Here is a 104,153-nt window from a genome sequence, read left to right on the forward strand (position 1 = left end):
GCAAGAATATTAAGGGACAAATTCCACTTCATCCACAGAAACAGATGCGGAAAGCAGCAAGTGGACTTCCCTGTATATATTATATCATGCCCCCAGCCTGGCGTCAGAGCATTATGCCAGTGAAGATACTCTGCCGATAACTCCAGTTTTCTGGTTACCTGATATTCTCTAACTTGACGCGGATAGTTTTGCTAAATGAAGTAAAAGAAGATTTACTAGGTCTGGCAGTAACTCACCGTTCTCTTTTTTTTTGGGAAAAAGGGATAAAAAGTTGGATTAAAAAGGTTGGGAAAAATAAGACACCCACAGGTACTAAGGGAAATGGAATATAAACAGCCAAGATTAATGATTGGCATACAAAACTAGCACAGCACAAGCACGCAATGTAACAACTCCCAGCAGATGCATTTGAACGTTTATGCCAATTGACATACATTGAGAATTGAGAATGTCGTCCAGATTTCCAACCTGGAGAAGGAAACCATCTTTAGAGGCAAGGTTATGCTGGATTTGGAAGGGAGAAGGAAAAGATGGGGCAACCAGTTGACTGGCAACAGATAGGGGGCAAAGCACGAGGTGGACCGTAAAACCGTCGAAAGACCAGGAGAAGAGACCGGTTGAGAAGACTTCTTTCCTTCAGACTTTCACCACTCCTATATAGGAGGACTACTTATTGTATAAAGTAGAAAATGAAGACATGGATCAGTTTCAGGATATACTGAAGGACTTGTTTCCAAGTCTAATGGGGGATGATGCTAGGTTTTTGAAGTGACACGAAACACGTGTGCAGCCAAGATAATATGAAAGATGCAATGATCTTATAACTTATTGAACCCGTGACATGTGAATACAAAAAAATAAATAATGAAACAAATAAATGATAGGAATTATTCATTTACATGTTGAAACTGGAAATAACAAGAGAGGCCCTCAAACTTTCTACGTCTTCTAGCTGTTCTTTGAAGAGGCCTTTTGTTTTCTCTCCACAAATGATCAATTTCACTATAAGATCTTAAAAAATTGATTAAATCAACTCTAACCTGAATCTGCTGATGTGAACTATACCTAACTTTTTTGGGTTGCCTTCTTTTTGATTCATTATGGCAAGCTGGGGGTGTTGGAGGCTCTCCATCAGCACTTGATCTGCAAAAGAAAATTTAATAAAATTGTCAGCTGAACATGCTGGAATGGTAAAGAGTTTCATGTACATGAAACCACAAATAGTTAGTACGAGAACATTTTACAGTTTATGGAGTACACAGGTGCTATTTACATGCAGGTCTCAACATATTTGTAACAATAGGCTCTCATTCCAATGGATATAAAGCATCAGTATTAATTTTAATAAAGCACCACCAATGCTCTCTAGCACCTCGAAAGAGTATTTGGTTTTTCATTACATTATCCCCCCCCCCCCCCCCCACCCCCCCCCCCCCAAAAACACCACCAAAAAAAAAAAAAAAAAAATCCCGTTTTTTTGAGAAGAAAGGTGGGACACCACTGGTTACAATTACCTGTGTCAAACACTTGCGAAACACCATCACCATGGTTTATATTTATATCCTCCTATTCTATGTAGGAGGGGTGCAACCCCTGGACTATAGCCCAGCATGCCCATCTTATGATTTTTGCATCCTTCTTGATGTTACAAGAGGGAATATACGCGCTGCTGTTCAAGCATGCTTGTCTGCACTTTGGCGTCTAAGACATCTAACCGACCCACTATGTGCTGGTGCTTTCCACCAATACATGGAACAAACCCACAATTGTGGAGGGGATGCAACATGAACAAAATCATACAGCAGGATAGAAAAACAGGGTTTAAAAGGGGCAAAAAGAATCATGTCTTTCAACCATACCTCTCTCCATGATATATCGGATGTGGGAGAAATATGAACTCCCCATTAACTGGCTGGCACGCAGGACAATAGAAGTTCTTGGGAGGTGGTTTATGCAGATTAATGCAATCAAAGTGGTACCATTCATCACACTGGTCACAAGCGATCATGGCCCTCTGATCATAAGGCTTCCGGCAGATGCAATAAAGTGTGCTCCGAGTTTTTAATAACTGCATTAACCACAAGAATGACAGTGGCAACCATACATTTGTGTTTGGGTATAAGAATCAATATGCATACCTTTAACTCTTTCTCGAAGTGGACAGGCAAAGATTCACCCTCACTAATAACTTTAAATACTTCACTCAATTCATGTTCCCCTGAATCTGAAATAACCTGCCATTACACAAAAAGATTACCAAGAAGTATATTATTATCTTGTAAAACTATTCAAAATCTAGAGATTAGATGTTTATTTTTCACCTGTTTAGCAATATCTGCCCACTGCAAACTGATCTGTTTTACTTTTGTAATTTCCTGCATAAAATGATCTTCAGATGGTATGCTTATAGCTAAACCCTGCAACATGGATATGGACAAACCATCATATTTTCGAATATATTAGAAAAATCAACCAAGATTGTAGAATTTTTATACTGCGAAGGTGCAAATCCAACTAGAGTTTTAAACAATATAATCTACCAACAAAAGCATAAGTAGAATTGTGGGACCAACCACTAAAGTAGTTCAGTATAACATGCAAATATTTGCAGACACCGTAGGCATTTAACATTAACAACATCAGTGATTTCCAGCATTCTCTAGTGCTAGTAGAAGTTCCCAAGTCTATGATACATGGACTTGAAAGTGGAACCAATTATGTCAAACTGGTTAATACATGATGCATTTGACAAACATATTGGTTTCCAAGTACAAATACAAAGTAGCAATAGACAACAATTTGTTAGCCAACATTATCAGTATAACTATCTGCAGGATTGAGGAAAAGCATTCTAAAACGTGGAGCAAATATCTGTTGGTTAATAAAGTTCTATTTACCAAAATAAAAGAGCTGGGATGTATCTTAAAGAACATATTAATAAGCAACTTGATGGGAAAATTTATTCCATAGACATCTGCATTTTCAAGTGATAGGATATTGTGTCAGTTAGCTGACATTTTGTATGACTCACATTCACCAGTTCTTTACCTCTTTCACTAAACGCTGAATTTGTTGGATGACTGGCTTTTCTGATCCCCTCAACAGTTTCTTGACTCTAACTTTCCATGAATTTCCAGACAAGGCTGACTCAAGGTTGCAGCTTCCTTCCTGATCGAACACCCCAGCGACTGATATTGCCTGTACACAGCGATAACATATCAGAAGCTGCCATGCGTAGAAAAATGATATGAAGCTGTACACCACTGATGACATGAAAACAACTGGCTGTGTGCAAGGCAAAGTGAAAATGCATGAAAAGAAAACCTTCAATGCACTTAGAAGACTGTCTGAGATAGAGCTCAGATCTTTGTCATGGTGAGAAATAGCACGATCCACTATTTCAGTTAAACACGACTTGCACTCCAGAGCCTTCTCAACAATTTCTTGTACCAAAGACAACTCTTTAACCCTATAAGAAAAACATAAGCTAATGAATTAGTTTGCCATTAGGATGAATATAGACAACACATAAATATTTACAAATACATGATACAGAATCTTGCTTTTCAGGACCCAACAAGTTATGATTTATGTCCTGCATGCTATGAGCTGAAGTTGCAAAACAAAGAATTTTATCATCAACATTCAGAACCAAAGAAGGGCAGCAGTGACATAACATACTAGTTATTTTAACATACAAGTTAATTTTTTAAATATTTCATGTCAACTGCTAGATGAAGCTTGAGTTAAGAATTATGAGTCTAGTCTTGCATTCGCACAAATCCAATGAGGGTGAATAACCCTGCTGACTTGCTGATTATTATATTGCAATAAGGGTTGCAATAACCTGCCCTGGGGCAAAGATGCTAAGTGCCCAAAAATTAGCGAAGCAACCTTGCATATGGTTGTGTTAATGTTCCAACTTCAAGAGGGCAGTATGCAGCTGGGGGAGAGTGCCCCATGGGGTTCAGTCCCTTGTTTTGTTATAACCCTAGATTCATCAGCAACACCACAGTTTTTGATGCAAACCAAATTTGCATGATCAGCAACACAAATTTCAGAAAAGAGAGAGTCAATATATTGATCGTTTCAATCATCTAGGCTTGGAATTAAGAAAAGAGCTCTATATGATTGTCAATGCCCATGATGCTTACTGACAAATTACATAAACACATTATTATAGTTTGTGTTATATTAATTATGTCTTGCAGCAACAAACATGGTATACAGACAAAACAAATAAGGGTCTACAGTGCATGTAAGGGTCAGAATAAAAAATACTAGTGCTTAGCAAAGCATAGATATAAAAATAATAAATAATATGAGACACTGATTGAGAATTCTTGCATGTATAAAGTATAAAAAAGGGTGACAGATGTCCCCCATACGATGGGAGGATTGTTTTTGGTTTAAAAGTCCATCTAGAGGATGCAGAGGTCAAGGATGACTGGGATGATGGCAGTGGGAAAGAAATATGAACAAGCAGTTGTGCCATGGGAATAAACCTAGACATCAATAAAGACACATATAGGATTGATAAAGCCAAAGTCAAACAAAATTTAAAATCCATAAGGGAAGTTATTTTAAAAGTAGAAGAATATTATCTTGCAGCTAAATATCTTGTCATTGAACATTTATCTCGACTGCACAGATGCAATGATCACAAGATATAAATGAACTGAACTAAAGCCACATGATTTCACATAATTAGTATCACATGACTGCATTTTTCATTTGAATGATAAATGCATGTAAGTGATCTAAGTAGTGAGTATCACATAATCAGTAACTTAGCTAATTAGCTATAATTATAGTTTAGTGTGGTGGATAGATATATAAGTTCTATTATATACAAACATTGTAAAACAGGTCTGTGACTTCATATATGCAAAATAAATCTTTGGTTTCATTACCCTGCATAGAAATCCCCAGCAATGGATAGAAACTCAATGAATGCCTTCAACTCAGGACGATTTCCTCTACATATCTGTGACAAATGGTCCCAATATCAGAGAAACAAAAAACAACTTTTCCCATCCAATCTAGAATTTTAAGATAAAATGATCTACCAGTGCTTGGCCTCCATTTTTAGATATAGCTCCACTTTCTATACAGAGGCAAAATGGACATGAATACTCATTTGTCATGCCTGCAGTAGCAAGTGGTGGCCCCGTGCATGAGAAATGGTACCTGTCCAAACAAAAGTTATCTCAAACATGTAACATAATGATAAGATCAACTCTATAAATTTTCATTTTCAACATGTCAGATTAAGTTATACATAAAATCCAATTATGATATAATTATTGACCACCCAATCCTTTGAAAGGAAAAAAAATATTTTTTCCTCATATTCAATGTGAAATCTTCTTTCCAAATTGAGGTTTCTAACAAAATTCTCAACCTAGATCTGTGGATTGTGAATTTCTTTTATTCATCTGGAGAAGTGCTCTCTGACATTAGATTTGACACAGATTTTCAGCCAAAATATTCTGTATAGCTTAAGAAAAGACTTGCCAAATCATCTAAAATTTCCAAATTTAACCTCAAATGCTATCCATTGCAAACTATTACTGCATTTCATTGTAGTTTGGACCTAAAGGGTAAAACTAATCAGCAGTAGATGATATCACTACACAAGACATGTAAAATTAAATTCAAGTACCTTACCAGTCCTCACATGTCAAACAAATATATACTTCTTCATTTTCAGAATCATCAGGGCAGCACACACAGTATGCTCTACCCCTGCAGTCCCTTGGACCATGATATATGCAGAGAGCCCTATCCAGGGAACCTTTGATCTGGGGAAAAATAACAATGAAGTCTTAACACTTGCAGAAGAGAATTGTTGACCAGTGTTACCACAAAAAAATGACAGAAATAACAAACCTTTTCAAGCTCAGCAGATAAAGAACCAAGATCACCAACTAAAGGCTCCACAACAGCATGGCACTGGAACATCCACCTCTCAACCTTTTCAATTTCAAATGCAACCTTGTCCAGCTCTGGACAATCAAAGGCATCAGATTGTCCACATTCCTGCAATGATGCAACGGGAGATTACATTACCAAGATAAAAAAACAAAAAATCCAAAGGAATTTCATATGAATCATATATGAGTATTCTTTTTTCTAAAATGACAAATATCTGATCAAATCATTATAAATCACACCACCCTTCTAAAAATATATTAATACAGTTGCTTCTAAAATAGAAGCAAGTCTTTTAATACTTTAGCTAGCATAAAAATCTAAGGCTATTTATCTTTTAATAATTTAACCATCATAAATCTAAGCTTGTAGAACTGTCTAAAGTGCAAAAGTTGACTTGATGGATAAGAAACTTTTCAAGAATCTAAGGTCAATGCTGGAACATTAACCCCTAACTACAATCTACAAAACAAGAATATTAAACATCTTATTTTCAATCACCTTATACTTCAACAGAAATGACCTATAAAGAGTAGCCCACACTTAGATTAGTAAATTAAGATTTTAGTAACTGAGACATCTTGCTAAAAAATCTCACTGAATTGTAGTGGTTCATTAAGCATATCAACTCAGACAGTACGGTGTCAGTACGAAAGAGTTTGCTAAAACTACCACTTCGGTTAGAACCTACTCGATCACCCTAAATAAATTTTGGGACAGATAACAAGCACCATCTTGGGGGACAAAGAAGAGAAAGTCATCAATAAAATAGTTATTTTAATTCCTACCGCTGGGGTTCAATTAGTTGGTTGTAAGTGCATAATTTGAGTGATTTAATTTTACTATGATAAGGACAGTGACATATTGATTTCTATCCATAAGTTGAAAACAACAAGGATTAAGCATACCTTGAGTTTCAATAGATTAGCCCAAGACTGTTGACTGGACAGACCTAAGAAAGAATGCACTTGCTTTATCCAGGATCTGTATCAAGCAAACTGTGTCAAATAAAATATGAAAAGCAAACATAATTCTGTTGCTCCTACCAAGCGTATTACAATGCAAAATGCTAAAATGAAACCAACTTGAGCATTGACGCTGCTTATTTTGTCACATATTATGCATACATTATATGCACAAATATATGTATATGTAAATACAATGGTTACAAGGTCTGCCGTACCAACCCGGACCACCCTATATTAACCGTACCATACCATACTAGTAAGGTACCGTAACGATATCAAGGTTTGGTTTGGTATATGAGACGAACCGGTCCAAACTGAGTGGAATCATATACCGGCTGGTAGTAACCTATTTTGCCAGGTAAGCAATACAACGTTTGGAAGTGAGTAAAAAATGTTGGAAGTCTTTCTCGATACAAAGTGCATGCTGTACCTTACCGACCATACCATATCGAACTAATAACATATTAATACAATTCTCGATACCAGTTTTGCAGATCTTGTACATTTGATTTTTCTTTCTATTTATTGATGAAGCAGGGACAATGCTTTATCTCTTCATCATACCAGACCATATTGCCTAGTATCGAGCATACCGAATTGTATCAACGACAAACTGAAACTCAGTACAAGGGCATACCAAGTTCCAATACCACAAATTGATCCTTACCAACATAAAACCAGCATGATACTGGTATAGTTACAAAACTGATACTGTGAACCATGCACATATCTAATCCTAGATTTCATTCTTTTTAGTTATAAAAGACACTTGAGATTTTATGTCTCTTCAAAACAATGAATTTATCCAAGTGCAAGAACATCTGGAAGTAGTTTTGCAAGAAGTTCATAAGTAGATTATACATAATTTAACATTCAAGCTATTGTTGAGGAGGAACTTAATACGACTGTTGCGATACCCTGGGGAAGATTCAGAACTGAAAAACATATCCACATATTACAGTTCCAGAAATACTAAGATTTTCATGAAACACCTCTAGGAAGCTAATCAATACAATGAGGAGATAGTTGCACATGAATATCCAATATCTTTTCATGATTCTAATATTCCTATATGTCTTCAAAATTCCTTCACTAATAATTGCATGCTACCAGTATACAATCAAATACTACAGATTGGTTGCAATGGATGTTGATATCCCGATAATCTGATCTATATATGACTTGATCCTTTGGCTTTGCGTCTGGCAATGATTCAGACCACAAACTTAGGTTTTCAATTTAGGTGCATGCAAATGTAAAAAGCAATTATCCCAGTCGAGTGTATATGCCCCAAATCTATTATCTGTTTCTTTACCCAATTTCCACACCCTTCCCACTTTCCATTCCCCAAACCAATCTCTCCCCCAATTCCATCCCCAAGACCTCAGCTCCAATCCTCCTAAACCCCGGCATTTAGTAGTGAGAATGGCTAAGTAAAAAGGTAAGCCAACATCAGAGACACTGCTCAGAGAACAGGGCTGACAGGGACAACATGACCAAAGGAATTGCAAGGGAGAACACAAAGATTGCTGTATCTGGTAAATGATCAGGAAGAAAACCCAGGGGTGGGGGTGATGATGTTGTGTTTGTGGTGGAGGGTCCAAGGGGCTTAAGTTTTCTTAGTTTTCTCCATCTTCCAGCAACCATTCCCGACCCTCCTGTGCCTGATGTTGCACCATCCTCACCCCCTTGTGGAACATATACAAAAAAGGTTACTTTACGTAATGGAACTCCATAACTTTATGCTTGTGAAGAGAGAAACATTGGGGAGTTTCAGAGGGTGGGGGGGAGGGGGAGGTGGGGGGGATGGGGAGGAGAGAGTTATATGAAACCACTTCCATTGAGGAAGCCTTCGGTAAAACTTCTCTACTTCGACAAGCAAGTATGGATTTCTTTAAATTGAAATATCATGATAAGTTAATTACTAATCTTTTTCTCCTCCTCGTCATCATCCTCAACAATAATTAATTAGCTTCTGGTAGTTTTACCACTCCAACTTTCACATTTCAAAATCCATAATAAAAGTTGGTAAGCAATGCGTATTTTCAAACAAGCTATCTACCAAAAAATATGGTGTTAAGAAATCAATTATTCTGTAATTATGGCTACTAATAAACAAATCATTACTGCTAAAATAAAGATCTTGAGCCCAATTGCAGAAGAACAAAATGCAGGAATGTAGGGAGTCAGAGAACAAACTCATGTCTGTCAATGGCATTTTGAAGCTGAGCAACCATCATGGGATATGGAACTTCGATATCCTGCAATTTCCATGTTTATTTTGCAGGATAACGAGAGAGAGAGAGAGAGAGAGAGAGAGAGAGTCAGCCAGCCAATAAGCACCAGAAATAAAGCATCACTGAAGTTGGGAGAAAGTAAGAAAGCAAGAACCTGAATTTCTTCTAAAATTTGTTTAACATCCTTCAACTTGCACCTTTTAGAGATTTGAGGTTCTGGAAGCACGATAAGTGCTTTTCTGAGACAGCTGGTTCCCCTAATCAACACTTCAGCTAAATTACTACCAGAAAATATGGTAGGATGATGATTCATATCCTCAAGTATGCTATCAACCTCCTGTATGACCAAAAAGTAAATAAGTCCTCCATCAAAAGGGCTAAACAATATCAATGAATTGGAAGTATATTCAACTATTTAGAAACAATACTTAATTTTTGTACAAATTTCAAAGCAAATAAGATTAAGGAAATTCTGTGCAAGTGAATATTGCACATGGAATGTAACTTAAGCGAATATGTTTATTATCATAATTAATATTGTTAAGCTTAATGAAATCAAATTGGATTTCTCCAACTCTTTTCTCAAAAAAAGGGGGAGGGGGGGGTGGAACATAATTCATAGTGTTGAAAGGAGCATAAATCAATTTCAGTTTACTAACGAAAGCTTTAACAAAAGGATGTGCAAAATCAGAAAATCATCAAGTGCATAGTAGCTCGCCTAGACGGATGGGTAACAAAGTCAAGGTAACACAATTAGTTCTACCATGTGCATGCATGCTTGCATGTTTATATGTTTGACATTCTTTGCTTTTTCATTTGTACATAACACAGCAAAAAACTTAACTTATGGGCCTAACAAAAGACATGCAATAATGTAAATATACTAAAGAAAACTGTAAAAATTCAAGAAGTAACATCAAGCATAACTAGAAATCTGAATCATCATTAACTCTTCTGTAACATTCATATGTTAAAAGATAATATGAGGAACATAAGAGCACATGGTATAATATGTCAATGCATATATTATACTTATGCAAGCCAAGTGGGAACCATTACCTTGAGTAAGGGAATCCTAGAGCAGAAAGACAGGGCTGTCAAGCTCCAATGCAATATCAATGATGTCTGCTTAAGTCCCGGCAACACCTTAAACTCAAAACCCAAGGATTGCCCAATTTCTGTAGTAGAATCAATTTTATCAAGTAGCACCTTAATTTTTTCTGAAAGGCCACTATCAACTACAAAATCATTATTGTGCCTATACAATAAAGTCTTTGAATGCTGTAGTAAAGAACAAGCATCATGTTCCCATTCATCAACTTCCTTTAGTATACTCTGTAGCCTTTCTGAGGCATCTGAAGTGACTTTGAGAAGTTTAGATTGGGTGACTAAGTCCTGCAAAATGTAATGCATTTTATGCAAATTATTGAGTACAAAACTTGGAAAAATTATAAATTCATCGGTGAGACAATATGGACCTTCAAGTCATCAACTTGAAGCAAAGGACCCAATCTCTCCCCATCACATATAGCGTGCACTAGATATGGCTGACATCTACTTATCCATGACTGAGCCGCTGATAGTGCATCCTTGAGATCTAGGAGAGAAGGAAGGATCACAAATATATCTTCTGCAGCCCTGAGGAAATCAAACTTTCTGATCAATAAAAGGGACAGGGGATCAAGCACATAGCTAAACAATGCACATAATAGCCTCTTGTATACCTTATAATGTTCTCAAAGTCAGAAATTTGAGCTGCATGCCCAAGAAGAGATTTGGCTCTTTCTTCCCATGAAATAGCTGCTATAAGTTCTTTGGAAATTTCCATGAACAATTGTTCATTCTCAATTTCCAACCTGAGAGAGAAAATTATATTCTAGTATCACATAGCAAAAAAATAGGTGTTTTAAACTAAACAAAATTCAGATTTTCCAGAAGGGTAATTTACAATGAAGCATCAGTCAGCACTTGCTGGAGAAACTCCAGAGACATTTTAGTAGAAAGTGCCTGCATTATGTAATTGAATTTGTACTTAGACTTGATCCAGAATGGCAGAGATGCAAAATGATTAAACTGATAAATGACATACAGAATGAATAGCTATGCCAAATTAATCAAATAATACTTAAAACATCTACATGCTCGTGTAAATTGAAAAAAGGGAAGCCCAGTGCATGAGGTTCCTGCCATTGTGGGGTTCGGGGAGGGTCGGATGTATGCAGCCTTACCCCTGCATATGGAAAGGGCGTTTCCATGTTTCGAACCCGTGACACCCAGCTCACAATGGAGCAACCTTACTATTGCGCCAAGCAAGGTCCGCCGTACTGGTACCGGTCGGCGTACTGGTGGCAGCCCGTACCGATCCGAACCGGTCCCATACCGGTTCTTCAACAATAAACTACCGGTACTGGATTCCATACTGATCCGGTACCGGTCTCAGACCAGACCAGTACGTACCGGCCGGTACGGACCGGTACGGCAGACCATGGCGCCAAAGCTCACCCTCATGCTTGCATTAATTAAAAAGGAAAATCAGTATGAACAAAGAAAAAAGGCCAATAAAAAGATGCAATTATTGGCATCTACAGCAAAAAGGAACTCCTACAAATATCATAAACAAAGCTAAAGAGGAAGTAAAGCTTTTCAGAAAAAAAATTGCAAAAAAAAGCAGCAATACCTTTGAAGCTTTCTCTCTACAGATTGACCTTTTAAGTTCTGCCTCAACAAGGGGCAACTCATCAACTGTTCCAGAAAGAAGCAGAACTTAAGAGGCCACTTCACACAATAAAAATGAAGAAAAACCTGAATTGTTGGTTCAAGCAACAGTGTAGTGAATAATTATAATTTATCAAAGCCATACCATGTACTCTCAATGACTCTCCAGCCTTCAAGATACAAGAGAGTTCTCTCACGATGTTTCCATGGTCTCTCCGATCATTAAGGTTTTGCAGGATATCATGAAGATGGAACATCCAGGAACGAGCATCATAACAGTATTGCCTTAGGAGTTTCAACTCTGGAATGCTTGCTGTGACATTATCTGCTGCCTGCAGAAAATCTTCAAGTTCCTGTACAAGGTATTAGGAAGGTGTTAGTCTCCGCAACTTAGCAAAGTAACTACTTTCCATAATTAGTGCAAGAAAATAACTAGTAACACTCATGGAGATCACAACCTTCAATCTTCGGGGACCTTTCAAGATCTCTTCGCATCGGATTTGCCATGACTCTGCCTCTCCACACAAGTTCAACAGCAAATCCATTTCCGGAAATTGAACATGAAGCTCCAGCATCTATGAAGTTCGATAATATTATGTAATACATATGATGAAGCACATATAATGATAAGAAAATTAGAGAAATCTTTTTTGTGATGACAGCAGAGGAAGAATGCCATTTTGTTAGAAGAACTCCATATACCTCTGATTTCAGCTTGTTCAGGAAATCAATCTCAATAAAACCAGGCTTTTTCTCCGACAGGCATTTGTGTGCCTTATTCAACCAATCCTGCACCATTATGGAAAAAAGAAAAAAGGTAGCTCCTCAATGTTAAACGCATGGAGAAGTACAACAAGTATAAGGATAGCAGCAAGGAAGGTGGGAAGGAAAGCGTGATAACTCTAATCACAAGATCTTAAAGAACGTCAGTTTCCTTTTGAAATAACATTAAATGATCACCGATTTTAATATCACCAATATCATTACCAGAACAGGCAAAACTGACCTGGCCAGGTGATCTATTATTCTAAAGTTAAAAGTTTAAGATCCACATATGCAAGCCAATGATTAAAAAGAGAGCAGCCTAGATGACCAACCTAAGCACAGCTGCCTAGGTGCCCATCTTAACAATTTACATCATGTTTGGGTATTGATGATGAGATCAATTTTTAATTATTATTAAGTTTTTGCCAAGTTGATGCTTATCACTGACTTATTACGTCTTGATTGATAACTTATACTTCTTTCTTTGGTAAAAATATTATACTTCATTCATTGGATTATAACTATTCTTTAAAGTTTCTTCTTATATTTATTTTTTAGATTATCTGTAATCCTTTCGTCAGTTTTTTATAAATTTGGGCTGCCTATCTGCCACTTAAAAGTCTTTTAAAACACATACTAATGTTATTATCCTTCCCATATAAAAACCTAGCTTTCACAGAAACCTGTTTGCCAAAAGAAATTTTAGATGATCCTCTTCGAAGTAGGCATTTCGGAAGATTGTCCACTTCATACAAACAGGAGTCATAATTCTGAAAAATAATATATCTTGGTAACAAATATTGGTTCAGTTTGGATCACTCATCTCCTCTGATAACTGACTTTATAAAACATCTTCATCTGATTCATATTATACATCAATCACACGTTAATACAAAGAAAATTACAGCAAGCACAAATTAAAGATTTCATATTGAGATTGACAGTTCAAAATGCTAACTTATGCATATTATAATTAAAAAGAAATATCAAAGAAATATGAGATATATGATCTGCCTGCTATAATAAAAGGACTTTACAAATTTATAGATAATTAGCAACAAAGGTAGGCGAGTGTTAAACAAGACTGGAGTACTAGTTGGTAAACTAGTAGGGTTCATAGAAGCCAGTACATACTAGACCATGCTAAACTGTATTGCCATACTACATGAATCAACAGTATATCAGCCATGTCAGCTGCTATATGTGTCAGCAGGGGGATGCACTGATGTATAAAGCCAACACGGGCCAATAGCTCAGTATTTTAAACCATGGTGCCAACTCATTTTAGAAATTTTAACCAGTGAATATTGCAACCAAGAGCCTCTGCATTCAATAATAACAGAAAGTGGCGTCAGCTTTTGCAGCTGCAACCTTTAGAATATCCCCTAATTGGAAGGCGCCATACTTTACTAAAGCAGCTCTCAGTACAGTATTAGTCACCATCATGCATCAGCTACAAGTTAACATGATTAGAACTTCAGCATGAATTTTTACAGGCAAGATAACCATAGACATCAAGTCTTGTCCCAACCATCTGGGATTAGCTTTATGATTTCTCGTCAAATAGATTATCTATATAAAAGGCAATTTCTAGACAGATGTTTTCATAATCATAGGCAACCATTTATCTAGTCCAGTTTGCTTAAGTACACAATATCTTTCTAAATAAATTCTAGAGCATAGCACGTGACTAAATAGCAGCATCAGTTTATGGATTATTTCCAAAGGCAACTCATATCACAATAAGAAGTCAGGAACTTGATTTTATCAATGTAAGGAATACCTGATAAAGATAAACCAAATGAATTCAAAATGGATGGGCAAAATTAGTATCCCACAATAATCACTTTCTTGTCACAAAAAAGTAGCATAGTCAACTCTCTCTTGGTACATAGAATTTCTGGAAGTTCGTAGGCCAATTGTGCAATCTAATCCCTTCAAAGCTCTCTCTAGCAAGGGGACTCCAACACATCCTTCAGCATCCAAAGTCCTTGACCACATAATCCAACTTTAACCAAATGCCAGTCAAGAAAAGGTCTTGAGGAACTGCTTTTGCCAAGCCAAGTATCCTTTTATATCATAATTGTCCTGGCCAACTTGAATTCTATAACCAAATTCAATAGCCTTCCTATGCACTCACAATATTCTTTCAGATATAACACATGGAGTAGCTATGAAAAAAGCCACAACTATCCTACACATTATATACTTAATCAGTCTTTGTGCACCTAATAATCTTGCCATCATATTACCACAAATCACTTCTTTGATATCTCCACCTCATCGTTACTAACTCTCCTAAATTTGGATTTGGGTTGTGGAAGAGGAAGAAGAATAAATTGGAAAATCAAGGCTGTGTTTGGAATTGTCTCACTTTTCTTTTTAAAAAGAAAATTGGAAGTAGGACTTTTGTTTACCTTTTCAGATTCCTGACAATAGAAAACATTTTTGGTTCCCTCTTTTTTTTGTTAACAACAAGAGGAGCCACTCGACCTGTGTTGAGGCTGAGACGTAGCTAGGAGGAGTTGAGAGGAGTGCCGAGGTGTGGACGATCTCCTCGAAGTCCCACATGAGGGTAGCCTCGATCTCAGCAATCAAGGTGCAAGTGTCGTCATCAGCCTCCTGGTTGGTGTACTAACCAAGGGTCAAAGACGACGGCAGCAATGGCGGAGTCCGGCCATGGCCACTCAGATGGCCGCATTGCCAATAGAAGACATCATCCTCATCGCTAGTCGGGAGCTCATAGGGGTGTAGGGGGACATAAAGCAGGGGAGAGGACGAGAGAGAGGTGGGTCCGATGGAGGAGGCCAGCCGCAGACTCGATCTGGCCGTCGGTTAGGCAAAAAAGGCTGGTGTGCTCGACAGTGGTGATACCAATGAGGCCCTCCAGCCATAGAGATAGGTCCTCGAGGCAAACATGAGGTCGGCCGGAGATCAGGGGGAGGTCGGGCAAACAAGATGAGGGGTTAAAAACCAATTTTAAAAATAGTGAAAGTGAAAAATTTTACTTCCACTTTTTTCAGAAATAATGAAAGTTGTTTCAAAAAAAAAAAAGAAACAAGATAACCAAGTATGTTTTCTGTATCAAATTCCATCTTTCTTTAAAAAAGAAAGGAAAAGAAAGATAATACCAACGAGGGCCTATAACTAATATGATTTTCTAAAACAAAAGAAAAGAGCCTAGAAAACATCAATTTGGAGTACAGAACTAGTATAATACCTTTGCCGAAGAAATCACACATGCTAATGTTCCAGTTTTCTCTAGATCAATCGGAAATCCAATGGCTCTGGTGTACAATACCTCCAATTTGCAAATCTGAAGTCAATATGCCATGCAAGGAAACAGATTTGAACAAGTTAGAACCTGTTTCACCGAAATATCGGGTGCAAATTTCTTAAACAGATACAAAGTAATGAATTAAGGCTTAATCAACATCCTCGAATGAGCTCAGATGAGCAAAAGCATGCCTTTCATTTAATTACAGCCAGTAGCATTAAACCGAAACCTTGGCAGCCAGCACAATATAGACTGAAATTCATGTTAATATAACAAAATCCCATTTTTCAAAAAAATAGTGACTTATGTCGCAGTCAAAGAGAAGAAACATATGCATTAGATCCTCCAGCATGCCTAGATAAATTGCAACAGTAAAACATTTTTATGAATTGAATTATCCATGCATTGCGTTTTACTTACACTAAAGCAAGATGAAAGAGCAGTTTCTATTTCAGCAATAAACATCCTCGCATTTTCTGCATAGGCCTGTACAGTAAATCCAAAATGGAATGAAATTTTCGTGAATTGAAAGAATATAACATAAAGCCGACATACAAGAAAGATATCAACCTTCAACTTTGTGAGACCAGGCTCATAACAAGGCAAAGGATAAAAACTCAGCAATTCCTCAATTTCACTTAACATTACTTTCTCAGAACTTTTTTTCTCACAATGCAGGTAGTTGTCTACTTTAGACAGGCAGCTATTTACATTCATCACCCACTTTTGCGCTTCAATCAATTTATTTGCCATATCACGTACCTAGCAAATGTCGTAAATACATACAATTAGGTATATTACACAACCAATATACAAAACTTTGACATGTCAAGTATTTAACATACCGGATCCATGTCATGATCAGCCCAAAGGAATTGTTCAGCTTCCTTTAGGGCACTAGTGTAAGCAGAGTTTGAGAATGGTATCTCAAAAATGTGACAAGAATTTGAAAGCCAATCTTCAGCAAGTTGTGCATAAGAAACGAGGCTGCCTTTCACCTGAATATGTATAGATCCTTCTCAGTATCATACAGCATGAAATAATAAAGGATTAAACCAAGGCTGGAAGGAACCTTAGTAATTTTATTCAGCAAGAAGACTGTGATTAATAAAATCACAATAGCAAATATATACTAAGAGGAGGTGTATACTTATGATAGTCAAGCTTTTAAATTTTTAGATGTTTTCTCTAGGATGAGAATAATATGCTAATACTTTAGTATCCTATACTTGTCTGATGAGAAAGAAACTGAAAAGACTGTTAGTAGTAGTACCTGCTCTAGGAACAAGAAAGCATGTGATCAGTAAATCTTCAAGATAAGCTTAATTCGGGCAATATTTTAGTCTATAACAAGGTCAAAATAAAATATTCTGGCACTCTATTCTCTATTCGTGCTATTTTAACCTTCCTATAAACTATTTGTTACTCCAGTTCCTAGTTTTGCCAGAATTTTAACTTAACAGCCACATTTTCTGGTACACGCATATGACGTACTGACCCCTCTTTCCTATTGAATACCTTAATTGTATGACTACCATTCAATCTGATAATACGATCGCATAGCAGAGCAAACAATGAAATCCACCGTATGTTAACCTATATGAGACATTGAAATCTATTTTCCATCCTTTTAAAATAATGTAATCAAGTAGCAAAAAAAAAAAGTTTGATCTTTATTTTTTTCAGAATAGTGATGGAAGTGCAACCTTTCCAAGTCAAACTCAGAATCTCTCCCCAGCACATGTATGAGGAGACAGCTAAAAATTGATAGACCAAAGTTCAAGAAAGGCTAGGGAGTTTCTATAAATGTCCCAACACCAAAAATGCGAACACAAAAAAATTGATCATAGAGGCAAATTATTCCAATAATTTAACCTAAAATGGAACGAAGTCTGTTTGATAAGATATAAACCTTTATGAAATATAGGAATCATTATTTTGCCACAAGAAAACAGAAACAATAGGAGAGAACCTTTTTCATCATAGAACTTGATGCATTAGGAACCAAGTGAGGCCATTGAGAATGTCTGCTCTGGGAGGTCTCCACATTTGTAGTTTCAGACACAGCAGAGACCGTATGGACCAAGTCGCCAAGTTCTGCAAGAGTGTGACGGTAAAGAAGTTGATGCTTGTTGGCATTACATTCACAAAGATGTTCCCAATGCTGTCAAATCAAGCCACAAAAAAAGGGGAAAATATAACAGGAGTCAATTCCAAGTAAAAACTATATTAATTGTCTTCTCAAATTATTAAAACATTATACTATAAAGGCCACAATATATCTACAAACGACAAATATAACTGCACTTGCTTGAAAACAAAATTTAACTGCAAATATAATTACATATGAGAACATGATCTGCCGTACCGGTCCGGCCTGGGACCGATACCGGATCAGCGTGGAATCCGGTACCGGTAGTTTATTTTTGGAGAACCGGTACGGAACCGGTACGGAATACCACCGGTACGCCGACTGGTACCGGTACGGCGGACCTTGTATGAGAACATATCGAAGAAGAAAATGGCAGGTCGATTTAACCATAGATGTGGAAGCAACAGATTCTATGTAATCAGGTAGTTGTGGGGTAAATTAATTTGACTAAACACTTCCAAGTTTTGCCAAAAGCTTTAGAATATAAACATCATAAACAAAAAAGGTAACCCTAAAGGATATTTGCTTCTTTTCCTACCATGGAGAAGTAGACCAATAAATTGATAGTCGCTTCCACTTCATCAACTAATGTTATTCAAAAAATTCATCTTCTTTTGCATGAAAACATGTTGTGGCTCTTTTCTGAGCTAAAACAGGATGCCAGAATAAATTACATGTCCCAGCTATATTCAGATCATTTTAGAGCAAGCAACTTTAGTTTCTACTAAATAAACACTTCACAAGAAAGTTATTCGGCTTCCCTTGCATAACATATAAAACAGAACCAGCACAAATTTGGTGAAATCACCTGGCTTTCCTTGCTACCAAACTTTTGCATTGCTAGCTACTAAATTTTATCTTTATCAGAATAACGTGCACACAAATTTAACATATTATCATTATTAATATCTAAATTATAAATTACCGAGCAAGAGGTTGATAAGGAACCTTAACACAGATTCCACAATTGATACTAGAAAACACTTCATATTTTCTTATATTGTTTATTAACATTTGCACATGATCATGTTTCAATAGTTCACTACCCTGAACTCAGCTTGAAAATATCATCAATGTGATATCAGCCCTTTTCAGTTTGAAACCATCTGAAACAAAATGAAAATGTCCAACAAAGTATGAAGTTTAAATTGTACTATACTGTAGTAAAAACAGCATACCTCAAGGCAGACAAAAGCAGATGGCCTACAGCTGCATGTAACAGCTGAAAGATACAAATATTGCTGGCATATTATGCAGGTTGGATCCTACAAAATTTCCACAGGTTTTTGAATTCATCAGAAAGGGACCTCGTAGCAAGCTTACAATGTGAGATGTTCATAAAAAACAAAAGGGAAGTTACCTCTTCTGTGCCGACATAATTGGGATGTTTCTTTGGGCGGATCGGAGATGATGTGACAACACCATTGATCCAAAGCTCCTCTCTGCATCTTTTCTCTCTAGCAAATACTCTCTGCACTTCCTCCTCCAGGTAAGGCAAGGCTTTTGTATCACAACCATTCTGGCAAGTCGAACAAAGAAATTAGGAAGATATAATGTTAGGAGATCAAACATTCAAAAACAAGAAAAGTAATGAAGGAAATGATGCTGACCAAATTTGTGTACATTTATGAGGGCTACTCATATGCAAAAGCCCCGGCCAAATTAGATAAAAATTACAAAGAAGCATATCGACATAAATTTCACAGAAGTGGCTACATATATCAAAACCCAGGGCAAAAAGAAATGCCATGGGATACATAAGACACAAGCAGACAAACCTTGATGTTATAAAGAGATTAAATACAGTGCACTAGTCACAAGAAAGATAGTTCAATAGATTGAGTTAAAAAGAAGACATTGAGATGGCAACAATGCACCATCCAATGGAAGATTTATTGGATTTTAGCTTGTTTGAACTTCATTTTGTAGTTTGAGTTTCTTTTTTATAATTAATGTCTTTCTATTGTTAATATTGCCCATTATATTTAATGTTAGGATGTCCCCTACAAGCAACACACCACAATTTAACCTCAACAAAGGCATCCCTGCAAAACATTATATGGTCAGCAACTTCAAACCATTTTTGCCAAGTTATTAGCCAACATCTGACAAGATATGCGCCAAAAAAACAAAAAAGAAGGCCTAATAAGACCTCGGAACAAGATGCAAGAATGGATGAAAAAGAGCTCATATAATAATCAACTCTAATCAGATAATACGAGGCCTAACATTTTTAGTTGTCGCTGTTGTGAAGTTGCCCCCCCCCCCCAAAAAAAAAAAAAAAAAAAAAAAATCCATCCAAGCTCAGAAAAAGCAAATAAAATGTGTGCGTTCAAGATTTAACATTTTAACATAATTACCAAAAAAATCAGCAGTAAATGAACAAGAATTGAGCATCAACCTTGGAAACTGCATAAAGAAGTTCTTCATGAGATAAAACGGCTGATTTGTGATACAATCGGTACAGTTCAGCTCCAAATCCACCATGAGGCAGCCAGTCAGCAGGAGCAAAATTGACAGCCTCAGCACAATTAAAGCCTGGAAACCCAACCAAAATGCTTAAGCCTTTTGCAGCACGATGTACAAGTTTCAATAAAAATAAAAGAACCAACTATATTCATCAGCTCAAATATATAAATACCTACCAAAGTTGAAACCCCCATGATAGGACCTAGGAAAAGTAATGACAAAGTTTCCAGGCTCCTGGAAGAGATACACTTGAAATGTCACATTAAATGTTAAATGTGTAAGAGTAATATATATATATATATATATATATATACTGGAGTCTATATAGAGTTGTTTCAGGATGATGGCATATTGATGCAAGTAACGGATGCAAATGACAAGAGAAAGAGTATTCTCTCTAATCTGAAGTAAGAAGGGCAATAGATCCCTCAAACTATTTAAATAAGCCAATGGTTCCACAGGTTACAAAGGATTATGGCACGTGCAATGTGAGATGGTATGTACATCTACAAATAGAACTACTGGCTTGTCAACTGACCTGCAAAACACCATAAACTGGAACACCATTTTCTTGCAAAACGGATGGATTAAGCATTGTGACAAGTTGGAAGAGCAAATCTGGCTGCACCTCAAACAAATCTGGAAGAGCATTTCGCATAACCTACAAAAGAAATGAGACATCTTAAATCATATTTCTATCGGTGTCCGAACCAGCAGAAATGACAACCCAAAAAAAAGATCACTGGTTATAATGTTACCGACAAAGCATGCTAACTACAAAGATTCTATATCTTGGGGAAAAAAATGTTTAACAAATGGGCCCATTAGAGAGGAAAGATATTGCAACCCAAATAACCAAACTGCAGAAGTGATTACTCGGGGCTAATGCATGGATGTGACCCCATCAAATAGTTTGTCACATTTGATGACAAAGGTAGTAGGGAATCTAAATGTTCAACATTGAAAAGATTAGTCACTTTTGAGCCAAAAACATACTTAGCTCCTTATGCTACATTAAAAAATGTAAATTTAAAATCATTTAACAAAGGTGATCAGCTGGAGATAAGGAGACAAAATGTACAGTAACATGGCACACAAATTTAACTGGCTTTAATCCTAGCTATGTGTTTTAATATTTCATAATTTATAATGGTCAATTTGGTTAAGTAATCAAAATATACATGTCTGAATTTGCTCCAAAGACTTTTTTAAGAAAAAAAGGTTTAGGTTCATACGGCTCTATTTTATTTTATTTTACTTTGAAAAAATATCGAGCTTAAGGAGTGAAACAAAGCAGACTGAACTCTAGATGACCTCAAACTCACCCCTTTAGTTTCAGGGGTCAGTCACTTTACTTACAATCAAGAATGTTTCAGCAAAAACAAATTTCATCCAAAATTTAAAACCAAAATCTCCTTAGGACAGGAAGATGTGATAAAAGATAACATTGGATGCGATAGTTAAAGATAAACAGAGGATGATGCAGAGCCATTGCCATCATCCCTCAGATCAAGAGGTCGCCTGGAAAAACTAAATAATTAAATGGCAAACTAAATGATCCAGCTGCTACCATTCCAAAATCTACCTGCTCAAAAGCATTGGCTTCAGTACCAGGTACACCATACCAGCACTTTGGCTCTCCCCTGACATTATAAGATGAACAATTAGTCTGAATATTTATCATGAGTTCATGACGAATAATAATATGCTAATATGTGTGCACCCACATGTGTGGGCTAGTACTGAATAAACAAATAATACAAGCAAGTATAACTAAATACTTAGCTACCATACTAAATAATAACAATACAAACTAAATGGAGATTCTACATAAATAGATTTAACCAATGTGGGACAACCAATGTGGGAGCAGACTCTGACAATCTTAAGGAATTATTCTACTTGATGGCCCTGTGTCAATAATAGTAAATGTTATTTAAATCAAGTTGAAATTCCAAAAACAGGAAGACATTGATCATCCAAACGTATAGGAAAAATAGACAATGCTCTCTCTTTCTCTTTATGTCTGTACTTGCATATGCACGTACACATTTGGGGCCACTATTATAAATTTATATTTATATAAAAAGATCTTTGGCAAAGATTGCATATGAAATTTTTGGAAGTAATTTGCAGATGAAATATTTAGAAGTAAAACATGAGAATAAAATAAAACTTGTTGCTGCTAACTCTTCATCACTACCACCACTGTCACAAAGTCATGAACCTTCCACTGCCATTACCATCATGGCCACTACCACCATCTTTGGCAGTGCTGCTAGCACCACCATTGCTACCTACCAGCACCATCAACACCACACCAAGACCTGCTACAACACCACCGCCAGAGCCATGACATCTTTTTATTGTTTATTGTTGTTAAAAAAAAAAGCAATTATGACAAACTTGTTCCTGTTGTCGAAATATTAGCAATAAGGAAAAAAGATGAAAACATATACCATAAACAAAATCAAGAAACTAGATATGATTCCAAACACAACCAATAGTTAGTTTGTCAATTTCACAATGCAACATCCAGTTCCATCACAAGGTTTAAGGAGCAAAGGCCCCATTGGATACTACATGAGAGCTCCAATGTGCTTGAAGAAAAAAGATAAAGACTCTGACTATTCGCTTCATATTTCATTGCTTTTCTTCTTCTTTTTTAAGTCTATCTTGCATAGTCCAATCAAGGTCTGAACATCGGATAGAACTCCATGAAATGGCCCTCTGTAGCACACTAGAGAATTGAGATAATATAACCTCTAGAGAAAAGTTCGCAAAGCAAATAGCTACTTCAGATCAGGATCTGATAGAAGAAATTATAATCATGGAACTCTAGGAAGAAGATAGAGTGCTTAATGGGGCATCACCTATCTCGACAAGGATGAACAAGACACAGTGATCACGTAAAATAGCATCAGTAGGCATAGAAAAAAGGTTGCAAGCAATACCTTTAAAAAAAGTTTGAATTAGATATAAAACGCTCTATCATCAATTATCACCCTTCATGTATAATAATGCAAGGCAACTAACACACCTCTGAGATATAAAAAGTATTATGAACTATCTGTCATGTGTATAACAATAAAAAAGGGGTGACAAAAAGTTGCCAGAAACGGGGCTCTCCGATGTTATATAGTATAAGTGTATATTTTTGTGGCCATGTTTATATATATGGTCCAGTTTGCTTGCACCTAAAGATCAAGATATGCCTTCTGGCCATTTCCACGAGCGCTAAATGTGGCATTCTCATCCCATCTAATGGACAGCTGGAAAGCAAAACATTACATATAAGTTGCATATAAAGTATAACAAGAAAAAAAGGTGCTCTAGTCAATTCAATTTTATTTTTTTAAACTCCTCTTGAATTCCCCTGAAATTCCCTCTTTGGTAACTTTGCGATATATATATAAATATATATATATATATATATATATATATATATATATATATATATATATATATATATGCATGCTTGCACCATGCATGTATATTAAGGCATAAATAGTGATATTCATATATATATACACATATAAAATATATATAATAGTTGCAAAAACATGCTTCCTAGCATGCATATACATTCTGATTTTCCCAAAATGGAAATGAAAAAAGATTTCAAGAAAAGAAAATAATTGAAAAGAGCAAAGGGAAAGTGTTCAGATACTTATAAATTCACAGAAAATCCTTGCAGAATACTTTCTCAATGATTTGCTGTGGTTTTCCATGTATTTCAACAGGTTTACATGCATTTTAATTAATAGCTTCATTACCTGCCTTTGAATCTCCCTGTCAAACATGTTTCCCACTTTGCACTCATATTATCTCTCGCACCCACTTTTGACAGAAAAGTCTCTTTCTCATAAATGAAAATCTTTTCATGCGAGTTTGTATATAAAATGTATGTTATAGATTCCTTAGATGGTTTGGCACATCCATGTCTTAGCACGGTATCTTTCTTGTTGCACATTAGGCTATAATAACTGTAAGTAGGAATACATGCATGTGCATGTGCCTTTTGCTTGCATCCGATTATCTTGATGCAAATTAGTTTTTTCTTAAAAAGTTGAAATCAAGGTTTGTCGTCTCGGTACCGAATCCTGTACCGATATCATACCAGTACAACATCAATACGCTCGATACGGCGGTCGGTTCATCATACCAAAACTCAGTAGTAGAGGTGGCAATTTACTCTACTTCATTAGGTACCTGACCAAATCCTACCCTACTAGAGGCAGGTTTTACCTGATCCACACTGGATCCGGAATGGGTACAAGTAATGGTAAAACTCACCCTGAATGTATATAACTCTTCACAAATTCTCTCCTTAAGACAAACAAAAAAAACTGATTTGTATGCAAAAAAAATAATTTTTGTAGCTTTACCCAACCCAATCCATCCAACTTGCCTTGTCTAGCTCGACCCCCTACACCCCATCTCGAGGCAAATACGGGATGGATATAGGTAATGGTGTACCCTACCCGTTGCCATCCCTATTCAATACGCCTCCTGTACTAAGTCTCGATTCAATACCAATATGGTAGAGTACACTCGGCAAGGGCTGGTGCATACCAATATGACGAACCATGGTCGAAGTCATTATTAAACTTACTCAAATTCCATCATGTTAGAACTTTGATACCACCACCAACGGTTCAACAAACCTTCAAAAATGTAATGTTGGAGATTCTCTCCCTAATTTACAACGTATTGCTTGGACTGAATCAAGATATCCTACTAACCAAATAGGTGCTAAAATCAAACAACCTATTTATAAGTGAATGCAAGTATTCTCTCACCACCTTATTTTGGGTCAGACCATTGTTATATTGAAGATGGTGCCCTAACGAAGCCATGATTTTTTGTATAAGATATCTTATTTGATATATGTACTTGAATGAATTTTTATTACTATGAGATGTCTATATAGTATTAGATACCTAAGATCCATAAGAATATTGCACAAGATTTTTAGTCTCTGTACAATACCTTGTACAAGCAGCTTATCAATATAGGTTGGGACCATACGATACTTCCCCATTTCAATATGGTATGCTACTAGAGGCAAGAAAATAATTGTACCTTGTGTCAGTGCAACACTGAATTGAACCCCTATAACCTTATTGGGTTGGTGTAATACGCTATAAACTGGCTTGCATGGGTTGGTACAAAAAATTATCATGGCGACTTATTTGATTGACTAAGGAAATCGTAAGTGAACTAGAACTATGGTTCCAAAGTATACTGATAATTTTGGAATTTTTTTTAATAAAATAGTTTTCTAGCATATGCTTATCCCCTATATCTAATGGATGCATGTCGAGTTATGGGTTCAATAGTATTCTACCATTTTCTCAGAGGACCGACAAATTATTGGTCAAATCTAACAATCCTATCTTGAAAGATTTTCTGTAACACCATTTTCCTAGGTCACTTACAACCTTAGATGTATATGCCATATAAGATATAATAGCTTGAATAGACAAGCGTTGATTAAGCATACACCTAGATCTCTTTGATTGGAAGTTACATATCTATTGATGTGGTCTGCATGCTCCACGTGTCTACGCACTTAGGTAGGATCCTAGAGTATGCACATAGATCCAAATTCATTGACTTAACCTTTAGGAGATTGTAAAAGACATTTATCAGCACCATTGAGACACCAAGGGAGGAGTTCAAGTGGCCTTGTGGGTTATGAGCGCCTGAGACGTGTGCCAGGCCTCATATAGTGATGTGGTCCAATTCTTTTGGCTACCTAGGTTATATATTTGCTCTGGAAGAATATTGGGCTTGTTATTGGACATATTCTAGCAGTGAGGAGGGTCCAATATAGTGAACCGACCCCTCTCCTAATTGCTCCCCCCCCCCCCCCCCCCCCAAAATTCTTATTAGAACTGCAAAAGAGACGGGCAACCTTGCTAAAGTGGGCACTCCCTATTAATTTCTCTTTCACAGTCTGACTAGGAGACTAAAAAGTGTAGGGCCAGCTATTATGGTGTGCGCTGCCCGCTATTAGAGGAAGGGAAGGAGAGTTAATGTTTATTGTTTCAAAAACTCTCTCTCGCTTCTTTGACTATTATTGTTTTGATCCTTTCTCTTGTCTCTCCCATCTTTATCTTTGGAGCACCAAGATTGAAAAAAACCTTACTGGTTTAAAGAAACCTTACCACTTCAAGGCATCTTGGAGGGTGAAGCAAGTCCAAGCAAAATGACTCTGCAGCATGTAAGGATGGGGAGGTTGTGCCTTGCTCAAGACCATTGTCTAGCCTATGCACTCTTATTGACCCCCTCTCACGTGCCAAAATCAAGAGCAGGTGCGGATGCGGAGAAGTAGTTATATATTAGAAACACTTTTAGTATAGAACTATTTAAGAAGTAGGCACAAATTCAAGATTCTGAACAAGCGCGTCACCCTTGGTAGAATATTGTGGCTACGAAGGATCCCACATTTCACATGTCGACATCCACATCGTCATGTTACTATATTTTTATCTTGGCCTACATATAGAGTATCTCAAGCCATCGTAGGACAAGTACCAACATCAAATGACATGTACCATCAACTTCCAGTATGGTTTAATTTTATAGCTAAAATAGCTTAGAGATTTCTAAGAAGGTGAAACAATACCTAAAACGAGTATTGGGCATCTCAAGGTCAATTTGAGTATTTTATGTTAAGTAGCAAATCTTTTTCAAGTTTTGACATTCTAATTAGTAACTAGTTGTTTTATTAAGGTATTGACAGAATTAAGTTGATTTCCATTGAAATGTCTTCAATCAAAATTGGCCAAAAGAAAGGCCAAAGACAAAACCTTAAAACCTTTTATTGCAACCATGAAAGCTTTCCAAGGACCATGAATGGTAAGGAAATTGCTATGATGGGATTTGGGAAAAATAAAAATTGCATTTCCTAGACATGTTAGGAAACAAAACATCCAGAAGTTAAGGTTATTGTTTTGAATTATAGTAATTTGGCAAGTAACCACTTTAAGCAAAGTCTTATTGTAGATGGTGAATTCAAGGAAATTACTATCTTGGTTATGGAAAATGATTGAAAAATAAAGAAATTTCAGCAAAAATCAAAGAACTTCCTTCCCAAGCTAATGGTTCATTGGCAACAACCAAAAAGTGTAGCGCTAGCTAATGTTGAGTGTTTTACAACTTCCTTGCTATACAAGGAACATGGATGGACGGTTTACTTGCGAAAATAGAATAATAATAATAATAATAATAATGACTTCCTCCCCACTCTTTTTATAAATAAAAAAACTATTTTGTACCATTCCTTTTATATTTTTTTAATAATTTATATGAAGAAAAAACTAGTGTTTCTTGTTTGCTCTTATTGTTAAAAAAAAAAAAAAAACAATCGTATGTTAGGAATTAGTCACCAATTCAAAGTTACATGACACATAAAGATAAACATAAGTTTTTACTTCCATTTTTATCAAAAAGGTGAATGTGTTTGTCAATGTTCTTAATCTTCCTTTAGGTTATCTTTGGTTGTTTGGGAAACTATGGAAAAGAAAAATGTTTCCCAAGGAAAAAGAATTATCTGGCTAAATTTGGAAAATCCATTACAGCAATACTTTAATTTCCACCATCCAGACATTTGGAGAACTCCCCAAATCCTTATCCAAGCAACCAAAAATACACCTATTTTTCCCTCTCATAACCAAGCCACAGACTGAGATAATGAAATAAATAGAACTGATAACGAACAGGTAGTTACTCAAATATAATTAGATTGTAAGATGAAGAATGAAAAAGAATACACATACCAGTGTAGATAATTAATTGAGTAAAAACAATGATCCTCGACATGCCAACAAAAGGAAGAAAACAGCATTCCAACATAGAGCCATGGAACCATGACACCAGCAATATTCTCATGAACAACCCGTAGCATCGACCCTGGTAATTTTGGAAAGTTATTGAGATTCCATGGGCTAGAAACATACTTTCTCCATGCATCTGGGTCAACTGATGATGGGATAGGATCATTTGCACGGGGAAAACCACTGCCACACACAGAAGTATCCAGATCACTTCCATACATAACTTCCACTTCTCCTGCTTTACCCTCCACGATCTCCCAAAACCGCTTTTCAATCTGCACTCGAGAGGCATTCATCTGCCCAAACCACTTCCTCCTTGTCCGGTCATCCATCCGCCTGAAAGTTTCCAGCGAGCACTGCTTCCCGGGCACGAAACCAAAGCTATCCTTATCGGAATTCATGCAGTCCAAGCAATACCAATTTCCTGTAGGAATGCTCTCCAGAGGGGGCGACAAACAGTATAAGTGCCAACCTTTATCGCACCGATCGCACAAAAGCATAACTTCTCCATGTAATCCACTCTTACACTGCTCGCAGATCTGATCCAGTGCCTCCTTGGCCACCTCTTTCTCTCTCACCTTACCCGAATTCTTCCTTCTCTTCCTAAGAGGAGATTCTAAGTGCCCTGAGACTTTTCTCTCCTTGCAAGGTCTGACCCTCTTGCACTTCTTGGTCCCTCGATCCAGCTGACTGTTGTACTCCTCATAGTCATACAAATGCTCCAGATAAAGCAGCGAGAGGACGTGCTTTGCGCACTCAGAGATCTTCCCGGCCGACCCAACGAATCTTGCGACATCTCCCCATCGCTTCTCCTTGCAGACCTTGCCATAGCCCCCATAGCGCTTCACGGCATTGAAGAACCGGCAAAGATCCAACTCGTCGCCCTCGAACACGACCCTTCGCTTCTGCTTCTTGCCGAGGTGGTCCTCCAAGAAGCGGCCATATTCGAGATCGAAGGTCTCGCGGTCGCAGGAGGGCGGGCGGGCCTGGAGGTGGTGGATGTCCTGGGTCTTGGTGGGGAAGGAGAAGGCGTCGCGGTCGAGGGCGAAGGGGGGGTTCCAGGACTTGGGGGGCACGATGCGGCAGATGCCGAAGGGCTCGGCCTGGGGACGGATCTTGTCGATGAACTCCAAGGGGTCCTTGAACTCCTCCTCGGTGGGGTAGAACACGGGGGCCTGGGGGAGGGCGGCCGTGGAGGGGGAGGGGGAGGCGCCGTAGCTGTGCCCTAAAACGCCCTTCTCGACGGCGCGGGGTCGTCCTTTCCCCATGGAGGGCTGGAGGGCATGAGGGGGGGGGGGGGGGGGGGGGGGGAGAGGGCTAGGGTACGGTTCTTGATCCGAAGCTCGGTGGGGGTTGTGGGGGGGATTCGGGTCTTGCGAGGCGTTGGGGCTCGCCGGGAGGGCTGATATCCTGAGAGGGGGGGGGGGGGGGGGGCTTGGTCGGGCTTTCTTTATAAGTGGTTACAATAACGGTAAGAGATAGGGGCGGTGGAGAGGCTGGAACCCGGAACCCTAATAATTCGCAGCAGCGATAGGGAACGCCCATACGGTTTAACAAGAAGGTCCTCCTGCCACGTGTCATTGGTTTACTGGTATGAATGAGTGGTAGTTGAATGATAGATTGCCGTGTCAGCATAATCTGGGTCTGAGAACGATCTTGTGTACATTGGAGGGCTTCCGTGGCACGTTTCAATAAATCTGCATTGCCGCTGGGTTTGGCCCGGAAAGCTGTTGTGATTCTTGCCAAGGTTGGAGCAGGGTGGATTTTGACGAGCGCGGGTTTCTATGTTACCGATGCCCTCTTACCATTTGCCTTACTCGCTTCTGATTGGGCTACGCGATCGCATATTGCGCCCATATTTTTCCGGTGCTAAAGAACGGAGAGATGAGTCTCCGCTCCTCCTCATCGGACGCCCCCCAGGCCTCCACCTCACCGTCCGCCGCCGCCATCGACGCGGCGCGCTGCCCACCGCCTCATATCCATCTAATTTCCCCTCCTCACCTTCACGCTCGTCCATCCCGTCCACCAACTTTTTTCCATCTCTCCTCTCCACCATGCCACCAACACAGCGCATTGATGATGAGGTGAAGCTACAGCTCCACCATTGGTTAATATCTTCTAATTAACTTTTTTTTAAGATGAGAAATCTAAATTTCTTTAAATAGTATCAGAATAAATCTCGTTCATAGTCTTTGTGGAATTAGAGATGCTGGAGCACAATCTCATACCATTAATCTAGCAAGAATGCTAAAACTTGTATAGGTAAAATATATGAGGATCGATGCAAATGTGTGTTTAATTTTACATTAATTTTGTACTAGATAAATTTTGAATATTTATATAGGACCAAAAATTTTAAATAATGCCTTTTGACTATTTTTTTAATAAAATTCTGAATTATTATAGAGAGAATATACATTACCATGCTGATCATGATAAAGATTTAATATATATATATATATATATATATAGAGAGAGAGAGAGAGAGAGAGAGAGATATTTGACGATCTAACCATGCTGTTTCCCATACGGTTATTGCTGAAAATTTTATTGGTTTTGTAGTTAGAGTTAAATAAAGAATCAAACCAAGATAGATGAATTCATAGATGATGCAATCAGAAATCTAGACCAGTATTGAATTTTCGTCATGATTTTCATCATTATACAACCGTAATATGTGATTGCAAGAATGTGGATCAAATTAATTAGGCATTCCCATGTATTGAGTTTTTGAATCTTTGGTAGTTTTGAGAGAAACCTTTCGACGACGATGAAAAAATGACGTCGAGGATGGGGACCATGAGGGCCATGCAAATGATGCCTTCTTTTCTCGACATTTATGAGCGGTTTCATGTTCTGGATGCTATTATGAGGTTGTCTAAAATGCAGGCAAGCTCTCCGAATGTAACATGGAGGTCTGCATTTATGCGGTGGAACAGCGTAATGCTATTAGCTCAAATATTTCTGATTTAGTTTCGTGACAATAATGCATCAAACGTCATTGATAGTTGATTAAAATTATGATGCAGGACAATAGTTACAAATTCGGCACCGTGGCCACAATGCCAACTTCCTCTGCCTATAATTTGGCAAAACAACAAGACGCAGCTTTATGCAGAGTTAGCTGCAAAGGATATGGTTTGCATATATTATGCCAGATCAATCTATTGTACTGTGCTACATCAAGATAGATGTTTTATAACCCAAATTAGAAGCATGCTTTATAATCCCTGCATTTAAAGAGTACAGGATCGAGATGTAAAATTTCTTTTGGGTTGATGTTCGCTGTTTATTACTGTAGTGAATTCTTTTTTTTTTTTTTTGTACTGTCCTGTTTTGCGCTCGCACGGGGAAGGGTTGGTGAGAAATAAGTATTTTGTCCTATTCTTTTCCAAAATTCTCTTTCTCATGTCATTTGCGTGCGAGACACGCCGACCATCTAATCCATTCCTCTCGGATTTTGAACCCTAAGTCATTTATAGGACATAAATTAGTTTTATGGCCTATAAAAAAATTTATAGTTATACCATATTTAGGCTGTTTTCCACGTGGTCCAAGCATTCCTCAAAGTATCGTTATCCATGTACCCCCGAACTTAAAAAATACCTAATTATAAACTTTGCACAAAATAGCTAATTCAGGACTTGAATCTGTGTCATGCGCTTGCCAACTAAAGCCTTTTATGTAAACTATCTTTTCTTAATATCTGACGTAGTCATGCACCTAATCAGAAAAGGATGAGAAAATATTCAGAAAATCCAAATATTAGCAACTAATGACTCCTAAAATTTCTGACTATAAAAGAATACCCAGATACAAATATAAAAAAAATCTAGCTATAAAAACTTCTTTCCAACATATTTTTATAGAAGTTGATCCTTTCTCTCTATCTCTACCGTTCCCCTTTCTACATATTAAAATATGTATATTATCCCTACGAGTATCGTTAGAAATGCAAGAAACTCTATTGCTTTGCATTCTTTTTATGAAGGCAGAAAATAGCTATTTAGATTTTTGGAGTTTTTACTCATAATTCGATCTTTATTGCTGCCGCCAAAAATTCGGGAGCCAAGCTTGAAGAGGTCGGACGGGCTTCAAGTTAAAGAGAGCGGATAAAGCTCTAAGTTGAAGAGGTGACTTGGAGAAAACAATTAATTGTAGCTGTGCTCAAATGAAGAAATATGCCCGATAACTGATATGAAAAGAAGAAAGAAAATCCATACAGAATAATTATCGGAAGAGTAAATTTTTAAAAAAATGGCAGAAATTTGAAAAATTGCAAACGATGGCATCTGCAAGTGTGTGAGAAAGAGTGCCCCTAACAATTTTTTGAGCACTAATTATATAGAATGGGGATTAGTGCCTGTTACCAAATAAGGCAAATGTGCGCCATGATAACTGCTTTTATCCTCAACAATTTATCAATCAATGCAATCATGATCATTCATCAAATAATTTTAAATTTTCAATCAATCAAAGAATCGGACCATCCAACCGAGATCTAACCGCATAATAGCCGAACAGGCCAATAATTTGACCCTTGGGTCCGCAATCCTCAATAATTCATCTCCACTTGACCCTCAGAGCAAACCAGCTTCATGTTGGTTGGTGGGTCTCACGGACCAAGCAGCAGCCGGTAAGCGGCAATAAGGTACGTATGCAGACGCAGTCTCCTGCCAGCCAGCGCAAAATGCCACCGAACCGCTCCCTCCCGTAGCCGTGATTGATGGCGGAGTCCACCGATCCAACGGTCAACGAAGGCCTTCCTCCGTACGGACGATTCATCCAACGGTGGCGATGCGATTGTGGCGGGAGAGGGGCAGGCGGAAAGCTACGAATAAGGACAGAGACGGAGAGGCGACTCTCAGTTCACCGAGACGCGTTTTTAAACGGCTTTATTTATTTAATATTTTAGCAGTAGAAATTCTACTACGGCGGTGGAATACGAGGAAAAAATAAATCAAGTTTTAAAGAAGGACGCCAATAAAATAATCGTTAATCGTAATTAAAGGGCTTGGAAGGACGGCATGTCGGTATAATTTTTTTTTTAAAAATAATAATTATGTTTCGCAAAATAACCCGAGGACGAGATCGGATCTCTCTCTCTCTCTGCGTCCCTCCATCGTACCCTCCCCCTACGCCGCTTTGAATCGGCCAGCGGTCCAAATACTTCGATTTGGTCGAGTCGGTGGGTCTTCGATCGAGGGCCAGCTCTGGTTTTCTCGATCCAGATCTATTGTTGGAGCTTGATTCTTTGCTCTGGTGCTATTCAATCGAGCAGCAGCAGTGGACTCAGGTAGTTTCTTTCTATTCTTTGATCAATCCCAGATCCGGATGGATAGCTTGTCCTTTTGATTGGTATCTCTTGAATTGGATTGTTTGTTTCCAAGGTTTGGTTTGGAGTGGGATAAAAATCGCTTCAAACTCTGGAAATTTGGTGGGCTGAATGGTTTTCTTTTTTCTTTTTTTTCGGATTCCAGCTCGCTGCAGCTAGCGAAAATGTTATTGTGAGTGGATTTGGATTGTTCTTAGTCTTTATATAGAGTTTGGGATGGGTTGTCGAGTGTCCAAGTTGACGTGCTGTTGGGGTTCTCGGTACAAGGGGACGGTTCTTGAAGCTCCCGATGTTGGTGAGTTCGCAGGCCTGATTTGAGTTCGAACGCTTGTTTCAGAGAGTCAGTCGTGGGTGGTGATGGTGGTGTTCTTTTTGTTGCAGAGACTGAGGAGAAGGGAGAGACGTATGACCTGCCTCCCTTCCAGGAGTTTTCTTTTGAGCAGCTTAGGTTGGCCACTTCTGGTTTTGCTGTGGAGAACATCGTTTCGGAGCATGGGGAGAAGGCCCCGAATGTTGTTTACAAGGGGAAGCTGGATGCGCAGAGGAGGATTGCGGTGAAGAGGTTTAATAGGTCCGCATGGCCTGATCCCCGACAGTTCTTGGTACTGAAATACTCTCCTTTTACTATCCTCTGGACTTAATTCCATCTTTTGTTTTCCTTTTCCTGGAACTAAAATACAAGTAAAAGTTAGGCAAAGTTTAATTTTATGCTATGTCATCATATAATGGATTTAAAATAGATAGGTATGGAACACATTAAAGTATTTCTTTACAGTTGTGTTGTCCTTGCTCCATGAAGATGAGGTCATGATGAGGCCAAAAATATTGTGTGGTAAACTACGGGCAAATGAGATGCATGCTGGGGAGATGAGACTCCTAAAGTGGAAGCTGGCTAAAGATGGTAACACCGTTATAATAATTGATGACATAAATGGCCAGATAATTTTTTGTTAGGAAATAAATTTATGAATAACTTATTATGATGGTTTTGATCAATACCAGGGAACACTAAGTAGTGCTTCATGATGGCTATTTTAACAAGTAGAAGAATAAATATTTTGCCAAATATAGGCTGCTTGCAGTATGCTATCCTATTTGCATTCTCAGTGTGCAAAATCACAAATTTTGACAGCTTAATTTTTACTTTAGGAAGAAGCAAAGGCTGTAGGTCAGCTTCGAAACCATAGATTGGCAAATTTGCTTGGCTGTTGTTGTGAAGGTAATGAGAGGCTGCTCGTGGCAGAGTTTATGCCCAATGATACACTTGCAAAACATCTTTTTCATTGTAAGTTCCTGATGGACGCCGCCACCTTATTGTATGTGTTATTGTTGTTTATTTTTGGAAATCTTTATTTACTAATCCAGCATGTTCTTTTTCTATTTGAATGTGAAAGTGGTGATTTAAAATTCTTTGAAATGAAAGCTATACTTGCACCATCCCTATTTAAAAGGACTAATATTATATTTGTGTGTTCTTTAGAATTTAATTTAAAGATTTTGATAGTGGATGCACCCATACGTAACTGACGTTTTTGTATTTAAATGAAGCAAGCTACTTCCTTCAATTTCAAATTTACAATTTTTTCTCTCCCTTCTTCTTCCTCTCTCCCTCCCCTAGTAATATCATCACTGCCCTTCTCTTTTATGTATCATCATTGGCCATCCCTAACAAGTGTTGATGCAACTAACCTTTTCTCTTTTCTTTTGTTTTGTTTGGTTTCAATTTTGGGTCTAAATGACACCATTATGTTCCACAAAACCTCCTCAATTCCATATTGACACAACTAGACCTGTGCATAGACTGAGCTGGGTTGGGTCGGGCCAGACCGTAGCTTCAATATTAACATGAAATCTCTGGGACCAAGCCCAACTTGACGTGGCCTCAGGCCACTATCCCCAGCTTAAGCTCTGCTTAATGATAGATTGGAAGGCCCAAGCCCAGCCTGGTGTGGCTCAAACTCCATGCCCTAGGTCCAGAGGATGGTGTTGGCTATTGGAGGTAGCTGCCGGCAATTGTTGCCTGGGGTGGGGTGAGGTGGGGAGGGGGGATGGTGGTGGAACCTCTCCTCCTCTCTCCGATTAGATTAGGGACAGGATAGGAAAATACTAATTTGATAATAAGAACGCCAAACTAGGCCAGACCTATTTAATTTTTATTGAGCCCGGACCTAGCCTAATACCTAGTGCACTAGATATTTGAGCTCGAGCCCACCCTGTTGGGCCAGAAATGCGTGCCCAAGCCTGCCCAAAATCAGGCTGCTGTGGTCCGGGCTTGATTTGCTTAGGTCTAAGTTCATCGCCAAGCCTCCCTTCTTTCTCATGCGTAATCACTGTTTTTCAACTCCTCAATAATATGGCACAACTCTGCACCTAACTATCTCGTCGTTCTAAATGAGTTCAACACTGTCCTACAAGGCCCTTGTATATCATCTTGCATATAATCACAACCTGTATCATTCCTGAATCATTCAATATTTGTCTATCTCAGTACCAGTTCAGCTCTTAAGCTTGTTCTATCTGCTAGAATTTCATTCTCATGGCTGCTTATTAGCTTTCTAGCCACATGTATTGCCTTGATTTATCCATTATTTTTTTTTCTTGTTGTTGTTTTTTCTTGTCTTATGGTGCCAGTGACATGCTTTGTTGCTCTTTCTCTGCCATTTAAAATTCAGCATTTAATTAATTTATATCTGATCCTTTTATCTCTTCCATTTTATAGGGGAAACACAACCTATGAAATGGCCAATGCGATTAAGGGTTGTACTCTATCTAGCTGAAGCCTTGGAATATTGCACTAGTAAGGGGCGTGCTCTCTATCATGATCTTAATGCCTATAGAGTTTTATTTGATGATGTGAGTATGTGGCCGTATGTTGGTCTGATGCCATCATTTTCTTCCTGCACTTGTGGTTTGTATCTCTTATTGTGGATTACTGTTCTGCAGGATTGTAGTCCTAGGCTTTCATGTTTTGGCTTGATGAAGAACAGTCGCGATGGCAAAAGTTATAGCACGAATTTGGCATTTACCCCTCCTGAGTATTTAAGAACTGGTATGTACCTTTTGCATGCTTAAAGTTCTGTACAACAAGTGGGCACTGTGGATTAATGTCCCTCTTCTCTAAGGATGTTTTGTCTTTGATCCTTTCTGGGATCTGGACTGATTGACTTTGTGAAGTCATCTTGAGCTTAGATATCGGGGAAACCCACTGTGCTACCAATCTGTGTTGACTTATACAATGCCTTGCCAATACAAATAACAAAATTTTCCACTATCTGCATTATTTGACAATTGATATCATAAACTCATAAGAATGAAATGACTATTGCTGATAAGGAAATAGAAAAGCTCTTTTGGATGATGTCTTCTTTTTTGCCTAGACAGTCAATCAATTATAAAAAGAGCAGATGTTTCTGCACATTGTTATTTATAATGGTTGTTAGTTTTGGCTTGTGTATAGCCTAGAAGTGAATGCCAACTCAAGTAATTTGTTGGGCATGAAGGAATAAATGCCTAAACAAATATCTTGTTTGTATCAGAAACGTCTATGGCAACATGGAAAATGCGAAAATTAATTATGGGTTTAACAGTTTTTGAGTTGGTGAGCCTATGCTATGGGCTTATTTGAATCCATGTCTTCTGGTTGACATAGGTGTGGTTACAATTGGTAGTCAGAGGACAGTATCAGTTTGTAGATTGTGCAGGAGATGTAGAATTATATTGAGGCTAAAGAAGGATGATCATGAGGTGGATATTGAGGTTGATTTGAAAAAATGCAGAAGATTATGATTTGTTATTAATTGAATTAATTCAAAGTTTATAATGGCAATTTTAAGCAACTATATTTGGACAAGTTATTAATTTAATCTATGTGAATTAATTCAAAGTTTATAATGGCAATTTTAAGCAACTATATTTGGACAAGTTATTAATTTAATCTATGTTATGATACCAATTTTGTTTTCTTTTATTTTCTCAGCCCTAATGCATGGCTGCTTATTTAGGTAATCCTGTGTTGTTATGCATCAAAATGTGTTTATAATCTCTTCTTATTTGGCCGTTTTGTCTTTTGATGATTGCAACCGTAAACATTAGTCAAAGCTATAATGTTAAGTAGTATCTCTTTTGATCAGTGAAATGATGCTAATTTACATCATCCATATGGAAGTTCTAAAATTTACTCTATGAATAGTGTTTAATGTTGTTGTTTGTGATTCTGGTAAGCTACTTAAAGGAATTGAAATGTTTTATTGGAGAATGAGATTTAAAGTTAGAATATAATTGTTTCTTCATAATATTTTATGCGATTGTCACATTTGTGCCTTGTGTTGTACCTCAGATATGATAGTGTCGATGGTTTGACTATTTGCTTATAAGGTGTGAATTTGTGGATGATCCATATAAGTTTTGATAGGGTCACTATTGTTTATATCATCTAATTTCTTATCATTGACTTTGCAGGAAGAGTTACACCAGAAAGCGTCATATATAGCTTTGGTACGTTGTTGCTTGATGTTCTTAGTGGAAAGCACATCCCTCCTAGTCATGTAAGCAGTATTTTTTGACCCACTTCCATGTCAACTGTACAATGCTTCCTCGCTTTTTCTCCCTTTGCTTTTGATCACAAATTTTGCTGAATAAGCACAGCTTGGTAGTTGGAACATGAAGTCTTTGGTTGAGTGTCTGAACAAAGCCTACCGTAATACTGCCTTCACCTAAAAGTCACTAATAAAAGGAGAGAAAGCAAAAATATCAGGTCATTTATATACATATACACATGTACACGTGTACACACATGTATAGACGTGCACACACACACATATATATATATATATATATATATGTATATACATGCATACACATATGTGTGTGTGCACGCGCGTGCGCGTGCGTGCATGTGCGTGCGTGTGTATATGTATATACATACATGCATGCATGCATGCATACATGCATCCATATATGTGTATATGCATGTATCTATGTGTATATATATGTATGTATATATATATGCATGCATGTATATATGTGTATATGTATGTATGCATGCATGCATGTATGTATGCATCTGTATGCATGTATGTATGTTATGTATATACATTATGTATATTTATGCATGTGGTGATAGAGAGCTAGACAGAGAGATATTTTAGAAGGGGCGGGGCTGGCTTTTCAGTGGGAAAATGTGTGGGTTGGGTGTAGTGCAAAATGGGTGATTAATTATTTTATATTATTAACTATTACTATTCACTTTTGTTGTAATCGTCACCCCACAATCACATTATTTGAGTCATGATGCATGGCAAATAATAGGGTGCATGGAAATAAATTACAGTTAATGTGAAAAACATTGCCCAATGAAAATACAATCTTGGTTTGATAGGTTTGAACAGATGCCAATGTGACTCACAATCTTGGTTCAAGTGTGTGTTCTCATTGGTCATGATTAGATATGGAACTAGGAAATCTTCTCAGATCAAATCAGATAATGAAGATAGTATAATGTTTAATTAATAGGAAATATGCAACTTGATCTTCCAGGCTCTGGAGCAGGCATATGTTGATTGGTTCATCTGAATGATGATTGTTCAGAATTTTTCTCTCATTGCTAGATATAATGTAATAATACTTTCCTTTGACATTAAGTACTCTGTAGTTTGTTTTTTCTTAGAATTCCTTTGCCTGCATCAGTGTATCATGCTGAATCTAATTGGTTCTAGAATTTCTCTGCAGGCCCTTGACTTGATACGAGATCGTAACTTCAACATGCTGACGGACTCATGTTTAGAAGGTCAATTTTCAAATGAGGATGGGACTGAATTAGTACGTTTAGCTTCAAGATGTTTGCAGTATGAGCAACGTGAGAGGCCTAATGCAAAGTCGTTGGTTCTTGCATTGACTCCACTTCAAAAGGAGACCGAGGTGAGTCCAACTCCTTCTCTATCCCTCTCTCTATTGAAGCGTGCTGGCATATTTCTTCTTTTGTACTTGTATTACAGTTTAGTGCAGTGGAATGGATTGGTCATAATGAAGTTTAGTTTTTTAATATTTATGGCCGTAATGAAGCTTATTTTTTTAATATTCATTTCTATGTGATTCTACAGTTTAGTCATGCTAAAGTTACCACTTATGCGTTTCTTATAGTGAGTTAAGCTCATCGCCAATCTGCATTTCTGCCTGAAATAATAAATGCGGTATAGTCAGGAGTTCCTTGAGCATGTCAAAGTCTTCACTTCTTGGATCAATGAAAGAATCTTCTTAGTCACCATCTGTTAAACTTAGACCTCAAAATGATGGTGTTCTATCTGTTCGAAGAAGTGAAGCCTGACTATTTTTCATCATCTTCTCGTCTGATTATAAAAACTCTAGTTTGAAGAATTCTGATTGTGTTGATTTATTCATGTTGGGCTAAGCGGTGGGGAAGAGCTTTAATTCAATGTGTATTCCTGTATGTTTTCAACCTGTTCATTTGCATTGCATTGGTTGGCGGAATTTCACATTTTTGCACTTATAGTTTCCACATGACAATAAAAAAGGGAAGGCCCTTCTGACATTGATATTACAATCGAACTCTAGGTACATTGTGGTTACAGTAACGTTATCCATGGTTGTGCAACACATGACTCCATTTTTCTCTGTCTAGACCTCAGAACTGCCAACAATTTTCTCCTAACCGGAACATCCTTCATGTGCATTTCTTTGTATTCATATCTCAGAGACAACAAATTGTTTGTGCTTTTTCTTGTACACTGAGTGCAAAATTTAGATGATGTACTGATAATCATTTTTTTTATTTTTTTTTTCTTTCGAAAAAAATTGAAAATGCAGTTTCATTGACTGGTTAAGTGACCAAAACATCCTTAGCCATTTTTATCTATCTCCAGTTCTGGATAATGTCCAAGGCTGCTGCTTAAGCCTTTCATGCATATAACTTCCAATGCATGGTGTCTTTTCCATGCACACATTCATGTTCTATTTGTAATTTCTACTTGTTATACTGGCGATTTGTACTGTTAATGGAACTTAAGCTTGTAATCTTAAGGGGCACATTCTACATACGCCCAATGCATCTTTATGCTTATAGAGGCCTGTGAACTTTCAGAGTGTCAAGAACAAATCAATGGTTTATTTTCTTATTTAAATCATGATGAATATTTACAAGATATTTTTTCCAGGTTCCTTCTTATGTTCTGATGGACATGCCACGTGGTGGTGCATCCTCATTGGAGGCGCTCTCTCTTTCCCCACTTGGTGAAGCTTGCTCTAGAATGGATTTGACTGCAATACATGAAATCCTAGAAAAGATTGGGTATAAAGATGATGAGGGAACAACGAATGAGGTTGGTGTACGGGACTTCCATTTTCAATTTTTCAGTGATAGATGTAAACTCATGTGTGTATAAGATTAGTGTGTTTTTGTTTGCGTGGATGTTACCATTCACATGCAAATATTTGTATAAATGTTCATGCAAATATAGGTATATTTGCTAGCTGCAATGATTTCCAAAGAAGAGGGAGTGAGAACGAAATGATGAGCTTATATTGATAGAAGTTCCTTAAGGGTTTAAGCTGCAATGAAAGGGATAGAACAGTTCTGGAGACCAGAATACCATGACCTTTTCTTCTGAAAAATTGCTTCTGTGCCTTGCCGAGATTGAGAGAACAGGATGCAAGAATTGTGCCACCTTTTTAATGACTCCGAATAGTGTTTCTATCCCATTTATATATTCTACTATTTCTTCCTACTGCAGCAAACTCGGTTTTTGGCAAGATATAGTTTCTCCTGGTGCCACATTTTAGAAGAAAAGGCAGATAACCCCTGATTTTACATGCTTGTAATTATGTTTATGTCTTTTGTTTCTTGTGATGCTTTGACCATCGAAATTGATTCAGATGGTAGAACGCTAGAGTTTATTAAAACCGAGAGTTTTAACTTATGTAGAATTTGTGAAAGTACCTGGGCTGCAGGATTTTTATCTTGTTAATGAAGCTTCCGGCAGAATAGATAAAAATAGATGATGCTTTGTTGCAATACTTATTTAATTACCAAGTTACTGATGTTGGTGTAAGCATAGGCTACATTTTTCATTTCTGGCACATCACTGACATGGATGTTTCAACCATTTCTTGCAATTTGATCTGTTATACTTTGTAATTATTTGTCCATTATATTTGTGTTTTCTTATTTTTTTTCTTTTTTCTTCCTTTTTTTCAGCTTTCATTTCAGATGTGGACCAATCAAATGCAAGAAACGTTGAACTCAAAGAAGAAGGGTGATACTGCTTTTAGGCATAAAGATTTCAATGCAGCAATTGAATGCTACACCCAGGTTACTATATGTTTACTAATCACTTGCTAATTTTTACCATTTGAATACATTTCTAGAAATTTTCTTGATGTACAAATGCTTAATTAATTCATAAATGCATGTTTGATGTCATTTATACTCATGAAACTCACTATTTTCTAAATGCTAAAAATAGTCATCATTGATGATGGCAAGTTCCTTTTTGTTATCTTGCTCAAAATGTTACTATTCCCATTGTTCTAGAAAATTTATTTACAAATAATAAGTAAACAGAAGATATAAAATTGTGTGACTACATATTTCTTTTGAGGACTGAATTAGATACCTCTTAATTCTTATGCATAATTGATACACTATGTATCTCCTTGGGATGTTTAATTATGCAAATGATTCAATGAGTCATAACTAGGAGTATTTCAATCCCCTTAGTTTTTCCTTAAAAAAACCTACAGCAGTGCTCCATTACCAGTTTTGTAAGGAGATTTTGTGGCTGAGGATGATCTTTGCCATAAAGTTTCAGAACCTTCATGTGCTAATTGAATCATTTTAAATCACTCACCATTGTCTGATTATTTGACAGAAGTTAATGCATCATGATGTGAATGTTGTTCAGCCAAAATGTTTAAGAGCTGCAATTGGCTTTTATGCCATATGATGAAATAAAACACTGAGGACTTTAGCATTATCTTGTTTATTTTTCATTGTTATTTTTTGAGACCATCCAACTTTTCTGCAATATTTTCTGTCGTGTAATTAGAAATGTCTTGTCTATAAGAAAAGAGTAGAAAATGACAGGTAAAAATCATATACTCTATTATTTGAGCCATAAGGTGAGGCAGCAGACAGGAATTCTAGAGATCCTAGCACATAATACTTAAGATAAAGTTGTTTGACCTATTATTTTTTGTTGTTAATTTGCATCCTCTACTTCTTGTACTTGTATGGGTTTTTATTTTTCTAAATTGTAATTGTTGTTTAATAATACATCAGTAATAAACTGCATGGATATGGCCTAAATTTTATCTTTATGTGTGATAAAAAAATCTCTGCAGTGGATTTTTGGATGCTATAACTGATGCTTAGGCTTGATGAAGGACCTTCATCAGATTGCATGTTTATGATGCAATCTTTTGTATCAATTGATTTGCTTTGGAACTAGTATGCGGCAAATATACAACATTGGAGCAGGAGGTGAAAAGAAGCTGCAACTTTCATTTGATAGTTTTATTTTTGATCCTTAGGTGTTTAATGTCTAATTTCGGTAGCTTTTATGTAAAAAGAACAGTACTTCGTTTATTTATGAAGAAATAATCATTGTACGAAAAGTTGAGAGGAGTCATTGCTCAAAAGTTGAATTATATTCTAGTCTGCATTAAATATCCAGGTGACATTATAATTTTGCGTCTTTCCTATATAAGACAATTTATTAGTTTCAGAAATTAATGTTCTAGGAACTTGGGTTGCAATCTATGACATAGATAGTACCTGTAATATATGGGCAAAGAGTTTCCTAGTACATATCATTTACTGGGTAAGAGTTTTCTTCGGTAGCTTTTATCTTTATGGTTGGAGTTGGATGCAAATATTGGAATGATGTTGGCATCTGTTTTTTATGTACTCACATGCTGATGTCTCTATGTGTGGTTTTTTTTTTATAACTTATGAATTTTGCATCTGGCACTTGGTGGAAATTTTGAATTATGAAGGCAGATTGTATCTCTTTTTTTTCATTCATCATTCATGGTTATTGTCCAGTGCGCATTTGATATACATATATATTTTTTATTGGATCAGCTGCTTTACAAAGCCCTTGTATATATGCATCTAACATCATTCATTACAATATCCTTGAATTGCTGTGGTAGATCCGAAACCGACTCCCAATTAGAGATTCAATTTCTGGGGAACTTTATAAGTTTGTTGTTTATATCATGCTATTTTTATGATTTACTTTTACATCATATGGAACTGAAAATGTAAATTTATTTCTTGATTTAATAGATCTGCAAGCCTATGTTATTGAATAATTTTTTATATGACATGCAGTTCATTGATGTTGGAACTATGGTTTCTCCAACAATTTTTGCACGGCGCTGCCTGTCGTACCTGATTTGTGACATGCCACAGCAAGCTCTTAGTGATGCAATGCAGGCCCTAGTCACATCTCCAACTTGGCCAACTGCATTTTATCTTCAGGCTGCTGCCCTTTTTGCCCTTGGAATGGAAAATGAAGCTCGAGAAGCACTGAAAGATGGGTCATCCCTAGAAAAAAAGAAGGATGGGGGGCACTAAAGACAGGCTAAATTGACTGATGGTAGGGTGATGAATGCTTGAATTTTCAGGTATTATCCCCTGTAAAAATATTAAATTTTGAGCAAAAGATATAACCCATCTTCAAGTTTCTGAAAATATCAACGAATACCGGACGGTTGATTTAATGATTTTTAAGGGGCTTGCTGTTTCAGGTTTAGGCACATACAAGACAACAATCTTTGGATATTTAAGCAGGTTTTGTTCATTTGCCATGTGGATGGCATGCTTCATAACCCCCTGCTGCTGTACTCCAAACCTCTCCATATGCATCATGCATGTATATATGGAAGCAACAGCCAGCATAGTGCCCCCGAAAGAATTTGCAAACTGATTCTGTCTGACAAGGATTATGGGAAAGCTTGATCCTTCATCCCTAGATAGAAGTTCTGTACTGTTTTTTTTCCGAAGGCATGCGTTGTAAATCTCCATCTTGCTGGTAAACATGTAATTGTGTACAGCAGTGGAATGATTTAAATTGTCAGTGTGGCTCTTTCATCATCCGTGTGTCCTTATTGGATTTTTTTCCTGAAGATTGTATTTTTTTGTGGAAGAACATTAGTTGAAAGGTTATGTATCCGGGAGTGAGTTTAATGTGGTAAAGGGGAGATTCTTTGGCTATTGTTCTTATGTTGTATGCGTTGGATTCCGAAAGACTACCGAGTTCCTCTCTCTTTCATGGGCCTTTTGGTATCTTTGTTTTTTTTCTTTTTGTTTTGTGATACCAGGTGTCTTTGGTTCAATAGAATTGCTTAAAATCGAAAAGTATTCATTTGGCTTTCAATTGGAAATAAATAATGGCTTTATTTTCAAATGCTTGAGCCCATGGTTTTATTTTCAAATGCTTGAGCCCATGGAAATAAACAATCTTCCCAGCGTTCCGTGTACATATGACATCCCATTCTTCCAAGTTGTGACGAGACCATTGGATTCTTCTGGAGTAGGAAAGTCCTGTTTTGAGATCGGTGTTTTTATTTTTATTTTTTTGGGCACTACTCATTCCTTAGATCATTATTACGACATATTACAGGCTTAAACAACATTATTGCTGTTTTCTGAAGGCTTCCAGATCTGGATGGAATGAACGTATACAAACGTGGACGTAAAATCTGTAACAGGGCTGTATCAACTGCTTTGGATGAGTGCCAAGCCCGCATTAGGAGTTCATGTACATTCTGTGGACCTACAACAGCATCAGGTGAGAGAACAGTGGAACAGAAAGTAAGCTCAATAAATCAAATCAATCAATTTATGGCTTTCATTATAAATGGAAGATGCGTGAACAATGATTAAAAACCCACCAAAGGACTGTATGCAAATAGCTTATCGTAAGATCCCGTTATCATGTTAAAAATCAACTCTTGCATTGTAGGTGAGATCGGGCCACGGTGCAAGGAGACCACCAATCTACTATTCCCTTGGCATAGTCTCTCGTCTCCCAGCAGGAGTTGCTGACTTGGATAGTCACGTATCCATAAAGACAGTAAAAATCCCACAAGATATGGTAGTTGATTTAGACCTAGACATTTGGCAAGCGATTTCTCTAGAAGATCAGGCATAGGCGATCCCTTTCGTATGAAAACTTCAGGGGTCCTTTTTGATTACAATTATAAAGCTGCAAATCTTGCTCTAGTTGCAAAAGAGCTTGATACCTTTTCTCATACAGCCTTTCTTGGTAGGTCCTGAGGCCTGTTTTTCCCCATTCCAGTGAGATGGGACAGGAGACTGATATCATTTTTCATTTGTTATTTAGTAATCACAGACAATACGTCGATGGCATGAGTGCAGTCCTGACCACCCATGGCCGAAGCACCTACTTGTCTCTTTTCATGGCCAGCTCACCCCACTCGATGCTCTCGTTGGCGAGTCCACCTCACGGCACGAAAGTGGAAACATGGGGGTCCCCCATATCTAATTTAATATTATTCGTACAACTACTAAACCACTCAGTAATCCGTCGTTCCATGTTAATCAGCCCGCTTACTCTTCACCATGACATGACGTTGGATATTAAATCACCGTATGACATTATTGCTCTATTTTAACACATACCACCCCTTCTTTCCCACCACCCTTCTGTCGCTTCCCAAAAATAGCGTCGCTCTCCATCCATCGAATCCCCTCTAGAAAGCTGGAAAAGGAAAAAAAAAAGGGAAAAAAAGGCCCATCCCACACCCAAGCTCCGTGGCAGGCTCGCCTGCTACTTCTCCCATACTTTTCCTCTCCTCCTCTCCATTCCTCCCTCACTCCTCCTCCATCGTTTTCTTCTTCTATTTCTGTAACTCTGTTTCAATATCCCATACTTTTTCTTCCCCTCCTCTTCGCCTTCCCTCCTTCCTTCCTACCATCACCCAATCGGTTATCAAATATGAGAGAAATCCTCCACATCCAAGCAGGCCAATGCGGCAACCAGATCGGAGGCAAGTTCTGGGAGGTGGTGTGCGACGAGCACGGCATCGACAATACTGGAAACTACAACGGCAACTCCCACCTCCAGCTCGAGCGAGTGAACGTCTACTATAATGAGGCCAGCGGCGGCCGGTACGTGCCCCGTGCCGTGCTCATGGACCTCGAGCCCGGAACCATGGATGCTCTCCGCACCGGCCCCTACGGCCAGCTCTTCCGCCCCGACAACTTCGTCTTCGGCCAGAACGGCGCCGGCAACAACTGGGCCAAGGGCCACTACACCGAGGGCGCCGAGCTCATCGACTCCGTTCTCGATGTCGTCCGCAAGGAGGTCGAGAACTGCGATTGCCTCCAAGGTATATATTTATATATACGTATACACAAACACACACATTGTGCTGGTTATAGGATGCGTGATGAAGAGAATGATTCGTTGCAATGTTATAATAGGGTTTCAGATATGTCACTCGTTGGGGGGAGGGACGGGATCGGGGATGGGGACGCTGCTGATATCCAAGATCCGGGAGGAGTACCCGGACAGGATGATGCTGACGTTCTCGGTGTTCCCGTCGCCGAAGGTTTCGGACACGGTGGTGGAGCCGTACAACGCCACGCTGTCGGTGCACCAATTGGTGGAGAATGGCGACGAGTGCATGGTGCTGGACAATGAGGCCTTGTATGATATCTGCTTCCGTACCCTCAGGCTCACCAACCCCAGCTGTGAGTCTCTCCCTCTCTCTTTGCTCTGGATAGAGGCTACAATAATAGCAACTTGCACTGTTACCAGTGGATCCATCAGGCTCGGACCCACACCTACCCTTATGCTGACAATATGTGCCATCTCAGCTATTAACAGGAAAACAACGAAATCAGAAAGGCTAGCATCTTAATGAAACAAAGGTTGTCCATAATGAATTGTTTCAGTATTAGGAGTGCATGATGATGATCCAAGCTTCTCGATCATGGGCATGGGAATATATTATGTCTTATCTCCCAGTCGTTGATTTTGACAGCCATTTTTATATGGAAATCTACAATCATAGGTAAATTTAGATATAACTCACGGGTAAAGAATTAATGGTGTAATCGGGTACGAGAAGACAAATATAAATACCTAATTTTATTGGAAAATACTTAAGTAACTCAAGAAAAATCACTTAAAAAAGTCACTTAGCTGGCATGTTGTGCTGTCATTGCTCCCTTTTGAATTGGCATCACGAAATGTACCATTGAATGAAGCAAAGTGTTTGGTTAGTGACTTTTCTGAGTTACTGTGGCTTTGCCGATTTTATAAATAGCAAACGTAGAGCAGAAGTTGAACATGATCAACTTGATAACAGTTCAGGATCTTTCCGACTTTCCACCTATTTGTTTAGGAATTAAATTTTAATATGGTTGTGATTTGTTTACTTGAGGGTAGATCTAAGCTTGTTTCAGAAACTGGCTTGACCTTTATCGACAAGTTGGAGAACGCTAGCCGAGAAAAATGTTGGACAAGCGGACAACTGATATATTAGTGGTCATATATATATATGATACGCTCAGTGCATGTATCTACGGTGTATATTAGTTTTTTTTTGCGCATGCTGTTGAAAGAGGACAAACTACGTACGTACCCTGTCCCTAATATCTCTCTCTCTCCCATTCTCTTCCAATTTGGGGTCCCACCGTAAGCGGCTGACAACAGGAAAACGAGTGAGCCCAGACTCAACCCACGAGCCATGACCGGCACCTCTAACAAGCCATTTTTCCGCTAGTTATTTGCAGATATTTAGATCTAAACTTTCTCTACGTGTTTATGCTAGACCCAGCTTTTTGTCTTGGGGTGAGGTGAGCCTTTTCCAAGCCATTTCAACCTTTCTTGTTATGTTGATTAAGCTACAGATAAATATGGACTCACTATTTTGCTCGAACAATAGAAGGTCAAAAGACCTGCTCTGTACTCGGTTAGCAAGCACAAGACACTACACTTCTGGCATGAAATTTGGATCACTACAGCCCAATCCCAACTCTTCTGTTAGGGGCTCATCCTAATGACATGTTTATATATCAGTTGGCGACCTCAACCACCTCATCTCCAACACCATGAGCGGCGCCACCTGCTGCCTCCGCTTCCCCGGCCAGCTGAACTCCGACCTCCGAAAGCTCGCTGTCAACCTCATCCCCTTCCCCCGTCTCCACTTCTTCATGGTGGGCTTCACCCCACTCACCTCCCGCGGCTCCCAGCAGTACCAAGCCCTCTCCATCCCCGAGCTCACGCAGCAAATGTGGGACGCCAAGAACATGATGTGCGCCGCCGACCCCCGCCATGGCCGCTACCTCACCGCCTCTGCCATGTTCCGCGGCAAGATGAGCACCAAGGAGGTCGACGAGCAGATGATCAATGTCCAGAACAAGAACTCCTCCTACTTCGTCGAGTGGATCCCGAACAACGTCAAGTCCAGCGTCTGCGACATCCCACCCATCGGGATGTCGATGTCGGCGACCTTCATGGGCAACTCGACGTCGATACAGGAGATGTTCAAGCGTGTCTCGGAGCAGTTCACGGTCATGTTCAGGCGAAAGGCCTTCTTGCATTGGTATACTGGGGAGGGGATGGATGAGATGGAGTTCACTGAAGCGGAGAGTAATATGAACGATCTGGTGTCGGAATACCAGCAATACCAGGATGCGGTGGCTGAGGAGGAGGACGAGGGGTATGCCGATGAGGCTGAGCCGGAGAGTTAAATTGATTTCGTGATCGAATTCATGCTGCTGCTGGTGGTGTTGTGAGGTTTTGCTTAGGCTTCTAATAATGGAGTGAGAGGTGTTAGCTGTACTGGTGGCTCCTCCACCTCCAAGAGATGAGTTGTGTCTACGTTATTGTCATCATCTGTCCATGATGATAAGGCTTGCATTTGAGATGTCTTTACTCATATTATAATATGCATAGAGATGCTGAAGATGCTCTTGTTTTCTTATGCATTTGTGTTTCAGATCTAAATTTTGAATGCCAAGCTTGCTAACCAAGTGGTCATGGCAAATTATCTTGGACTCTGCAGGAATCTGATCGAACTATGCTTTAGATGCAGAGGAGCTCACTAAAGATACTGGGAAGTTTAGGTTGGGACAGGGTGCTGCACCCAACTATTTTCCTAAGTTTTTCCCCATTTAATACTTAGCATTTCGTCAAGGCTTCCTTCTTCCTGTATTCTAATTTTTTTTTTTTTTTTGCTTTGTTTGTTTCCTGCCAGCATTGAGCATTTGCAATGTTCATGATGAGGGCCAAGATGGAACAGTTGAGTTTTCAAGATCCTTTTAAATTGGTTAAGTCACCGACAGGGTGGTACCCAGTAACCTGGATACAAATTCTAGCCACATGCTGGGCGGCTGGGTTGAGGTTAACCCTCCTCTTCTCTCAATGAAAAAAAAAAGAAAATTGTGTCTTAAACAATGATCTTAAGATCACCGGAGCAAGATAGTTTGGTGATCCTCCGAGGAATTTGCTAATGCCCATCAAAATTTTCGATATATTAAATTGGTCCATAAGACAAAAATATAATTAACTACCCATTTTATGCATTTATTTTGATATATTTAACTAAAAAGTTATTTAAGATATAATAATAAAAAAATTGACCAGTATTGGTTGATATGGAGATATTAAAGGGTCAAGTTTTTATATACATTATATAGGTAAGTTAATATCTTAACTTGGATCGTGTTAGAGGTCAAAACGTTGGTAGTAACTTGACAAAAGCGTTGGTAGATGCTCGCCTGGTAAAACACTGCTTCTCTACCAGATCGGTAGGTTAGTGTGAACAACAATTCACTGGACATCTTTGATTAGGTCATAAGAGTTTCCAAAATTCGGTCTCCGCTTATAGGGAATTTTATAAAAATTCTAATTAATTTTTTGTTTCAGCAAAGATGGGTCGCTTTCTCCTATTTTTTTCCCCCACAAATGCAATTCATTTGTTTTAATTTCAAAGGATACTTTCGCCACTCCAATGGAAATGAATCGCACATTTTTGGTTTAGTTGATGAACACATTAATAACCGATGCGGACTTGTAATATAGGCCAATATACATTTAAAGAGGTTTTTTGTCATAGTCAGGAGAGCAATAGGTACGAGGCTTCAGTAAAACCCAAAATAAACTATTTTTGCATTAAATTCTCCATCAAGTGGACTTCTTACAGGCCACCCAGCGGAGGAGTCCAGCGCCCTACGCTTCAATAAGCCTACTCAGTCCATTTCCGGCCGACTTCAGTATCGTCCGAGCCGCGCTCCTACCTTAGTTCGAATTCGGCAACAACACCTTTTATTCCTAATAAAAATTCGAATCTAAAGCTTCATCTTTTTTGGTGAGAATAAGATTTCATCTTTAACAGATTATAGCGGAGGTGGTAATAATTTGATAACAGAACAAGGAGGTGTGAAAGAAGACTACGTGCTTGTAGAACAAGACAGAGGTCAGTGTAAAACGAAATCAGAGCTATAGTCAATTCAAACGCGTGCAACAGCACCCAATTTTTAATGAAATTATCTAAGAAAGATCAGCATCTCTTCTCCCTCATTGGATAGCCAAGAAAGTCGACAATTCAAACACCTAAATCAATTCAGACACCTAAATCAATTCAGACACCTAGACCAGCAGCCAAAGTTGTTCTACAGAAAAGTCAGCAATCCAAAAAAAAAAAAAACTCTTCCGAGTCAATATGTCTATCAGATATACAACTAAAACTAACACGTGCTTGGAATTTTTCTTTCTTGTACCTTTGTTTAAAGAGCTGATATCTTCCAGCATATGCAATCTTTAAACAGTAGAGGGATGGCATCCATGCCAGTGTTCTTGCTTCAGCTACAGCTGCTGCTGCTGCTGGGAACAGCAGCCGTGGCATCAGCGATTACTTCCTTACCAGGCTGCGAAGAGAGGTGCGGCAATATCTCCATCCCATACCCCTTCGGAATGGGCCCGGGCTGCTTCATGGAAGGTTTCGAGGTCACATGCAACGGCTCGAAGCCTTTCTTAGGTGGCAGGATCGAGCTAATCGATGTCGACGTGCCGCAAGGCCTCGCGCATGCCTACTGGTACATCAGCTGGACGTGCTACAACAACAGCAGCAGCAACTTCACGGGCAACACAGCTCGCCAGATGGACTTGAGGGGCACGCCGTTCAAGTTCTCCTACGACCGCAACAAATTCACCACCATCGGCTGCAACGCCCTCGCCTACATTCTAAGCTCCAACGGACAGAGCTACGCCAGTGGATGCTTGGCGACATGCAGCGATATAAGCAGCATCATCAATGGCTCTTGCAATGGCATGGGCTGCTGCCAGACTTCCATCCCCAAGGGGTTCGTCTTTTATAATTCTGTCATCGATCCCAGGTTCAATAACTCCAGCGTCTACCAGGTGTATCCTTGCAGCTATTCTTTCTTGGCAGATGAGACATGGTACCAGTTCATGGCCTCTGATATCATATCGTTCGACTTCTACAAGAGAAATAAGAACGGGGTGCCTGTGGCGCTGGACTGGGCGGTAGGAGGCACGAGCTGCGAGAAAGCCAAGCTTAACACCACTTCTTACCTTTGTCTTCGCGAGCACAGCGAGTGTATCGACTCTCCCAACGGCCCTGGATATTATTGCAGCTGCTCGGCGGGCTATGAAGGCAATCCCTATCTCACGGGTGGATGCCAAGGTAACTTAATTGAATAACTCAGCTTAGTTTTTTTGGGCGGATCAACGATCCAACTCGGTCAAACCACGTCGGTCAAAGTACTTTTCATATCATGTTGGTTAGGTATATATAACTATTCTTGACCAGAAACTATGTATAATCATTATTTATGAGTCTTTATGCACGCAGCTTTTGTTTAATTTTCACGCGCAAGCATGTGAATTCTTATAGTTGAGTTTCTAAACTTTTGTATAAATTAAATAACTTTACTGATGATTATTTTATCTGGAATTATTGATCTGCGAGTTAATCTATCCAAGATATTAAACCACTTGAATTGGAGTGGACTCAAGCTCTCTCGCTCTCTCTTTCTCTCTCTAAAAGTGGAGGGAGTCATGAAATCCCCCACCAAATCACCAATTTATTGCCGAGAGACTCAACTTCTCGTAATTCTAAATTTTGCTTCAAAGCATGCCTTCTTCTTCTTATAAAGCTGTTTTTATTGTAGATGTAAACGAGTGCGAGCTTCCGGAGCAGTATCCATGCTATGGAACCTGTCTGAATTCCCTCGGGAGCTACACCTGCAAATGTCCAGAAGGCACCCACGGAAATGCTCTGATAGAAGCAGGCTGCATCAGAGATAAATCAGTTTTAGGTGTGCTCTCTCTTCTACACCTAACTATCTCAGAATTGATATATTTTTTCCGAATCACCAATTCACACAGAAAAAAAAAATGACTATACGTTGCACAATAGATAGATATAGCATGCTGGCAACATCAAAATATATGCATGGTGCTCAATTTTGGATTATCTAAATCCTATGTATGTCCAGTTCTATCTAGTTAAATCATCCACCATTCATTCACGAGATTCTTACTTATGAACTAGACATAGTTAGAATTAGAGTGGGCCCACCATCTGTTCGATTTCTCCTTAGAAATAGAAGAGATCCACCTACATGGATATGGTGATGGCTGATTCAAAACTGGATGGAGTAGACATAGAAACTCGAGAGGATCATATAACTAATGGAAGCTTATTTATTCTTTCCTACTTCTGTCTCCTGCCTGTCTGATCTTCATTTGTCTATTGCTTGCCATCCAAAATGTTGCAGTATGTCATTATAAGTTGTAACATATCTTGGCAGGCACAATTCTTATAACAGCTGGAGGTGTTGGAGCAGGCATTATTCTTCTTCTTGGATCTAGTGTTCTGATTTGGAGAGGATTGAAGGAAAGAAATGCAAAGAAAAGAAAGAAAAGGTTCTTTCACGAAAACAAGGGTTTGCTATTACAACAGCTCGTCTCTTCCGATGAAACTCTTGTTGAGAGGATGAAAATCTTCACACTAGAAGAGCTAGAAAAGGCGACCAACAATTTCGATAGAGCTCGTGTTGTTGGTAAAGGAGGCCATGGCACTGTTTATAAAGGAATTCTATCAGACCAACGCGTCGTTGCTATCAAGAAGTCAAAGATAGCAAATCGGATTGAGTTAGATCAATTTATAAATGAGATGGTTATTCTTTCTCAAATCAATCATAGGAATGTGGTTAAGCTCTTTGGATGTTGCCTAGAATCCAAAGTCCCCTTGTTGGTATATGAATTTATCTCTGGTGGAACTCTGTTCAACCATCTCCATGACAGCCATCACTTTGCTCCTCTATCATGGCAAGATCGTCTAAGGATTGCTGCTGAAATTGCAAGTGCACTATCCTATCTGCACTCTGCGGCTTCGATATCGATTTTCCATAGAGATGTCAAGTCATCTAACGTACTACTTAATGAAAGTTATACCGCAAAGATATCAGATTTTGGTGCTTCAAGATCTATTCCTCTTAATCGGACCTGCGTAACCACAGCTGTTCAGGGAACATATGGTTACTTGGATCCTCAGTACCACCAAACAGGCCAACTAACAGAAAAAAGTGATGTTTATAGCTTTGGAGTCATTCTCCTGGAGTTGCTAACTGGGAAGGATCCAATTTCTTACAGTCGACATCAAGAGGGAACTCTCACTTTGGATTTCATTTGTTCATTAAGAGAGAATCATCTCTTTGACATTTTAGACCCCCACATATCGGAAGAGGGAGGAGAAGAAGATATTGAAATAGTTGCTCATCTTACTGAATTGTGCCTGAGATTGAATGGAGAAGAAAGGCCCACAATGAGGGAGGTGGAACAAAAACTTGACACAATGCGAAGGTTCGCAAAATCAAAGCATGATTTCGATGTTTCACAAAATGGTGGAATGACAACAGGCTTGCCAAGGAAGATACAAGTTGAAGGCAATGCCAGCGGTACGACTAGTCAGTACAGTCTAGAGAAAGAGTTCATGTTGTCACTAGTAGAGCAACCAAGATGATTTCACAGGGGCAGAGAGGAATATGAATGAATGATTTGTTGGATATTAGACCAAATTTAGCAATCATCTCGGTTCAGTCAACCTACATGGTATCCTACAAGGCATCCTATGTGGTATAGTCAAAGAGTCATCAAGTAAATAGCATATGTCAAGTATCATGGCAAGAGCCATATGGGTTGTGATCTAATGAAGTGAAATAGTCATGAAAGTCTTTAAAGTTTCCAAGTAGTCATGTCTCTCAAAGTTTCTACATGATGTTCCCTGGAGTCTATAAACAATCCAATGCTAGTATTCATGATGTATCTTTAGTGTTCCCAAAAGGGTGTCTTTTAGAATTCTATGTAAATATCAATATAGTTGTCTCTTAAATGTTCTAATACATTTATGTAAGGGATATATCAAGAGTCACTATGCTGTTATGTAAAGCCATGTAATGGTTCATCGTATAAGAAAGTAAGAAGAACTAATGAAACAAAGTAATCTTAGTGTTAGAGTCCATCTACCCTCTCCTGCTCTCTCCCATTATATCAATTAGAGTGATTATAGAACTTTGATGCTTCCGCCATCAAAGTGTGTGAACCGCCACACTTTCAAAGCTTACATAAGTTGATGTCAGACTATGAAGGGGGAAGTTGACGAGGCTGAGTAGAATTAGATTGAACCTTTTCATGAGGATTATATTGAAGTGTTTTTACTCAGATTGTATAAGTTGCTATTGTTTTATTCCCATGAAGAACACTCGGCAAAGTTTATAGAGCAGTAAACAGTTTAGCAAACAAAATTTTGAGAAAGCCAAAAGAAGAATTATATATCATAAACCATCCACTCCAAATGTCTTCAACAAGAACTGAAATTAAAAAAATTGAAGGAAAGGCTTTCCGTTGCCGTTCACCAATTATGCTGACCCTTTATTTTTGTACCTTGCTACTATACCCACGCGAAAGAGTCACTTACCCAACGCGCCACAGCTGCGGAACTTGATCCAGGACATGCCTCATGCTCGCGACTTCTTTGCACTCCTCTCTCTCGAGCATTTCATCGAACAGTCATCCTGCTCAACTACTCTACCACTCTTCCCACATCCATCCTCGTCTCTCCAGTCCGCGTCCCACGAGGAGGGCAGCGGCAAGGGCGGAGGAGTTCACCGGAGATCCGGCGGGGCCGCCGAAGGATTGGGCAAGCCGCTCGCCGCACACAGGGACGCAGATCAATGCCCAACCATTGCCCCTCCCACGATTCCTTTGTCTGACTTTGAGGTGCGGAAGTCCGCATGTAAAGTTCTATGCGTACAACCGTCCGCAAGGAAATTTTATGCGCGCCTCCGTTTGTAAGGTTAGTAACGTCCAAAGGATAAGATGTACTGATGACTCCGTACAAGGGGTTCCCGGCAAAAACTGTTTATGCGTTCTTTGGGCCACTAGCGTTTTCCAGTAAAAGTGGCAAAATATAGCCCGACCCGCCAATCCGACCCCTGTTTGACCTGTCACAAACAGGTTTGAGTTTGGCCTAAATAGATTCAGGACGTAAACAGATTGACCTGTTTAACCTATTTATTAATTGGGTTGGATACATATTTTAGATGTCTGACCCGTTTAACCTATAAATATTTTCGTATCCCTTACGAGTCACGGCCACAATTTTCCCTTTTCCTCTGTTCATCATCACCTGCAAACCCTTGAAGGCTCCCCCCCGCACGGGAATCCTAGCCCCCTGATTCTTCCAAAGAGACCATCGAATCGTTTTTTTATCATCGAATCTTCGATCGGAACCCATCGCGGCGCCCGATTGGCACTCTCGTCGCTCGAGTCTCTCCGAATTTCTTCTCTTCCTCGTCGGCGAAATAGGGTTTCGAAAATCCGGGAGATATAGAGTTTTTCCAGCATGAGGTTGGATGGATGAAGGATGCCGGAGCTCCATAGCGGAGTGCGGAAGGGGCGAGCGCAGGCGAACCCGATAGTCCAGGCCGAGAGGCCGACCATTGCAAGGAGGAGGAGGGCACCGAGGAACAAGGCACCTCCGGTGAATGAGAACTCGGTGAACACATCCGCCGAGCCGAGGGAGGAGATCAGGTTTCTGGAGGGCGAGGGCAAGGTCAGAGGGTTGGTTGGGGACGAGATCAAGAAAGGGGTTAGTGAAAGGAAGATGGATGACGGCGATAGTGGGGCGAAGAGTGCCGATAAGCTCCTCGATGGGGAGGACGAGGGAAGCACGGTGTCCCTTCCGGAAAAGATCGGCCTCTTCTATTTTCTTCTTGTTATTTACAGTAATGTTTGGTCTTTGCATTAGGAGTAGCAGATATGGTCCACGAGGAAGAAATTGTGGAATTTTTGTGAAGTTCTATGTGTTTGTTCTTGGTTTGTTCTCTAAATACAGGTTAAACAAGTCGGGTCAGGATGGGTTGGGCTAAATAGGTTAAACAGGTCAGGTCGGGTTGGGCAAACAGACTACATATTTATTAAACAGGTTAAACGGGTCGGGTCGGGTTACCTGTTTATTAAACATGATAGGTTGTAATTCATGACTTGTTTAATAAACAGGTCAGGTTTAAGTTTATGATTTTCTGACCCGACCTGCATCTGACCCGATCCGTTTATGTCCGACCTGATCCGATTACCACCTCTAGTTTCCAGCGCCCGCATTTACCTCAAACTAAAGCTAAAAGGTTTTTCATAATTTTTTACATATAAAATCCTAGTATATTTTAAAATTACAGATAAACTCGAGAATGTTGATTTTGTATAGGCTGTTGTTGACAAAAAGTATTTAAATATGTACTCTGATCCCGCGCGGCTTCAGATCCCGCAACTAGTTCAAACTATAAATTAAGTTTTTTCCCTTTTTTTTCATACATAAAATCTATTTTGCACTTATAATGGCAGTTTTAATATACTTACATTAGAGATGACCTTCCACTCGAGTGAATCTCTTAGACGGTTCGTTATCACCTTTGTTATAATTTTCTACGCGACGTTACATACCAGATCTAGAGTGAAATGGAATGCTCTCCAGAAAGGCGCCCATTAAGGGACACCCAAACGGCGACGAGAAAGAGGATCATTGCATCCGTATCCGTTATAAGCATATCAAAAGAAGAGATGGTCGCCCGCGCCGATAGTCTGTCCCGGTCGGATGGCAGGCCTGACGGTGCAAGCGGAACTCTTGGTTCAGGAAAAGAATGTTTCAAAAATCACCTAATCGTTCGAATCTTTGTTGCGAAGTTTATAAATTATACGATCTTCGAGGCATGCGATTGCATGGATGCCGGTGTTTTGAAATCTTGGACTGACGTCTCTGCAGCTCTCTATGAGAGTTCGTGAAGCTGGTTTTCTTAGATATTCTGCAAAACAAGCCTAACCAAACCGTCATGGTCACTGGTACTTTGACGTCACTATAGGTAGGTCTCTGTAGGGAACGAGTGACGCAAGACGACTTCGGTTCACACGTGAAAGTGCTTCGAAAGGCACCGGCTCCCAATGGTGAAATTCTTGCTGAAAGCACAGCTACGTGCTGGCACTCGATTTTATGTTAATAAAAGTCAGCCAAGGAAGGAGTGGTTCGCGAAGCATCTGGCTTACCGGTAATCTCCCATTCCCGTCGTCGAGAGACTAACTATAAGAACTATAGCATGCCAGAAACGGGGAGTTGAGGTGGTTAGACCTATACCCCGAAATGCTCCCAGCATAGGAGCCTATGGTTCCATTCTTGTTGTTGCTGGAGGTACACATACCTCTTCTCGGTGTGGAGCGATACAACTCAATTTAGAAAGCAGCCTGTGAACAAAGCAAACACAACCAAAAACACGAGGAGAAATAGGAAAGACAGGGGTGAGTCAGGTTTCAACAATTCTTATTTGATATAGATATTTGCGCAAGTATTTTACGATTAAGAAGCAATAGCTTCTTGTACAGATTTGGTATTAATCTACTATAATTATAGAATACCTTATTCTCACGAATTACTGCATTTATTCGAGTGATCCACAAACTCAGATCCTCCAGAAAGAACTCGAACATGCAAGAGAGTGTACCTTCATCCCTTCTTTCTTATCTTCGTCCAACAACTCGGTCCATTCCTTCATATCTTCAATTGTGGATTCGTGGGAAACTCAGAATGAGAACTCGGAGTATCATCCTTAGTGGACAAAGTCCGGTGCCAATTCCTAGGGCTCGCTACAGATCCCCTCCGTCCGGTCAAGCAACTCAATTAGTCTAGCCTCCCTTCCAAGTCAGATTTTTTCCGGAATTGTTTCTTGTCAAGTGAAAATGGAGATTCAAAAATGGTTGGAACTATTTGAACACGACGTTTTTTGGGGAGTCCAAGCTGCATCCGGACTTCAACAACTTCCTCATCTTTGGTGGGTAGGCATTGAAGTGAGCCCGGTGTCATTCTTGCATCAGTAAGTGCTGATTCGCGTCCAGCTCAAAATGAGGGTGGATTCTCAATTAAGGAGATCATCATTTCAGAGATATCAAAATATTGCAAAACACCAAATCTATATAGAAAGCAGCATCTGTACGAGCTCACCTCGACCTGTAGCAAAAGGAGAGAGAGGGAGGCTACCTGAAATGCAATATGTGGACTGAACTCTGAGCTCACTATTCCTCTTCTCCCATTCTTCATTAGGCAAAGCAATCCGAACCAACTGACTCATCTACCGAATCACCGGCATAATCATCAGAACCGACTGCAGCTTCATTGATTGAATGAACTGGTGCCTGCAGGAGAAGGTACAATCCATCAAATTGATTCATGAAGACAGTCAATCTCAATGTGCTGGTGAAGCAAATCATTCCCATTTTCAGACAAAGAAGACGTGTAAAGATCCCCTTTTCCAAAGGGACAAGCACCATTTTGTTAATATGGATTAGCTTGTTTATGAGTTCGAGTGGAGAATGGAGGCCCTTAAAGACACCGCTATAGATTTGGGGGAGATGTAGGGAATAAGTAGCAGTTGTAATAAAGTTGTCGTGGACTGTGTAGACAGGCGCATGGAGATTGATAGCCTCGCTTGAAGTGTAGGACAAAAATCCACTGAAAATACATACATGTTAGTTAGTACCTCAAGGGCCGGACAACGAGCACTGGGGAGGCTCAGATGAGATGGAGTTTGCCGAGGTGGGGAGTAATATGAATGATTCAGCACCCAAGTACCAGAATGCATTGGTTGAGGACAACATGAGGGTAATGTTTATGAGTCTGAACGAGGGCATTGAGACGATATCGCATTTTAGCTTCGTCATGCCGGTCACTATACTGGACATACCGCATCATATCGGTGTCGAAGCGGTACATAATCTCGTACCACAATATCCGTCCGAATTCATTTTTGTATTCGAACCTATCTAGATATGGATAAAAATTTGAGCACTTTACTTATATCCGTATCCATATCTGTATTCATATCTATTAAAGAAAAATGAATATGGATATGCATAGACAACTATCCGATCCGTTTCCGAATATCCAACTCTATTTGTAACCTTATTTAATTTTATATAACCCTGATAAACTTTTAAGAAAAATAAATGACCACATTAACATACTATTAACTTGATTTATCAACCACTTAGTAATATTTTTGATTTAATAATCATAAAGTTTAATTATCCGATTTATATCCATATTTTCGATATCCAATTTGTATCTGTGTCTATTTAAAATAAATATGGGTATGAAATTTTCCATCCGTCTAATATCCATATTCGTATTTGCATTTATCAAACAAAATAAATATGGATATGGATAGGCTAGTATTCTATCGATTTCAGCCCTATCGATATGGTAATAGAATGGTATCAGTATAGGATTTGATACTGAGATGGTGAATCTTGATCTTGTTAATTGACAATCAAGGAGGTGGAGCCAAAAAAATATTATGCCACAGGAAGATCTGTAAAATTAATGCATGACATTGATGCGATGCTTTAATTTCACAAATCACATTCCAAATGCCTTCATCGAGAATTGAGAGGAAAAAGAAGGAAGGCTCTTTTTCTTCTTTTGTAGCATAACCACGCCAAGGACCCACTTACCCCAAGTCTCCATGGAGCATACAACAGCGAGCCCCGGTAGCGATAAGGACCTTTGATCATGCATGCCCATGCTTGCTCTCGTCTCTCTCGAGCATTTCATCGAACAGATGCCTGCTCAACTGCTCTACCGCTCCGCCCATCCATCATCCTCCAGGCCGTGGCATGCGAGGCGGACAGCAGCAAGGGCGGAGGACATCGCCGATGTGCGCAAGTTGCTCACTGTACATGTGGATGCAGTCAATACTGTAGCGTGACTACCCTACTTCATCTCCGTAACTGACAGGCTGCATAACCTCTCCAACTGGCATGGGGTTAAAAATAAACCACGAGGTTGCGTGGATTTGAATAAGCGCTCCCTTTTATTTTTCTTATTGTTATCAGGTTGTTGAGATATTTATAATCCTCTTAATGAGGAAGGAGTTGAGGATGGTAATCATCTCCATAATTAATGGAGATGAGAATATATGAGGATTGAGGAACCAATAGTCCCATGAAGTGACATGCTAATTATTATCCTTGAATTAAATTCCTGGAGGGCGGTTCCTTGAAGAAACCCGGAGGCCCGGATCCTATCTTCTTAACTCTTCCATTTCTCTTTTTTTTTTTTTTTGTTACTGTTCACGTGGTATGGGAATTTAGGTTCCGTGCAAATACCCCCGACGGCTTCCTTCGTTCGACTTTGAAGTGCAGGTGCCCGCATATAAACTTCTATGCAGATTTACTTCCATATAGAAATTTTATGCGCCCGTCTGCATGTTAAGTCAGTATTTTTTCAAACCCAAATGATAAGATGCAGCAACAACCTTTTGCAGGGGTTATAGAAAAAAAAAATCTTTGCGTGATTTGAACCGGCAGCGGAGTTCCAGATCTCGAAATTAGTTTAAACTTCAAGTAAATGCTTTTCAAATTTTTACATTTTAAACCCTGATATTTTAAAATTACAGATGCCCACGTTTTTAACTTTAAAACCCTGACGTATTTTAAAATTACTGATGAATTCAACTATTAAAGTTTGGACTAATCTTGGCACTGTACTTGGATTTCAACAGGAAGCCAATCAAGAATGTCCATGATGCAAACACTGAACTAGGTCTTGCAATCTAATGCTGGAGCTAATCCAAACTAGATATGCTTTATAAAAACATGTAAGCTCCCAAAAAAAAAAAACGTAGGGAAAGTGCCATATCCTAATGGGTTTCACCGCTTAGGAGAAAAATACAAAAGTTTTGGGCTAATCAACATAGAGTCATGATGAGCTGGTCCCATACAGTATACAGTTCAAACTCCAAAGATCCCAGATATCTTCATGCCGACGTTTTATCTTGAGTTGTATTTTCAAAATGAACCACAAGCTTTTGGCAAAGGGGTATTTAGCAAGAATATATAAAATAGATTCATCTTTGATCCTACAAAATAAATAGCCAGAACCCCTTCCCCAACCTTTTCTTGCCAAGACCTCCTATGTGTGCAATGTGTTTCAGTGCCAACCATATAAAGACTTTGATCTTATCATGAACCGCTGTTTTTGTTATGGTTTTATTTATTTTATTTTTTGATGGAATGTGGAGGAAGTAAGATTTAAAAAAAGTATAGATGGAGAGAAAAATTAAGATGAAGCTAAAGAGGTGACTCGAGTCCAAATTTGATGGTGTCCGTCAATCAATTTCTTCAATCTCAAGTGTTTCGACAGATGAAAAAGTGTGAAGGGTTCTTTGCAGAACTAAAAAAATGGATGCTCACCGACGAAAAAAAATTCTCTTGTTTCGCTTAAGCTAAATATACCCAAACATTGACATCGACAATTGATCCCATGCTTTTCTCAAGATTGGTCGGATGTGCCTTTTCCTCCAAGAAATCCAGAGAGAGTGAAGATTAGGTGGCCATCCTCTAACATTGAGACAAGCTTTTGAAGTAGTCTATATACTCCTTATGAATAGGCATCTAATGAAAAGATAAAAAAAAAAATAGATTCTAAATTATACCCACAAAGAGAGCTGCTTGCATCTACAGCCCATTCCTTTCTGGCAAGGACTTGGGGTCTATATGAAGTTTGTTCTTTTAAGGTAAGCTGAAGAAAAATCTCGTCATAATTGCCGCCTTTCAGATTTTCTTTCACTCTGGATTTTCCTTCGCTCATCCCTTTTAATTCTTGAGTGAGGTGACTCAAAAAATGGTCTGAGCATGGTGTTTTGAGCGGTTGAATTGGATAGTTCTTTTAGCATTCTTGGATCTTCGCTTAGTACTTGGTGGGCGACAGGTTGTGTTTCTACAGGTCAACCTGGTCAACTAGCTTGATTTTTAAACACCAGTTCAGATAAAAGAGAGCATACTTGTCATGCCCCGGATCCGGATTCGTGACACGGCCGTGCTATTGCCGACTATCGCCCACAATAGCACACAGCCTCATACAAGGGTAGCAGGTAGTCAAAATAAGTCAAACTTTCATGTATTAAAATAAGTACGGTACAACCTTTAAGGCTGATACAAAAATACAGAACTTCTATATTGTTTAGATATACAAAAGTATGTATGCATCACCCAAAAATAGCGAAGCTCTGTTACAAAAGAAAAATACATCTGGTGACGATCACTGGTGAGGATCTGAAAGAAAATGAAAATAAACGGGCATGAGCTACACGGCTCAGTAAGTAATCCAGCATAATTCTATCGGATCAACTAAAATGCTAACATCTTTAAATAGGGTTTGAGAAGCTCACATGTATATTATGTAATAATCTTATCATAATCACATATTTATACTGGGTAATCAAGGCAGTATTCTAAGTCAACTCATATGCTAAACATGTTTAAACAGGGTTTGAGAAGATGATATGAATACTAAGTAATTAAAGCAGTATTTTAAGTCAACAATAATTTTCATAAAATATATACATGAAAACGTGCCCCCGGCATGCCGTGGTACATACTTTCGGATGCTACTGCGAAGTCATTCTCGGCCACTGGCGGGGCCAGCTCAGTTATTAGTTAGCTACTAGTGGGGCCAGCTCAGTTATTCTCGGCCACTAGCAAAGCCATCTCAGTTGCATTCGTTCAGTAGCATCTTTGAGCCCTTTTATAGTGCCTCTTGGCTAGATACAATTTTGCTATACTAGCTTGCGTGCATGATTAACATATCAGCATAATCGTGGTGCATACGTGGCCGTAATTTATGAGATCAGGCAAGATTACTCACTTTTCATAACATATCATGCATAAAGTATACAATTGAAAAAAATGCTTAGGAAATATTAATAAACATGACATGATCCATAACAGGGTTAGGACAGGTTACTTACAATAATTTGTTATCCAATTCCTTAGGTCCAGATGACAGGTCTTTGATTCCTAAAACCACATTATAAGAATCACATTATCCTCTATTTATTATAAAATTAAGTTCATCTTACCATGGACTTGTTTGGATCCCAACCAAGGATCTTAGCCCAATTCAATTCACCCAACTTGAAGCCTTTGGGATTCAATTAAAGTCAATTTGGGCTCACATGGTTTAATTGGGCTTTTAAATAAAAGGGTTGGGCCTGATTTATAATTAAATCCAACCTTCTCTAGCCCATTTGGCCTTCTGTCAATTTAATTGGACTTGATCTGGGCCTGATTTAAAACTAATTGGGCCTGCTGAGATCAACATGACATGGATAGGGCTCGGACCCAGCTTGATTGAGCTTAATTGGGTTTGTTCGGGCTCAGTCAGGTTCAGACTCAACTCTATTTGGGCTTAATTTAACCCATTTCATTCAATTGGGCTCGGTTCAACATTTTATTGGGTTTACCTAAACCAATTCAAGCTATTTGGGCCTAACGGGTTTCGGACCCGAACTCGGATCCGACCCGTTAGGCAGACCCATTTAAGGGTCTTCTGGGTGGTTCCAGAGGCTTCGGCCTCTTTTCTCCCCTGCCTCTCTCTCTCTCTCCCCTCCGACTTCTCCTTCGTTTTTCATCGAAACCCTCCTGCTCCGGCCGAAACCCCTCCCCGACCTCCTCCTCCTCCGATCCCTTTCTTCTTCCCTCGCCGCCTTCCGGTTCCCCTCCTTCCTCTCGCCGGCGACCGGGGAGGCGAGACTCCCCCAATCCACCGGCCGAGGCGGAGCTCCCCCTCGGGGCAGCGGCGGTGGAAGGCCGGCCCTTCCTCTTCTCCGAAGTGATGCTGGAGAAGAGGAGGAGAGCTGGGAGGTGGGTTCGAGGCCGGATCTCCTTCAGGAGATCCTCACCTGCTCCGACCACGGTGAGGTTAAGGCCGTGGTCCGAGGTAAGTATTTTTTTTTTGTTCTTCTCCTGCTTCCGTTTCCCCCTCTTCCCTCTTTTCTTTTTTCTTTTTTTTTTAAATAGCGCCACCACCTCTTCGCCGGCGAAGAGGTGGGGCTCAGCGGAGGCTGGCGGCCTTGTGGCCGCGTCTGTCGCTGGCTCGGCCAGACCCGACGGCCCTTGGTTGCCCCTCAGCCTTAGGGCAACCGCGGCCGGGGAAGGGGCTATGGTGCCTTGTCACCCGCAGGCCAAGTCCGATTGGGCTCGGCCCGGGTGGACATCGGGCCTGGGCTTAGGCCGTCCTCAGGCCGGCCCACGGCCTGTGAGTCCGGCTCGCGGCCCTTCTCCCGTTTTCCACAGTGCCGGTCTTCTTCTCTGTGCCGGTTTTCCTCTCTGTGCCGGTCTCCTCCCCTCTGTTTCATTGATGAAACAAAGAGGAGAACACCCCACAAAGGGGTGTCTCCATCCTTTTTCTGCTAAGGCCCTACTCACAGTGATCCTTACCCTGCTTTGGCTGGTCGTAGTTGGGCAGTATCACCTCGGCATGCTCCCTCCTTCCTCTCCTAGGGCTGCGAGATTCCTTCTGCCTCCAGCTCCAAGGCTTAGCTCTCTGGTGCAGTAAATCCAGAGGGTTAGAGGTTTAGGAGGGTATATCAAAACTGGGGGTTAGCAAATCTTAGGGGTTATAAATATTTGGCTTAGGATTTGACCCCAAGGAGAGGTGACATCCTCTTCTTTCTCACTGCTCCAGGAGCCACCAGCTGCCCCCCCTCTTCAGGCCAGCTCAGTGCTCAGCTACCGCGGGGGAGGAGGTGGTGGGCTCCCGTTTTGCATGGCTGTGAGGGTCTCTCCGTTGGCCAGCTGGTGGTCCTGTCCTTTCAGCTCTCAGGTGGGAGATGGCAGTCCTCCCTAGCTGCTCTTCATGGGCCAGCATGGCCCGCTAACCCCCCGGCCCAATACTCTTCAACTGAGCCCTACAAGTATTGGGCTCGGATATTACAATACTTAACTTTGCTTTTGTAGCCGTTCTTAATGCAGCAAAGGAAAGTTAAATTAATCACTCAAGCAATATCATCAGATATTTTTGTTTAATAGAATCGAGGTTTCAATTCTGTCAAAAGAAAAGCAGTTAATCTCTTATAAAAAAATAGTATCTTAGGTTTTGGAAATTCTACTCATTAGATTTTTAGATTATTAAAAGAGATTAAAAAATTAAAACACCATGATATGTGCATAACCATTTAAAAAAAATCCAAAACTATATTTTTGATTTATGAACTATGATGGTTTTGTTGGGTGTTGTCGAGTTTTGGGTTAATATCATTTTTTTTTAATTTTGGCTGTTAATTACTATATGCATTATGGTAAACTTTTTGGGGCGGTACTTTTCCACAAGTAGGTGTAACTTAAGATGTTCTAATAAAATTAAATACGGTGCTCTAGTGTTGGTAAAATTGCAGCCGTTTCCTCATCAACATTAGTACATGAGAAGCACTTTTATCGATGAACTTCCAAAGTTCAACTCCTAATAATATATTTGCCCAAGAGAAGAAAAGCAAAAACATTAATTATACATGGTTGTAGTAATGTAGTTGGATTTTTCCCACAAGTCTCTTTACAAGTTTTTGAGATTACAAATCTCTTTAATAGTTGAATAAGGCTTCTCTGTCTTTCCTATTATAATAATAAAAAAAAATTGTAGCCAGGCTTTTCTTCGCAACGTTGATGTCCCTTTATAAGTGAACTTTATTTATTGAAAGGACATAACAAATAATACCTTCAATAAAAATCATAATGCAATTAAGAGGGAGAAGAAATAAATAAATAAAAATATTAATAAAACCATTTTCTTGATATAATAAGATCAGAAAGGGCAAGAACGATCAATCTATTTCCATTTTCATCTTCATCTCCAACAACAAAAGTACAACCCTACTATTTTCTTTAATATATTTTATAATAAAAATTATAAATATTCATGTATCATGCTGATTGTAACCCTCTGTTACAATTTGGGCAACTTTTTGTAGACTTGCTTGATTTTTGCTGATGTAACTCCAGCTTAGCTTATGGGCATGTCCAACTAGCAGCAATTTGTATTATCAATTTCGAGAAATTATTATTTGCACTGCATGCATCACGTGATTGTACACACCATCAATTATAATCGCTCGTTTCTATAGCGGTGGATCGAGATAAGTACTTGATGAATGAGATCCACATAAATAAAGGCTGCATTCAACTGCATATCAACCTAGATGGCAAATCCCACGTTTTTCTTGGAAATAATTTCATGGTAACATGGATGTGCAGCATGAAAAGGCCTACCTTCCATCTATTGGAATTTTCTGAAGTTTTCCTTCCAGCATCGGAAAAGTAATCTATGAAGCGTGAAAACAACCGTCCGATGGATCCCTCGTGACCCGGCCACATCGGCGTCTTTCCTGGACTTACGAGTTACGTGAGACCGAGAGAATAATCAGAAAGCCGTGTCCTCGACGCAATCAGGAGTGCGTGGGTTTCTTCTAACCATATTTTGCAGGAAAAACACTTGAGTTTATGAGACAAGCAGTGATTTAAATGCGATACAGCACCACTTATCCAAAAAGCTTATGCTTTTAGATTTAGATAGATTTATTTATATATTTTATATTTTTTTATACTTTTTTTTTTGCATGTGGGCCATATTTTTTTTAATATATGTAAAATTTTTAATAATAAAATTAAAGAATGTGTTTCAACTTCGAACCCAGAATTTCTGTTCTGATGTTATGTTAAAAATTACTTGTACCAAAAGTTTAAGCTTATTAGTAAGGCGCACAGAAAATAACGTGGGAATCAGATATAGGAATCGGGTTAGGAACCTCGGGAAGCCACAGAAATTTCTTGTGGCAAGGAATTAGTGGGTTCTGAACCATCAAGGATCCAGTCGAGCTGCCCATGTCGAAAGTGGATAGCTGTTGTCCATTGTGTGGATGCGACAAATATGGTTGGCTGCCAAAATCCAAACTTGATCTCCATCTATTGCATGACTGCTGTCATTGCATGGGGCTCGCTTAATCATAATTACTGCATATATATATATATATATATGTGTGTGTGTGTGTGTGTGTGTGTGGATGGCTATGGTTGGAAGACTGGTTTTCTTCTATTCATGTCTGAATTGATGAGAAAGATCCTGACTGCTGCACGACACCATTTATTTAGAGGGAAGAGGAATTTAATTGCTATAATGGAAAGCCTAGGGCTATTGATTCCTTAACATCCAGTCGCTATCCCATCCCTCCCCACCCTGAAATCCCAACTCTACCCTTCTCTCTCTATCTCTCTTTGTTTGCAACGCACCAGTAGCAAGAACCAACAACAATTGTCATAAATATTTCAGAACGGGCATACGGATGTTATAACCGAGTTTTACATTATAGGCTAAACAGAGCAAGTTCCTTGCACGTATTCAGATTCGTGAAAAATTAGCAAATTTGATTGAATCAATCTCTCAATTCTCTTCTATGTGGACATAATCCTCTTCTCAAATACTTATTGGGTGCATTTGAGTTCACTCGCTTAGTACTCTCAATTTTTTTTTTAATTTGGAGTTATTCAGATGGAAAGAAAATATTTTGATGGATGGAAAGCATGATTTCTTTTGTATTCATAAACGAAAAGGATGAATAAGTATGATTAGATGCTTGAGTATTCCTTCGTTGAATACATCTCTTCACACAATTCATCCACTCGTCAAAGTTGTATCCTTTGGGATCGCCATTGGATCGATCATATGCAGATTTTTGTAAGAATGCATCATTTTATCTATAAAAGCCTCCGAAGAGTCCTTTTGCGAAGCATCCCTTTGGGATGTTTTGTGAGAAAAGAAAGTGTCTCTACGCTTCTTTTTAAGATACCGCGTGAGAAATAATTAGAGATGCGTCTGTAGAAATTCTGTAGAATTTTAAAAGAGGAGAGAGATAAAAATAGAAAATTAAACCTTATCTATTTAGAAAACCAAGTTACTTTGGAATCTAGAATAAATTTTTATATTTAAATAGGTTTATATTTATCAAATATGAAATTCTAAAATCTCAAAATTTTGAATTAAATATTTTATTAATAAACCGACACCTACTTCACATAGTGCCTAAGATATGTGTAGTCATCGCGATTTATGATATGTGTAGTCATCACGACCTATGATATGTAGGCGATGTGACAAGCATGGGCTTAATGAAAGGACTCAATATACCTCAATACACAGTTAATAATATACCACTTAATATATATGGATTGGGTTATAATCTTAAATCTTTGATAATCCTTGTGCTACATAGGGACTTACATGCTTAAGATTTGTACAAGTGGATGGATGATCTTAATCATGCACCGATCGCTTTGAGATCTATGTAGGTGGATGAGTAAAAAAGTTTGGAGCTTAAACTTTGAGATCTATGCGATGGACGATCCAAATATTCATTCTTTTGCACAGATCTCAAAGCAAACAATGGATGGTCGAATTATTCATCCCACTTGCATAGATCTCGAAGCAATCAAAATATTCATCTTCCTACACTAATCTTGAAGCAACCACATGCATGATCCAAATATTCATTTGCCTGCACATATCTCAAGACGACGGTGTAGATAATCTGAATTATTTATCCACTTGCACATATCTTAAAGTTGAAATACGTGAAAAGAGGAAGATGGCATTTTCGTCAATTGAAAATGAATGACTAACACAGTCCGTCGATCGGGGCAGCCCAAGGGAGACCATGCTTTAGAACAGATTGCAAATTGGAGGGGTTTGATCGAAAGTTTTTAAGGTCGCCAGCTATCTTAATTAGTTTGGAATTGACCCAAAGTTAGGGCGGGGGATGTTTCTGTAATTTTCCATAATATTAGAAAGGAAAAGTTCTCAGAAGACGATAGGCGATAAAGATTGATGGGCACTAGAATACACGCACTTCCTAGATGTTACCGAAGAGTGATAGCTGGCGTTTTCAACGTGATTACCAGTTTACAGGAAACCATTCCGACCCGGAATCGAGCCCCAAGCATACGCTTCCAACGCAGCCGGGAAAGACTGAACGGGCGATTCTTGGACTTGGCTACTCGCTCTTCGATAAATTGGCTGCACTCCTCCTCCCACAACATCCAGCCCAGTTCTCCACACACAGAGATGGCTTCCGTGATCATTAACAAGCCTTCGGCAACGGCTGCCTCAGTATTTGATTACGGGAAGCTACATGTGGATACGATTCCAGCGAAACAATCTGATGAATCCTCTCCGCCGAAGGATATTCTGGTAGTCTGTCCTAAGGTTGCAGGGTCCTACACGGTTGTTCTCTTCATCCAAGGTTACCTTCTCTCTAACGCATACTACACCCAGCTCCTGCAACATGTTGCCTCTCATGGATTCATTCTGATTGCACCGCAGGTATGCACCCTTCAAATTCTCTCACCGTTGCTGCAAAAGCATCTAATTCATAAACAGAAATTGGGGTTTGAGTTTCCCCCTAGATTGACTCCCTTTAATTTCACATCTAATTCCTATTGACTGAGAATCTTTACTTCCCGGTCCTTTATTTCAGTGCATCGTCGTATCACCTTACTCCGAAGAAGACATCACCTCTGCAGCTGCCGTCACCAACTGGCTCTCTGATGGGCTCCAATCCGTGCTCCCCACCGGAGTCGAAGCCAACCTTGACAAGCTCGCTTTAGCCGGACATAGCAGAGGTGGCCATGCAGCCTTCGCTCTAGCACTTGGCCATGCGGAAACTACGCTAAAATTCTCTCTACTAATGGGTATCGACCCAGTGGCCGGACCGAGCAAGTGCTGCCAAATCCCACCTAAAATCCTCACCTACGAGCCCTCCTCCTTCGAACTAGAGATCCCAGTCTTGGTGCTCGGAACCGGGCTCGGATCGGAGCAAAAAAACATACTTTTTCCTGCTTGTGCTCCAAATGGAGTCAACCACAAGGAGTTCTACAGTGAGTGCAAGCCACCATGCTACCATTTTGTGGTCACGGACTATGGTCATCTGGACATGTTGGATGATACTGCTCCCAAGATCACGAAGTGTGTGTGCAAGAATGGGACTAATTGTAGAGAGATCATGAGGAGGACTACTGGGGGGATTATGACTGCGTTCTTAAAGGCTTATTTGCTAGATCTGGAAGAAGATCTAAAGGCTATAGCTGATGATCCTCAGATTGCCCCAACTAAGCTTGATCCAGTTTCTTACCGTCTGGAATGAGAAGCTTCGCGCTTTAAATTGCTCGAGAAGTTATCCTGCTGTATATTTGAAGCTACGGCCGCTGCATGTAGAGGAAGCTAGAATTCGTGTGTTATGTAATTAATTGTGTCCGAGTACGTACATCTAAGACTGTGCAAATGCATGTTGGCATTCGAAGGGTATTTTTCTATTATTGTTATTACTAATCTTCTTGTTGTTTGTTCGCAATGTAAGTTTGATTCTGATGCATGTTGACAGTGTAAGAGTTCTTCTCCGTTATTATTATTATTATTATTCTTATAATTGTTTGTTCGCACTGTATGATTCTGTGTTGTTTTTCATATTTCATCTTAGAGAATTCGTCATATTTTTACTTCATATAAATGAAGAAGGAGATTAGGCCAACCGCACAAAATGGAAGCAAAGTTTTTGCGTAATGGATTTCGGATTTGTCGTTTGATAGTTAACTACACTTTCTGGAATAAATAAATAAATGGACAAATAAATGACAGCACACGTGTTCAAACTTCTTCGGACCAGTGCAGTCTCCTACTCCTATACTATGACAACTGGTAACGTGTAACGTGCGATCCAAATAGCAATCCTACATATTAAATTTTGAAATCTGACGTGTTGGAAATAGTATGTTTGTAAAACAAATACATTTCAATTAATAGTGTCTAAATTTCATCATTATTAATTATGTCAATGTTAAGCATGTGAATCCACCCCCATTATGCAGGTTAGACCCTTCCTTGATTATATCTGATTTTCATCCTGATTATGTCGGTTAAGCACGCGCATCCTTATCATATTTAGCACTCACTTTGGCTCAATATGAAATATACTGCAGGCTTTGCGCAATCAATCAGATCGTATACATATATATCTTTGAAATATAACAATATGACAAAAAAAAAGACAACTAGACACATCCTATTGCATTGATGGAGGGGGAACAGGTATAGTGACTGAGAAAACTACTCGTGATGTGCTAGGCCGGACCAAGTTAGACTAGGGCAAGCATGATTTAGATCCAACGTGCTTTTATTTTGAGTTACAATTTTTTTGTACATTAGGTTGTGTTGGACCATCTCTGTAATTTTTTTTCTTTGCTGTCCAAGGAAGCATTCGAACTATGTTCAGTTGAGCCCACTTCAAACCCGACCTAATACATTCAGGTATAAACTAGAATGGGTCTAGGTTTGGATCTAATACAAATTAGAAAGAAATGTACGGTTTAGTATATATTTAGAAGAAAATTAACAATGACATGGATGATGGATACAAAAAATTAAATAAAGTATTAATATGAGCTTTTATTACTAATTGTACCTTCAACTTGCAAATAAAATATGTTAAATATCCATTTTCAAATGGGTCTTCGGCTTGACTGAGATCAGATTGGGCCAGGTAGAGTGAGATCCATTTCAGGTATCAAATCCCAGCGAGTCATGCCCATACGCATTTTTCAAATATGTTTCTTTCTGACCAGAATCAAACCATGGGTCTAAAAGATTAGGTTCGACCAGGTCTATTCTGGTCACATCCAGGTCAAATTACGGATGGAAAGATTGGATGTTCTTGACCTCTTTCCAACTACGGCTAAGCCGTTGTACCTTGGCCCAGTGTTTTTCTCAAATTTGCATTAACTCGCCTCTTCCAAGTTCCAACACTCTCTCTCTAAAAATCTAAAAGAGGGTTACGAAACCATTCAAAGACTCGAGTCCTCTTTGACTGATTCCAAAGTTTTCACGCAAATTTCCTTTTCCTTGATCACCCTGAAAATAAGTGTTTTTTTCAACAGGCACGGGTCCCTCTTCAGCAGTAAATCACAAGCCTCTCGAGTGTAAACTTTTGTCCGGGCAATCCACGAGGGGGGCCGTGCATTTATTTTATAATTTGTCGTCTTTTAGATGCTGTCCTCGGGAAATTTGCCAGCTCAACCTCGTTCACGCGGCTGACTTCAACACGCATCCCTTGCCAATGATTTACCCCTTTCGTTCTAGTTTTTGGTCGGAATGGCTGGCTTGCAGAGCTCCATAGCTCTCGAATACATACAGCCGCCGGCAGAGCGACAGCCATATCCCCGAGTCACTGGGGTAAAACTGAGAAAGCCTCCTTTAGTAGCCTCCATATAGACATGTCCGACCACACACGAGGTGATGTTTGTATATAAGTCTTTGAACATCTGCCAGGAGTGGGGAGAGATCGCTGCCCTGGTACCCAAACAATGATCTACTTTTTTTTTTTGGTTAACTAGATGGCGATTTTCTTCAAAGACAAGAAGGCACTCGGTGTTTCTTTCAGGCAAAAGGACTGCAGGGATCCATGGTGCCATCAAAGCACTTACTCGGCGTGCAGAACAAGGAATTACCTGCCCGCAGGCAGTTGTGCGACCATATATCACCTCAGAAAGCAAATGCAAGCCCTTGTTTCTCCACGAACATCAACATGTTTGTCTCAACGTTCTCTAATGCGCATTGCATGTGCCAAACTAAAACAAAACGGAGGCTGCAAATGCACTTCAAAGAGAGAGAAATCACAAAACCATATTAACACATTTCTTTTCTATTTTTACAACACTTTACAGGCACTGATCCTACCGAAAACTCAACTCAAAAGAAGGGAGGAAAGACGTAACACTGGAAATTATATACTCTATTCACGGTTTGCTGCAGATACAGCAGGATCTTCTGTCTTTGATCTGTTGAATGATTTCTGAGGTTCCAAGACAGGCATATAAGCTGCTGTGGTCTTCTGGAAAAGATCTACAGCTGGCTTCTCAGATTCTCGAGGACTCGCAAGCTGCTTCCCAACAGCCTCAAACTTGGCGGTGGCCCAGGGTGACGCTCCCAGTTCCCACATTTCCAACAACACTGGGAGCGTCTATAGTCAAAGACGCGATGGCATCTCTAGCGGCATACCACATGTAACCGCAAGCGGTGCACTCCAACCAGGGGCGGCCCAATGCGTTTGGGGGCCTAAGGCGAACTCAGTAAGAGGGGCCTTTTTTTAATTATTATTATGAAAATTTTTTAATAAGTGCAATGAAACCCAAAGACCTCAATCTTTGATAAAAAAAGTCAAATCTTTGAAGAAACTCAACAGGAGTAAGCAACAAAAATTGCAAGCAAAAATTGCTTGTTGGAACTTGGAAGTGCCCAATATGGTGTGGCTACATCCAGCAACTATGACTCCTTTGTCCACCTGATGATAGACTTCATAGTGAAGAGGCTCGAAGTCATCATGATGCAGAAAAGGTTTAGCCAGCTGGGTGGCCTTCAACACGATAGGGAGGTGAGGGCATTGGGCAATTATTTCTCTGAGATGTAGAGACCTGTGCGAGACAAATTTGCCCGACCCTAGCTCTCTCAGATGACAACCATTCTAAACTTTGAAAGGATGTTTGAGAGTTTGGACTTCTGGGAGAGAATGACTTTTAAAAAAAAAGCCAGCCTCAACTCAATCCAAAGCATGATCAAAAGCGTGAAGAACCCCAAAACTCTCCAGAAAAAACCAGATACAGGAAAAAAGATTCAATCTTTATCATATGAACGCCAAAAAGAAGAACAAAAAAATAACCCTGAATGTCAAAAACAAGGTATGAGAATTGAGAACTAAATGCTCTTACTGACCTCAAATGAAACTATTCTCTCCTTCAGCGGCCCCTGCCCCCTGGTATCTCATTCCTCCAAATCTAATATATTTGAGAGAAGACAGAGAAAGAAAGCATTAAAAAACCTAGATTTTTAAGACTCTCGCAGCAGAAAGAGGGGGATTTGATGGCTAAAAGATTAATGTATGGACTGTGGACAACCCAAACAAAACCCGGATCGGAGCTCAACTATTTAACATTTAATAAGCACAAATTAGGGTCTCACGGTCTCACCTTCCCTGTCAAAATTGAAAATCCAGTGGAGTGGATTTTAGAGCGGAGCCGACGAGGCCGGAGCCGACGAGACCGGAGCCGCGAAGCTCGGAGTCGGAAGTCGGGACTCGGGAGGCCTCGCCGTCTCGGTCGCCGCGGAGTCGGAGGTCGGAGGACGGGAGGAGCCGAGGACAGCGACTCGGAGTCGGCGAGGAGAGGACGGGACTCTGCACGGACGCACGGTGGACCGGAGCTTGGAGCTCGGAGCTCGGAGTCGGAGGCCGGAGCTCGGAGCCGAGGACGGCGACGTCGACGAGGAGAGCTAGAGGGTTTTGCGCTCGCCGCTCTGCAACTTTGCAAGCCGATTCTGCCGATTGCCGACTGCCGAGTGCCAAGAATGAAGAACCGGAGAAGGTTCTGGCATTAAAAAGGCAGAGAAGGAGGGAGAGAAGGGGGGAGCCGGGGAGGAAATAGCCGTTGCGTTGCCCGTTGCTTGTCGACGACTCGACCGCTCGACCACGCCATCGCCCGTCGCCCGTCGCCAGTCCCCATCTGCCGACTGCCGTCGCCCGTTGCCAGTCCCAGCTCAGTCTCAGCCTTTCACGTCGCCGCCCAAACCCACTCCCCGTCTCATCTACGATCTGCCATAGCGCCATGGTGGAATAAAAAAAAAAAAGGCTGGGTGGGGGCCTTCCCTGGGCCGGGGGCCTTAGGCGACCGCCTCAGTCTGCTCGAGCCGGCACTGACTCCAACTGATTAATTAAGAACAAACGTAAAAGGTTAGTGCTCATTCCTGACAAGAAAACGGGGGGAAAGAAAAAAACAACTTCAGCTAAATTGTGGTTTAGGTGAACTAAGGAACAGAGATGAGAGATACTATAACATAATGGCATATGCTGACATAATGATCATCAAGACAATAGGATCTATGCCTGAAGGAGGAAAGTATCCTAATTTAGAGCATAATTCCAACAAACTTGAGAATAATTTAGTACTTGAACCATAAAATGTTGGATGCTTGTACCATCCAACATTGGATCTCTCAACCGATGCTTGTGTAATTCATTAATCTCAACTTTAATAATAGATGTTACCCCCGGCAATCCATTTACAACAAGGAGAATTTTTCGAACCTCACCCGCTAAAAACCTCCCTAATAAGATGGCGCAAGCTTTTTTTTTTTTTTTCCATAGAGATGTCAAGTCATCTAACATACTACTTACTGAAAGTTACACCGCAAAGGTATTAGATTTTGGTGCTTTAAGGTCTATTCCTCTTAATCGAACCTGCGTAACCACAGCTGTTCAGGGAACATATGGTTACTTGGATCCTCAGTACCACCAAACTGGGCAACTAACAGAAAAAAAAGTGACGTTTATAGCTTTGGAGTCATTCTCCTGGAGTTGCTAACTGGGAAGGATCCAATTTCTTACAATCGACATCAAGAGGGAACTCTCACTTTGGATTTCATTTGTTCCAATTTCTTACAATCGACATCAAGAGGGAACTCTCACTTTGGATTTCATTTGTTCATTAAGAGAGAATCATCTCTTTGACATTTTATACCCCCACTTATCGGAAGAGGGAGGAGAAGAAGATATTGAAATAGTTGCTCCTCTTACCGAATTGTGCTTGAGGTTGAATGGAGAAGAAAGGCCACAATGACGGAGGTGGAACAAAAACTCGACACATTGCAAAGGTTTGCAAAATCAAAGCATGATTTCGATGTTTCACAAAATGCTGGAATGACAACAGGCTTGCCAAGCAAGATACCAGTTGAAGGCAATGCCAGCGGTACGACTAGTCGGTACAGTCTAGAGAAAGAGTTCATGTTGTCACTAGTAGAGCAACCAAGATGATTTCACAGGGGTAGAGAGGAATATGAATGAATGATTTGTTGGATATTAGACCAAATTTAGCAGTCCTCTCGGTTGAGTCAACCTACATGGTATCCTACAAGGCATCCTATGTGGTATAGTCAAAGAGTCAACAAGTTAATAGCATATGTCAAGGATCATGGCAAGAGCCATATGGGTTGTGATCTAATGAAGTGAAATGGTCATGATTGTCTTTAAAGTTTCCAAGTAGTCATGTCTCTTAAAGTTTCTACATGATGGTCCCTAGAGTCTATAGATTCCTCAACATGCATGGACTGATCAATAACTGCACGCTCATTTTCTCCTACAGTTCTGATATTATGTCCAAGAGCATCTCTAAGTAGGCCCCTTATATCATCTTCTTCTACAGAATTTTGTTCCGTGTCACTACATCCAAAATTGAAGGTGTCTTCTACATAGGAGGATTGGCTACATGAAGGTATGAACTCTCCATGGAGTACCCATTCAGTATAACCCTTTAGAAAACCATTCCATACCAAATGTTCTTCAACAATTTTTGGATCAAGAGCAGAACCGTTTACACATTTTTGACATGGACAATAAATCTTTCCGTTCATATTAGATTTCTCAAAAGCAAACTTAATGAAATTCTGAACTCCATCCAAATATTCGGCACTGGATCTCAACTTATTTATCCAACTTTTGTCCATTCTATTAGAATATGATATTTGAACTGCAGTTCATACAAAAAAGATAAACACTATTAGAAGGATGGACTACATATAAATGTGCTGGTTACATAATTTCCAAAATGCATATAATCACATCTATAATTCGGTACAACTCATCGTTGTCTACTTCTCTGGTCGGGTTCGGTACTGGCTGAACTGGGAGGTTTGGCCCGGTTCAGCTGACCTTGCTACATACTAATACTTGAGATGGTGGATGCCCTATTCTATCCTGGTCAATTTTTTGACCTCTCCCATCCCGACACTTGGGAAGGTGGCCTATCCTGAGACTTGGAATGGTGTGATGCCCTGCTGTCCCACCAGTATTTAAACCCTTGATTTGTCTACTGATTTTTTTTCCTCACGTATCATCATCTTTCTATTTTCCAGATCCTCTAAGGAATCAATTAATGTGCATAAGGCAATATATAAACATGAATGCATGATTTACAAGCAAACAAAGGTCACTGCTTGTTTTATGAAATTTATATGGTTTTATAATCTCAAGCAAGCAACTAGAATTATGAAGAAGATGGGAACCAGTAGATATGAAGTCACCTAGCGATCCAAGAACATATCTCAACAACACTATAAAATAGTAATATCATGAGATTTTATATTTTGATCAATGGGCAATAAGATCAAACATGCATTTCATTTAACTCATCCAACTAGTAGCAGAGCTGGCTGATTGATAATAGATTCCTTGAAAAGATGCAACCATACTGTGAGAATTGTGAAAGCAACAAAAGAAATGCATAGAAGAGAGAAAAGAAAAGAATAGAAGAGAGAAAATATGTAAAAGAAAGGCAAACAAAGGTACTAATTGAACAATTATTATTTTTGTGCTAGTTGACTAAGTTAAATGGTTGAAAATACCCTCCATTTGCAGGCTGCATACACAGTCAGATCCAGAACAGACCCAATAACTTGTAGAGGACAGTGAAAGATATTTCATGTAATCTTCAACATATTTGACTCCATTTTATTAATAGAACCCCATGTACAAAACATGTTCAATATTCTCATTCAGCATCTGAATTGTTTTTCTAAATTTATTTTTTTGGCATTCTTTGGCGTTTGGTATGAAATGAAATGGACATGTCCTGAGTTACTGATTCAGGAAAGGTCTAGATAGGTGGGTCCAGCTGCCCTTTTCAAATGTATATAATTACATTTTATTCTCATGCTAATTGTTCTCATGTCATATGATAAAAAAGTCATGGTAAATTGTTATGTTAATTTATTCAACAAACAGTGTGGTGTCCTTGTTAGAAATTTTTGCATTTTGTTTCCGTATTGTTATCCAGGACTACAAGTTTCAGTAATATGCTTGTATCACATGAACTAGTTCTACAATATCATTGTGCTGAGAATTGTGATATTATTTGTAAACTTCTGCAAAATCTAAGAAGCCAGATGCATTTAGGCCAATTTGAAATCAAAAGAAACCATTCATCATTTTGAGGTGTTATTGACCTTGTTCTCATGTTTCATGTTACCATTTTCTGTTTCCAAGTTTAAATTGATTGGTCCAATGAAATTAAAATGAGTTTAGTGGAAGAAATGCTTTGTAAAGCAAATGTATAAAGAAATGCTTTGTAAAATGTATAAAGAAATGCTTTGTAAAATGCTTTGTAAAATGAAACAATTAATAAATAGGGCATTTTTTTCTTACTTCTGAATCAACAACAGTAATTGTAAAATGTGATTGCGGACAACTTCACGGCTCTTTCTTACTGCAGATTCTTTGCACAAAAGAACAAGCTAATCTACCAATCTGAGCAGAAGAATAACAAGTCAGCAGTAGCTTCTATTCAACAGAATCCACAACTAAATAATTAATTAGCAGACTATCTAAATTATAAACGAGATTAAAATACAAAATATTTTCACCCAAGATTCAATCAAGAGTTCAAGATTTCCATCTTGTTTCCTAATGGGAAGGATTGGCTATCAAAAAGGAACTAATACAGATAGAGACAATTAACACCAAGTAAATTCATCCAAACATAATTATATACCATTGGCTTCTTCCATGATAGATGATATTAGATACATTTATATGTGCTTCTAAACTTGGGATAAACCTAATAAGCAGAATAAACTTTGGGAGAACAAAAGGAATGATTATATACAATTAGATGGACACCGGCTGAATTTTAGTTTCTAATTCCAGTATTTGGAATCTTGTTTTTTTGGAATGTATATTAAACTTGCAGTTGATGGCCGCTGTGAGGATACATTTACTTGCAGTTGATGGCCGGCCAGCAGTTTAAACCTGCTGCGGATGACAAGTGTGTGTAACTAGCGAGGTTCAGGCTGCATGCAAACGTTGTCTATTTTGGCATTCCTGACATTCAATCAGAAAAGAAATCTATTTCGGTGCTGTGAACCTTGAAATGAAATCCGGAGTGGAAAAGAAATCTATTTTGGAATAATATTTTAGAAGACTATATAGCCAATAAAGGACAAGAAATTCTCTTAATTAGATATTTATATGATAAATTTGGAATCCTCTCAAAACTCACTAATCATCCAAATATTCCTATTCTTCTCATGATGAACTCCTTCATGGCCCCATCACGCCTTGTGCTCGACAATTAGTGCATTCCTTCAGTCATTATTTTTCTCTAAACACATAATTAATCAAGTAAAGAAAAAACTACTTGCAATCTTACAATGTTAGAAAAAACCCCATCATCAGCAACCAAGAACACATATATTAGATGGGAAAAAAGATCAAAAATAAAAGGCCGAAAAAGGATGGAAGGATTAGCAACAGTAGATCTCACTTCACGTTAGGGCATTCCCTAGCGAAGTGGCCCAGCACCGGCCGGAATGGCGGCCGCCCCGGGCGGTGATCGGGATGGAAGCCCCTCCTCATACGCCGGGCCGGATCGGGCGCAACGAAACCCTAAAAATTCTCTTAGGGATTTCGCGAAGAAAGATGGAAGCCGAAAGAGAGAGAGGTCACGACGAGTGGGACTGAAGAGGGAGAGACGGTGGAAGGAACGGAACACGAGGGCTAGCGTTTTACTTGCCGAAAGCGGGAGGGAAACGGCTGAACAGCAACGGTGGGGAGCAGAACAAGCGAGAAGGAGGGAGAGGAGGGAGGAGAAGAACACTACCTCGGTCGGTCGACGCCGGAGAGGAGGAAGATGGGGCTCGGGAGTAGCTAGGGCAACGCCGAGAGGAGGAAGACGAAGGCCGCTGGGTTTGGTGGCTTTAGCGCCGGAGAGGAGGAGAAAGAGGGGGCTCGGGAGTAGCTAGGGCAAGTCTGCGGGACGGTGGGCCTTAAGGTGCCTTCGGCGACGCTTATAAGCGTCGTTTTACCGTTTGGCTTAACCACACATATAAGCGTCGTCTTAGGCCATCAACAACGACGCTTTAAAGCGTCGTTTGGCTTGAGTCTACGACGACGCTTAAAAGCGTCGTCTAATCCCTCAACATTAAAAGCGTCGGTAAAATCTAGCGCGGGAGAAGAATTTACCGACGCTTTTAAATAGCGTCGGCAATTAAGCGTCGGCGTTTCTCCCTTTTACTGTAGTGAGACAATCCAATGCTAGTATTCATGATGTATCTTTAGTGTTCCCAAAGGGTGTCTTTTAGAATTCTATGTAAGTATCAATATAGTTGTCTCTTAAATGTTCTAATACATTTATGTAAGGGATATATCAAGTCACTATGTTGTTATATAAAGCCATGTAATGCTTCATCGTATAAGAAAGTAAGAAGAACTAATGAGACGAAGTAATCTTAGTGTTACAGTCCATCCACCCTCTCCTGTTCTCTCCCATTATATCAATTAGAGTGATTATAGAACTTTGATGCTTCCGCTATCAAAGTGTGTGAACCACCACACTTTCAAAGCTTACATAAGTTGATGTCAGACTATGAAGGGGGATGTTGACGAGGCTAAGTAGAATTAGTTTGAACCTTTTCATGAGGATTATATTGAAGTGTTTTTACTCAGATTGCATAAGTTGCTATTGTTTTATTCACATGAAGAACACTTGGCAAAGTTTATAGAGCAGGAAACAGTTTAGCAAACAAAATTTTGAGAAAGCCAAAAGAAGAATTATATATCATAAACCATACGCTCCAAATGTCTTCAACAAGAACTGAAATTAAAAAAAAAAAAAAAAAAGGAAAGGTTTTCCGTTGCCGTTCACCAATTATTCCGACCCTTTATTTTTGTACCTTGCTACCATACCCACGTCAAAGAGTCGCTTACCCAGTGCGCCACAGCCAGGGCCGGCCCGAGTCCTAGGCGACTGAGGCGGTCGCCTAGGGCCCCGGGCCAATGGAAGGCCCCGAAAGGCTGACCAAAAGGAAGCAAAAATTTAAAAAAAAAAAAAATAAAGGAAGCAAAGGCCCCATATAAAACGGGATCAGGAGCCGGCTATGAGTCTTCTCCCTTGATGGAAGGGAGGTGGAGAGTTTTCTGGCCTGCAGAGGGGCAATTTGTGAAGTTGGGGACAGTAGTTTTGTTTTGGGTGGGGAGAGAGAGAGAGAGAGAGAGAGAGAGAGAGGAGGGATTTGGTTGGCTTGATAGACGCCTGAAGCTACTCTTATCTTTCATCCCTTCTCTTTTTTGGTTTTGGTCTTGGTTTTCCTTCCCTCACATTACTCCTGATCCAGCTGGGCCATCCGGAAGAAAGATAGGGGGATTGGAGATGGATTTCTTGGAGGGTGGAGATTCTTTTAGTTTTCTTCTCTCGGTTTCTTCTCCCCTCTTGGGTGGTAGAGAGAGAAAAGGAGGGAGGGGGTCGAATGGGTGCTGTGTTGTGATGTTGCAGTTGCCGCTTGGGTACTCACTTGAAGGGGAGATGGTGGGAGGGTAGTTCTATATACACCCCCCCTATTGCTCAGGACACCCCCCAAAAACCAAAAAAAAAATACCCAAACTAACCTTTAGTGTAATTACCATATTGCCCTTGAAATTTTCTCATACACCCCCCTCCTCCTCCTCCGTTTCGTTTTGAAAAGAAAAAAAAAAAACCCCCCTCAAACCCCCCTTAAACCCCTCGATCCATTTACATCGTTTAGGCGATCTTTGAAGGAGATTTAAGCCCCATTCGAAGCATGGACAAGCAACTAGTGATTTGGGACGAAGAATCGGCCGCAAAGGTACGTGTTCCACCTTGTTTCGAAAATTTTTTTTTTTCACGGTTCGTGCTCCGTTCGGCACTGGATCGCCGAACAAAAGGCTTCTGTTCGGCTGAACAGTGCCGAACAGAAGCCTTCTGTTCGGCAACCCTCAACCGAACAGATCTGTTCGGCTGCACAGTGCCGAACAGAAGGCTTCTGTCCGGCACTGTTCAGCCGAACAGAAGCCTTTTGTTCGGCGATCCAGTGCCGAACGGAGCACGAACCGTGAAAAAAAAATTTCGGGAGAAGCCGGCGAGGTGGTTCCGGGAGAAGCCGGCGAGGTGGTCGGAGATCGGGAGAATGCCGGCGACGAGAGGGAGAAGGAGGAACGGGGGGGGGTTTTGGGCGTTGGCGAGGTGTTTTGGAGGGGAAGAGCGGGGTGGGGGAGGGGTTTGGGGGGTGTAGAGAGCAATTTAGGTGAGGGGGTGGGGAGGGTGGGGGGTAACTTAGGAATTTTTAATTTTTTAGGGGTGTCCTTAGCAAATGGGGGGGTGTAGAGAGTATTTAATTTTTTTTAAATTTTTGGGGGGTGTCCTGAGCAATAGGAGGGGTGTATATAGAACCACCCATGGTGGGATGGGACTTTTATTAATTAGATGGAGTGAATTTCCCATAATAACCCTACTTTCTCTTATAGAAAAGTTCCCTTATGGACAAATTTTTTTCTTTACCTTGACCATGAAGTGCCATGGGATGACTTTTTCCTATTCAGCTCTTGCTTGACATGGTAAACTGTATTGCCAAGCATTATCTTGGCTATTTAATCAGTTTCATGGCCCTTCATTTAGGGTAATTATTTTTATATGATTCCATTCAAGAATTATATTAAATTGAAAAGGCTTCTTGTCTATCTTTGTTAGATTCATGTATCTTTATTGAAATAGTGTACTTGATAGCTATCTATTTTCATATATTTTTTTAAATATTTTATATTTATTAAAAAAAATTATTATTAAAAAAAAAGGCCTCGTTCATTAGATTCGCCTTAGGCCCCAGAATGTATTGAGCCGCCGCTGGCCACAGCTGAGGAACTTGATCCAGGACATGCCTCATGCTCCCGCCTTCTTGGCACTCCTCTCTCTCGAGCATTTCATCGAACAGTCATCCTGCTCAACTACTCTACCACTCCTCCCATATCCATCCTCGTCTCTCCAGTCCGCGTCCCACAAGGAGGACAGCGGCAAGGGCCGAGGAGTTCACCGGAGATCCGGCGGGGCCGACGAAAGATTGAGATGGGACGTGGAGCGGCTGCACACGTGGGCAAGCCGCTCGCCGCACACAGGGACGCAGATCAATACCCAACCATTGCCCCTCCCACGATTCCTTTGTTTGGCTTTGAAGTGCCAAAGTCCGCATGTAAATTTCTATGCGTACTAACTTCCGCAACGAAATTTTATGCGCGCGTCCGTTTGTAAGTTTACTAATGTCCAAAAGGATAAGATGTAATGATGACTCCGTACAAGGGGTTCCCGGCAAAAACTGTTTATGCGTTATTTGAGCCACTAGCGGGTTTCCAGCGCCCGCATTTACCTCAAACTAAAGGCGAAAGGTTTTTCACAATTGTTTACATATAAAACCCTATCTATTTTAAAATTACAGATAAACTCGCGAATGTTGATTTTGTATAGGCTGCGTTGACAAAAATTATTTAAATATGTATTCTGATTTCTGAACTAGTCGCGGGGTTCCAGATCCGCAACTAGTTCAAACTATGGATTCAGTTTTTTCCCCTTTTTTTAATATATAAAATTTATTTTGCACTTATAATGGCAGTTTTAATATACTTACATTTGGGATGATCTCCCACTCGAGTGAATCACGAGCACTGGGGAGGCTTAGATGAGATGGAGTTTGTTGAGGTGGAGAGTAATATGAATGATTCAGCACCTGAGTACCAGTTGTACCGGTATGCTTTGGCGGAGGACGACGTGAGGGGTGTGTCAATGAGGCTAAGCCAAAGAGTTGAGTTGATATCATGTTTAAAATTCATCGTGCTGATTGGTATCGTACCGTACCGGACATATCGCATCATACCAGTATCGAAGGGCTATGTAGTCTCGTACCATAATAATATTTAGGGATGAGAGTGGGTCGGATAATATTCATCCGAATCCATTTTCGTATCCGAATCTACCTATATATAGATAAAAATTTGAGCATCCTACTAATATCCATATCCGTATCCATATCCATAAAAAAAAATGGATATGGCTATGGATAGACCAGTTATCCGATCCGTATCCGAATATCTGATTCCATTTGTAACTCTATTTAATTTTATATAACTTTCATGAACTTTTAAGAAAATTAAATGACCATATTAACATACTATTAACTTGATTTATCAGCCACTTAAAAATATTTTGATTTAATAGTCATAAAGTTTAATTATCCAATTTGTATCCATATTTTCGATATCCGATTTGTATCTGTGTTTATTTAAAATAAATATGGATATAAATTTTTGCATCCGACTAATATCCGTATTCGTATTTACATTCATCAAACAAAATAAATACGAATATGGATATTCTAGTATCCTATCGATTTCAGCCCTATCGATATTTGGTACGGCTCACCATCTCGTATCGTACCGCGTACCGATATGGTAATAGAATAGTATCTGTACAGATACCAAGATGGTGAATTTTGGTCATGTTAATTGACAATTAAGGAGGTGGAGCAAAAAAAATTTATGCCATAGTAAGATCTGTAAAATTAATGCATGACATTGATGTGATGCTTTATTTTCACTAATCACATTCCAAATGCCATCATCTAGAATTGAGAGGAAAAAGAAGAAAGGCTTCTCTTCTTCTTTTCTAGCGTAACCACGCCAAGGACCCACTTACCCCAATCCCCAAGTCTTCATGGAGCATACAACAGCGAGCCCCGGTAGCGATAAGGACCTTTCATCAATGCATGCCCATGCTTGCTCTAGTCTCTCTCGAGCATTTCATCGAACAGCTGCCCAGCTCAACTGCTCTACCGCTCCGCCCATCCATCATCCTCCAGGCCGCGGCACGCGAGGCGGACAGCGGCAAGGGAGGGGAGATCGCCGACGTGCGCAAGCTGCTCGCCGTACACGTGGACGCAGCGTCGCAGTCAATACCCCCAACGGCTTCCTCTCCAACGATTCCTTCGTTCGACTTTGAAGTGCAGGTGGCCGCATATAAACTTCTTTGCGGATTTACTTCGATATAGAAATTTTATGCGAGCGGCTGCATGTTAAGGCGGTAGTTTTGCAAACCAAAACGATAAGATGAGCCACCAAGGTGGTAGCCTAGTGGTACTGGGCAGCAATTCTAACCACAAGGTCCCAAGTTCGAATCGCTGCGGCGACGATTAAATTGTGGACCGGAGGTCACTACTTTGGCCACTGCTTGGACTTGTGGTGTAGGATCGCTCTTGAACCGCTAGTAGCCGGGGTGGTGCCGGGTGTGACGTACTCACACGTGGGACTCGAGCCAGAGCTCAGAGGAGTAGCTGAGCCGGGCCCACGGGTGGGGAGGGTATGAGTAAAACCGGTCGGGGTGCCCAACACACGGCCATTTCTGCCCGCATCGAACATTCTCCTGGCGGGGCGGGGGCCCAGTGGGGGCTGCTACGCGGGGGTGGGCTTGTCCCTTCCTCCCCCCTACCCCTTTTCATTAGCAAAAAAAAAAAAAAAAAAAAAAAAACGATAAGATGCAGCAACAGCCTTTTGCAGGGGTTATAGAAAAAAAAAATCTTTGCGTGATTTGAACCGGCAGCGGAGTTCCAGATCTCGGAATTAGTTTAAACTTCAAGTAAATGTTTTTCAAATTTTTACATTTTAAACCCTGAAATTATCGATGCCGCGATTTAACTTTAAAACCCTGACGTATTTTAAAATTACTGATGAATTCAACTATTAAAGTTGGACTAATCTTGGCACTGTACTCGAATTTCAACAGGAAGCTAATCAATAATGTCGATGATGCAAACACTGAACTAGGTCTTGCAATCTAATGCCGGAGCTAATTCAAACTAGATATGCTTTATAAACATGTAAGCTCCTGAAAAAAAATACCTAGAGAAAGTGTCATATCCTAATGGGTTTCAACGCTTAGGAGAAAAATACAAAAGTTTTGTGCTAACCAAATGTGCCAACATAAAGTCATGCTGAGCTGGTCCCATCCTCTTCTCATAACTACCATTTTTTTTATTCTGCCATGCAGTCCAAACTCCAAAGATCCCAGATATCTTCGTGCCGGCGTTTTATCTTGAGTTGTATTTTCAAAATGAACCACAAGCTTTTGGCAAAGGGATATTTAACAAGAATATATAAAATAGATTCATCTTTGATCCTACAAAATAAATAGCCAGAACCCCTTCCCCAACCTTTTCTTGCCAAGACCTCCTGATGCAGGACAGAGGAGAATAAGAGGGAGAAAGAGAAGAGAAGGAAGGAGGAGAAAGAAGAATAAGAAGAGAAAGAAGGCTAATTTTTATTCATCATTTATCAAATCCTAAACATGAGCATGGACCCATATATATAGGATCACAAAATAACAAATAGACACCTATAAATAAAACAATCACAAAAAAGCCCTAAAATGACAATATGCAAATAAACCCAATCAACATAAAATAAATCCAACTAAAATAAATCAATCCAAAATAAAATTAGGCTGGCTGAATCGACTGGGACCTGCTAAGTTGGCTGGATCCTGTGGCAACCGGCTGACCTGGCACTAATGTCCGCACCAACTCTCCCTGGGTGGAAAGAAGTCGACCTCGATGAAAATGGCTCGGTAAAGCCCCGGTCATATGCTAACAAGTTCGGATCAATTGGCGGTATCTTCTCGCACTGGATCCAAGTGTAGCCGGACTTTGGTCGTCTTCGCCAACGAATCAGAAAATGCTGGATGCCTCCATCACTGGTAAAAACTATTTGCTCGGCTAAAATAGTATCAATATACTCTTTTTATGCTCGATGGAGGAGAAAAGGAGACGAAGATGGCATGGAATCAGCAATAGGATAAGCAATTGGCTTAGTAGAGGGTTCAGCAAAAGAGTTATCAGGTCTTGCAACCAAATCAGTGATATTAAAAGTAAGGTTATTACCCAAATCAAATGGAAAGTCAATGGTATAGGCATCAGTGTCATCCTTGTGCAACACCCTGAATGGTCCAATACTAAGAAATTGTACTTTCTTAAGACGGATCATTACGTAACCCCAAGTTTGAAATTCTTTAGCATGGTAATCAGCTTGCATCTTATTATGAGCAGTACGTGCATGAATGCCCTTATGGATTTTCTGATGCAACTTATGAATGTGTTGTGCAAATGCATATGCAGGCTCAGAAATCCTAACATCAGTTTCGATGGGTTATGCGAGGGCATATCTAACTACACGTATGGTGGACTGGCCAGACTCGCTATCTGACTATTCAAGCGAGCTAGGTGTAGTGTCGGTGCATCCTAGAGTTTCAGGTTTGTTATCACACTCTTCCTCAATGTCCTGAATGTCATCGAAGTTTAGTTCATAGATTTGCTCCTCTAAGTCATCTGTGTCACCTCCCTGCTCTTGCTGAGCAATAACGAAAGATTTGTGAGCACATTGGGAGGCAACGTGACCAAGATCTTGGCATTTGTAACACCAAATTTTGGAATGTGGTTTGAGAGGCTCGCCAAGAATTTTCTTGTCGTTAGTATTTTGACTTGGGACATGGGTAGTAGGAGGGGGCCTAGGAGTACTGGACCCTACAGAAGGTTTGGACCCTGAGGAATTAGGGCCCGTAGAAGTGCTCCATGTGTCAGGGCGCCTTATAAATATGGACTTAGTATTCCATCAGTTAAGGAGAACGTCTTGGTAGTTAAGGGGTAGGTATTTTTCTTTAAGTCTCTCTTTCATCTCTCCCCAATCAGTTATTATATGTTGATATCTCCTAGCTAACAAATGTTCGGTGCTTTGCCGGAAAAGTTTAGCTCGACTGATGAGCTTCATTCTGGTGAACCGAACCTTCTTCTCTTCAGACAAATTATACTACTTAAAAAAGTGGTCCATTTTGAGCAATCAGTTTGAGAAGACCACTGGGTCAAGGTGACCATCAAAGGTGGAGGCCTCGATCCGAATGCCTTTCATCACATTATTATCATGGTCATGAGGCTGTCTAGGTTCCATAGTAAAGCGATGACCTCGATCAGCATAGGGAAAGATGCTCGCTCCTCTAGGGCAAGGGTAGGCACGTTGACGGCCTTGTAAAGGTATATGGTCAAAAGTAACCTGGCGAACTGAGCCGTGTTTCATTGAAGTCTAGACCTGGGGAGTGGGTGACGTTATTTTCTTTAGATTCAACGAGTCTCTATCGGGAGGACTCAACCGATTCGAGGCAGGCATTGGTTTGGGTAGACTTAGTGGTTAGGGCTTCGACTGCCTTCAGTAGGGCGTCGATGCGGGCATCCATGGTAGACTGAGTTTCAAAATACGGGACGACACGACCACTACGACGGTGCATACACCGAGGGTGCTAAATTATGTTTGGCCCTACAATGCGAAGACAGTGGTAATTCCTAGGCATACCTAATATATGAAAATGATGTATAAAATGCAACGTATATGCTCAATATAATTGGAAGCTAACTCTAGCAATTGAAATTGGTTTTGTAATAAATCTAGGTAAGTAATTGCAGTCAAATAGTACTAGTTTTTAGTGTGTTGCAAGGCTGTACATAGCCTCGAAGAACTCCCAAAGATTAGGTACCTTACAATTAATAGCAAAGATAGGCCACTACTTGGGTTTTGGTGTTGTTAGGAGTGGATGTGTTGAATTTTCAGGAAGCAATATCAATAGCGCATATAAGAGTTAATTAATTCTAAATTTAGACAAACAAATAAAATTTGCAGTAAGAGAAAAAGCCTAACCTGGGCTGGGGCGACGATCAAAGTACGGTAAGCCGGCTCGTCAAGTGGTGCGAGGAGCAGAGAGGAAGGTGTTGTGCGGGCCTGCAGTAGAATAGGGCCTATTGGGCAAAGCAGCTTGGGCCTTGAATTGGCGCGGCCCTGTTGACTTGGCCCATGAGAAGAAGGGGTCTGCGGGCTGGGGTGCTAGGCTTCTGGTGTTTGGGGCCCATGGGCCCGTTGTGAGGGGAAGCGGGAGGACGGGAGGTGATTTTTGGTGAGCTGGGCTGGATCGAAGGGCTGCGGCCTGATGAAGTGGGGTGTGGGCTGGGGGTGAAGTCGGGTCACGGGTTTGGGATGGCCCGAAGAGGGAGGGATGTGGAGTGAGGGGGGAAAGGGGTTTGGAGGATGCGGCGGAATGGGGGAAAAAGAAAGGGGCGGTGGCCATGGCGAAGAGGGGCGGCGGCGGCGGCTCGGAGATGAGGGTGCGGCGGAGGGACAGTGGGATGTGTGCGGGGTGGGGAGGGTGGCGGTGGAACAGGGTTCGAAGCCGAACCCTTGATTACACAGAGGGGAGTGGACGGTGGAGCTCTTGCAGCGGCGGGGAGATGAAACAGAGGGCGGCGAAACAGAGGGTCCAGCAGCAGGTATGCCGGTGGAGGGAAATGGTTTGGTTTTTACTTTTTATGGTTTGATTCATAGTGAAAGCTAGGGCTTACAGATTTTTTCCCCCCACCCGAATCGAAGCCGTCGATGATTTTTGGAGAGAAAAAAATTTGGGGATGGCGCCTAAAATCCAAGATCAGAGATTTTGAGGGCTCCTGTTTCCATTTTCTTTTATTTTTTTAATAAGAAAATTGAAGTTAATTTCTCTCCTCCCCTTGTTCCTCTCCGTGTTTTCTTTTTTTTTTTTTTTAATTTCTGGTTAATTTTTTTTTAAAAAAAAATTGCACGATCGTGTTAATATTGGTGGATTTATTGTAAATTATGTTGGCACTGTTCATGGCTTATACGCTAACTATCTAATTTAATTCCAATAGTTAAACGGGTCGGGTTTGATTAAACGAGTCGGGTTGAGTTAAATAGGTTACCTATTTATTAAACGGGTTAAACGGGTCGGGTCGGATTACCCATTTAATAAACAGGTCAGGTTCAGGTTATAATTTTCTGATCGGGTTCAGGTTTATGATTTTATGACCCGACTTGCATCTGACCCGATTCGTTTATGTCCGACCCGATCTGATTGCCACCCTTATTAGGCGGAGCAGGAGATCCTCAAAAAAATAGAGTTTGTATCGAATAAAGTATATACTTCGATTTTCGTGTGCTAGAACTTTGACTCGTAAACATAAAAGTAAGGTACGCGCTTTTTTGCAAAGATTAGGTTCGGGATGGCTATCTCCTTTTGTTTGAACCTATGATCTTTGGTGGCTTGTTCTTCTTGGGCAAATATGGGTCCTCTATCTATACAAGATTCCCTTTCCTCAGTAGGTCTAAAGAGCAGGAGAAGAACTTTTAGAAAGGTGACAATCGTCTGTAAGGCAGGATCCATATTCCATGGGGGAACTCGCGTGGACATGAAAGCGCTTCGGGAGAGGGGAAATCTTCCCTTCCCCAGAAATCCTTAAAGTTTCCGAACTTAAGTTTGCGAGGTTCGGGCATCTGTTCGATGAAATGCTCGAGAGAGATGAGAGCAAGCATGGGCATGCATTGATCAAAGGTCCTCATCGCTACCGGGGCTCGCTGTTGTATGCTCCATGGAGACTTGGGGTAAGCAGGTCCTAGGCGTGGTTATGCTACAAAAGAAGAAAAAAAGCCTTTCTTCTTTTTCCTCTCAAGGCATTTGGAATGTGATTTGTGAAATTAAAGCATCACATCAATGTCATGCATTAGTTTTACAGATCTTCCTATGGCATAATTTTTTTTTGCTCCACCTCCTTGATTGTCAATTAATAAGATTAAGATTCACCATCTCGTTATCGAATCCTGTACTGATACTATTCTATTACCATATCGGTACACAGTACGATGCAAGAAGGCGAGCCATACCAAATATTGATAGGGCTAAAATCAATAGGATACTAGCATATCCATATTCATATTTATTTTATTTGATGAATGCGGATACAAATACGGATGTTAAACGGATGCAAAAATTTATATTCATGTTTATTTTAAACGATACAGATGCAAGTTGGATATCGAAAATGTGGATTTAAATCAGATAATTAAACTTTATGGCTATTGAATCAAAAATATTACTAAGTGGCTGATAGATCAAGTTAATAATATATTAATGTGTTCATTTAATTTTTTTTAAAGTTCATGAGGGTCATATAAAATTAAATTGGGTTACAAATGGAATCGGATATTCCGATACGGATCGGATAGTTGGTCTTTCCATATCCATATCAATTTTTCTTTGATGAATATGAATATGGATACAGATACAAATATTAGTAGGATACTCAAATTTCTATCCATATCTAAATAGATTCGAATATGAAAACGGATTTGGACGGATATTATTAGATCCATTCGCACCTCAAAGTAATATTATGGTATGAAACTATGTACCGCATTGATACCAGCATGATGCAGTACCTTCGGTACAGTACAATACCGTCTGGTACAATGAATTTTAAACATGATATCAACTTAACTCTTCGGCTTAGCCTCATCGGCGCGCCCCTCATGTCGTCCTCTGATAAAGCATACCGGTGCTACTGGTACTCAGGTGCTGAATAATTCATATTACTCTCTACCTCAGCAAACTCTGTCTCATCTAAAACTCCCCAGTGTTCGTGATTCACTCAAGTGGGAGATCATCCCTAACGTAAGTATATTAAAATTGCCGTTATAAGTCCAAAATAGATTTTATATATAAAAATAATGCAAAAAAACTTCATCTATAATTTGAACTAGTTGCGGGATCTGGAACCCCGGACTCGTTCAGAAATCAGAATGCATATTTAAATAATTTTTGTCAACAACAGGCTGTACGAAATCAACATTCTCCGGCTTATCTGTAATTTTAAAATATGCTGGGGTTTTATATGTAAAAAATTGTGAAAAACCTTTTAACCATAGTTTGAGGGAAATGCGGGCGCTGGAAACCCGCTAGTGGCTCAAAGAACGCATAAGCAGTTTTTGCTGGGAACCCCTTTTAAAGAGTCAATATTACATCTTATCCTTTGGAGGTAACCTTACAAACGGACGCGCGCATAAAATTTCCATGTGGACTTTGGTACGCATAGAAACTTACATGCGGACTTCCGCACTTCAAAGTCAAAAAAAAGGAATCCCGGGAGGGGCGATAGTTGGGTATTGATCTGCGACCCCGTGCGCGGCGAGCGGCTTGCCCACGTGTGCTGCCGCTCCACGTCCCGTCCCAATATTTCGGCCGGATCTCCGGTGAACTCCTCCGCCTTTCCGCTGTCCTCCTCGTGGGACGCGGACTGGAGAGAGGAGGATGGATATGGGAAGAGTGGTAGAGCAGTTGAGCAGGATGACTGTTCGATGAAATGCTCGAGAGAGAGGAGTGCAAAGAAGTCGCGAGCATGAGCCATGTCCTGGATCAAGTTCCGCAGCTGTGGTGCGTTGGGTAAGTGACTCTTTCACGTGGGTATGGTAGCAAGGTACAAAATTAAATGGTCGGAATAATTGGTGACCGGCAACGGAAAGCCTTTCCTTTTTTTAAAAAAAAAATTTCAGTTCTTGTTGAAGACATTTGGAGTGTATGGTTTATGATATATAATTCTTCTTTTGGATTTCTCAAAAGTTTGTTTCCTAAACTGTTTCCTTCTCTATAAACTTTGCCGAGTGTTCTTCATGTGAATAAAACAATAGCAACTTTTACAATCTGAGTAAAAACACTTCAATGTAATCCTCATGAAAATGTTCAATCTAATTCTACTCAGCCTCGTCAACATCCCCCTTCATAGTCTGACATCAACTTATGTAAGCTTTGAAAGAGTGGTGGTTCACACACTTTGATAGCGGAAGCATCAAAGTTCTATAACCACTCTAATTGATATAATGGGAGAGAGCAGGAGAGGGTAGATGGGTTCTAACACTAAGATTACTTCGTTTCATTAGTTCTTCTTACTTTCTTATACGATAAACCATTACATGGCTTTATATAACAGCATAGTGACTCTTGATATATCCCTTACATAAATGTATTAGAACATTTAAGAGAACTATATTGATACTTACATAGAATTCTAAAAGACACCCTTTGGGAACACTAAAGATACATCATGAATACTAGCATTGGATTGTTTATAGACTCCAGGGAATATCATGTAGAAACTTTTAGAGACATGACTACTTGGAAACTTTAAAGACATTCATGACTATTTCACTTCATTAGATCACAACCCATATGGCTCTTGCCATGATACTTGACATATGCTATTAACTTGTAGACTCTTTGACTATACCACATAGGATGCCTTGTAGGATACCATATAGGTTGACTCAACCGTGATGACTGCTAAATTTGGTCTAATGTCCAACAAATCATTCATTCATATTCCTCTCTGCCCCTGTGAAATCATCTTGGTTGCTCTGCTAGTGACAACATGAACTCTTTCTCTAGACTGTACTGACTAGTCGTACCGCTGGCATTGCCTTCAACTGGTATCTTGCTTGGCAAGCCTGTTGTCATTCCACCATTTTGTGAAACATCGAAATCATGCTTTGATTTTGCGAACCTTTGCATTGTGTCGAGTTTTTGTTCCACCTCCGTCATTGTGGGCCTTTCTTCTCCATTCAACCTCAGGCACAATTCAGTAAGAGGAGCAACTATTTCAATATCTTCTTCTCCTCCCTCTTCCGATATGTGGGGGTATAAAATGTCAAAGAGATGATTCTCTCTTAATGAACAAATGAAATCTAAAGTGAGAGTTCCCTCTTGATGTCGATTGTAAGAAATTGGATCCTTCCTAGTTAGCAACTCTAGGAGAATGACTCCAAAGCTATAAACATCACTTTTTTTCTGTTAGTTTCCCAGTTTGGTGGTACTGAGGATCCAAGTAACCATATATTCCCTGAACAGCTGTGATTACGCAGGTTCGATTAAGAGGAATAGACCTTGAAGCACCAAAATCTGATACCTTTGCGGTATAACTTTCGTTAAGTAGTACGTTGAATGACTTGACATCTCTGTGGAAAAAAAAAAAAAGCTTGCGCCATCTTATTAGGGAGGTTTTTAGCGGGTGGGGTTCGAAATATTCTCCTTGTTGTGAATGGATTGCCGAGGGTAATATCTATTATTAAAGTTGAGATTAATGAATTACACAAGCATCGGTTGAGAGATCCAATGTTGGATGGTACAAGCATCCAATATTTTATGGTTCAAGTACTAAATTATTCTCAAGTTTGTTGGAATTATGCTCTTAACATATGATACTTTCCTCCTTCAGGCATGGATCCTATTGTCTTGATGATCATTATGTCAGCATATGCCATTATGTTATAGTATCTCTCATCTCTGTTCGTTAGTGCACCTAAACCGCAATTTAGCTCAAGTTGTTTTGTTCTTTCCCCCCGTTTTCTTGTCAGGAATGAGCACTAACCTTTTACGTTTGTTCTTAATTAATCAGTTGGAGTGCACCGCTTGCGGTTACATGTCGTATGCCGCTAGAGATGCCATCGCGTCTTTGACTATGGACGCTCCCAGTGTTGTTGGAAATGTGGGAACAGCACCCTGTCTTGGAACCTCAGAAATCATTCAACAGATCAAAGACAGAAGATCCTGCGGTATCTGCAGCAAACCGTGAATAGAGTATATAATTTCCAGTGTTACTTCTTTCCTCCCTTCTTTTGAGTGGAGTGCTCGGTAGGATCAGTACCTGTAAAGTGTTGTAAAAATAGAAAAGAAATGTGTTAATATGGTTTTGTGATTTCTTTCTCTTTGAAGTGCATTTGCAGCCTCCGTTCTGTTTTAGTTTGGCACACGCAATGCGCATTAGAGAAATATGGAAAGCTGTGGTCTTAAGAACGTTGAGACAAACATGTTGATGTTCGTGGAGAAACAAGGGCTTGCACTTGCTGTCTGAGGTGATATATGGTCGCACAACTGCCTGCGGGCAGGTAATCCCTTGTTCTGCACGCCGAGTAAGTGCTTTGATGACACCATGATCTTCCTCTGGATCCCTGCAGTCCTTTTGCCTGAAAGAAACGCCGAGTGCCTTCTTGTCTTTGAAGAAAATCGTCATCTAGTTTCCAAAAAAAAAACGTAGATCATTGTTTGGGTAGCAGGGCACCGATCTCTCCCCGCTCCTGGCAGATGTTCAAAGACTTATATCAAACATCACCTCATGTGTGGTCGGACATGGCTATATGGAGGCTACTAATTGGATGGTTTCCGTGCTATTGGAGGCTTTCTCAGTTTTACCCCAATGACTTGGGGATCTAAATCATGCTTGTCTTAGTCTAACTTGGTCCGACCTAGCACATGACGAGTAGTTTTTCACATGCTAGGTTTTTGACCCCTCGGTCACTATAACTGTTCCCCCTCCATCAATAGGATGTGTCTAGTTGTCTATCTGTTGACCGTTTTTTTTGTCATATTGTTATATTTCAAAGATACGTATGTGTACGATCTGATTGATTGCGTAAAGCCTGCAGTATATTTCATATTGAGCCAAAGTGAATGCTAAATATGATAAGGATGCGCGTGCTTAACCGACATAATCAGGATGAAAATCAGATATAATCAAGGAAGGGTCTAACCTTCATAATCGGGGTGGATTCAGATGCTTAACATTGATATAATATTGATGAAATTTAGACACTATTAATTGAAATGTATTTATTTTACAAACATACTATTTCCAACACGTCAGATTTCAAAATTTAATATCTACGATTGCTATTTGGATCGCACGTTACACGTTACCAGTTGTCATAGTATAGGAGTAGGAGACTGCACTGGTCCGAAGAAGTTTGAACACGTGTGCTGTTATTTATTTGTCCATTTATTTATTTATTCCAGAAAGTGTAGTTAACTATCAAACGACAAATCCGAAATCCATTACGCAAAAACTTTGCTTCCATTTTGTGCGGTTGGTCTAATCTCCTTCTTCATTTATATGAAGTAAAAATATGACGAATTCTCCAAGATGAAATATGAAAAACAACACAGAATCATACAGTGCGAACAAACAATTATAATAATAATAATAATAATAACAACAACAACAGAGAAGAACTCTTACACTGTCAACATGCATCAGAATCAAACTTACAGTGCGAACAAACAACAAGAAGACTTGTAATAACAATAATAGGGAAATACCCTTCGAATGCCAACATGCATTTGCAGAGTCTTAGATGTACGTATGCTCGGACACAATTAACATAACACACGAATTCTAGCTTCCTCTACATGCAGCGGCCGTAGCTTCAAATATACAGCAGGACAACTTCTCGAGCAAAGCCCGAAGTTTCTCATTCCAGACGGTGAGGAACTGGCCGGACAAGCTTAGCTGGGGCAATCTGAGGATGATCAACTATAGCCTTGAGATCTTCTTCCAGACCTAGCAAATAAGCCATTAAGAACGCAGTCATAATCCCCCCAGTAGTCCTCCTCATGGTCTCTCTATTAGTTCCACTCTTGCACTCACACTTCATGATCTTGGGAGCAGTATCATCTAACATGTCCAGGTGACCATAGTCCGTGACCACAAAATGGTAGCATGGTGGCTTGCACTCATTGTAGAACTCCTTATGGTTGACTCCGTCTGGAGCACAAGCAGGAAAAAGTATGTTTTTTGGCTCCGATCCGAGCCCGGTTCCGAGCACCAGGACCGGGATCTCTAGTTCGAAGGAGGAGGGCTTGTAGGTGAGGATTTTAGGTGGGATTTGGCAGCACTTGCTCGGTCCGGCCACTGGGTCGATACCCATTAGTAGAGAGAATTTTAGCGTAGTTTTCGCATGGCCGAGTGCTAGAGCGAAGGCTGCATGGCCACCTCTGCTATGTCCGGCTAAAGCGAGCTTGTCAAGGTTGGGTTTGACTCCGGTGGGGAGCACGGATTGGAGCCCAACATTGAGCCAGTTGGTGACGGCAGGTGCAGAGGTGATGTCTTTTTCGGAGAAAGGTAATACGACGATGCACTGAGCAACAACAGACAATACAAATCTTAAGAAGAGACTTTCCAAAGCCTGATAGGTATATATATACTTGCAATATTTCATAGATAATTAATTCCCACAAGCATGAACTTGTAAAATCTCATCCGGCTCTCTTTCTCACGCTCTTAAAAGATCTTTTTATTTCAAAATAAGCAAAAAAAAAAAAAATGAAAACCACACCTGTCCACTCGCATTCTTAATATCCAATCCGTCGTTTCGCTGCAGTTATTTCTAGTCCTTGACACATTGGCATGCTTTTGCATAAAGTTGATAACCCTTTTAACCCAAATTTAGATTTTTTTTTTTTTACATTATTTCATGGATTGAAATCAAGGACCGCGAAGTAAAGATTCCCAGTCAATAGGAATTAAATGTGAAATTAAAGAGAGTCAATCTAGGGGGAAACTCAAACCCCAATTTCTGTTTATGAATTAAATGCTTTTGCAGCAACGGAGAGAATTTGAAGGGTGCATTACCTGTGGTGCAACCAAAATGAATCCATGAGAGGCAACATGTTGCAGGAGCTGGGTGTAGTATGTGTTAAAGAGAAGGTAACCTTCGATGAAGAGAACAACCGGGTAGGTCCCTGCAACCTTAGGACAGACTACCAGAATATCCTTCGGCGGAGAGGATTCATCAGATTGTTTCACTTGGAACGTATCCACAGGCGCTTCCCGTAATCAAATACTGAGGCAGCCGTTGCCGAAGGCTTGTTAATGATCACGGAAGCCATCTCTGTGTGTGTGGAGCACTGGGCTGGATGTTGTGGGAGGAGGAGTGCAGCCAATTTATAGAAGAGCGAGCAGTCAAGTCCAAGAATAAGAAAGACACAGAAGCTTTATTCAACTATTAAAGAAATTTGTGCTCTCAAAAATTTGTAAAGAGACTTGTGGGCAAAAACCAACCACATTTCTAACAACCATGTATAATTAATGTTTTTGCTCTTTTCTCTTGACCAAATATATTATTAGGAGTTGAACTTTGGAAGTTCATCGATAAAAGCACTTCCCATATACTAATGTTGGTGAGGAAACGGTAGCAATTTTACCAACACTAGAATACCGGATTAATTCTATTAAAACATCTAAATTACACCTACTTGTGCGAGAGTACCGCCTTGGATTTATTCTATTAGACCATCTAAGTTACACCTATTGTGAGAGAGTACTGTCTCAGAAAGGTTACGATATTGCATATAGTAATTAACAGGCGAAAAAAGAGAGGATATTAATCCAAAGCTCGACAACACCCAACAAGTCCCTTCACTTTGCAAATTGTTCTAAAGTGGTGTTTCTTCAACTCCCCGATCGACGATCGGTGTTAGTCTTCCATTTTCAATTGATGAAAATGCCCTCTCCCTCTTTTTGCCTATTCTATCTTTAAGATCTGTGCAAGTGGATGAATAATCCAGATCATTCGCTTCATCGCCATGAGATCTGTGCAGGCGGACAAATATTTGGATTGTTTCGAAATCTGAGCAGGTGGATAAATATTTGGATTGCTTCGAGATCTATTCATTGATTGCTTAGAGATCCATGTGGATAGATGAATATTTGGATCATTGATCGCATGGATCTCAAAGTTTGAGCGCCAAACTTCTTTACTCATCCACCTACACAGATCTCAAAGCGATCGATGCATGATCGAGATGATCCATCTATCTGTATAGGTCTCAAAGTGATCAATGGTGCTAAGCGTGTAAGTCCCTATGTAGCACAAGGATTATCAGAGATTTAAGATTATAACCCGGTGCACGGATATTAAGTGGTATATTATTTACTGTGATGAGGAATATTAAGTCATTCTATTGAGTCGTTGCTTCTCGCATCGCCCACATATCAGAGGTCATGATGACCATAGATCGTGATGACTCCACATATCTTAGGAACCATGTGAAGTGGGTGTTGGTTTATTAATAAAATATTGAATTTAAAATTTTGAGATCTTAGAATTCTATATTGAATAAATATATGCTTAGTTAAATATAAAAATTTATCTTAGACTCCAAAGTAACTTAGTTTTCTAAATAGATAAGATTTAACTTTCTATCTTTATTTCTCTTCTCTTTTAAAATTCTGCAGAATTTCTACGGACACATCTCTAATTGTTTCTCACGCGGTATCTTAAAAAGAAGCGTAGAGACGCTTTCTCTTCTTACATGACATCCCGAAAGGATGCTTTGCAAAAGGACTCCATAGATAAAATGATGCATTCTCACGGAAATCTGCATTTGATCAATCCAAGGGCGATCCCATGGGACACAACTGATGGGGACATCAAAGCCCTTCATTCAGATGATCGCGCCATCAGAGCCACTTGCTGCAGTGGTCTGCCATCAATAATCTTGACGAATAGATGGATTATATGAAGAGATGCATTCAACAAAAGAATACTTATGCATCTAATCATATTCATCCTTTTGCATTTTAAAATAGAAAAGGAATCATACTTTCCCTTCATCAAAACATTTCCTTTGCATCTGAATAATTCCAAATTAGAAAAAGAGTCGAGAGCACTAAGTGAGTGAACTCAAGTGCACCCAATAAGCATTGAGAAAGAAGATTGTATCTACATAGAAGAGGATTATGAGAGATTGCTTCAATCAAATTTGCTAATTTTCAATGCATCTGGATATGCGCAAGAAACATGCTCTATTTAGCCTGCAATGTAAAACTGGGTTATAACATCCGTATGTCCGATCTGAAATAGGTAAGACAATTGTTGTTGGTTCTTGCTACTGGTGCGTTGCAAACAAGAGAGACAAAGAGAGAGAGAGCGACAGAGAAGGATAGACTTGGGATTTCAGAGTGGGGAGGGATGGGATAGGGACTGGATGTTAAGGAAGCAGTAGCCCTAGGGACCAGTAATTACACAATCAGACAGCAAAGGCTTTCCATCATAGCAATATAATTCCTCTTCCCTCTAAATAAATGGTGTTGTGCAGCAGTCAGGATCTTTCTCAATTCAGACATGGATAGAAGAAAACCAGTCTTCCAATCATTAAGCGTGCCCCATGCAATGCATAGGCAGCAAATTTCATTGATATTAGGTGAGGTTGATCCAATCACAACAGTCATGCAATGGATGGAGATCAAGTTTAGATTTTGGCAGCCAACCATATTTGTCGCAGCAACACAATGGACAACAGCTATCCACTTTCGACATGGGCAGCTCGACTGGATCCTTAATGGTCAAGAACCCACTAATTCCTTGCCACAAGAAATTTCTGTGGCTTCCCGAGGTTCGTAACCCGACTCCTATTTGCGATTCCCGCATGTCATTTTCTGCATGCGTTATTACCTTTCGTTAGAAGAGAATCTTTTTTTTGCAAAATTTGGTCTGAAGAAACCGATGCTATCCTGATTGCGTCGAGGGCGCGGCTTTCTATTATTCCCTCGGTTTCACGTAAATCTGAGAGAGACGCCCATGCTTCATAAATTACTTTTCCGATGCTGAAAGGAAAACTTTAGAAAGTTTCAACATCTTCATTCACGTCGTGGTTCCACAGCTGGCGACCAATGGATGGAAGGTAGGCTTTTTCATGCTGCACGTCCATGTTACCATGAAATTATTTCCAAGAAAAACGTGGGAGATGTCATCTAGGTTGATATGCAGTTGATAGATAAATTATTTTTTGCACTACATCCATGATGCAGACTTTATTTATGTGGATCTCATTCATCAAGTACTTATCCCGATCCACCATTACAGGAAACAAGCGATTGTAATTGATGATGTGCACAACCACGTGATGCATGCAGTGCAAGAAATAATTTCTCGAAATTGATAATAGAGATTGCTGGCTGTTGGATACACCCATAAGCTGGAGTTGCGTCAGCAAAAAGCAAGCGAGTCTATGAAAAGTAGCCCAAATTGTACTAGAGGGTTACAATTAGCATGATACATGAATATTTATAATTTTTATTATAAAATATATTAAAGAAAATAGTAGGGTTGTACTTTTGTCGTTGGAGATGGAGGTAAAAATGGAAATAGATTGATTGATCGTTCTTCGACTTTCTGATCTTCTTATATCAAGAAAATGGTTTTATTAAGATTTTTATTTATTTATTCCTTCTCCCTCTTAATTGCATTATGATTTTTATTGGAGGTATTATTTGTCATGTCTTTTCAAAAAATAAAGTTTACTTATAAAAGGATATCAAGATTGCGAAGAAAAGTCTGCCAACAAAATTTTTTTCTTATTATAATAGGAAAGATGGAGAAGCTTTATTCAACTATTAAAGAGATTTGTATTCTCAAAAATTTGTAAAGAGACTTGTGGGCAAAATGCAGCCACATTACTAACAACCATGTATAATTAATGTTTTTGCTTTTTTCTCTTGACCAAATATATTATTAGAAGTTGAACTTTGGAAGTTCATCCATAAAAGCGCTTCCCATATACTAATGTTGGTGAGGAAACAGCCGCAATTTTACCAACACTAGAGCACCAGATTAATTCTATTAGAATATCTAAATTATACCTACTTGTGAGAGAGTACCGCCTTAGATTAAGTTTATTAGAACATCTAAATTACACCTACTTGTGAGAGAGTACTGCCTCAGAAAGTTTACGATATTGCATATGGTAATTAACAGGCCAAAAAAAAAGGATATTAACCCAAAACTCGGCAGCACCCAACAAGTCCCTTCACTTTGCAAACTGTTCTAAAGTGGTGTTCCCTCAACTCCCCGATCGACGATCGGTGTTAGTCTTCCATTTTCAATTGACGAAAATGCCCTCTCCCTCTTTTCCCCTTTTCTAACTTTATGATCTGTGCAAGTGGATGAATAATCCAGATCATTCGCATCGTTGACATGAGATCTAGACAAGCGAATGAATATTCGGATCATGCATGCGGTTGCTTCAAGATATGTGCAGGTGGTTAAATATTTGGATTGTTTCGAAATCTGCGTAGGTGGATAAATATTTGGATTGCTTTGAGATCTATTCATTGATTGCCTTGAGATCCATGTGGATAGATGAATATTTGGATCATCCATCGCATGGATCTCAAAGTTTGAGCACCAATCTTCTTTACTCATCCACCTACACAGATCTTAAAGTGATCGGTGCAAGATCAAGATGATCCATCTACCTGTATAGGTCTCAAAGTGATCAATGGTGTTAAGCGTATAAGTCCCTATGTAGCACAAGGATTATCAAAGATTTAAGATTATAACCTGGTCCACTGATATTAAATGGTATATTATTAACTATGTTGAGGTATATTAAGTCATTCTTTTGAGCCGATGCTTCTCGCATCGCCCACCTACCATAGGTTGTGATAACTACACATATCATAGATCGTGATGACTACACATATCTTAGGAACCATGTAAAGTGGGTGTTGGTTTATTAATAAAATATTTAATTCAAAATTTTGAGATTTTAGAATTCTATATTGGATAAATATAAACTCAGTTAAATATAAAAATTTATCTTAGACTCCAAAGTAACTTGGTTTTCTAAATAGATAGTATTTAATTTTCTATCTTTATCTCTCTTATCTTTTAAAATTCTGCAGAATTTCTATGGACACATCTCTAATTGTTTCTCAAGCGGTATCTTAAAAAGAAGTGTAGAGATGTTTTCTTTTCTCACATGACATCCCGAAAGAATGCTTCGCAAAAGGACTCTTCGAAGACTTCCATAGATAAAATGATGCATTCTCATGGAAATCTGCATTTGATCAATCCAATGGCGATCCCAAGGGACACAACTGATGGGGACATCAGAGCCCTTCATTCAAATGATCGCGCCATCAGAGCCACTTACTGCAGTGGTCTACCATCAACAAGCTTGACGAATGGATGGATTATATAAAGAGATGCATTCAACAAAAGAATACTTACGCATCTAATCATACTCATCCTTTTGCATTTATAAATAGAAAGGGATTATACTTTCCATCCATCAGAACATTTTCTTTCCATCTGAATAACTCCAAATTAGAAAAAAGAATTGAGAGCACTAAGTGAGTGAACTCAAGTGCACTAATCAGCATTTGAAAAGAAGATTGTGTCCACATAGGAGAGGATTGAGAAAGATTGCTTCAATAAAATTTGCTAATTTTCAACGCATCTGGATATGCGCAAGAAACATGCTCTGTTTAGCCTATAAAACTGGGTTATAACATCCATATGCCCGATCTGAATTAGCTAAGACAATTGTTGTTGGTTCCTGCTACTCGTGCGTTGCAAAAGAGAGAGAGAGAGAGAGAGAGAGAGAGAGAGAGAGAGAGAGAGAGAAGGGTAGACATGGGATTTCAGAGTGGGGAGGGAT

The 104,153-nt window shown here is 39.7% G+C and overlaps 6 protein-coding genes and 1 long non-coding RNA gene across 13 annotated transcripts; 5 read left to right on the plus strand and 2 right to left on the minus strand.

Annotated features, from left to right (window-relative positions):
- Nucleotides 1-796: 796 nt before the first annotated feature.
- LOC103705556 (transcription factor jumonji (jmjC) domain-containing protein) lies at nucleotides 797-30,415 on the minus strand. 2 transcript variants are annotated; one of them, XM_039115186.3, is made up of 33 exons: nucleotides 28,305-30,415; nucleotides 22,103-22,160; nucleotides 21,056-21,178; nucleotides 20,694-20,751; nucleotides 20,450-20,586; nucleotides 19,409-19,567; nucleotides 19,227-19,313; nucleotides 17,869-18,060; nucleotides 16,742-16,894; nucleotides 16,467-16,658; nucleotides 16,317-16,382; nucleotides 15,840-15,935; nucleotides 12,557-12,643; nucleotides 12,313-12,429; nucleotides 12,000-12,207; nucleotides 11,817-11,881; nucleotides 11,088-11,146; nucleotides 10,864-10,995; nucleotides 10,618-10,777; nucleotides 10,199-10,534; nucleotides 9,294-9,476; nucleotides 9,102-9,163; nucleotides 6,843-6,918; nucleotides 5,893-6,042; nucleotides 5,671-5,804; nucleotides 5,070-5,190; nucleotides 4,914-4,987; nucleotides 3,325-3,469; nucleotides 3,049-3,198; nucleotides 2,322-2,417; nucleotides 2,139-2,234; nucleotides 1,860-2,068; nucleotides 797-1,143 (listed from the first exon to the last, which is right to left on the minus strand). In XM_039115186.3, exons 1-33 carry the CDS (start codon nucleotides 29,627-29,629, stop codon nucleotides 888-890), a joined length of 5,562 nt encoding a protein of 1,853 aa, XP_038971114.2. In that variant the 5' UTR covers nucleotides 29,630-30,415; the 3' UTR covers nucleotides 797-887. The 2 variants fall into 2 exon arrangements, with proteins under 2 accessions (XP_038971114.2, XP_088568946.2); XM_088712820.2 differs by having other exon boundaries at nucleotides 5,666-5,804; nucleotides 28,305-29,887.
- Nucleotides 30,416-33,358: 2,943 nt separating this feature from the next.
- Nucleotides 33,359-44,929, plus strand: LOC103705555 (putative serine/threonine-protein kinase BSK3). 6 transcript variants are annotated; one of them, XR_005506729.3, is made up of 12 exons: nucleotides 33,372-33,657; nucleotides 33,842-33,991; nucleotides 34,078-34,298; nucleotides 34,846-34,981; nucleotides 36,416-36,549; nucleotides 36,640-36,745; nucleotides 38,155-38,240; nucleotides 39,424-39,612; nucleotides 40,866-41,030; nucleotides 41,906-42,019; nucleotides 44,045-44,340; nucleotides 44,464-44,929. XR_005506729.3 is itself a non-coding variant. In XM_039115187.3 (11 exons), the coding sequence occupies exons 2-11, from the start codon at nucleotides 33,913-33,915 to the stop codon at nucleotides 44,288-44,290; spliced, it is 1,476 nt and encodes a 491-aa protein (XP_038971115.2). In that variant the 5' UTR covers nucleotides 33,359-33,657; nucleotides 33,842-33,912; the 3' UTR covers nucleotides 44,291-44,929. The 6 variants fall into 6 exon arrangements, 2 of the variants coding, with proteins under 2 accessions (XP_038971115.2, XP_088569056.2); XR_016398799.1 differs by having other exon boundaries at nucleotides 33,397-33,657; nucleotides 44,448-44,929; XM_039115187.3 differs by having other exon boundaries at nucleotides 33,359-33,657; nucleotides 44,045-44,929.
- A 1,428-nt stretch (nucleotides 44,930-46,357) lies between these two features.
- Nucleotides 46,358-49,674, plus strand: LOC103705554 (tubulin beta-7 chain). Its single transcript, XM_008789314.6, has 3 exons — nucleotides 46,358-47,070; nucleotides 47,165-47,434; nucleotides 48,768-49,674. The coding sequence occupies exons 1-3, from the start codon at nucleotides 46,677-46,679 to the stop codon at nucleotides 49,439-49,441; spliced, it is 1,338 nt and encodes a 445-aa protein (XP_008787536.2). The 5' UTR covers nucleotides 46,358-46,676; the 3' UTR covers nucleotides 49,442-49,674.
- A 1,829-nt stretch (nucleotides 49,675-51,503) lies between these two features.
- Nucleotides 51,504-55,110, plus strand: LOC103705553 (wall-associated receptor kinase 2-like). Its single transcript, XM_008789313.6, has 3 exons — nucleotides 51,504-52,398; nucleotides 52,886-53,032; nucleotides 53,528-55,110. The coding sequence occupies exons 1-3, from the start codon at nucleotides 51,504-51,506 to the stop codon at nucleotides 54,739-54,741; spliced, it is 2,256 nt and encodes a 751-aa protein (XP_008787535.4). The 3' UTR covers nucleotides 54,742-55,110.
- Nucleotides 55,111-70,072: 14,962 nt separating this feature from the next.
- LOC103705552 (chlorophyllase-1) lies at nucleotides 70,073-71,494 on the plus strand. The gene is made up of 2 exons (XM_008789312.6): nucleotides 70,073-70,467; nucleotides 70,622-71,494. Exons 1-2 carry the CDS (start codon nucleotides 70,210-70,212, stop codon nucleotides 71,285-71,287), a joined length of 924 nt encoding a protein of 307 aa, XP_008787534.4. The 5' UTR covers nucleotides 70,073-70,209; the 3' UTR covers nucleotides 71,288-71,494.
- Nucleotides 71,495-92,806: 21,312 nt separating this feature from the next.
- Nucleotides 92,807-95,639, plus strand: LOC149751167 (uncharacterized). The gene is made up of 2 exons (XR_016398804.1): nucleotides 92,807-93,326; nucleotides 95,332-95,639. It is a non-coding gene; the product is annotated as an uncharacterized LOC149751167 (long non-coding RNA).
- Nucleotides 95,640-96,754: 1,115 nt separating this feature from the next.
- On the minus strand, nucleotides 96,755-101,420 carry LOC149751168 (chlorophyllase-2-like). Its single transcript, XM_089927694.1, has 4 exons — nucleotides 101,346-101,420; nucleotides 99,477-99,570; nucleotides 98,341-98,513; nucleotides 96,755-97,846 (listed from the first exon to the last, which is right to left on the minus strand). The coding sequence occupies exons 1-4, from the start codon at nucleotides 101,418-101,420 to the stop codon at nucleotides 97,181-97,183; spliced, it is 1,008 nt and encodes a 335-aa protein (XP_089783820.1). The 3' UTR covers nucleotides 96,755-97,180.
- Nucleotides 101,421-104,153: the final 2,733 nt, after the last annotated feature.

The sequence above is a fragment of the Phoenix dactylifera genome, chromosome 16, assembly GCF_051530095.1.
Source record: "Phoenix dactylifera cultivar Ajwa chromosome 16, Ajwa_hap1_PhDact_Kaust_v1.1, whole genome shotgun sequence".
NCBI lineage: Eukaryota > Viridiplantae > Streptophyta > Magnoliopsida > Arecales > Arecaceae > Phoenix > Phoenix dactylifera.

Coding starts and splice junctions, on each gene's coding strand:
- LOC103705556 (XM_039115186.3), bottom strand. CDS start 29,629: ATGGGGAAAGGACGACCCCGCGCCGTCGAGAAGGGCGTTTTAGGGCAC. Junction 19,314..19,408: donor ATTATGTCGGCACAGAAGAG/GTAACTTCCCTT, acceptor GAAATTTTGTAG/GATCCAACCTGCATAATATG. Junction 5,805..5,892: donor TATCTGCTGAGCTTGAAAAG/GTTTGTTATTTC, acceptor ATTTTTCCCCAG/ATCAAAGGTTCCCTGGATAG.
- LOC103705555 (XM_088712930.2), top strand. CDS start 33,913: ATGGGTTGTCGAGTGTCCAAGTTGACGTGCTGTTGGGGTTCTCGGTAC. Junction 33,992..34,077: donor TCTTGAAGCTCCCGATGTTG/GTGAGTTCGCAG, acceptor TTTTTGTTGCAG/AGACTGAGGAGAAGGGAGAG. Junction 39,613..40,865: donor CACTTCAAAAGGAGACCGAG/GTGAGTCCAACT, acceptor TATTTTTTCCAG/GTTCCTTCTTATGTTCTGAT.
- LOC103705554 (XM_008789314.6), top strand. CDS start 46,677: ATGAGAGAAATCCTCCACATCCAAGCAGGCCAATGCGGCAACCAGATC. Junction 47,071..47,164: donor GAACTGCGATTGCCTCCAAG/GTATATATTTAT, acceptor ATGTTATAATAG/GGTTTCAGATATGTCACTCG. Junction 47,435..48,767: donor CAGGCTCACCAACCCCAGCT/GTGAGTCTCTCC, acceptor TTTATATATCAG/TTGGCGACCTCAACCACCTC.
- LOC103705553 (XM_008789313.6), top strand. CDS start 51,504: ATGCAATCTTTAAACAGTAGAGGGATGGCATCCATGCCAGTGTTCTTG. Junction 52,399..52,885: donor TCTCACGGGTGGATGCCAAG/GTAACTTAATTG, acceptor TTTTTATTGTAG/ATGTAAACGAGTGCGAGCTT. Junction 53,033..53,527: donor CAGAGATAAATCAGTTTTAG/GTGTGCTCTCTC, acceptor ATATCTTGGCAG/GCACAATTCTTATAACAGCT.
- LOC103705552 (XM_008789312.6), top strand. CDS start 70,210: ATGGCTTCCGTGATCATTAACAAGCCTTCGGCAACGGCTGCCTCAGTA. Junction 70,468..70,621: donor TCATTCTGATTGCACCGCAG/GTATGCACCCTT, acceptor CCTTTATTTCAG/TGCATCGTCGTATCACCTTA.
- LOC149751168 (XM_089927694.1), bottom strand. CDS start 101,420: ATGGACGTGCAGCATGAAAAAGCCTACCTTCCATCCATTGGTCGCCAG. Junction 99,571..101,345: donor ACCACGACGTGAATGAAGAT/GTTGAAACTTTC, acceptor TGTGCTACATAG/GGACTTACACGCTTAGCACC. Junction 97,847..98,340: donor TCATTTTGGTTGCACCACAG/GTAATGCACCCT, acceptor GTTGTTGCTCAG/TGCATCGTCGTATTACCTTT.